The 144179-nt window shown below is 35.5% G+C and overlaps 10 protein-coding genes across 12 annotated transcripts; 3 read left to right on the forward strand and 7 right to left on the reverse strand.

Moving 5' to 3' along the window:
* Window positions 1-5236: 5236 nt before the first annotated feature.
* LOC142610982 (KH domain-containing protein At3g08620) lies at window positions 5237-11168 on the reverse strand. Its single transcript, XM_075782974.1, has 7 exons — window positions 10653-11168; window positions 10384-10472; window positions 8955-9106; window positions 7159-7275; window positions 6912-7028; window positions 6575-6718; window positions 5237-5824 (listed from the first exon to the last, which is right to left on the reverse strand). The coding sequence occupies exons 1-7, from the start codon at window positions 10730-10732 to the stop codon at window positions 5678-5680; spliced, it is 846 nt and encodes a 281-aa protein (XP_075639089.1). The 5' UTR covers window positions 10733-11168; the 3' UTR covers window positions 5237-5677.
* A 10742-nt stretch (window positions 11169-21910) lies between these two features.
* LOC142609827 (NADH dehydrogenase [ubiquinone] 1 alpha subcomplex subunit 1) lies at window positions 21911-29961 on the forward strand. Its single transcript, XM_075781545.1, has 3 exons — window positions 21911-22140; window positions 22253-22386; window positions 29702-29961. The coding sequence occupies exons 1-2, from the start codon at window positions 22033-22035 to the stop codon at window positions 22343-22345; spliced, it is 201 nt and encodes a 66-aa protein (XP_075637660.1). The 5' UTR covers window positions 21911-22032; the 3' UTR covers window positions 22346-22386; window positions 29702-29961.
* A 4061-nt stretch (window positions 29962-34022) lies between these two features.
* LOC142610683 (uncharacterized) lies at window positions 34023-36704 on the reverse strand. Its single transcript, XM_075782570.1, has 3 exons — window positions 36437-36704; window positions 36004-36315; window positions 34023-35776 (listed from the first exon to the last, which is right to left on the reverse strand). Exon 3 carries the CDS (start codon window positions 35309-35311, stop codon window positions 34346-34348), a length of 966 nt encoding a protein of 321 aa, XP_075638685.1. The 5' UTR covers window positions 35312-35776; window positions 36004-36315; window positions 36437-36704; the 3' UTR covers window positions 34023-34345.
* A 9039-nt stretch (window positions 36705-45743) lies between these two features.
* LOC142608874 (uncharacterized) lies at window positions 45744-46493 on the reverse strand. The gene has a single exon (XM_075780532.1). It carries the CDS (start codon window positions 46491-46493, stop codon window positions 45744-45746), a length of 750 nt encoding a protein of 249 aa, XP_075636647.1.
* Window positions 46494-56443: 9950 nt separating this feature from the next.
* On the forward strand, window positions 56444-63685 carry LOC142610640 (uncharacterized). Its single transcript, XM_075782509.1, has 9 exons — window positions 56444-56915; window positions 57181-57863; window positions 59871-59947; window positions 60055-60223; window positions 60889-60977; window positions 61524-61688; window positions 61846-61923; window positions 62246-62349; window positions 63190-63685. The coding sequence occupies exons 2-9, from the start codon at window positions 57212-57214 to the stop codon at window positions 63293-63295; spliced, it is 1440 nt and encodes a 479-aa protein (XP_075638624.1). The 5' UTR covers window positions 56444-56915; window positions 57181-57211; the 3' UTR covers window positions 63296-63685.
* A 607-nt stretch (window positions 63686-64292) lies between these two features.
* Window positions 64293-69102, reverse strand: LOC142609592 (uncharacterized). Its single transcript, XM_075781210.1, has 6 exons — window positions 68599-69102; window positions 67745-67915; window positions 67393-67512; window positions 66332-66532; window positions 65619-65783; window positions 64293-65329 (listed from the first exon to the last, which is right to left on the reverse strand). The coding sequence occupies exons 1-6, from the start codon at window positions 68893-68895 to the stop codon at window positions 64910-64912; spliced, it is 1374 nt and encodes a 457-aa protein (XP_075637325.1). The 5' UTR covers window positions 68896-69102; the 3' UTR covers window positions 64293-64909.
* A 1529-nt stretch (window positions 69103-70631) lies between these two features.
* Window positions 70632-77040, reverse strand: LOC142610036 (uncharacterized). Its single transcript, XM_075781754.1, has 11 exons — window positions 76600-77040; window positions 76201-76501; window positions 75404-75446; window positions 75238-75300; window positions 75056-75134; window positions 74823-74868; window positions 74625-74723; window positions 73627-73695; window positions 73200-73524; window positions 72213-72346; window positions 70632-71737 (listed from the first exon to the last, which is right to left on the reverse strand). The coding sequence occupies exons 1-11, from the start codon at window positions 76605-76607 to the stop codon at window positions 70709-70711; spliced, it is 2196 nt and encodes a 731-aa protein (XP_075637869.1). The 5' UTR covers window positions 76608-77040; the 3' UTR covers window positions 70632-70708.
* Window positions 77041-77861: 821 nt separating this feature from the next.
* Window positions 77862-80949, forward strand: LOC142610770 (uncharacterized). Of its 2 annotated transcripts, none has more exons than XM_075782699.1 (2): window positions 77862-78181; window positions 79115-80949. In XM_075782699.1, the coding sequence occupies exon 2, from the start codon at window positions 79121-79123 to the stop codon at window positions 80810-80812; it is 1692 nt and encodes a 563-aa protein (XP_075638814.1). In that variant the 5' UTR covers window positions 77862-78181; window positions 79115-79120; the 3' UTR covers window positions 80813-80949. The 2 variants fall into 2 exon arrangements, with proteins under 2 accessions (XP_075638814.1, XP_075638815.1); XM_075782700.1 differs by having other exon boundaries at window positions 77896-78181; window positions 79090-80949.
* A 2258-nt stretch (window positions 80950-83207) lies between these two features.
* Window positions 83208-89218, reverse strand: LOC142611057 (protein PIN-LIKES 6). The gene is made up of 11 exons (XM_075783072.1): window positions 88950-89218; window positions 88293-88630; window positions 88048-88127; window positions 87827-87951; window positions 87068-87189; window positions 86630-86872; window positions 85552-85626; window positions 85186-85286; window positions 84381-84433; window positions 84082-84270; window positions 83208-83501 (listed from the first exon to the last, which is right to left on the reverse strand). Exons 2-11 carry the CDS (start codon window positions 88497-88499, stop codon window positions 83380-83382), a joined length of 1317 nt encoding a protein of 438 aa, XP_075639187.1. The 5' UTR covers window positions 88500-88630; window positions 88950-89218; the 3' UTR covers window positions 83208-83379.
* An 11887-nt stretch (window positions 89219-101105) lies between these two features.
* Window positions 101106-112246, reverse strand: LOC142611402 (cytochrome P450 714A1-like). Of its 2 annotated transcripts, none has more exons than XM_075783520.1 (6): window positions 112011-112246; window positions 111738-111845; window positions 102862-103088; window positions 102497-102747; window positions 101987-102377; window positions 101106-101781 (listed from the first exon to the last, which is right to left on the reverse strand). In XM_075783520.1, exons 3-6 carry the CDS (start codon window positions 103075-103077, stop codon window positions 101341-101343), a joined length of 1299 nt encoding a protein of 432 aa, XP_075639635.1. In that variant the 5' UTR covers window positions 103078-103088; window positions 111738-111845; window positions 112011-112246; the 3' UTR covers window positions 101106-101340. The 2 variants fall into 2 exon arrangements, with proteins under 2 accessions (XP_075639635.1, XP_075639634.1); XM_075783519.1 differs by having other exon boundaries at window positions 111057-111845.
* Between the last annotated feature and the right edge of the window lie 31933 nt (window positions 112247-144179).

Below are 144179 nucleotides of genomic sequence, written 5' to 3' on the forward strand. Positions count from 1 at the left end.
CATCCTTGCCGTCAGGCTTCCTTTTGGCTCCTGTCCTCCCGACGGGCTTCGGGGCAGACGGTGGTGTCAGCTCACCCCTCGTCTTCTCCTGCTCCTTCTTCTTGGCCGCAGCGGCAGCTCGCACTCTTTGCCTAGCTGACTCCATTTCTGTGGAAAATAGAGATGGTTTAAAAAAAAAAGAAAAAAAGGGAGACAACGTCAGGATACTCACGCCGACGAGAATAAGCGTTTAATTTACAAGCCTCTACCATCGGCTCGGGACCGCCGCAATACAAGTGCAGAGTATCTAGCGTGATTAAGTCCCGACACTTTCGCTCGTCCAAGGGGATGGCCGTCACTCGACGAATAAAATCCTCTTGTTCCGTAGTAATGCGCGGACGATTGTTAGCTACAATAAAAGAAGACGGGTTAGAGGACCGAATAGGTAGACGAAGCAAGAAAGCCGACGGGACTAACCTGAATTTCTAACATATGCCCAGGTGTTGTCAAAACCATTAGGCATTGACTCCCATTCCTCCTGACAGCATACCCAATTCATCCCCTCTACAAAGAAATATCTGCCCTTCCACTTTCTATTGGAATCGAGCATGTCTGACACCAATTTTAACTCTTTTTCTCTCACTGCAAAATGATACACCCCCTTTGACGAGGAGATATGCTGAGGGCGGTAGCACCAAAAAAACTCGTCCAGGGTTAACTGTCAATTCCCACCACTCAGACAACCCCACAAGATCTCGGCACCAATAAAGGTTCGCCAGGTGTTAGGGGCAATCTGACTAACGGATATCCCCAGAAAATTAGTCAGTTGACGATGCAACGCCGTCAGTGGTAGCCTTAATCCGACAGCGAACATGGCATCATACATGCCGACATCCGCGGTTCGTCCCGAATAACACCTCTCACCTTCCTCGGGAAGGCGGATAGGGATGTCGTTTGGTATTTGGTAACGGGATCGCAAACTTTTGAAAACATTTTCCAACATCTTCGGAAGGAACTTGTTGACGGACCATTCGGGGGGTAGTATGAAAGGACGATCATCACCAGAAGCTCCTGAGGTACTCTCTAAGGTTTCCTCGTCACCGTCACCCCACCCCCGTCACTAGTACTTCCTTTTTCTTCATAGATCCTCTGGTCTCCGTCATCTACCCTCTCTTTTCCACCGTCCTCGCTCACCTCACTTTCTCTAGAACTCCCTACTTCCCCGTCAGAAGAAGGAGTTGATAGTTCCCTTTCTGACGACCAGGATAGGCCCTCCGCGGGCTCACGGCCTGATTGGAAGACCTCGTCATAACCCGCTCCGTCGCGGATCGACGATTGATCACTCGTCGTCTCCCTAAACATCTGACTACCTACAAACGACGGGTTTTTTATTCTAAGAACCTAGGCAAACGACTTCACTAAAGGGAATTACCAGAAAAATAAAAAAGGTAAAGTAAAGGGAACTTACGAGTAAAAGGACGGTCTCAAGAAGCCGACGGCAATCTGGTTGACGGAGTGAAAAGATGAGCAGTGACGTTCTCTTTCTCTCGAAATCAACAGTGTGTGAAAAGTTGGAAATAAGTGGAAAAATGAAATATATATAGGCGAAAGGGGGCACGAAAGACGAAGCGACACGCTCGTCCAGACACGGAGCCAATCAGTCCAAGCCATGAGTCCCACCATTTAATGAAGATGGCACGAATTACCACGCATGAATGGTTTCCCCATAACGTCAACTCCATAACCCGTCAGCTAAAGCTGACGAGGTCACGGAGTAAAGGACAGCTGATGAGGGTGATTTTACAAGTTACTAATACCTTAAGAAGGCTGACGGGAGTATCAAGCCCGTCAGCCCTTGTCAATAAAACGTCTCCTTTGGGCGTCTATGGCTGCACCTCATGTCTGATGGCGTTGTGCTAAAGGAAGAAAGGATGGAGTCAAAGCTGAAGGTCCTATGCTAACGACCTTGCTGGTGGCATACATAGGCTGACGACCTTTCTGGTGGCCTACGTAAGTTGACAACCTCACCAAATACATACATAGGCTGACGACCTTAATAAGTAAAAGCTGAAGGGAATAACCCAACCTTCATCCATAGCTTGTTTTGTCCACCATGTACGTGCATATAAGGAAAGTTCTTGCGCTACACGTTTGACCTTAGTCAAGAAGATTCATATAAGGAAAAGAACTCTAAGAGATACGAAATTCCACGAGTTACTCTCCTAGAAGGAAAGGACTTCTTGACCAAGGCGTGAATTTCGGCCCTACGCTACTATATATACCCCCAAAACCCTCATAAAGCAAGGTACGCATAATTAACTCGACTCTGGCATTCTAGGGTTGTAAACAGACTCTAACTTGACCTTCGGAGGGTTTTTGGCCGGCACCACACCGGTGCCCTTTGTTGGTCTTGTCTGTTGTTGTGCAGGTGTTGTTTCGAGTAAGGTGAGGACCACGTGACAACTGGTGGATTTTCGTTCGTCATCAGGCAGCATATAAGTTGATGGTTTTCACTAAATTTGGCCGAGGAGGGGAAAGGTGTACGTCCACCTAGAAGTCTCAGACTTGTTAATTCTTTGAGTAGTGTTTGTAATCTTGGCCAAAGTTCATTAGACTGGACACAATGCGGACACGTGACCAATTTTGGACTTGTGACTAAATAGTGTTGGGTCTTGCACTAGAGCATTGGATCCAAGCCAAACTCTGCAATCTTAATTTTTCAGCTGGTGTGGCAATGCTGTCAAGTATGCCACTGCCAGCAACTCATAACTCAGTAATTCAGAATTTGGTTGTTAACTGTTAAGGAAAAAAGAAAATGAAATATAGATAGATGCCTACCTGAAGAACCAAATAAATTGGTGTTTGCATCAAGTTGTTTGGGAGGCAGATAGGCTGGCAGCTTCTCTCATCTATATGTAGGCCTGCTGCTTGCCTTTATCAAACCATAAGTGTGCTGCCTAATTATCCTCTCTGGTATAATAGTTTATTGCTTCAATGAGGATTCATTGTTGATTTATGTTGGAAAATTGTAAAAAGAATAATTGATCAACTAGTATAGTATTGAATTAATATATAAATTTGTAAGTATATTAAACAGTGAAATTAATACAATGCAATTCGTTAAAAAAAAAAAGTTCAGTAAATGCAAAGTTTGTTTTTGTTTTTTGTGTTTTTTTTTTTAAATGACAAAAAATAGTCTTGGAATTGACATCTTGGTTATTCCTGAAACGAGTGGAAGCAACACCAGGCTGCCGTGTATATATTAGAGGGAAAGGATCAATAAAGAATTAAATAGCCCATTTATAAATGCTAATATTAAAAGATAATGTGATTATTTGATTAAAACAACTTAACATTAATAACATACGTGTTCCTAATAAAACTATGCAATCCCCCTTTTTTTTTGGGGGGAGGGGGGGGGGGGGGGATGGGTAGATAGTGGAGGAGGAGAAGGTGGGGTCCAAACTTCCAACCATAAACATGGAGCACCATAAAGAATGCTATTATCACTAGACTATCACTTAAAATTAAACCTCTTTTTTTTGGCAAATTTGGTACAGTTTGGTTATTATAATTATGTGAAGAGCATGATATTATTATAATAAATCTTGCTCCAATAAACTATGTTTATATGGATGAAGGTCCTCTAGAGTTTTTGGGAAATTTTGCTTTACCACGCAGAGAACTTTTAATTTTGACACTTCTATGATAATAAATATCATTATTTCACTAGCAAAACTTGCTTTAAAAATAAAAATAAAAATAAAAAACCTTGAGACCCAAGTAACATTATGTTTGCAGAGATAAAGAATCATCCCCCCCCCCCCCTCCCCTTCCATAAATCTCCAAAATTACACTAAAACCATTTTCCTGAAATTCTTCAAATTATTTAGAGTTCCTCCTAGGTTGTCAGCTATAAAATCATCCAAAAATAAAAAATGTCACAATTGGAGAAAGAATTTGAATCCTAAATATTTCTATTGGAAAAATTAATTAACGTAAGTACAAAACTTTTGACTGTTTATATGCATTTTGAATACACTATTATAGGAGCACACATGCAACTTCTCAACCTCAGCATACTTTTTGATAACATGCCAGGAACAATAAATTCATAATATTTTCATAATAAATTATATTCCTTGGCACTATATTTATAATGGATTTAACCCGTAAATTTGAGAAATTAAACATTGTCCTTTCAACCAATAAGAAGTTATATAGTATCAAGTATCAACTTCTAACCTATGGATCTTCTTCTTCTTCTCAACCAAAAAAAAAAAATCTATGGAGTTCACATAATCACTGAAATCCTTAATGATTTATTTGTATTGATTAAGAGAATCACGTGGATGGACCAATACAAATACTGAATAATTTCTCCTAAACTTCATTTCATTGAAAGAAAATTAAGAAGAGAAACAATTTTATAGCAAGGCTCTTTACTAACTCCATTCTTTCTTTCTTTTTTTGGGACCAAAATTGCTGTACAGTTTCCTATATTTAGTTAGTTATTTCTTTTCTATTTCTTTTTTTGTATTTCTTAAAACACCAATTCTTATTTTCAATTTAATTTTATTATTGGTATGTTTGATCTAATTTACAATTTACATATAATTATTGATTAAGTCTGTGTTGTACGGGCACAATACTAGATAGTAATACAATTAGCAATCAGCAATCTGCCTCCTTTACCATGTCCTTTTATGTAAATAAAAAATGGATCAATTAGAATGAAAACGATTGCCTGGACCATCCATCATGCTGATCTACACCGAACCACTCCATTTTTCCATTCATTTATATGAGAGAAAATGTCTTTGATGCAAGGCTAGCGACAATGACGGTTAACTAGAATTAGAGAGAGACGTTAAAGAAAATGTATCTCGTATATCAGATATATATTTTCTTCCTCTCACAACGTGAGTCAAAAAGCGTTGTGAGAGTAAAAATTAATTAATAACAAGGGCAAACATGCTCCGGGTGAGAATTTGGGTCGCTTTTTGGTAAGCCCCCATTACCTACCAAAGTGCCAATACTTATGATTTTACAAGTTCGAGACTTCAAGCCATCAAAACCTGGTTGAAACATTCAGCTTACATACTGACCATTTAAAGCCACCAAAAGGTAGAAAACATTATGCGTGTGCAGGCACTCTATTATGCATCACTCTGAATATATTAAATATCTCCAACGAAAAAAAAATTAAAAAAAAATGCTTGAGATAGTCAAGAGAATCCAGATATGACCTACACAGTTTTAAAAAATATGGAACATGTGGTACCTAAAGAAAATGTGTTCCATTGTCTTTAGGCCTAATACTTGCACCATTAATATATTATATATATATTCCACACTTCTCAAAAGTCACTAACACAAGAATAAATCCAATGAATGTATTAAGTTTACAGGAAAAACTGACCTCAACAAACCTAAACTCAACTATATAGCTTTTTTTTTTTTTCCTTTTTCTTTTTGGTTTATTTTTTTTCCCTTTTTGTCTTTCTGTTCCAAAAAAAGAAAACAAAAAACAAAACAAAAAATAGAAGAAAAAAAACCCACCCGAAAGCTCATCACCAAGAACTGTTAGCCTATTATCTCTTGTAGCTGTGCTGAATTGAGATGGATGGCAAGGTATTTTCAGCCAGAATTTCCAGAGCAGAGCAGAAACACTTCAGACCGGCAATAATGAGAGAGCTCAGCGTCCTGTTTTTGCACGTTTCATGCCACTTGAATTGAAAGGAGAGACACTACCGCTTGGCCCAGGACTCTCTTCTCTGAAATTTGAATTTAGCATAGCTAATTCACGCAACTGCTGCCTCTTAATAAAATCCTGAGATTCGTCCTGCATATTGAAGGTTACATCCCCCAGCCAAAAAAAGATGAGAGACAAAGATGGAAAGCTTATGTCAAAACTAAGGACAACAATGCTACTAGTTAATATATTTAAGGGGAATTGAGTGAAAACTACAGCACATAACTTCTATAAGTAAGAATTTTATGTGGGGAAAGAGGGATGTGCATGACTCAACCGAGCAGACTTTGAAATTCTGCTGATTGTTTAACTTGTTCCTTAACTGAGATTGTAAGGCTGTGAGTGGGAGCAACTTACACAAGAATTAATTCTACTTGCTAAGTCAATTTCTAGTGAAAATTTTCAAAGAGATATGGTGAGCAGAAAGTGTCCTCAACTGAATGCTTGTCTCTTGAGTCTTGACCACCAAAATGGCCCTAATTCTTATTAAAAAAAACAGATGCTAAGAAAAGAAAAACTGCTTCAAGTTAACCTCAAGCTTGAGCAGAAGGCTATACCAAGGAAAACCATAGGAATTTACTAGAGAGTCAGTGAGACTATTTGCTTCCATTGCTCCCTAAAATAATTCTCATCATATGGAAGAGCAGACTCCTCTGTAGCTTAATCACACAAATGCCTCAATTTTGATCAAATTTTCCAACTATGTGCTGTCTTAAAGAACGAGTAAACATATCCAACGAACGATACATGTTACAAATAATGGAAATAATCATCTGCAATAAAACTATGTCCAATTTCAAAACATAAAACGATAAGAAGAACTAGGTTAGAGGTACATACCACAGGTTTGAGCAATTCTTCAATAATTTCCTGTGCCTGCCTCAGCCTTATATCAACAACATTGGCAGGTAAATCAGCCTCAATTAAGATGTGGAGTGGTTCATTCAGGTGCTCATAGCCTGGCCTTCCCCTTAGCTTTTCTTCCTTGAGATTGAAAAGAACATAAAATAATTTAACATGCAAATTAAAACCAATCTTGAACATAAACGATATCACATCAAATGGCCCATTAAGAAATGCATTATATTTCCATGCCAGTTTTGCCTGAATCATCATTGAAAAAAAATGCATTTCTAATAGCGGCAGAACTGGAAAGAGTGGTGTGGGTGTGTATTACCTTGTCAGGATCCTTTATTGACCCTTTCCCTCTAATATATACACGGCAGCCTGTTGTTGCTTCCACTCGTTTCAGGGAATTGCCTCTTGGTCCCAGAAGCCGCCCAACAAAATTGAACTAAACATCCATAAAGAAACAAGTACTTCAGGTGTTACTAGTTAAAAAGTTCTGCTTCTAAATTGGTGGAACATGCAAATAAAGGCAATCACATTTAACTTCATACACTAGCATTCTGTTTAAGGCTTACATTTGGGTAAGTATCAACTGGAATTTCCAAACGCAAAATTCTCTTGACAGTGTAGGAACTAGGGCTTGCTGGTGCACCTTGCCAGTCCATTGTCATTCCAGGGGGTCCACTTAATCTCTGTTATGTGATGAAAGATGCTTAAAATTTTATATAAAGACGCTCAAAAGGAAAGAATTCACGAAAAAAAATAGGGAGAGAAAAACAATAGCATGTGGTTTTCCAGATGCAGAACATTCAATAAATATTCTTATGGATAGAGCAGAATATAAGCAGAAAGGATCAATGCAGACAGCAAAAATAATCTTACTTATCAAAAAAAAAAAAATCCAAGTTTTAAGCTAAGACTATATTAAGGCAGCCAACAACAGCGTGGACCAGAGATGTACATGCAAACAAAGCATATCAAAACATATCATGAACTGCAACAACCCTCACATAACTCCAAAAGACAAAAATAATAGTAAGGTCAGACAGATAACTCATTCTTTTTTTTCTTTGCACTAGCCCAGCGCCAGCCTAGATCAGAAATGGATACACCTAATGAATCTTGTGACATACAGATAAAGTATATCATCGTGAAAAAATAAGACAGTCCTCTGGAGTGCTTAAATTACATGTGAAAATCAGGTTGCTCATTAAGTCAAGCATACTTTTTACTTGTCTAACTTTCCCACCTTCACAATACTTGTGAGCTTGAACTGATATTGGCAGTCTTATACCTTGTAGACCATGTATTTCCAGAATGATAGGAGGTGAACATTAAAATAACATCAGTTTATTCAAGTGTGTGAATATTAAAAAATAATGGATTGAAGGGAGGAAAAAAAAAAAAAAAAAAGTACTCTCACTGTCTCACAGAGCAATGGCTGAGGAGTAAAAATCGACATATATATGTTCATCATTTTTCTTTTTTATTTATAAACAAAAAATAGTTTATTATAAAGAAACCTTATATGCGTGGGATGTGAACATCAGATACAACAGCAACTATTATTTTCATCAATTTAAAGCTCCTCTCTCAAATCAAGTCCTCATTATGCTATCAAGTGTAACAGTGCATATCTTGTCACAATAAAGAAAATCAGGGGAAAGTTGTAAACCAGCAAGAGTCACAGAAGTCATATATTTTAGACTGGATGTTTGTGAACTATTCTTTTTTTCTGTTGACCACCCTTCCTTCCAAAGTATCAGTTTATGAAGTAAAAAGTGGGTCAACAAGTCAATAATTTTCTTGGATTCATTCGCTTCAGTACGGTAATGTACAGGACCAGAGTTTTTTTGACCTTTAATGACACAAGTCATTTGTAAAAACTTTAAATGTCCATCCGCTATAATGATCCTTGACCTACACAAAGCAACCATGGACCTCGTCAAAATTTTGACCCCATTCTCAATGAACTGGTTTTTCTTAGCGGATTCCGCTACTTTATACAATTCAATTGGTGTATAAAACGGAATAGGCTTGATCAGTCATTGCTGCAGTCTCAACCCTTATCTTAGTGCCTTCCAATAATACAAATTGGATGTATGAATAACCTACCCAAATTCAATTATGAAGTAAACATTGGATAGAGGAGGAAACACCCCTGACTCAACACAGATCACACATATTGCAAGCTAATTTGTCAGCAGTAGTCAACACTAGATAGGAGAAAAAAAAGGGGGGGGGGGGGGACTTAATATAGATCACGCATATTGCAAGGTTATTTTTCGGTAGTTGCATAGCTTGAAAATCAAGAAACAAAAAAGAGCTAACGGGTACTAAAATGAAATACTAAAAATCAGATAACAATTACCTCCTGAGGAAGGCCATTCCAGCCACCTAATCCTGTCCCAGTGACACTTGAGATGAGGTTTGAAGAAGCCATGGGACTGGGGCTTCTATGCCGAAGCCTATCAAAGTCACTAAAACCTTGGTTGGACATCATTCCAGAAACCCGTAAAATTTCTGCACATTAAAGAGCATTTCATATGAGAAACTGACCCCCATTATTAACAAATATAACACTAAAGAAGGAGGCATTGCCAAAAAGGGAGGAATTTGAAGAACATTGCAGGGTGACAAGCCCCAAAGAGTAAAAGACTGTGATAGAATTTACCTATAATCTAACTTCTGTCTAAGGAGAAATGACACTTTACATGTTGGTACTAATCGTAGAAAGATTGGGAAGTAGATAAAGCTAAATGCATTAGTTCCAATCAGCGAGTAGGCCTACTGAGGACAACTACTCAAATGATCTAGACTCCAGCAGTTCATTTTTGTCTTAAAATCATGTTCTTAAACATAATAGGATTAGAACGCTAGCAAACTCCAACATAACAAAACTAGTGAGTGTTTTATCATCTCCATAGACTGAAACCTACTAGTGAAAGTTTGCCAGATTCTTACCCAGCATTCTCATTACCAACTCTATGATAAAAAATAAATAAATAAAAAAACACTGAAACCCCAAAACATTACAGTCAACATGTGTGATGTTATATTGTCCACCGTAAGCATACAAGTAATTACCGCAGATTTCACCAAAAAAAGTAATTACCGCAGACCACCTATGTCTAGTTCAAACCAACCCCAGTATAAGACCATTTGCCTGCAATCAAATTCACATTCAGTTAAACTACCGTCTCCAGACCATGCATAACAGCATTAGGCCTCTTATTGTAGAAGATGTTACCAATTGCCTGTTTTATACAGATACACCAATTTTCTATGCATAACGGTTGCAATGTATCACACTACACCATACATTGCAACTAAATATGCATAATTTGCTAAAAAATCGAATACTAAGGTATATTTGGGAAATCAAATGAAACTAAACTGATTATTGAGTTGACTCCATTCTACACAAACCAACTTGAGAATTCAGCAACTATCAACAACTCGATAATTAAGATTATATTTTCATGAGACTCCCAACTTCCCCATTGCAAAACATAAATATAACATTACCTAAGATATCATCAAGCCAGGAGTGCAGGGAATTCCAAACTCAAAAGATGGATGCATGATGAAATATAACAATCGTTGTGAAGTACTGCGCAAACCAGTGGCTAAGTTTCATGCAATTAAAAGTTAAAGAACAATCTGACCGATCTAAACCCCATACAAACAGGCACATTTCTTATCCCAGTAACAGTGTTGTAAAGACAGAAAAAGAACAGGAAGAAAAGGTAAACCCCATGAAAAACCCAGATCCAAAATTCAAAGATTTAGGAAGTGACCTTGATTTAACAGCCGGCTACATATCGGAAGGACTTGCATGAAAGGTCCAAGCTTTTGATGTTCTGCTAACAGCTCTGACAAGTACTGACTGCAAAACAACAACCCTACTTAGATCAAAACTCTCAAAGATTTACAAACACACAAAATTAATTCAACAACCTGACCAAAAAGACAATATTTTTGTCTCTCCAAGTCTGTTTGCTTTTCTTTTTTCTTTTTTCTTTTTAATTATATGAATTATTATAATACTAGTTCTTGAGAGACATACCTGTCAACATCTGGGTTGCTTCTAATCTGTGGAGAAGCAGCTCTTGCAGGTGAGAAGTTGGGATTATACAGACCTGACATGGCTTTTCAGCTTTTCTTAGAGAATTTGAACAAACAAAAGAATGGAATGGGAAAAAGGGGTTTTGTTGTTCTTGTTGCAGAAGAAAAAGCGGAAACACAACACCTTCAATAAAGGGAGGTTTGTATTTTGTAATAAGAGAATTAGAAATATAAAAAAAAGAAATGAAAGAGAGAAAGTTCGACAGCTCTCTCTGTCAAATATGCAGAAAGGAAAGGAAAGGCAAATCTTAATTATTTTTCTTCTTCTTTATAATTTCCCTTATATAATCCACCTTTGTTTAAAGGCTTTAGCTTTGAACCCAAAAAAAAAAAAAAAATAGTGAGTTGGGGCAGTGAGAGAGCGATGAGTGGAAACAAGTGGATCTTTTTGGTAGCTAAAATTAAGGTAAGAGGGTAAAGATTCTGTCTGGAGCAGCAAAAATTTTCACAGTGGCCTAGGAAGTAGTAGAGCTGTAGACAGAGAAATAGAGTGAAAAAACATGTTTTTATTATTATTTATTTGTGTTTGTTTTTTACTGTAAAAAACTAAAAATGGCTCAAATGTGAGATTTATATTTTTTATATATATTATTTTAGTGAATAGCAGGTGACTGTGAATGTAGTCATATATATGTAGCAGGTGAGGACACGTGTCAAGCATGCAGAGAATTAAGTGTGGGTTTTTACAGTTACAGTGAGTTAGAAGGGTCCTTGAGACTCGACAGCCCCATTGCCAAAATGATTAATGATGTTTGCCAACGCAGTCTTAGCTGGACACTCTCAGACTACTACTACTACTACCATTGCTCACTGCTCATTGCTCAGCTCTCAACATTTCTTACTACTACGTCGTCGTTTTCTTACTTTGCTCTTTTGTTTTACTTTTTCTTTTTCACTTTCTGCTTCTTTCGCCTCCCTTTTGCCTCACTGATTTGGACATTTTTTGGGTGATTTGGACTGCGCTCATCACCACCATAACCTATCATCTTTGTCCCACAATTATGTTTTGAGTCACAATATTTTTCATTATTTTATTAATATAATAATCCATAATAATTAATGTATAATAACAAAAATAGTATAAACGATGAAAATGATATTACTTTAATTAGAATAAACTATATTAGCATCGAAAAGTGTGGTTTAGTAGTCTTGGATGATGCACAAGACACCCTAAGTATAAAGTCCAAAATTCAAATCCAAATATGGACTCACTTAAGTTACTTCTTTTAGTAATTTAAGATTTACTAGTATCCCCCATAAGGTTAAGAAGTTGTGGTTCACCGTGGTCTCTCTACACCCCAACAGAGCTTCGGACCTAACGGATAAAGTACTATTATGGTCACACCCAAGTAGAATTATCATGTTGGTCGCCCTCTATCTATTCTTCGTTCATAAAAAAATAGAATAAACTATATTAACAATCATAAAAATATTGTCTTAAATATCACTCTTTGTTAACTAATATTATTTATGAATTTAATATGTATTCAATACTTAAGTATGTTGGACTTGACATAAATACGATACGAATTTAAAAATAATCATGTATTGCTTTCATGTTCTATCTAATATTTGAAAAGGACCAAAACTTTTATAAAAAAAAAAAAAAAAACTATATTTTGCTAAAACTTAGAAACATGCTTGCAAATGACTAATCAATGGTTGTCGGATCTTAACGTGGTGACAATTATAAAAGGCATCTTTTTACGCTTAAAGCTTTTTCTTTATCTTTTTTTTATTTCTCATATGGTTGTGTTAAATAAATAGAAGATTGCAATATGGACATTAATACGTGTATCTACCAAAATTCAAAGTGTTTTTTGTTATATGGATTGCGCAAACAATTTGTGTGGTGTATAACTTTTGGCTCGGGGGACCTTAAAGTCAAACTTGTCCTTTCTTTTCTCTCCTAAAAGGTAGAAAATATAAAAGAATGGTCCTAGGAGGGGCATTTTATTATTTTACTTTTCAGACACAAAGACCAACCTTTTCCATAATCAGTGGGGGGAGCGGGATGATGGGGCGGTGTTTAAAGAAGTACGGGTACCTGCCCACCCTATTCTTGCTATAGCCCTATACTATATTAGACTGTCTTCAACAATTTCTGACTTTTCTTGTTTCTTTCTTTCTAGCTATTAGCCACATTCACATAATCTTCATATTTCGTACCCAATTAAGGCCCTATTATCCACATTATCTTCATATTTCATACCCAATTAAGAAACTATTATCTTTTGAGAGGGAAATATGCACGAAATTTCTAAATCTATGAAATGTAGAAATAGAAAAAATATATATATGCGCAAAAAAAAATAATTATATAAAATAATATTTACATGATTCGACAATTTGTCTATGTCCATAAAGTTGCAAGAATTTTACCATTTTTAAAGAAATGCGGCAACATAATTTTCTCTCTAAAAAACAACATAAAACCTTAATCTAAATCCCTAATATTTTATTAAAAACCGTAAAAATATTATTTCGAATTGAGTAATAATTTGAATCAAACACAACTATATTCCACACAGGCCAGTATCGATCATAATATTATGGAATACTTTTTTTTAGAGAGTTTCAACATATGACGTCTACTTCTAATGATGCTCTTTATCATCAGACTAAGACACCAATCAATTTTTGGTATAGGCGGGAATTGAATCTCAGATCTCTTATTCAACCATCAAAGACTTTACTAATTGAGCTAACTGAAACTCACAATATTATGGAATAATTTTTAAGTCAACTTAAAATACAGCATTAACGTCGGGTGAAATATCCAACCTTAATTAAGGTCTTCGATACAAATATAATCATTATCATGAAGATTATTAGTTGTTTTTCTCCTTTAAAAGTTTGTTTTTCCTCTCTCTTGCAAAGATTGAATTGTTTAATACCAAATAATTGTTTTCAAATATCTAGCTTTTTTTGTTTTATTTAAAAAAAAAAAAAAACTTGTTGTATGATATTTACCTGTGTTATATTTGTACAAATTTTAACCAATACTGTGTTTTAACCCCCCACCCCCCACCCCCCCTCCCCCAAAAAAAAAAAAAAAAACCAAAAGGAAAAACTCAGGAAAATGTCATGAAGGAAATTGATTTTTGTTCAGTCATTTGCAACTATTACTCTTTACCTTGTTTGAAATTGATTGAACACTTATTCCATTTCCCAGAACTTAAGACCCCTTAAACAAGAGGGAGGTAAAAAAACACATAGGAATAAAAATATTACTTCATCAACCCAAAAAGAGAAAAAGGTTTCTGTCGAATCCAAAACAAAATAAAAACTAATAATTCAATGCTCGAGTCAAACTCAGTGGGGTCTAATTGAACAATAGGTTGTGACTTCTGAATCTCAGGACAGAGAGCAATAGAGTGTCGTGATGTAGAGCCATAGGTCCACCAGCTAAAGTCCCCAAATGAATACACAGAAAAAAATCATCTCAACTAACATTAGGATTAGGCATTTATTAGCAAAATAATACAATAACCTAACAGCATTGATAAACAAAAGATTCGACAGTGAAAAAAACACACACACACAAGATTCGACTGGTCCAGTCTATGGTAAGATTGGTCACAGCTTCCCAATCATTGGATTCAATCTCTGATTAGACCTTTCCTGACATCAATTTTTTTTCTTCTTCCTAAATGGGGTCTAATTGAGTGATTTGAATGATTTTTGCAAACACACAGAATAGTTGTGCTTAAAATACATGGAAAAAAATATGCTGCAATTTAATAGATGATGGATGCTATCAGCTATGATTCTAAGAAATCCGAGGATTTGTAAGTTTGAGGAGATGATGCTAGTGGCTAGTGGTATGTAATTAAAGAGATTATTAAACGTACTTTATATGATATTCTTTCATTTCAAGTATAATGATTTGAACTAATACTAAATAATTATATTATATATTTTTTTTTAATTAAGGCGTGTGAAGGTGGAAACTGGTGATTGATTCAAAATGTGAGCGGCGCCTAAACAGGAATTCAGCTCCTGAACATCCCGTCACAACCAAACAAAAATTAATGGCAGGTGGTGGAATAAAAGATTTCTAGAGTATCCCCCCTAGGCCATCGAAAGATCTCCACGTGTTAACTTCTATTGCGGCCAAATAATTCAAAATTGTCATTTCATTGGCTAATTTTACTGTTGTTGCGCATAATACCTAAGAAAATTCCTAGGATTCTTCAAGATTGCCACTAGTAGAATCCTAGTTTATTTGTATTCTATAGACGATTTGTGCAGAACCTACTAGCAAACTCAATTGAGTATTTTTTTTTTTTTTTTTTTGTGTGGAGAATAACTCAATTGAGTATTTGAGTGGGGAAAAATATCATCTTAAAAAAAACTGATTTTTATGTGTCTTTATGCCTACTTCAAATATTTCATATTCTATTGTTTTCCCTAAATTTTTCAATAATTAAATGTGATATGTGCGAATACATAAACTTTCGCTCATTTTCCTGTTAATCGAACCTCAAATCACAAGCATGTTGTGAAAATTAGTTCTTCCTTCCTAAAGATGATAAATGATATCAACTCTTAAATAATATTTTTCAGAGACTATGGGTGCGGTATGCCACAATTATAGGATTATTATTTTTAAATTAAAACAATTTGGACTAATTGTTAAGATCAAATCATCGTACAAAAGTTTCTCAAAAAAAAAAAATCATCGTACAAAGAGTGACTCAATAGCTAGTTTGCTCCACACGAGTTATCAACACTATAATTCTTTTTCACAATGCATGACTAGAGGTATTTCACGACGCCAAAACAACATGTTCTTAAAGCTTGGAATGCCTTTCCATTGTGAAGGGTCAAGTTATGCACAAATGGCAACTTTGAAGGGAATCTTGTGACTCACTAAGTAGGAGGCCTTTCTTGTGACCATCTAGGTCGCTATTTGAGTAGTTTTAGTGTTAGGATATAGGTATTTTCAATGATCTTATACATAATTATGGATTGCGAGGGAGGGATAAGAGCTAGTATGGGATAGAGGTTTACGACACTTTATCCATGAAGTAGAATTTAATATATATTCCCCATAAATGTACACTGATGATTTCCACCACAGCTTTTAATTGTATGAACCTCTTGCGTACTAAGGCCTCGTTTGGGAGGATGAAATGGAATGGAATGGAATGAAAAAAATAATTTTAGAATACTTCTCCCTTCACTTGTTTGGGAGTTTTAATAGAGAGAATGGAAAATCAATTCTCTTGTTTGGGAGTTTAAGTGGGAGAGAATGGAATTGATAAGAGGGAACACTCATTCTTCTCTATTCCCTTAAAATTTCAAATTTTTTTAATAATTGGGAGGAATGAGAGAGAATGAAATTAGATTTAATAATTTTTTTACAATCAAGGTTACTTAGGTCTCGTTTGGGAGGAGGGAATGAAAATGAATGAAAATAATAATTTTAGAATATTCTCTCATTTCCTTGTTTGAGGGTTTTGAGGGAATGAAAAGTCCATTCATTTATTTGGGAGTTTAAGTGGGAGGGAATGAAATGCGTAGAAGGGAACACTCATTCCTCTTTATTTCCTTAAATCCTCAAATTTTCATTCTTCCCGAAATTGGGAGGAATGAGAGGGAATAAAATTAGATTTAATGAATTGTTTACTAAAACTCTCAAAATACTCATATATATTTAACCTTTTATTTTAAAATAGGGTTCTAACAGTAATATTGTCATAAAATGATTTCATTCCATTCCCTCCACATTACTCTCAAACAATATTACTTATATTCCATTCATTTTCATTTCTTTTCATTTCTTTATTTTAAAACATCCAATCAATGTTACTTAATTCTGTTCCATTCATTTTCATTCCCTTATGATCATTCAATTCCATTATCTTATGAACTCCCAAACAAAACCTAAGGTGTGCAATTTGTACTAAGAAACGAGTATTTGTGCAAATGTACTAGTTACATATAAAGCTCATCTAATATTGAGACTGTGGCTATGTTTTGTTATCCCCCACATATATGGGTAACATATTTTTGACCGGAATATTATATTGGAAACTCATAGTGTGATAAAATATGGACTTTATCTGTTGAACTTGGTCAAATCCTAAAAAAAGGAATGTGATTTATTAATATTTTATGGGAGTGTCATTTTGGAGAGTATATAGGAAAGCCCACCCACCATATATGAAAGTCAAACCTTGTGCATATAGATGCATTTCAACTTGTTTTAGTAGATGGCAATATCATATTACTAATGTATACTAGCCTCATCACATGCACTCCGCATGTGCTATGAGGCTTTTTTTTTTTTTTTTGAGTTTAATGTGATTTTTCAATTTGAATTTTTCTATTGTTAGTGAGATTACACAAGAATGAATTTTTAAGAAACTAAAATTTAGGATTTTGAAATAGAGTAAACTAGTAGATTTAGTGTGTGCTAGTTTTTAGGAAAAAAATGTATCAAACGTGCGTGAGATATATTTAAATAGAGAGTGTGCTAATTTTTTTAGGGAAAAAAAATTCTCTAGTAGTTTTTTTATTATTAATTTTGTTGAATTACAATTTGTGGATTCTTATTTTGGATAGTACCCAAGCCTAAGTAGAAACAAAGATCTCGGGCCTCCAAAGAATTTTATACTTGTTGTTTGGTGGATTGGGTTTGGTTCACCATGGCTATATTGGGCTGATTACGAACCAAGTTGTGTACAAAACACGGGTCTTACAACACGTACATATTTATACATGCAAACATATACATATTGTAAAATAAATGGTTGAAGAACTGTAAAGAAATAATGGAAAAGTATGTAGGGACGTCAAGGATCCTCAAAAAATAAAGTGATATCTCATTATATTGAGTTTTAGTATATTGAACCCCATTTCTCACTAGGATATGTCACAAGGTTCAAATAAGTTCAAAAGTCATCCAAGTGTATCCTCTAGCACTTATCTCAGGATTTCTCATAGTGTTTCCCTCTTTTTTCTATTTTATGAGGTTTAAATGAGTCTTTAAATGCTCTTTTTGCTCTGATTAATTGTTACTGAATGGTATTTGCTGATGACTTGATCCCCCTTTTATAGTACCTTCCTAGGGTTCTTGGTGTGCCATTGATTCCCTCCATTTGTTGCCCTGAGTACCAGAACTAATGTTTTGTCAGCAACATTGGTGGTGGCTCATTTCCTCATTTTCTTACTATATTCTTCTTTTGAGGTTTTCCCTAAAAAATTTCCCAGCTGACCTTCCTCTTTTGGGGGATCCTAAAGGCTGACTTTTAATCTCCTTTTCCAAGGCTTCTAGAGAGACCTTTTCAGAACCCTCTTTTGGCTGCTTGACCCTTTGTCATTTTCTCTAAATAGACAGAATTCCCCCTGTTAAGCTGAAAGATTTCCAACCATCTTCCTTCATGATTCATCTTCCTACTTTTCCCGAGGTACCATACATCTTTTTACCAAGTGTTGATTCTTAAGTCACCAGCTTTTTTTGAGTCATAGGCGGCTAATGAGACATGTCTATCTTCGTTCCTTATGTCCATGAGCATGCTTTCTTAAGCTGTCCAAATTCCAGCTAATTCTTTCCTGCATTTCCCAAGGATCCCCCTTAGTTCTGGTAGTTCCAAGGCATCTTGGTCCAGTCTTTTTCTGGGCTTCTTGGGAGCTCTTCTCACAAAGGCTGGGCCAAACTTTCTCTACCTTTTCTTCTTTTTCTAACCCTAGGGTTTGCTCATTCGTGAGCTTGAGCTTTCTTTTACCCATTTTAAATGGGTCTTGGCTCATGGATTGGGCCCTCATCATCTTTAAGGGCTTATTAGTTTTGGATTTCAATACTTGAAATATATTAGACATCAACACAATTTTAATATTTTTTTTAAAGAATAATGATTATTTAAATAGATTAGGGGTATTTTAACATTTTTTGAAATCATAACTAACTTTCTGAATCATCTTAATATATAGAGATGATTCAAACAACGCCCTTACTTACTATATTTTTGACATTTTTATTGTATGGTTATCTTTTATTGTATAATATTCTACATGTTTTAATCTTGTTTGTTTAATATGTCATATTTACTCCTTGATTTAAAAAACAAAAAAAGAGCGCGTAGATTACATGTTGAATCTTACAATTTAGAGGTGTTTTCAAATTTAACACTTGAATTTAGAAATGTAAGGACACAATTTTTGTATCTAAGCCCAAAGTAAGAAAGGTAGTAGGCCCAAAAAGCCCAAGCTAGAAAACTAGGTTCTAGTAAGCTTAGACAACAATCATAATGGGTAAAAAATGACAATAGAATAAAGATAAACTAATGTTATCTAAAAAAAATCGTCCTCGGACACAATCCGAGGTGGTTAATTCTAATATTTGATTCTTTTGGGACTGATTATAAGTATTGTTCTTGACTCTACAGTGTTTTCTCTCTCTCTTTTTCTCCAATCCCTTTCTCTAGATTTTTCCTCTATTTTATACTATATTCCCCCTCCATCTCTACCCTCCACGTGTAGATCAAATTGCTGGTGTTGATCCTTGTCCCATCAGCACCTTCCTGAAATCTTTAGTAGTAACTGTAAGGCTAAAAAACCACTGTTCAGGTATCACTTTCTTATTAATGCAGCCAGAGAGTTAGCTACAAAGCATTCAATGTGGTGGTAGCAGCTTTCTCTTAGATATTTTATAACTTTCTTTTGTCTTGCATTCTCACGATGCATATCCTTATCAACAGAATCTCCTGGAACGTTGCTTCTGGGTGGTAGATTGTACCTTATGATCTCTGCTTCATTCAATCGAGGAGACATCTCTCCTTGGACCTCTCCTCAGACCATTGTAACTTGGCCTATTTCTTTATTCATCAACACTGACCTCCCTAACAATGTTTACCCCGTCCTCGGACAATTAAGCTTCCTCAGATCGGGCCCTCGGCCCAATATAACATCACTGGGCCTATTGTCCCTACAAGAAAATTTTAACATTAACCTTTATACTTTTTAAAAACGTTTCAATTCAAATCATGAATTTCAATTATAAAAAAAAATCATGAATTTCATATGCATGAAGCTATTAACAAACAATATTCAAACGAAATGATGACATGCGGTTTAAATTGAACACATTTTTTCAATAATCATACAACGAAACCCTTTTCTTTAAGTAATTTATTTATGATAATGATTGTAAGTGCACAATTGCACCTGGCCCCAAGAACAGTTACGGGCTCAGGCCCAATGAGCCTTAAACAATATGAATTTGTAGAGTGTGGGCTTGAAACCCAGGTTAGAAGTGTCTGAGGATTAAATGACAAGCCAAAGATTGTAAACACTTGAAAACAACAAGGAATATCGTAAATCAACCTGCTCTGACGTAAGCCGAGAGCTGTTCTTATATTATCTCTTTCTCTTTTTTCTTTTTCTTTTAGATCACAAAAAAGGGAGCCCCCCATTCCTGTTCTAGGTTGCTTCTTAAATACTCCTCTTTTTGATACTTTGTACACGTGTTGCCCCAACTCCCCCTTAGCCTAGATATTTCTTTTCTCAGTGCCTTTGAATAGTAACCAGAAGTTTCCCTTCCACTGTTCATGTGTCACTTCCCCATTAATGCGGCCAGGGTGGTAGGTGCAGGGTCTTTAATGTGGAGGTGGCAGCCTTTATCTTTGGTATTTATCTAACATCGGTGCTTCTAGGACATTCAAGGGTTCACCCCCTTTAACCATTAGTCTTGACCGTGTCATTCCCTAACCTTTACCATGAAGTCCCGGGTTCTCCGGTGTCCGTCCGAAGGGAAATTCACCCTCGGCTGGATCCTCGGATCCTCGGTGTATGGGCCGACCCGTAGTACTAACAAGTTCTAAACCCAAGAGCAGGTCGGCCTTCCTTAGCATGGCCCAAAGGCCCACGTCCCCATCAGGGTCTTTTTACTCCCCACAATGATATCTCCATAAATTTAATTTGAAAAAAAAATCATAAAATATAGTTTCTCAGCCAAAAAAAATCAAACTATAGAGGTAATTGGGCTGAACAGGGAAAGAGAACAAGGAGGGTAAATGAGGGCCCATCTTGTTGGGATGTTAATGGGTCTGAATAAAATGACAATAAAAAAGGGATTGAGATCCTGTGCAATACCCTAGGTATTGCACATGTTGCAATAGTACTAATCTCAGCCTTTGATTTAATCCAACGACTGTAAGATAGTAAAACTTGATGTCCATAGAGCTGAAAGAAGAAGCGTACAAACTATAGAGTGAAGAGCTGAGTGAAGAAAAAGGAGTGAGCAGAGTGAAGAAGAAGAAGAAAGAAGAAGGATCTGACTGAAGAAGAAGAAGAAGAATCTGACCGATGTGGGTTTGTTTGAGATTCACTTATTTTGTTGAAATTGAAATTTTTTGGTTGAAAGTACTGTAAATAAAAGTAAAAGTTAACTAAAATAGTACATTAGAACCTATGAATAGTACCAAAAAGTGCAGTAGGACCCATAAATAGTACCAGAAATAAGCTGAATAGTAAAATAAGCTGGCATTTTAATTTGGAGTCAAATACACACGTATTTGAGCAAAGTTGATCTTCCTCTCTGACCATGTGTTGCTAGGTTTTTCTTTGCTTTGCTGGGTTTTTTTCTTTGCTTTATGGGTTTTTCTTTGCTCTTCTCTTCGTATCCAAGTTTTTATGGTTTTATGTTTTTGTCAAACTCGAGTTCCACGTGGATAATTTTTCCTCCTCAATTGTGCTAGCACATGGAACTCTAATCTTTAAGACTTAATTTGCTATAACGAACTCGAGTCTCTTAGTCTTGAAATGCTAGTTTTCGAAATATTTTGAAAACATTGCTAACTAACAAAATTGTTAGCAAAATAATGTTATTTTACAAAAAAATCTGTATCCCACGCACAACAAGGTTTGGTTGAAGAGACAAACTTTGAAATTTGGTGAATTTGAGTGTCAGACTAGGAACAACTTATTTAACTGAAATTAAAAATATTTTACCAAAAATACTATATATAAAAATAAAAATTAGTTGAATAATGCATTAAAATACATAAATAGTCTAAAAAAATAACTGAGAGTAGATATGAGCTGAAAAGTTCAGTTCATATCAAACGCAGGCTTTAGTGAGACAAAGGATTGATAACGTGGAAATTCCTTACAGCCGTTGGATTAAATCAAAGGCCGAGATTAGAACTATGGCACCCGGGCAATACCCTAAGTATACGGGATCTCAATCCGTAAAGCAGAACAGCATTCGGACATTATTTATCTAGGAGACGAGGTAGCAGACAGAGAGAGCATACGAAGCTAAAAGAACAATCCATCAGAGAGAGAGAGATAGAGAGAGAGATCTGAGGATGTCGTTGGTGTGGATGCAAGCAGCTCTGCCTCTTGGAATCATAGGCGGAATGCTGTGTGCTATGGGACATATTCAGTATAACATTCACAAATTCGCTCATGGCCGCGTATGTATTATTAAGCTTCTCTCATTCGTTATAGATCTATGAACTGTTAGATAATTCAAATCTCGGACTACTACTAATGTTAATAAATCCATGGGAATTTAATTTGAGACAGCCAAAGCACGTCTGCGGCGACTTGTGGGATACGGCTATGGAACGGAGGGACAAGAAGGTCATCGAGAAATTCACTGCTGCTTCTCATAATTAGCCTAACAAACCCCACTAAATCAAGCTTTCCCTCTCTTTCTGGTACTTTTTTGTTTTGTTTTGTTTATGTTGTTCTGATTTCGGTTTTTGCTTTTTGGGATTTTGTTTTCATTTCTTTAAGTTTAATCTAATTGGCTCCTCTAGCTAGTGTTAAGGTAATTAGTTGTTATTGAGGTTGTGTTAAGTGGGTTAATAAGTATTAAGTGGGTTGTTGTTACCAGCTTAACATGGATTAAGTATGTTGGATTGGTTTACAAGTGGGGAATAAGTTTGGTTAAGAGATATAAGAAGAGTAAAGTTTGCTTCGAGGAAAAACTAGTGCATAAACTTTCACTCCCTTTTCTTTTAGCCGAACCTCAAATCTAAAGCATGTTGAAAACTAGTTATCGCTTCCTAAAGATGATAAATGATTTCAACTCTTAAAGAGTGTTTTGCAAAGGCTATGTGTGGGGAATGACACGATCCATCTATCCATTCATGGCTTAGAGGAGTTTAAAAAGAATGATTAATTGATAAGGTTAAATCTTCGTACAAAGAGCGACTCCTTAGCTAGTTTTCTCCACACTAGTTATCAGCACACGCTATAATCCTTTTTCACAATGCATGACTAGAGGCACTCCATGACACTGAAACAACATATTCTTAAAGCGTGGATTATCTTCCCATTCTGAAGGGTTAAGTTACACACAAATGGCAACTTTGAAGGGAACAGTGGGCCTTTTTGAGGTAGGAGACCTTTCTTGGGATTATCTAGGTCACTATTTGAGTGGTTTTAGTGTCTGAATAGGTATTTCCGATTATCCTATAACATAACTAACCCTCATCACATGCTTTGCGATGAGACCATTTTTTTTTTTTGGGTCTAATCTCATCATTTTCCTTTTTTATTTTTAAATTTTGGGTAAGTTTGTTATGAAAACATGGATTAGTAGAGTGTCCTATTTTGTAGGCATTTTAAGTGGAGTTAGAGAGGCATGAGGCTATTTTCTTTTTGGTCTAATGTCATCATTTTCCTTTTTTATTTTTAAATTCCAGATAAGTTTGTTTTGAAAACATGGATTAGTAGGAGAGTGTCCTATTTTGTAGGCATTTTAAGTGGAGTTTGAGATAAATTTTTACAGGGTTGTCCTCAATTTTATTCCATGTTAGACGTAAGGTTTAGGAATATTTTTGAATCACAAAAAGATAGTATAGATTATAAAAAGCAAGGGTGGGATTAGAGCTAATATGGGATAGAGGTTTCCACCGCTTTATTGATGAAGTAGAATTTCAACTTTTTTTTTTTTTCCTTCATAAATGAATACTAATGTTTTCCACCCTTGTTTATGATTGTATGAACCTTTTTACATTTTAAGGTGTGCCATTTGTACCAGGAAACGAGTTTTTGTACAAGTGTACTAATTACATATAAAGCTCATCTAGTGGAGACTATAGCTATGTTTTGTGATCCTCACATCTTTGGGTATATATTTTTAATGAAATATTCTATTAGGAAACTCACAGTGTGATAAGATATGAACTCACAGTGTGATAAGATATGAACTTATCTATTGAATTCACTCAAATCTTAAAAAGAGGGAATGTGAAAAAACTTTCTAGGAGTGTGTCATTTCTAGAAGATTGGTGAGTGTACACCCACCATATAGGGAAGCCAACCCTTGTACATATCGACTTGCTTTTGTAGATGGCAATATCTTATAATTAATGTATATAATTCAAACAACACCCCTTACTATATTTTTGACATTTTTACTGTATAGTTATCTTGTATTGTATAATATTCTACATGTAATCTTGTTTGTTTAATATATCACTAGCCTAAATTTACATTAAACTCAAAAAAAAGAAAAGCCTCATCACACGCTCTTCGCACGTGCGATGAGGATTATTATTATTTTTTTTTTTTTGAGTTTAATGTAAATTTTCAATTTGAAATTATCTATTGCTAGTGAGGTTATACAAATTTTTTTTTAAGAAACAAAAATTTAGGATTTGAAATAGAGTAAACTGCTAGGTTTAATGTGTGCTAGTTTTTAGGAAAAAAAGTATCAAACGGTGCGAGATATATTTAAATAAAAAGTGAGCTAATTTTTAGGGAAAAAGTTTCTCCGGTAGTTTTTTTTTTTTTCAAATTTGTTGAATTACAATTTTAACCTTATTTTTTATTTTTAAGAATAAAGATTATCTAATTAAATTAGAGGTATTTTTGACATTTTCTGAAGTCATAACTAATTTTCTGAATCCTCTTAATATATAGAGAAGAGATATTTACTCTTTGATTAAGAAAAACAAAAAAAGAGAGCATAAATTATATGTTATATCTTCCGATTTAGAGGTGTTTTCATATTTATCACCTCAATTTTAAAAATTTTAAAATTAAACTCTATACTTCTAAAAACGTTTCAATTCAAATCATGAATTTCTTATGCACAAAGCTGTTAACAAACAATATTCAAATGAAATGATGGCATGCGGCTTGGATTGAACACATTTTTGAAATAATCATATAACGAAAACCCTTTTCTTTAAGTAAATTATTTAATGTTAATGATATCTCCATATATTTAATTTGAAAAAAAAAAAAATCAGACTCTAGAGGTAATTGGGCTAAAAAGGGGAAGAGAACAAGGAGGGTAAATGAGGGCCCATCTTGTTGGGCTGTTGAGGGGTCTGAATAAAATGACAATTCAGGCATTATTATCTAGGAGACGAGGTAGCAGAGAGAGCATACGAAGCTAAAAAAAACAATCTATCAGAGAGAGAGAGATCTGAGGATGAGCTGGTTGTGGTTGGAAGCAGCACTGCCTCTTGGAATCATAGCAGGATTGCTCTGTACCATAGGACAGCTTGAGTATCGCATACACAAATCCTATCACGGTCGCGTATGTATTTTTTTCCGTATTAGCTTCTTTCATTCATTATAGATCTATGCATTTTTAGATAATTCAAATCTCGGACTACTACTAATGTTAATAAATCGATGGGAATTTAATTTGAGACAGCCAAAGCACGTTGGTGGCGACGACTTGTGGGATAAGGCTATGGTACAGAGGGACAAGAAGATCATTGAGATGTACACTGCTGCTTCTCATAAATAGCCTAACAAACCCACTAAATCAAGCTTTCCCTCCCTTTCTGGTATTTTTTTTGTTTTGTTTATGTTCTTCTGATTTCGGTTTTGTTTTGTTTTTTTTGTTTTTTAGGGTTTTGTTTTCATTTCTTTAATCTAATTGGCTCCTCTAGCTAGTGTTAAGGTAATTAGATGTTATTGAGGTTGTACAAGATAATGGAATAATAACTATTAAGTGGGTTGTTGTTATGAGCTTACTTTACGTAATAGATTGAGTATATTGGATTGGTTTACAAATGGGGATTAATTTTGGTTAAGAGATATAAGGAGAGTAAAGTTTGCTTCAAGGAAAAATGACGCCTCTAAGTTAGACCTGTTAACAATTTGTAAATTTGGACAATAAGTTGGACTATGTGGAAGAGCTTTGACAGCTAATGATTTGATTGAAGCTGGTAATTGAGGATAAATCATTTTTGTGCAAGTTTCGCATGCTCGGGATATGGCATTCATGAATGATAATTTACACTTGTTATTATAGTTAATAAGTCATATTCACCAATGAGTTCTAGCACAAAATATACCCCCCCTCCTCTCAATAAAAAAACACTCACACACACACACACAGACGCACACCGGGGGAAGAGGAAGAGCAAATTGTTTGTTCCTTGGTTTTTGTGTGTGTGCACGTGATTCTTTTTTTTTTGGGGGGGAGGGGGGTGGGGTGGGGGGCGGAGGGTGTGGTGGTGGAGGGGGTTGGTTCCATGTTTTACGGTAGTATTCTCAAGTACATGTAGACCAGAAAGCCATTATGCATTTGTTTACAGCCAAGGTCTCAAACTTTTACAAAAATTGATTTGTATTTCCTTTTCAAACTGATATTAAATTTGTCAAACTAAAATTGATTCAGAAGTTTTATCTTTAGAACCTTTTATCAAATATTAATTGTAGGTTACTTAAGGACCCATTTGGTTTGAGGGAGGGGGAGTGGAGGGGAGTAGAGTAGAGTTGAGTGAAAATAGGCTGATTTAAGGCCAATTCTACTCTACTCCCCCTCCCTTCCCCTCAATCCAAATGGACCATAAGTTTAATCACTGTGATGTTATGACAAGTTTTGGGAGAACTTTACTGCTGCTTTGCAGCATATCTTAAAAAGATCGTACTTCTAATAGGTTAATGCCCTAATGTGCGTCTGATGCTTTGATCATTCCATCTAAACCTTTAATGCCTTGAGTGGCTGCTAATTATTCTTATTTAACGTACATTTCCATTTTTTTTTTGGTATTTAGCATACATTTTTTTTTTAGTAAGGTTGTAACATTAGTAGGTTTGAGATTGACTTATGTAGGACAAAGGGAATAGAAGCCAAATTAGATCTGGAATTCCTGGACAGCTTGGATTAGGGTTAAGGCTTGGTGGGGAAAAGGCTGGAATATAGGGCTTTTAATGATCAAAAGGAATAGTGGGCTGTTTGTGGGTTATTTGGGCTATTTGATGGTTGAGCATTATGAGCAGTTTAGGGTTTTTAACGTTTTGGATTTTAGGGTTTTAAAAGTGACAAATCAATGTGTGGTTAATTGAATTCAAGTTCCTGGAGATTTAAAAATATAGAAGAAGGAAAAAAAAATGATAAACTTCTAGGCATCACACCTAGTATTTCCTTAGCATCACATTTGGGAGAAGGTTCTATTACATTAATGACAAAACTTAAATAACACTTCTTAACTTATGAAAATTTAGAAAACTTATATAGAAAGCGTTACATCCATATAAATAAATGCCTAATACCTTTTCCCAGTGGAACTTAGACTTCTTGATATCCTAATAAGAGTTAACCAGAACTTTCTTTGGGGATCTACTGCTGAAAAAAGACCGCTCCATTTAGTAAATTGGGACATGTTAATTCTTCCAAGGGATATTGGCGGACTTGGCCTCTATGCCTCTGGAACCAGAAATCTGCCCCTCCTAGCTAAATTGAAGAGGAGAATTCTTACTGAAGCTGATTCTCTTTGGGCCTGTGTGCTAAAGCCAAATACCTTAACACCCATCACACCTCTTCACCCTGGTCAGCTAAGAGAACTGTTAGAGAACTTAGGCTGCCTGTAAAGCAGCTAAATCGCTCCCTAGACTATGGCCTCAGGAAAGTTGTAAACCCTGTAAGCAGCACCCTTTTTTGGCATGATAACTGGTCTTCTCTAGGCACTCTTCGATCCTGTATATTGGGACCTCTTAACCTCAATGAGGAAAAAACTTTTATCAATCAAGTGCTTGATGAAAGTAAACAATGGGATTGGCACTCCCTCTCTTTGGCCATGCTCTTACAACAGCATCCCTGTGCTAGAAGTTCTGGGGTCAAGAGGTTTCAACCTTGACCATACTTGTCCCATTTGTAATTGTCAAGCCGAATCTATTATCCATCTCTTACGGGATTACCAATTCTCAACCACCTTCTGACCTTGGCATCCCCTCTAGACTAAAGCCATCCTTCTCCTTGCCTCGTTCCGACTGGCTGCATCTGAATGGCACTTCCAATTCCCCCTCTATTCTCCACAACATTACTTGGTGCACCTTATTTCTCTTTGGCCCTTGGAATCTGGTTGCTTTCCAAGCAAAAAAGACCAAATTCCACTCTGGCCAAGGAGTGTGTTTTGAAGGCAGTTGAGTTTCACTACCTAACCTCCAACAAAGCCCCCTCTCGACCCAGATCCACCTCTTATATTTGTTGGGTCAAGCCTCCCTTGGGTTGGAGTAAGCTGAACGCTGATGCTTCAGTTTCCTCCAATCCCCACTTTGCTGGTACTGGTGGCCTTCTTCGTAACTCCATTGGGGATTGGATTCATGGCTTCTCTCTTTCTGTTGGGTCTATTCCATCCTCCTTGCTGCACTTTGGGCACTAAGAGATGGATTAATTATGGCTAGATCTCTTGGGATTCAGAAGATCATTGTTAATGTGGATGCCTCTGATATTAATTCCCTTGTTTCTAGCTCTAACTCTGTTAATAGACTAACCCAACCTCCTGTGGCTGACTGCTGACTGCAGGGCCATTCTCCAAGTTTTCCAACATGTGAAGCTTGAACACTGCTACAGAGAGGCTAACAGAGCAGTTGACACTCTTGCAAAAATTAGTTGTCGTCAACCTGAGCCTTTTATTTATTATATTCAGCCTCCTCTTGTTGTTTTAGAGGCTTTATCTTCAGACTCTATTTCTGTACCTATTTCCCGACCTGTTTGGGCTATCTTTTAACGATTAATAGACTCCTCCATTACCAAAAAAAAAAAAAAAACCTAATGATTAATAGACTCCTAGGGCTTTTACTACTGAGCTGAAGCTAAGTAACTAAACTCAAACAAAACCAAAATAAGACCAAATAGACTATTAGTACAACCCATCCCTAGAAACAAGAAAATTATAAAATTTCCCGACACTTAAAATTAAATAAAAGTACAAGAAATCTTATCAAAACTATTAACTCCCAACAATATAATTAAAATAAAACTCTTGAAAGCCAAGAGCCTTGTTGTTCAATTGGCACCTCTCGGTGTCTCTAATGGAGATGTCTTGGGTTCAAATTCTCCCTCCCCATTGTTTTAGCTATAAAAAATAAAAATCCTAATCTACTAACAAGCCTCCATTAAAAACTCCCATGTACCCCTTGGCATTCATTTCTCATGTGCCAAATTAATGCTTGGTATTAGAATTAGTTTTGGTATGCCTTTTATATGCCTTTAACAATTACTGCCACGATCCCCCTTCGCTAAATGCTTCTTTGTTTCTTAAAGAGGGAGAGTTATTGTGCGTTTATGTACAATTGGGACCATGTTTGCCCTTCAATAGCCTCCCTTTTTTGGATTCTTGAATATACATACTATTCCATTGTAGGGTCAGATCAATCATACAAGAGCTTATATGAGTCTTAGTGAGTACAGGTTTCGTCTTAAATATTGAAAAGTATAAGACTCAACGTTTAGTGTCTTCCCCCTCCTCTTTTTTGGCTTGTTTTGTCAACCTAGAGGAGCTCAATGTTAGTCTACAGTCCCACCCTCACCCTTGCTTCAATTGTTTGATTGCCTGAATGCATGTGCTTCAGTCGTGATTTAAAATTTTAGCAGAGTCAAAGCTGTTTCTTGTTTTGACTTTTATTTTCACTCAAAATTCTCTCTCAATAAAATTTATCCAAAAGGATTGTTTAAGTTGAGTCCCCCTTGTGTGTTTGTTTCTGTAAAGTAAACTGCCAGCTAATTTTCTCTCATAACCATTTGACTTATGATATTTATACCCCAAAATGCAGGAAGATTTGCCAGTGAACTGTTGAAGAAGGAATAAACTGCCAGCAATGCTCAAGAGCAAGTTTGATGTTATTTCCGTTGTCTTTGTATATGAACTTGCATAAAATTTGAACTGTCCTGGGGAAAATACAATCTGTTTCTCCAGTGGTTTACTTATTATGTGGACTATAAATTTGGTTTATTAGCTTTGTTGTATTTTGGGGTGCATGTAACCTAACTAGTCTTTTTGTTTGCCAATAAACATTGAGGGTGCTTGAATAAATCTTAACAACTGAATAATAGGTAGATGGGGGAGTTGGAACATTGAAGAAACAGGAGGGTAAGTGGTAGAGTGCAAAACTTGGTTACATATGTGCTGAACCTTAAATTCCCCAATTAAATTTAAACACGACTTCATTGACTTATACAGTATAAACTGTATTATCTTTTTTCATGGACAATTAAATACAATGAAGTCATGTATGTATTTGAATTTAATTGAAAAATTTGAGATGTAATACCTAAGAAATTGTATCTAAGTTTTTGCCTATTAAAATATATTATACATAGAGTTAGAACGGTGAGTTTATTATTCTCAACATCTACTATATATAAAACATTTTTGCCCATACCGTATCCTGACAAAAGATCGGACATTCCCGCTGGCATCGTATGGAATTTAAGAAAATACTATGTGACAAATCTAATAATTGCAAGATTGTCCCAACTGTTCTTGCTAAATAAGTTTTCATCAACCATATTCAATTATTTCATGTTGTGGAGTTCCAGTTGTAGATACTGCTGAACTAGGTGCATTAATTATATAATATAAGCCAGAGCTTGTGCTTGTCTGGCTCTAGTTTATTCATAGGCAAAGGCCCATATTGTATACCACCTTCAGACAACGACAAATAGAGCCTCTGGTTATGCTGTCACGTGAGAGTTGTATTGTTGTCAATACTACTGCTGAAGGCCCAGAGTCTATTCAGCATGTATAATTTAAATCTTAGTGACTAAGGAAGATATATGTTAAAGTATTAACAATAATATTATATGCACATGTTACAGCTATTTAACCCTCTTTTTTTCTTTTCTTTTTTTTAACTTTTTACACAAAGCTCTATTTCGAATTCCATGGAGTTGACTAGGAAAAATTATATTAAAAAGTTCCCAAGAAAATATGTTGCAAAACCCAAATTAAATCTGGAGCCTAGCAATGTCACTTGGGTTTTGTTTTAACTTATTATCTTATTGAAGTCGTTTAAGTGAAGCTAAACATGCACATAGAAGCAATGAATTCAGACTAGTAATAAGTCACACACACACACGGCATATTTGCATTCCTGGGCAACAACCAAAAACCATGCTATACGGCCATTATTAATTGCTAGAACACATTTGTAGACTTACATTTTGACCAAAAGAGGAAGGAAAGTGAGTTGTATGGTTGGAATTATTGAGTTGTGGTAGCAATGAATTGATTAGTGATGGTGAATTTTCATCAACGCGGAGCATTATTTACAAAGAGTGTGTCCAATATTTATTTATTTGGATGAATGAGTCAGAAAAGCTTTATTGATGAATAAAAAGAGAGACAGAGTCCATTGTCCAAATAATATCTATTTGTTTACCTAAAGCAACATGACTGGGCTGCCTACTTGTCTTACGCTGCAAGCCGTAATAATAAAACCTCTTTTCATTGTCTTTGTCCCATAATTTGGAAAGCTCTAGCCTTTAAGCAAAGCATGAAATAAAGTACTTCTTCTTTTTTTTTCTTTGTTTTTTTGTTTTTTTGCTAAGATCTGTCGGTGGTTCACTAATGTAAAGTAAAATAAGGAGATTACTAGCTATTCAAAACAGTTTGATTAGCAAAATATGGGATACATTTCTAGCAACATAGTACCAATAATAATCAAGAAATCTAATTCAATAGTTAAAAGATAGTTTATTCAGTGAAAGATGCATACTCAAGTCGCCTCTTACCTATTTTTTATTTAGCCAAAAAAAAAAGTTTATTTGGTGTTATCAATTTGTTATTGTCAACGCAACATTCATTATAATTTTAATTGAATTCTTACTTTGTGCTTGATAGGTGAAGACTGTTATTTTTTTATAATTTAATAATTACAATAGACGAAGGGAATTTGAACTTTGGACATTTCTATTAAAAACACAATAAGTATCAATTGAGTTACAAGGTTCATGACGTTAGGCGGCTTGAATCATCAAACTATATTATCTAAATTGGAGCTATATATTTTTAGAAAATATTCACCAACTTCTCAATATGCTAATGCACAGCTAGAGTCCCAATTTTTTATTTATTTATTTATTTTTTATTGTGATTCATGCTTTACAAATAACTTAGAATTCATGCCATGGAATAAAATATCCAAAATATCAATCAAGTATTGAAAGCGTAAAAAATTTAAGGTTAGTTATGAAATTCTCAATAGATCATTCAAATCAATCATTTTTTGTTGTTGGTTATTCTGTTCTATTTTGAAGGTATAGTTTCTCCTACTCTATTAATATTGAATGGAGTGGAGTTGAAGATAGGTGCGGTTATTAACTTCCAGTGGTTCCATCGAGTGATATTTTGATGGTGCTAATATGATTCGCTTTTGGGGCCATTTAGTTAGTGAATGCTCATTCTTTGTAATTTGTAAATTGACTAGTGACTACTTTATTATATGTTTAAGTGAAAAGAATAGAGAAGAAAATTCGTTTAATCATTTGGATTTGGCCATGTGGAAGTGGAACCTTCATCTTTGATTTTTATTTTTTTAATTTTTATTTTAATTTTTTTAAAAATGGTCTGCAAGAGCTAGACTGCAAGAAAAACAGGCGTACCGCCCCAACCAACAAATAAAATATATTAATTTTGAACTGCTCATGCTTTAAATAAGAAAAATGGGATTTCGAACTAAAATTAAAAAAAATCACATAAGAACTGAATAATATAGAAAAATAATGATAATAATAATAACTAAAACTCAATGGTAATCAAGCTGAAAAGGACTGACTGTGTTTTCTGGCTATAGTTATAGTTATTAAAATTGTGGTTTGACCGTCGGACCATTAGAATAGGCGATAGCTATGTTATGTTATGTATAGGTCCAGTCAAATCACATGGTGTTAGTAAATACTTAAAACCTTTCCTGGGGGGGGGGGGCCAATATTCAAGTCCCTTTCTTTCGTGGTTCTTTTGCGGAAAATTTTAGTCCCTTTCAAGGGTAGGTGACCGCTAGTAGAAGCAGCATGTGTACTGTGTAGGGGCTAGATCTAAATTTGCTGTGTACAATTATGCCCCGCCAATCAAGCCTGTTCCTTAAAAGAAAAGTTGTGGCACTAATGACTTTTTCTTTGTTTAACTAATGACTTGTATTTATGTTTTATGCATGTAGGAAATTAAATGCTATTTGTTAGTGACAGTTATTATCAAGGAAGGAATAATGGAATATATCTGGTATGAGTATGACTTTGCTTTTATTTTGTCATTCTCTTCTGTTTAATGTATATAAACTATATACAATATTATTGAACTTCACCACACCATACTCAATCATGATTTGAAGAATACACTAAATTGCACTTTTGACTTTACTTCTAAAGATTGAGTTTGTTTTCATTTTGATCCTTTAAATTTGAGATTTTTCATTTTGATTTTATCAATTTGCATCCGTTTTTAAAATGGACATTCTGTTCATCTCTATCGCTAATTTGGCTAGTGCCAACAAAATGATGCCCCTCTCTCTCTCTCTCTCTCTCTCTCTCTCTCTCTCTCCCTTATTTAGTCACGGAAATAGTAAGAAATGACCAAGTTTTAAAATGGAATCCAAACTGAAAGTGCAAAATGAAAATAATTCCAAACTTTGCCCCTCATAGCTGTCTAAATCAATTTAGACTTGAGAAGGCTATACTATATTTGCCAGGAAGCAAAAGTAGGAATTCGTTAAAAAAATAAAGACAAGAAACTGCATAGAAATCAAAATGCTCTCCATGTACCTAACCTTGGCCTTGTTTTTATCTGGTTCAGAAAGAATCCCCTCACCAAGAAAGATCTTCAAACCAATAATTTCAGCAGCTCAGGTGCCTACAGGTTAAGAAAGCTTAAAGAAGGTATTAGAGATCAGGCAAAATGTGTCTTAAGGCTCGCTTCAAAATAACTTGATATGAATTCCCTTAAAGCCAGGGCCTGTTCAAGACATAGATAAGTGAATAGGAAGTGAAGTATGAACGAAACCAATGACCAAAGGCAGAGGAGTTGAGAACACTGCCTTGCCCAGACCATAATCACTGTTAGAATTGATTTTCGTAGTGCATTCCTTAGACATCAATAGCAACAAAGCCGGAAAGAAAGGAGTCTAAAATTTTTTTATTCCTTGTCAATGGGACAACTAAATTCATCACATATAAAATCACTTTGGGCTACACACCACAATGAATCATGAAACTATGGACGACTTTGTGAGTGAAACTGATTACACAAAAATCCTATATTACCACACTAAAACAAACACCCTACAAAGAAACGAGGCGAAAAGAGACCACCAAAAAAAAAAAAGAGAAAAAAGGTGTGACTGGAAGAATTTCTGAATACAGGAATTGAACTTGAATATGAATGGTAGTTGGATGATGGTGGAAGCTTGTACAAACTGTGGGAGTCAAGGCGCATATTCACTTTCGAGGACTGGTTGTGTTCTTGTCACCGTTGCAGCAGGAGCTTTTGTATCCCCAATCATGGTCATATGCAGGGCTTCTCCTACATCTGCAGCCCTCTCCATCTGTTGCATTTTCTTCCTGTTCTTGTACTTCTGTGCCCACAGAACCAGGAATGCTAATAACGCCAACAATGCTAATCCACCCAGCACAGATCCCACAATTATCCCAACTTTTGAACTCTTCTTCTTTTCTTCAACACCTGGTGGTCCAGGAGGAGTTTCACCACTTGGTGTAGGAGAAATTGGCGCTGGAGAAGGAGCAATAGACTCAACCACAATAGAGAAATGCCCTTGTTGAATTGTTGAACACGTATTAACTGATGTCAGATTACTGATATTGACCTGACCTTTTAAGTCAAACCAAGCACACTTATGAACAAACCCATTGGGGGCTAATTGCACATCTGGAAATTTAATCGATATGGGAGCACTGGTTGCCGTAATATTCAATTCTTGTAAATTTGTAGCAAACAGATTTGATGCATCATAAGCAAGAAGACCCAACACTGGAGTTAAGTGTGTGTAACCAGGCACTGTGTAATACCTCATAGACCAATTGCCCAAGTTCTGGTAGACCAAAACAAGTCTCTCCACATACGGCTTCTCACTAACTCCCATGGGAATCACAAACTCTTTGTACATTGGAACACCTTTTCTGTATAAGCTACCACTCCTGAGCCTCATTGCTGAAATCTTGATCCCAGTCAAATTTGGGGGAACCATCCCATCAAAGGGAATGCCGGTCTTTGGATGACGAAAAGCTGTGTAAGCATAGCCTTGGAGCAGCGCATCCAGAGCACGGGCGGAAATTGCTGAAGGGGCAGTAATAGATTGAGCCCTAAGAACCGGCAGCCGGAAGAACCACACCAGAATAATAAGCATCGAGAGACTTCGAAGAAGAAGCCCCATCGATGCTGCTTTGGAATATTTAACAAAATTCAACTCAATGCCACTGAAAATTTGACCTGGTAAAATCCCCCAGAGTGTATCCAGATAGTCCACACCAAAATAAATATCTACTTTTAATAGTTCAGATCCAAAGAATAATAACTGAAATACGGAAATCTTTGGAAATAAGCTCGAAAATCATTGGTCTCAGCTCAGCCTTGTAAATCTCATATACTTTGGAGTCACGTCTGTATATAATAAATGAAAAACAACGGGTAGTGGAAGAGTATAAAGACAAAATATATTCTCAGTTGGGGTGGCTGAGATTGTTTAAAGCGGCTTTGAAGGTTTCAACCGTTGCAAACCCCTCAGTAGCCTCAGCCTCAGAATACCTTTATCTCCCTTTTGGAATTTGGAATCCTTGTAAAAGAAGCTCTCAAAGACTTGGGAAGAATCTTTTCTTAAATATTTCATTTCTCCGAAAACCTGATTCCTCGCCATTTCCCCATTAACACCAGATTAAACCAAACAATAATTGAGATTAAAGGCAAAGCTAAAAATATATTCACTTAACAGAGAAATCTTCTTCTTCAAGGCTCAAACGGTCACACCAAAAAACAAAAAACCAAAACCAAAACCCAGACCCCCAAGAAGTAAATACTGCAATAAAATTTCTATATTTGGACCACGAAGAATCAAATGAAATTAAATACCTGATCTTTGTAAGGATTAGGATGATGGGGTTTCAGTGGAAAACCCTAAATCTTCGCCAAGGTGTCAGGGACCCAACAACAATGTCCAACCAAAGTACCTTTTTTTTTTTTTGTTTACTCTCTCACTAAGCAAAACATGCAAAACCCAAATCCTCTTTCACATAAAAACCGCCAATGGTAACGATTTTTGAAGACCCCAAAATCAATTACCCACCAGAAAACGCATAAATCAGCAGAATCTTCATTCACCTTTTGGGGCAAAAGATCACAGAAAACTAACACCGACCCATTTCAACAGAGTTCTCAGACAGCCTGCATTTTGACAAAATTTGAAAGACAACTCAGAGACAGGCGTAGTTGGTGCTGATTATCAAAGAGTAGACAAGAGATCCAAAGCTTTTCCACAAAAAACACTGTTGGTGCTTGTCTTTACCTGCTGTGCCGAAAAAAGCTCGTGATGTAATGGAAATGGGTGAGAGCGAAGTGAGTGAGTTTTGAGAGTCAAATAAAAGACCAGATGAGAAATGGGTTTCCAACTTTCAATTAAGGAAGTTAGAAAGACAGAATTTTTGGTGAGAAAATTAAGAATCTCATAAGAGGAAAAAGATAAGCCTCTGGGATGCAGATGGCCAGGCCAGCAGAGATGGACCGGTGTGGAAGTGAATATAGAAAAATAATGACACACTCACACACATAAAGGCAAGTAAAGAACCCGAGATTAGCATATTTTATAGTTTATACTAATTTATTACATTCTTTTACTACTCCTATATTGCTTTTGATTTTTTTCATTTTTTGACATCTAGCTACCACTGTAGCACAACATAACAATGTCTTTGGACCGTGCCTATAAACCCTTTTCGTTTACTCTTCATTCTCTCAATTATTAATTCATGCATACCTTTATTAAAAAAAAAAAAATCCCTATAGTGGTAATAAAACAAGTATTTTTAATGTATAAGTGTTTATGGGGTGTGGGGGGCAAGAGTCAGGATTCAAGTCTCTAAGAAGGAGTTTCACATACATATACACTTAGATTAGGTTAGAGTAGAATTCTATCATGTATATATAATAAATAAATAAATAAAAAAACCCTTATAACTAAGTTGACTATTTAGCATCTTCTCAAAAAAATAAATAAAAAGTTGACAATTTAACATCTTTTGGTAATTTTGAAGGAGTTAATTAAGATTCAAATTCAATTAAAACTATCGATTTAACCCAAAAAAGAAAAAGAAAATTACTTTTGAGATTTAAGTACTCCTTTGGAAATAGATTTACTATTTTCTTTGCTTTTCTTCAAAAGGCATAGGGTTACATGACAAATCATTTTACATTATAGGTATGTTATGTAAGTAATACTTATCTTATGCATATATAGGTTATATGCGGATTTCATAGTTGTGTAAAATAAAAAATTATCTTCTAAGACAGTTTTATGAGATTACTCTCTATAACTCTATGCACATGGGATCCAAATATGTTGTAAGATAGTAGTATCATGACACGCTCTAATGACTAATGAGATTCCACATTAGGTGGAACTTATATGTTTTTTTTTTTAATAAATCAAAAAACCTGTATGTTGTGAAAGGTACAATGCATATGTATAATGTATGAGATACATTTTTGTTATATAATATAAGAGTATTTAAAGTTACCAAATTAAATTAAAATACAGGATTATATTCATTTTTTAGAGGATTACTATTTTTTCATTGTATTAAATTTAATTTTTCTTTGAAAATATAACAATGCTTGTGCTGTACATCAATGTGTTTAAATTTAATTGCAAAATGTAAGGTACAACATATAAGAAAGTAAGAAGTTATACCTAAATTTTATTCATTTTTTAAATGGAAAATGTTAAAATTATTACTATAAAATATTTACAAATTGATGTAATAATGAATGAGATTGTTATCATTTTAACAGCATAATAAATAACTATTGAATTACCTCTTTGTGATTAGTAACGCATAAATTTGTAAGGCACATAATCCATATTGAGTAACATTGTAATGTGAACGTGGGTTCAAAAATCTTTGCCATGCCGTAACATTGTAATGTGAATGTGGGTTCAAAAATCTTTGCCATGCCAAAATTCAATTAATATATTTACTTAATGGCAAAGGCAAACAATAATCAATTCAATCATCATATACATTGAAATTTGCAGCTTTTAACATTCCGTGCCTGTGTTTTTATATGTACCGACGTCTACCACTTTTGTATGTTGAGCTGAAATAAGCAACTATTTGTGTAGTAGAGAGAAGAGTAGTCTTTGTTTTGTTTCCACTTTCCACTATGAACTGTGAGCCAACAGTTTTATTACACTATCCACCAACAAGATATTGTTCCGAGCAACTGGTCCACAAAATACAGCCTTTTCACATTTCATTTTCTCAAATGAAACACACAACTCACAAGTCACAACGCATGTTGCCAAGCTTCAGATTTATGCACTTATTTTCAATTCTACGAACAAAGTCTAATATTTTCAATTTTTTTTTCAAAGAAGTATTGGATTTTTGTGGATCTTATAAATCTTATGCTCTCATATGACATTATCCATAGCATAGGTAAGAATAAGATCACCTTTTTTTCTTTTGTTACGGTTCCCTTTAACAACAATTTTTAAATTTTTTTTGGTAATTTTTTTTTTGCAACTTTATATTTTTTTTCAGCTTTATAAGCTATGGGGCCAGTTTCATAGAGCGAAAAAAATATTAAAATAAATTTTAGAGCTACTTTTATGATTTTTTTTTATCTATCAATTTTTTTTACTAAGTGAAACCCACATTAGGGAACCGATAGGTGCTTGTTAACATTTCCTTTTTTTTCTTTTTCAAAATTATAGAATTATTTCTGGACATGAACAAATACTACTATGATTTAATCTTCTAAAAAGTCCCTTATTCTCTATGACAGCTTGGAAAGATTTTAGAAGAACTTTTTGGAAAAAAATAGGTAAGTAGTTGTACTAAATACGCCATAGAGTAAAAGCAACAAAAGTGTACATTTATGATTTGATAACATATTATAATGTTGTAAGTAATGATAAAAAAATAAACAATAAGAAATTCAATTTTAGGACCTACGTGTGTAATCTGTATAACATAGAAATTTATTCTTAATTGACATCTAATTAAGGAGCATCAAGGTCAGACATAGAGGTAGAATATTATTAGGTGGTGTTACAATTTCTATTATGCTCCTTTTGTTGTTGAGTAAGTTTGTTGAAAATAAGAAAAATGTACAATTCCTATTAAAAATTATCCTCAATTTCACCTCAAAATGATACCAAATTTCAATATGATTGATGTCACTCAAGTTTACTTTATAAGACTTACAAATTTATGTGTTAATTTAAAAAAAATATATATATATATAAATAATTAATCCAATCATTTATTTATATTTGTTATGTTGCTGAAGTAGTATTATTACATTCATTTTCATATTAATATTTTTTTATATATATAAATAATTAATCCAATCATTTATTTATATTTGTTATGTTGCTAAAGTAGTATTATTACATTCATTTTCATATTAATATTTTTTTATATATATAAATAATTAATCCAATCATTTATTTATATTTGTTATGTTGCTGAAGTAGTATTATTACATTCATTTTCATATTAATTTTTTTATATTAAAATTGGTAGTAATTTTAATTTTTTTGGAAAACAATATTTTCTATCTATTCTTACATATTTCCTTTAAAAAAAGTTGTTACATACTTATATGTGCTATATTTAAACATTTACTTATTACACTATAGTTATTTATGAGTATTTATTTAGTATGTTATTAAACCGACATAATAAATTATAATAGCTCTGTTAGGTTTTGGTTATTTATTTATTTTTCCTATGTTTGTGCTTGCATTCTTTTTTTCTTTGGTGTGGAAAAACATAAGAGTAAAAGAGAATAAGCAAATTAACATCTGAAGCTTTGTGGGTTCTAGTTAGCTCAACTGGTAAAGTCTTTGATGGTTGTATAAGAGATCTGAGGTTCAATCCTCGCTTACACTAAAAACTGATTGATGTCTTGATCTGATGATAAAGAGCTATTATTAGGAGCGGATGCCATAGGTTGAAACTCTTTCAAAAAAACAAAAAAAAACATATGAAGCTCTATGTCCACACAAGAAGAAGGATTCTAAGAGGGAAGGAATTGCTTTTTATTTTATTTTATAAGAGAGTATATAACTATTGTGATTCATTCTCAAAGATATATCGGGCCTTACTTTTGAGACTAGCCCAAAAAACAAAAGTCTATGACTTTTTGTAAAAATACCAAAGCCCATGAATTTGTACCAATAATAAAGGTGAGACCGTGAGAGTGAGTGTTAAACCAATGAGCCCCAAGGATTATATTTTGAGAGCAAAAGTGGCAAACATACCCATTTTTCTGACTCGTTCAAGGGCCTTTGGATCTGAACACAAAGAATATATATGGTTTTGGATTTTAATAAACGATGCCAGCTCATAGGATCTGACTCATGCATGAAATAATATGGAATAGGTGATAGGTCCACAGTTGCTAAGGTACGCCGTATGCACATGCCTGCGCATTTGTGGAGTCATTGACATTTGAGTCACCTGCCCAAACGGCTATTGTGGAAAACTTTTTCCTTGAAAAATCTCTGCCTGCACTGCCATTTCCCAAAGCAAAAGTATAGATCATACGTGGTACATGGCATGGTGTGAAAACTGAAAACTGCAATATGAATGACTGGTAATGGAATCGTGGGATGTAAAGTTTTTTTTTTTGTTTTGAGAAACGGATGTAAAGTTATGCGTCGTGATGGAATAGGCAAATGACCATTTGGACCCCTTTATTACATCAAACTATCAATTTTCAATTTTTTTTTTCTATTTATGAAATCAATTTTCAATTAATTTATTTGCAAGCGTACACGGTTTTCATCAACAATTAAAGTCTACATTTAATTTCTCTACGGACATTCACACCATGAGGTGACAATTGGTGAGTGATAAACATAAATCCACCATGCTACTAAAATTTGTTACATAAGCTTTTTTTTTTTTTTTTTGGCTCTACAATTTGTTTCATAAATCAATAAAAGCAAACATAGAAAATGGGTTGGGCTAATCAGGTTTGGGTTAAAAACATATCATCTTAAATAAACAAATAAAGAAATGAACAAAAATAAATACAAAAATTCTTGGGTCTTGGCCTCATGTGTCAATCCGTTTTAACTCCAAACAAAAAATCTCGGATTCAAGTTGAGTATTTTCTTTTGAGTTTATGTCGTATTATTGGATAAGAGTCCAGGTTTAATTTTGTCATGTCTAAATATAAGTGTTATCAATAATGAGGCAAAATAACAATAATATTGTTTTATAGCAAATCATATCAACAATTATAAAAAATGCTATCTCTCTAGCGTTAAAATTATTTCCTCCAGCCCCACATTAAAAATGTAAAGGACCACTTGTTCATGGTTCATACGTTTTATACCAACCAGGAATTGGGTAAGCTCGTGATGCCTTAAAGTCGCTTGCTAATTGTGTGTGTATGTTGTGAAAGGCCATTTTGTTTTTTGCTGTCTTCTTGGGCCCATGTCTCCATAGTGCAATTAGATCAGTTGCTTCCAGCTTAACTCCACAATTACCTAGCTAATCTTTCCCCCTTTCTAATTTTTTTTTCATGGTTATACATGTTGTAAAAGATGTTCAATGGGTTTGTGAGGGCATAAAACTCGGTCTTATTGAATTCAAGTTATTGAAATTGAGAGAAGACAAATAATGGATAATAAATAGTATGTTTTGCTGGCTAAAATCTCTATTAATCTATTATTCGTAGTATGTTTAGCTGGCTAAAATCTCCATTAATCTATTATTCGTTTGCTCATATAGTCATATGGTAATGTTTTCATCCACTCCAAAAGAGAGGAAACAAGTAAAAAGGAAACAAAAAAAAGTGCAAAACAATCTGATGGCGTAGCTGTCCTTCACGAGATATTTAACGGGTCTACAACTACAATAGTGGGAAAGGCCCAAAAAAAAAAAACTCTAAAAGCCGAGACGGAGCTAGAAATTTTGGTTTGAAGGGGCCAAGTTACGACACTAATATATTTATCAAGATAACTCCGCACATGCATATATATACACACCCACTTTTTTATTATATACACACACACTCACACACACACATGTATATATACACACATTTTTTATTTGATAAGTTATATCTATGTATATATATATATATATACACACACACACACACACACACACCCAACAACAATAAAAAAAAAACTTAGTATTTTTAATCAAAATTATATTTGATGGCGATCTTTCATAAAATAAAATTCATTTTTACCATTTTCATAGTGAAATTCTTAAAAAGTATTATTTTCAATACAAATTATCAAATTTTATACTTTTTTTTTTTTTTGGTAAACAGGGGATTTCATTAAGAACTAAGAAACAAAAACAGGTTCAAAGCAAAACCTGGTACAAGACAAGCCACGACAATCTGCCTCCAAACAAGAAATTAAGTCCACAAGCGGACTGGGAAAAGACATAAAATCAAAATCTAAATTAAGGCCTAAATTGGCTAGACGGCCAGCACTTCTGTTAGCTTCCCTAAAAACATGTCTGATGCTTGATTAGGGGATCTAGTTAACCAAAAGCCTGTAGTCCTCCATAATAGAAGACACCACAGTGTTTGACTTGGTTTGGAGATTAAAGGCATCAACAATAGCTTTTGCATCTAATTCAATAATGACTACCTGGACATTTAGCTGATGACACAATAGAAGACCATCTTGGAAAGCCCATAACTCGACGGTGAAGCTATTGGCTATGCCTATTCTTCTAGCAAAACCCCCAATCCAATTCCCATTCTCATCTCTTAAAAGACCGCCACCTCCAGCCTAACCTGGGTTCCCCAAGGATGCTCCATCTACATTTAATTTCATCTAGCCATTACTTGGTTTTTCCCACCTGATTTGCTTCATGATCCTGTGCTTGGAAATCAACGGCCTGCTAGCACAGTAAGTGTATACTCCACTGCTTTATAGACAATGTCAACATCAATTCTTGGATTCAACCTCTTGTTCTCAAAAACTAACTGATTCCTACCTTTCCAAATCAACCACGCTGCAAACATAAACACTTGATTCCACGGTGCATGACCTGAAACATGTTTCTTTTTTGACGTGCAATTGGCTGGCAGCCAGTCCTGAAGATTAGAAGAGAAGAAGGTATTGTCTGACTGCTGCACACCCAACTGGTGCTAGATTTTCTTAACCACATGGCAGTCACGAAGAGCATGAATTATGGATTCGGGCCTGCTGAGACAGTGGGGACAGGTAGTATCAACTAACATACCCCTTGCTTGTAAGCACTCCTTGACACCTATACTCTGATGCATGCATTTCCATAGGAAAACTTGAATCTTGGGCAAGGTGTCTAACTTCCATATCCATCTTCCTTGGAACTTCGGAACAGGCAGGGGGTCAATAGCAAGGAGATACGCAATCCTGAGATCAAAGGAACCTCTTGGGGAAGGCTTCCAAGCCAATCTGTCTTCGTTCCTCATAACATACGATATGGGGGTGACTTGTAATTCCTTTTTGACTTCCTCAGGGAGCTCTAGATTGAGCAACTCCCACCTCCAACCTCCCAAATCTGCAACATCCCTAATTCTAAGATTGGAGGATTCATCAGTAAGAGGGCCTTGGATGATGTTTCTTAGGATACCCAAGTTTGACCAACTATCATGCCAAAAACTAAGGCTACTTTCATACCCAGGGATCCATTTAATTCCTTTCCTGAATATTTCGTCTCCTTTTTTCATGCGCTTCCAAGTACGAGAACAAGGAAGGTTGACTTCATTTTTGGAATTTAAACTCTGATGAGTGCAATACTTTAATCTCAGCACTTTAGCCCATTGAGACTCACCCTCCGTATGGAATCTCCAATTCAACTTGGCAAGCAGTGTCGTGTTCCTGCCCTTAGCAGTTTGTAAGCCTAAGCCCCCTACATCCTTAGGGGTAGTGACCTTTCTCACCCTACCCAATGCATACTCTGCTTGGTACTAGTGGAATTCCACAAGAAATTCCTATTCACCTGATCAATGCCGTCCAAAATCTTCCTTGGCAGAAGGTTACTTTGCATCACATACGCTGGTATAGCTAAAGTAGAAGTTTGTATTAAACCAGATCGACCAGCCATGGAAAGAAGATTTGCTTTCCAACCAGCAAGTTTCTTCTTAACCTTCTCAAGCACAAAATTAAAATCTTGGTTGGAAGCTCCACGATGCTTCATGGGAAAACCAAGATACCTACCCAAATTGGGTGTTGATTGGAATCCAAGAATATCACACAATGCATCCCTGTGATCTTTTTCCAAATTGGGAGAAAAAAAAGACCCTGGATTTGGCCTCACTGATGGTCTGCCCCGATTGACTACAAAACTCATCCAATACTTCTCTAATTGTTACACAATTTTCGGGGTTCGCCTTTGCAAATAAAACCAGATCTTCGGTGAAGAAAAGATGAGAAAAAACAGGTCCGCTTCTAGAGGCTTTAACAAGATTCCAAGATTTTACGGTACACTTTCTTGAATTAATTGACCTAAGTAGTCCATACACATGATGAATATGTAAGAAGAGAGAGGGTCTCCTAGTCTTATTCCTCTAGTGGGTATGAAAGTGTCTAGAGCCCCTCCATTAAAGAGAATAGAGGTTGAAACAGTCGAGATGCAGCTCATAATTAGCTGGATTAGATTCCTGGGCAGATTGAAACGGATCAATGTATCTCTAATGAAACTCCACTCTAGCTTATCATAAGCTTTTTCCAAGTCAATCTTTAAAGCCATATAGCCTCCTCTCCCTTTGGTCTTCTCCATAGAATGTATAATCTCTAGGACAATAATTGCATTATCGACCCCTCTTCTTCCGAGAACAAAAGCCGCCTAACACGGGGCTATAAGCTTATCTAAATACGGCCTCAGCCTTCCAACTATGATTTTGGTGATAATTTTGTAGACCGAGTTGCAAAGACTTATAGGTCGGTAATTACCAATAGTTTCCGGGCTTTGGATCTTTGGAATGAGGACAATACTTGTGCTGTTTAAGTACTCGGGAATTTTTCTTTGAAGGAAAACTTGCTTAACTTCTTCCTTAACTGAATTTCCCACCGTGAGCCAAAATCTCTGAAAGAAGCCGGCATGTAACCCATCTGGTCCTAGGGCCTTAAAGGCCTTTAGAGACCATAAGGCAGCAGTAATCTCTTCATCAGACACTGGGATTTCAAGGCTATTTTTCTCTTCCTTTGTGAGCCTAATCTGCCACTGGGTCCACTTTTCGTTGTGCCACTTAGCCTCTACTTGAGAGGTGGAGTATAACTTAATAAACCCTTCTCCGAAGTGGCTCATGACCTCCCTTTCCTCCGTGATCTAATCCCCCACCTCATTTTTTATTGCAGCAATCATATTCCTTTTTCTTCTAGCAAGAGTGGAAACATGATAGAACGAAGTATTCCGGTCTCCTAATACCATCTAGTAAACTCTAGACTTTAATGCCCACAATTCAGCTTCTTGGTCAAGAACTACCTCAAGATCTTTTTGTAACTGGTTTTCCAAATCAATTAGTGAGGAGGTTGGATTAGCTACTACAGCCCGTTGAATTCCATTAAGCCACGCCATTAACCTCTTTTTTTTCTCAAAGATGTTCCCAAACTGGTTTTTGTTCCACTAAGTCGCTTCACTTGTGAATTTTTCAATTGATGTTGAAATATTTCTAGTGTTATTCCAGGCCCTCGTCACAACCCCAGGGAAAGAAGGATCAGATAACCAAAAGCTCTGAAATTTGAAGGGTCTATTCAGGTGAGTGCTTCGTCTAGGGGTAACCTCCATGAGAACTGGGCAATGATCAGAGTGGCATCGAGTTAAATGAGTTACTCTAGCCTCTGGGTATACAAGGCACCAGCTCGGATTTGTGAAAAAACGGTCAATTCTCTCTTGAATTAAATTATTCAGGTCCTTCCTGTTTGTCCACGTGTACCTAGGTCCAGTGAATCCCATGTCTACCATATTACATTTATCCAGGCAGTCTTTGAATAAGAGGGATCTCGAAATACTAACTGGTCTTCCACCAAATTTATCCTCTCCCAACAGGGGTTCATTAAAGTCTCTGGCTATCACCCATGGTTTATTATAGAGACCTGTAACCTTTTTTAAATTTTGCCACAAAATACACCTCTCTGCATTCCTAGGACTAGCATACGCAGCAGAAAATATCCAAGAAAGGTTAGAAGCAAGTACCTTTACTTCTACGTGAATTTCCTGCACCGTATTTGCCAGCTGCACGACCTCCACGAGATCAGTGTTCCAAAGTAGCCATAAACCTCCAGACAACCCGATAGTTTCCGTGTGAATGGCGCCATCGAATGGAAGTATATTCGTGATTTCCTTAGCTCTTTCTCCACCAAGTCTGGTCTCCATAACCACTAAGATGGTCGGGTTGTGATTTCTAGCCAACTCTCTAACATGGTGCTAAAAATTAGGCTTCAGCACGCCCCTACTATTCTAAATTATGATATTCATTAATAAGGACTGCATCAGAGGAGAGCACACATTAGGGGAAGGCATGAGCTTCGCCTTCCTCCTCATAATCCATATCTCCGCCATGGCAAGGTGGCGGTTCTCCATCACCGTGGCGATCTGCTTCTTTAGCATCCTCTTTTTCAATTGTGATTCCATTGGGTCTTCCACGCACAGTATCGGAGCATTCGGGAGTAGTGGTGTCACCCTCCATCCCATTCTCCTTTCCTCCTCCCATTTTGGGCCGTCTGTCCGAAGCACCCACCTTATGTTCAACATCCATCCCCAAATCAAGACCAGTACTGGTAGACAGCCCACCCTCACACTTCCTTTCGTCAAAGGGACGAACAAATTTCAAGCTTTCATCAACCGTTGATCGGACCTCTCCAACACATGCGTCGGCTGCACCTCTATTTCTGCTATTACCGCTACTGGCGTTTCCGCGACCTTTCCTTTGGGGTTGATTACTCATCTCACCATTGGTGGTGGTTGAGAAGAGAAAAGGAGTGCTCGGATCGAACCCAACGTTCTCTTTGCTGAGAATCTTAGGAATTTGAGAAGTACAACTAAATGGAGGCTTACTACTTCCAGAGGCGTCTTTGTTACTTGTGGTTGCAGCCCTATTCCTTGCAATTACTTTTTTGCCCTTAACTGATGGGCTACACTGGGCTTCTGAACTAAAATTATTCTTTCCTATCTCACTCCCAACACTGCCGTTTGGGCCCAACTTAGCATCCTCAGGACCCACGGCCCCTTAGTTATCTACATTCCCCCATACCACATTGACGTGGTTTAAATATTTTCTATTATAAGAACTACGCTACTCACTATTCGTGGTTGATTTTGTGGGGTCTGTGGCTTGCAACTCCTTTCTGGTCCCCCTTTGTCCTGCTTTTCTACGTGCCATTACCATCCACGACCCGTACAGGTCCTCGTCAGGTTTTGCTCCACTACCCTCTGCTGTACCATTTCCTGCTTTAGTCCAGGTTGTCTCATGCAAGCTGTGTGAGCTTGTACTATTTTCTTGTGAGCTGGGAACCTCCTTCTCCGGTGATGACTCAGCTCGCCGGACTGTGTATGGGTAGTTCTCCTTCTTGTGGCTAATTCTACCACACGAAAAACAAAGTTTATTTATGCCCTCATACGCTACCGCTTGTTCAAACTTACCGATGAGGATTGTGTTTATGAGCGGCTTCCTAACATCAACCTGGATACAAAGTCTGGCATACTTTCCCCGTGACTCCAAAGCAGTGTGCGTGTCTATTCTCAGCACCTTTCCAATGGCTTCCCCTATTTGTTTCAAAACTTCAGCCTCATAAAGCTCAATGGGCAAATCATACACACCCAAACCGCGATGGCCGAGACATTTGCCACTGTCGGTTTAAAAAACGGCTCCCACAGCCTTATGGAGAGGAAATGTTCTCCTATAAACCATGGACCCCTTCTTAGCACCGCCTCCATGTCCTCTTTTGCCGAAAACTTGGTTAGGTAGAAATCATTCCCTAAATCCACACAGTCCAATCTCCCATTGGGTTTCCACAGTTGCATGAACTTATTTTGTATAAAGTTGTAGCCTATTTTCCTCCCATATAGTTTGACAATCAGTGCCTTCGACCATGGACCTCTAATGCAAATCTTTGTTTCCTTCGTAAGTTTTACTGCTGCCAGACCCTCGCGTAGACCAAAAACCTCATCATTTGAATCGGCATCATCTTCCATTTGATCAGAGAAGTCAAAAGCTTGAGCATAGGCTCCTGGTATTTCTCCTACTAACTTATCCTCAAAAGATTTGTTGGGCAGAGTCCAATCTTTCTGGCTACGTGGAGAATGCCCATTTTCACTTGAAACTTCATTAAAATCTGCATGATGTAAATCCTTTACCTTTTTTGTGCTTCTTGACAGTTCAGCTTCCTCCTCCTTGGAGAGAGTGTGAAGCTTAAAGCGGGCGTCCATTATTTTTTATTTTTTATTTTTTTTTCCAAGACTCCTTTTATCAAATTTTATACTAAAGTTAGTAAAAAAAATCTTTCAATTAAACTAATGCAGTTTTCAAAAATTGATCCAAAACTTGGGGGAATAAGTTAAGCTACGAACATATTTGAAGTGATCTTGCTCTAACCCATTATGTGGCAACTAAATAGACATTTCATGTGTTGTATTAGTGACAATATTTTTTTTTAACGAGTCAATAACTTGTTAATCTCCACATAACGAGTTGAAAGAGATAGATTCAAACATGTTTGGTGTCAAACTTTATCAAATATTTTACAAATATAAGAGCACTAATTATTGAAACAACTATAAGATTATGCATTCAATGCCACTGCATGCACCATATAAACGTGTCATTCTTGATTTCTTCATTGATTTTTACACTTGATAATTCGTAATTCTCCACTCATGATTAGAAACCATAATTTACAAAGACATATATGCGTGTGTGTTTTATAAAAAAAATAAGAATTAGATTATAAGAAAATATATTTTTTAGTCTTTTGCTAGTATCTTAGAGCTACCTTTATGGAATTATTCCCTGTAATAGCCTAGTGTGTGTGGGATGAGAGAATTGCACACGCCCAAGAGAATAGTTAATTACTTGAAAAGGTTGGTCAAATACTCGAAAAGGTCTCCAAATATCCTTATTTAGTATAGTCAAATATTCAAAAAAGTTAGTCAAATACTCAAAGAGGTCTAAAATATCCTTATTTATTATATATATGATAAATAATGAGAGATGGATTTGAGGTTGATACCATAACCAAATGATATATTACTTTACCATGTAGCCAATATTAGTTAGTGGACAACCCGAAATTATAGATGAGACCATACACGAGTCACATTCATGTATACTATACCATTTTTATCCCAATAGCCTCTCAAAGGTTCTTCTATTTTTTAAGTAAAAGTTAATAATTTACATTTGTTATAATTCAGGATATTTTCCAATTATAAAAAAAAAACTTGTAAAATAATTAGTCAAACCCAATAACCAAAAAAAAAAAAAAACCGTTGAATGACAACTTCAATTTAGGAGTACTACAAAATTTGTTAAAAAAAAAAACCAAAAGAATTTATAAATTTATAGTTCAGATTGAATTTTGAAAAAACCAATAGAAAAGTGTTCCTATTTTGTAGACAATATTGTACACGGAAGTTAAAGATGTATTTTTACCAAATTATCCTTCAGCTTTATCTTTACTTAAATGTAGACTGTAGGAGGATTTTGGAACAAAAATAATGTCCCATCCAAACAGGAGAAACCTTTTAAATAATAGTATAGATAAATGTTATTGACAACCATTCATCCTTTTAGACAGGGGCGGAGGTAAGTAATAGGGTGGGGGGTTTGAAATTTTTTATAATATATATAATTATTTTATATTTTTAAAATTTAGCATACAAAAATAAGAGTTGGCCCCCCCCATATAATTGAATCAGTCTAATGATGTTCTTAAAAAAAAAAATTGGTCTAATAGTTATAGAGATAACTTTATTTTTCTCAATTCTATCTTTTAGCTAAATAATTAATGTTATGTTTGGAAGTTTAGAGGGAGAGGAGAGTAGAGAGGAATTGTTATCCACTTATCTTCTACTTTATTTGGATGTTTTTAATAATAAATAAGGGAGAGGAGAATAATTAGTATTTTCATAGTTTGTGATTTTGTTAATATAGTAAGGGTAAATTTGGTAATTTATTTGGTTAAACATTTCTATGTTCTATTTTCCCTCCAAATCTCTCAAATTTGGGAAATTAAAAAGAGGGTTAGAAGTAGTTAGAATCCCTTCAAATCCCTCCTCTCATTCCTTAAAAATATCCAAATAAGGTAATTTAATTTACTCTCCATTCCTCTACTTTACTCTCTCTCCATTCAAATAAGCTATAAGGGTCCGGTTAACTTTCTCCTCCCAATTGATTAGGGTCCTTTTTTGTTGCTTGTGGTTTTAAGTTTTGAACTGTAGCTTTGGGATAATTTCAATAGTTTCTTATACAGGTAAAAATAAGTGGGATAAGGTGAAATTGGATTTAAAAAGGTCTTAAAAAGATGTACATAAATCAAATAAACTAAAATAAGTTATACCAAACAATTTCAACTTCTTTGATTATATTAAAAAATGGAACCATGAAATGTCAAGATTTGGATTACATATACTGTTTTGAGAATGAATGCTAGTTTCAATTTATTTTCTAACTTTTAAAAATATAATTTTTTTAAATGTGGTACCTAACAAAATGTTTATAAAAAGCTTTAATTTGAAGAAAAAAAAAATTGTTGTTTTTTAAATATGGTAAAGCTTTAATTTGAAGAAAAAAAATTGTTGTTTTTTAAATATGGTACCTAACTGTAAGTGCACAATTGCGCCTGGACCCAAAAACAAACGTGGGCTCAGGCCCAATGAGCCTTAAACAATGAAATTTGTAGAGTATGGGTTTGCAATCTAGTTTAGTGGTATTCGAAGCTTGATGAACAGGCTAGAATGTTACAGTATTTGCAAACAATGGACGAATAGGGCAAATGAACCTCCTCGGACGTAAGCCGATGACGATTTATGTATTATTTCTCTTTTTCTTTCAAAGATTACAGTTCCTAGTCCTTGTCTAGTTCCTTGAACCTCCCTTTTTTCTTTACTCTCTTTTTCCTTTAAATACCTCTTCTCCTTCCCTCTTTATCCACGTTTCACACAAATCTTACCCTTAGATCATCTCCCCTACTTTCCACCACCTTCTTGAAGTCCTTAAACAATGGTCAGAAGGTCTATTCTACTGTTCAGTGGTCACTTCCCCATTAATGCGGCCAGGGAGGTTCAGGGAACTATATAAGGACTAAGAACTGTAATCTTTAAAAGAAAAAGAGAAATAATACATAAATCGTCCTCGGCTTACGTCCGAGGAGGTTTATTTGCCCTATTCGTCCATTATTTGCAAATACTGTAACATTCTAGCCTGTTCATCAAGTTTCGAATACCACTAAACTAGATTGCGAACTCACACTCTACAAATTTCATTGTTTAAGGCTCATTGGGCTTGAGCCCACGTTTGTTTTTGGGTCCAGGCGCAATTGTGCACTTACACTAACAACATTTAAAGAAATTTTTTTTGATAGGAACAAAATTGTATCTACATCTTTTTTTTTTTTGATGAACTGTCATATTTATATCTTGTGAAGCAGTTTTATAAACAACTTTTTATTTTATTTTATTTTTTGATACAAGATAGAATTTCTACTCTAGCCCAATCTAAGTGCTTATGTGTGTGAAGCTCCCTCCTATAGACTTGAACCCCGGCCCTTGCCGCCACACCACAAGCATTTATACTTGTATAGTGACCACCGCACCAAGGGGGAGCGGTGGTTAAACAACTTTTTATTTTAAATAGATTGTGGTTTAGTATCAAATTTCAATTCCTTTAGTACGATAATTAATGTATGGCTCATTTGGTACAATGGATTGATTGAATTGTCGGTAATGCATACATGCTACAGTTATAAAAGGGCACCGATGGAGCGATGTCATGGTATTAATTATTAAATATGAATAATGCTAAAGGTATAAATTATTTTATAAATTTTTTTACAAACTGCTAATGTGGTGAGTGATTATTGGTAAATGAAAAAATAATATTAATGGTGTGCCTAGATAAAAACCAATAAAGGTTGACCACATCAGTAGTTTGTAAAAATGTTGTACAATAATTTGTGACTGTAGCATTACTTATTAAATATTGCTGGCAAACATTTTAGGGTTTAGTCAGTATTTTTTTAATTGGATATGTCTTTTTATTTTAAATATACTATGGCAAGTGATAGTAGGTTTTAATCTCATCATTTTATTTAGTTAGTGGGTAACGTGATAGTCTTTTGTTAAAACAAAAAGAGATTTTGGTGAAAAAAGTATTGGAGATAAGCCTAATTCAATATATTATATTAATATATCATGTGCCTGATTAATAATAAATGTTTTTTTTTGTCTCAAAAAAAAAATAAAAAATGTTTTTTTAATGAATTTTAAGAATGAAAATGTAAAATTTTGAGATTTGAGATTTCGTAATTCTTAACTTTTTTATTTTTCTTTCCTCCTTATAAGTTATAACAAGCGCAAGGAGGGAGACTTCATCCAAATTCTCCATATTGAAACAAATAGATAATATCAATAAATTGTAACATTTATTTAACTTTTTTCAAAAATTGAGAATCAAGAGTTATTATAAGATGATACAAAAAAAAAAAAAAAAAAAAAAAAAAAAATATATATATATATATATATATATATATATATATATATATATATACTAATATTAATGATAATTCAATAGTTGGAGAGAGAAAATTTGAACCTTTAAAATATTTGTTAGAAATACTAGAATGTGCTAATTAGACTAGGAGACTCTTGACTTTTTTTTTTTTTTTTTGTTGAGAAATGAGACTCTTGACTTAAGTGCCTTAACATGCATGTTGTCTTTGTTCAAGTGATAAAAAGAGAATTAATTAAGAGTTAACTTAAGTTGTATTAAAAACAAATAAAGTCTGACTTTGAACTCCAATTATGCACAAATTTGCGAGCTTGATGATGCTTGAAGTTCAAAGTGTAGAGCTGAGTCTTGGATCAAGTGACCTATATATATGTAGTAGATAATTGTATCATGTTACAAAGTCGCACTGTTCACTCGTTGGAATTTGAGCGGTTCTTAAAAACTTAAAAAATAAAAATAAAAACAATAGTTTGTATTATTAAATCAATTCATATCTTTTTGTACAGATGCCTAAAGGAATGGAGGACATTTCTCCACCCAAATTCCTTCAGACTCTTTCAATAGGGCTGCTTTAGCCAAAACATGAGGTGCAAGCTTACAACCAGAATTAATAACATTGAAATTTGAAAACAACATTTCTAAATCCAGAAGCAATTTATGTCTCCAACCAGCAACCTGAACCCAGTCGGATAGATTAAATGGATAAATTCATTATTTCTTGATAGTTTAATTTTTATGAAAAATTGATAATTTAACATAGTATCAGAATAAGAAACCTTAGTTTAATCTCTTGTCGCACTACCTTACCTTCCATTTTAACAAAAACTTTCACATGTTGAGTCCCACCTAATAAAAGCAGCTTAGGTAGCCCACACATAAATGAATAATACAAATCTTCTGTATTATTTTTTGTGTTCCACTTAAAATTCTACCAGTCACAATTCGCCATATATTTATTATAAAATAGTCAAAGTTTAAAATGAAAAAAAACACATAACAAGTTATAATAGTAGAACATAAAGTGGTATAGAAGATTTATATTTTACGTGAAAGGGAGAAGAGTTAGTTTAAATGAATAAATTTATAATTTTCTAATAGTTTAAACTTTTAAAAGAATAAATAATTTAACACTATCCAACATGGCTGAGAGTGATTTAAAGCCGAAAACAGTGCAACATTCACAAGAAGTTTCTGCAAACCTAGATCAATGGCAAGCTGCAAAGCAAACAACACCATCAATTGATTCACATCACCATCAATTGACTACGATGTGCATAATCTGAGTTTGTTCCAAATATCAACATAATCCGTGGTGTGGTGTATACTATTGCCTAGTGATCAAATCTCTATCGGTGTGGTATCCTTTTGATCCCATGCATACTCGTTCATTGCGTGCATTCCAAATCATCCTTGCCGTGATAAATAGCTATCCATAGATTACTAAGACAAATATTTTAATTTTAGCAATCGGAGTAAGCTGCCAAATAGAGTGAGCAGCATTGCATGAATACAGGACATGAATAAACGTCAGTTGAAAGGGATCTTATAAAAATGGCCAACTTGATAGTTTTCCGCATATAACTATTTCTTACCATAAAATATAATCTATGTTTTATTTTTCGGAAAAACTTAAAAGAAGTGGACTGATGAACGGAATGTATAACAGTTTCAAATTTCTGAAATAAAGTTTTAAGACAAAAATAACAGTTGGGTTATATTTTAAGGACAAAAATAATATTTTAGCCATAAATTTATTATTGACGGTGAAGAGTTTACAAAATACATGAAGTGCTAGTTCTTTTAACTACAAGCTTTGCGCCAAATGGATTTTAGTTAGAGGTTCACATCGCTAGGACAAAATTCTCTCAAAAAAAAAAAAAACATCGCAAGGACAATACGTGCTTTGTCACACTCTTGCATTATATTTCATTTATATTTCATCATAATATCATAGCCGTGTTAAAAAATAATTCAATAATTGAGTCCCCCCACCCCCCCCAAAAAAAAATCTTGGGATTATAGCGTGCGTATATAATTTTAATTTTTAATTTTCTTATTCCATTAAAAAAAAATACCTTGTGAAGAAGTACATTTGTACATAAAAAAAAAAGATATTTTAAAAAGGTGTAAATAAATTGATGATGAAAATACTGGTAATTTAAATTAAAACAAATAGACCATTAATCGTTTACGTGATGCATTTAATGTAGGATTTATTTCAGCACGAAATTTTTTCCAACGGAAATTGAAAATATTTTTTGGAAAAAAATTATTTATTTTATTTTTTAGAATTTGGTTGCATTCATAATAATATCCTAGAAATCATTTTTGGACATTTGACTTGGATGGAAAATAACCACAAAAGCCACAATACCAATATTTAATATAGTGTAATCTCAGAAAATCTAACATAATAAATACCAATCCAAAGTACCAATATCTAATATAATTGTGAATTTCACAAAATCTAATATCAACACAAAATTCCAATCATTCTCAAAAAAAAAAAAAAAAAAAAAAAAATCCAACCTACACCACATCAAACCGATTTTGGCAAATAAAATATTGTTTTAGTATACATTATTATATCAATATTGTGTTATAATAAAAACTATTAGAGTTGCAAATCTATGCATTGGGATTAATTTGCTTGAAATTGGAAAAATATAATAAACAACAAGGACCATACTTGGATGGAGGATCTTTATTTGACATATGGGGTGATCTCAGAAGGTTGTGAGTTGGTCGTTGCTCTCGATTAGACTACAGGTTTGTCATTGAAAATGTGTTGTCTTAGGTGGAATGGACAATGGCTTATCGGTATGAGAGAGAGAGAAAGAGATAGAGGCGAGTAGTGGCTTGCTAGAGATGGCTGTTGGCTAGGTTGATAGGCAAAGGCAATGGCAACAAGAATGACAATAACCATGAATATGATGACTTTTTTTTAAGTTGACATACACATGAGGTTTAGGAGGGGACTAGGCACTAGCTAGGTTGGATGTGTTGTGAGAAATTCTTTATTATTTTTGAGAGAGTTGTGGCGAAATTGTTATGTCCAACAATGCCTATTATGCTGGTCGAATTGAAAGCAAATTTCTCTTTGACACCAATATTTTTAGCCAAACCAAACACCAAAAAAAGCAAAAAAAGAGGAAGGTTTTTATATTGAATCAAACTTTAGCCTAAAACCTTTTATTTTGGAGTTGAGATGGGTCATGGGCCAAGTTCAAACAAGTCTAAGTGGGCTTATGTGTATGTAAAATTACATATTAGCCCATGAATACTACTTTGTAGTTGTGGGAAATAATTTTTTTGGGGGACAATTATGGAAAAATTGCAAACTTTTTTTTTTTTATGTGAAAAATAAATAAAGAAAAGAGAGTGAGAATTTGAATATTAATGGTTGATTGCTTCCGGATTTTATGTAATATTTGGTCTTATTATTTATTTATATATTTCCCAATTTATATAAATTTTTTGAGAAACCGTTCCCCTGATTAACGGCTTTATAGGAAAAAACGCGGTGCAAATGTAAAATCTACGAATAGAAATAGAATAATACACAAATACAAAGAAGAGCCGTTCGGAGAGAGAGCTCTTTTCTTGTCCTTTTAGCTCTCTTCTCTTCTCGCGCTCTAACCTTCTTATTGAGACCTGAGAGCGAGAGAAAAAGAAAAGAGAATAAACAACATATATTACATCAATATTCACACACTCTTATTACAAACGATATACACACACTACAGAGGAAAGTAAAGAAACAGAAGAACAAGAAAAAAAAAAAAAAGAAACCCCCAAAACCAAAACCCAATACTCTCCATCCATCGAAGTCTCGAATCCACATTTCTCCGATCGACCGAAACCCTAATTCTACGCGGCCATCCGAGCCACCACCAATCTCCTGATCGGTTCGATTTCTCGGACTCTGTAATATAAAAGAGAATCGTTCGTTTTTTTGGTGCTTAGTCAAAGCTCGACGTCTTCTTTATTCGATGGCTTTATTACAAGTCAGGCTTGGCGTTCTCACAATGATTTGAAATTTCAAGGTCCTCAACGGAGTTTCGCTTTCCAAGGTACCAAAAGAAAAAACCTTGACTTTTTTTTTTTTTTTTTTTTTTCAATCGGCTTTTATTTCAACCATTTCTTGCTTTACACGGTTATGTTTTTTATAGACTATAGTCTATTATAGCTAGCTCTATTGTACACATATAAATATATGAATTACGATATATGTATTATTGGATTGATTTTTGATGATTATAGGTTTGGTCGTGTATGATAATTTTTTATTTGTTATATATATAAATAAAGGACTGTGATTTTGTGATGGATGATTAGGGTTAGGTTTAGGGCCAGGGGATTGACGCGAATGGAAGCGTCTGGAAGCAGTCCTGAGGGGTTTCGGAGTAATTCTTCGGGTTCGGGGAGTGGTGGGATTGGGAATTCGAGAAGATACGGATTGTTTTCGGCTTCGAATATCATTCAGGCGCCACTCTCTGCGTTGTTGGAGTATTCGGGGATTCTTCGTACCAATGCTAGTAGGTCTAATCATCAGGAGACTGATTCTTTGATTCACGGAGGACGGCTATCTTCATCGGGCTCTGGATATCACCTTGCTCAGCTTGATCAACCTGCCGCCGCTGCTGCTACTGCCAATGACGGCGAGGTTTCTATTAGGATAATTGGTGCGGCGGAACAAGAACATGATAGAGAACCTGCTGCTGGATTGGTAGTTGGGAACCAGCTTGGGAGTGAGGTAGCTGCTTCCGCTCGTACTGATGTTTCTTCACAAGCGACTGATGCTCAGGGAGGGGATTCGAGGATCGAGCGTGGTGTAGTGGAGGGAATTTCACAATCTGCAAATGGGAATACGGAGGGAGAAGCTGTGGATGGAGGTGGGGCAAATGGGAGGGATTCTTCTTACCAGAGATATGATATTCAGCAGGCTGCTAGGTGGATTGAGCAGGTGCTGCCCTTCTCTTTGCTCCTCTTGGTGGTATTCATTCGCCAGCATTTACAAGGTATTGTTTTTTCTATATATGGTTTATGGTTTACACCCTGCCAATGCCATAATTTTAGTTCTTGTTCACTTTTAAAAATCATTTGCTTGACCCTATGGGAATTCGTTATGAAATTTTACTGTTTCTTTATTCTACATGCCTTTGTTGGGAGAGTTATCAAACCCTTGTATGAATGATATTTACACATTTGTAGCATTTCTAGCAACTCTGTCTTGGTGATGTTTGTGGTGGGAAACACGCCTTCTATAGTGGAGTGGGGCAGGTGATATTGAATTTTTGTGGGAAGTTTTTTTGGATGATACATTTATCTGATTTCTTTAAGTAGTGTTGATGATAATTAGTTGGCTTGAAGGAAGTTCTTGTAGAGTGAATGATGATTATTCTAGGAATAGTGCTTAGGAGGCTGTTGCTGTTGCTGTTGCTTATTTCCTATTGATTCTTTCTGCCTCATTGATCAGTTTTCTTGATGCATTTTAAAAGCTTTGTTTTGATATGCTATTTCCCTCCTTTTCTAGGGATCGAAAGACTATATTATCTTGTGGACATTTTCTATAATTTGATAACTGGTTTTTTATGGAGTTCTGAGTCTTTCTTTTTTGTTGGTGCCATCTTCTCTCTCTCTCTCTCTCTCTCTCTCTCTCTACCCCCCCCCCCCCCCAAAAAAAACATTCATATTACATATGGCTCAAGTGTTACTGCTTCCAATCAACTTCTCTAAGCATATGATTCCTCTAGTTTTTCCCCCCTTCTCTTCAACTAATGGGGGTGGGGGGATTTGATCCCAGTTCCTTCCCATAGGGAGAACCAGACAAGGCCACTGGGCCACTAGCTCTAGGCATATGATTCCCTTAGAGCACATTTGATACAATGTAATGATGATTTCTTTGAAATTTACGAGAGTACAAGAAGCTATAATGGAATAACTATTCCTATGTAGTTGTTTGGTGCTGACACAGGAATAGAACCTATAATTTGCATTTCACAGTTTGGTATAGCATGATTTGATGATATAATTGTCATATTCCAATCTGATTTCCTAAAATACCCGTATATATTTCATATTTATGCTCTCTGTGGGTCTCAATTAATATATTATGTTTAAATTAAAAAATTATAAAAAAAACCATAATTGTATAATTAATATCATTGTCCTTATTTCAGAATTTTTTATCTCCATAAATGTTTAAAAAAAGAAGAAGAAAAAATTGAGCACATCTCCCCTAAGTATTAAATTCTAATAAATGACATTCACCTGCTAGATCTTTTTTAAAATAGTGATATATAAAACTAGTTTAAAAAAAAATACACGTTTTATAAAAAGTTTAATACATATTTGAAATTTAAATTTATACATCAGAAAAAGAAGAGTTTGTAATTTCATAATTTGTTTGTTTTCCTAGTAAGTTTCATACCATAATATAAATTGTTTAGGCTTATACTTCTCAACAAATAAAAAATGAATTATTATAATCAGAATTATAGATTTTACATTTTATTAAATAAAGGCCAGTACGAACTTAAGGAATAGCTATTCCTCATTTCAAAGAATAGCTATTCTTATTCTATTCCTTGTAATGAAAATACAACTAAACAATTGAATGATGATTATAAAGGAATAGCTATTCCATTCCTAGATCTATTCCTACGTACCAAACATGCCCTTAGTTTTCTTGTTGATTCCTATCCCTTTTTAGCCAGTTGGCTTCTGTCCTTGATATGCTAAGTAGATAATTTTCCTTTTTACCTTGTTTGTTACTTGGAGGCGCTCCTCTTCTGCACATTGCTTTTCCTGACCTTTCAGACTGTTATATGTCTAATAATCATAGAGGAATTGAGGAATTATTAGCCTTTGTTGCTTTACGTTTCAAATATTGTGCCTTGGACTTAAATTGGCTTTATTGAATTTGTGCACCTTAGGTTTTCTGATTATGGTTATTTCCCCACTACATTTTTGTGGCCACTTTTCCTTCACGTTAGTGACATTGGCCTTTCTGCTACTACATACAGGTTTCTTTGTTACTATTTGGATTGCTGCTGTCATGTTCAAGTCAAATGATATTCTGCGGAAACAGACAGCTCTTAAGGTGCAGCAATTTGTAGATCTGTATTTTTAATATTCTTTTGGCAGGTTTTTCTATTTTGGGATGGGAAAGTTCCCTTTATTAAGCATGGTAATTGCTGGTGGCTGCAGGGAGAGAGGAAAATGTCTATTCTGATTGGCATTTCTCTTGCATTCACAATCCATGTGGTTGGCGTATACTGGTGGTATCAGAATGATGATCTTTTGTATCCGTTGGTGATGCTTCCTCCAAAAGCTATACCACCTTTCTGGCATGCTATTTTCATCATTATGGTGAATGGTATGTTTTTCTTTGGCTATTTGTTTATGAATTAATGAAATTAATATTGTAGCTGGGAAATATGTTGTAGTGAAACTAGTGCTACTATCTATGTCATCTCATCCAACATGTTTTTTTTGGATCCTTCATTGGATATTAGTCAGAAAGTGCTAAGAACATGGGAGTAGTATAAAAGTTGTTAAATTTCTTCTTATTTTTACAATTATTTAAGCATGTCAAATTACCACAATTGAGTTATTTTCTGAACTCGCCAAATTCTTTGTGATGCCACATATCTCAAGAAGTGTATGTTTGTATATATGGGCAGAACTCTCTCTCTAAAGTAGGGAACCTTTCGAAAGAAGAGACTCCTTTGGACTTGCCTCTAGCCAATAAAACCTATGGGCAACTGACCCACCCTCTCTCTCTCTTTTAAATCTTTATAGTTAATATTTTGAAATTATGGCAAGGAGCCATTTTGTTATAAGCACCAGTTTAGATCTCAGTCTCTTCCTCAAGGGACAGATATACTACTTATGCACTTAATATTATTGTGCACAAATGCTCGTTATGAATTCTCATTTTACAAAAATTGTGTGGTTATTTATTTATTTTTTGAAATGTAATATGTATGCTATAGTTTGTTCTGGGCCATTGCAATAGTTTCTTAGTTTGCTTTCCTTCAGATACATTGGTTCGGCAGGCAGCAATGATATGCAAGTGTTTTCTGTTGATGTATTACAAGAACAGCAGAGGCCGAAATTATCGTAGGCAGGTGAGTTGATATAAATTTTAGCATTTAGAATATTAATTGTTTTCCTATTTATAAAAATAAAAAAGGGAAAGAAAATTGCCGTGTAGTCCTTGAAAAAAGAATGATAGAAACAAGAGGAAACTGCTGAAATTGTGGGTTCTAGTGAGCTCAATCGGTAAAGTCTCCCATTGTCAAATTAGGGACCTCAGTTTGGATACTGCCTACTTCAAAAAGAAGCCAATTGGCATTTTTGCGTGATCATAAAGTGCAGTCATCATGGAGGGGACATCATAAGTTTAAAATTTTAAAGCCAATGACCTCTTCCTTGGCCTCTTTGCAAGTGCTAGGTCTAAGATCCTCTGAGTGCTTGTGTAACATTACCCCATCAAAAAAGAAAAGAAAAGAAAAGAGGACACTGCTGAAAGTGTCTTTTTTTCCCCTTGTCCCCTTTTTTATATTTTCTGTCCTCATTCTTTCCATGGACTAAACGGAGCATTAGATTAAGATGATTCACATATGTATGCCTTTTATTTACCATTAATTTCTGATTAAGTGCAAATTTTCCAGGGTCAAATGCTTACTTTGGTTGAGTATTTGCTGTTGCTGTACCGTGCCTTACTGCCAACCCCAGTTTGGTATCGTTTCTTCTTGAACAAAGAATATGGAAGCCTCTTTTCATCCTTAATGACAGGGTTGTATCTAACTTTCAAGCTCACATCCGTTGTTGAGAAGGTATTATAATTTTCAATATACATTTTGTGTATTCCTTGTCTGTTCCAATGTTTCTCTCGGCAGAAAGGATTGACTTTCTGGCAAGAGCTCTAATTTCCACATGGCTGTTATCTTCTACTCCAACCCTTTTCTTCCCCTTCTTTGTAATCATGGTCAGGTGCAATCCTTCTTTTCGGCATTGAAGGCATTATCACGTAAAGAGGTGCATTATGGGGCTTATGCAACATCAGAGCAGGTAATGTGGACTTTCTTTGTCCCACACATGAACCCACAAACACATGCCTTGGTTTGTCATGGGGTCCTTGCACATTTGTGCCACCACTTGAGCACTCATTTTTTTCTTAAGTTAATTTTCTTGTCTTAAAGATAATTAGAGAATTAAATGCCTTAGAAAAGGCTTAGTTTTGCTACCACACTTTAATTTCAATACACTTCCATAGTGAGTGCCCTGTTTAATCTATAAGATTTGGAAGTTTTTACTTTTTATAGAGTTGCAGTTTGTGGTTGTGAAACTTTACTGCTCATCTGGGATTTTAAGTTGTAGGCATCTGATGCAGGTTAGCGCAGCAGGCGACATGTGCGCTATTTGCCAGGAGAAAATGCATGCCCCTATCCTACTACGTTGTAAACACATATTTTGTGAAGACTGTGTATCGGAGTGGTTAGTTTATTTCTGCCATTTATGTTCTCTACACTGTTAATCTGCTTTTGCCAATTAATTTTTCAATACCCTTGTGGCCTAGCATTCATCATTCTTTTGTCACATCTCAATAGGATTTTACGCTAGGCTGCCAATTGGAATCTTGACTTTAGTGTTACACGACTCGAAATGTATTGGTCTCAAGTTTAGAGCTGGTGTGTCTTAGCACATTCAATTTTATGTGTTGTGCACATTAGAGATTTAGAGTTAATATTTTGTTTCTGCCATTTAGGTACTTTACACTGTTAAAGGATGTTTCTTGTCCTGTTAATTTTATCTGGGAATAGTGAAAGCTACGTTGTGTAGTGGAATCTTAACTTTGGTGTTATACAACTTGAAATGTTCGTGGGATCCAGATGTATGGTCTAGACTTGTCTCAAATTTAGAGCTGGTGTGCCTTAGCATTTTCAATTTGCCTGTGTTGTGCACATTAGAGTTAATAGTTGGCCAAACACCCATATATATAGGGTCCTGCATGCTTTTTGTATTATTGTATACTTGTCTTTTCTGCTTGTAAGTTGAATGTGTTAACTGAAAGTTGAGGGGATTTGACCCTGAACCTAAAGCGCATAGAAGATAACCATTGGCATTTTTTCTTCTGCATTTGGGTTAACATTTATCATCCTCCCCCCCTCCAAAAAATAAAACTTGTGTCTGTTAGACTTAATTGTTAGAAGGTTTATGCTTGTGTCATAAAGTTCTATTGTGGCTGTAAATGTTCTCTACTCTACCCTGGGGGGTGCTCTGTTGATTTTTGTTTAGGTCCTTTGGATTGCTGATGGTCTTTTTTTTTTTTCCCAGGTTTGAGAGGGAGCGAACATGCCCATTATGCAGGGCTTTGGTCAAACCTGCGGATCTTAGATCATTTGGCGATGGATCAACTAGTCTGTTTTTCCAGTTGTTCTAAAATCTTTTTCTGTAAAAGGGAGTTTTTCTGCTTTGAAGCCCTCAATCCTTATTCAAGGCAGCCTTCTCCTGATATTTTCATCTACACAGGAAATTTAACCATATATTGCTTTGCCTTGTTCACGGGTAGCACTGGAAAGTTTCTTGAAGTGCCTAGAATTGAATTGAACTGGCAATATGTTCATATTTGTATTGAGAAAGGTTAAAATGTATGTAATGGGCCCAAAGCTACAGAGGAATTCCCGTAAGGAGTAAGGACTTACCATATAGTCACTGTTCATTTTCCGTAAATGGAAGTTCTTCAACCCCTCTTCCCCTCTCGCTTTTCTCTGTAATTTCTCTCATTATATTATTACTCTTCTCAAGTCACATAATGTATTGTTTCCCACAATTGCACGATTTTTCATTTTGCCCTTTAAGTTATGCAAACTCCCTAGATCTTATTGTTAAATTAGGCCTGCTAGATGATGTCAAAGCAGAAACTTTTTGAAGGGGAATTTTTAAAGCATTACATCATGCTTGTGAATTGATTAGATCTGTGTGGAACGCAAGCCGCGTCTTCTTTTTGTTGGGTTAAAAAGCAAGTACGGTATCTAAGTAAAACGCTAGAAAAGCCGGACTAGGCACAAATGCTTCGAAGCATACATCATCAATAAGATCAACATTAAAGTGTGTGTGAGCTTGGTGAGAGATGTAATTAAAGTGTTTGTGTGTCTAGCAATTAGTTTATTTCTAAAAAAAAATAAGATCAGCATTATAAAACGGTTCAATAGCGCAGCGCTACTGAGAGTACCGCCGGAGATAACAAAATCTTGAATTGGCATCAGCACAACGGTTAAGGAAATGTCAACCACATTTTACTTGGTATATAAGAGTGATTTGTTTTGTCTGTTATGGCTTTAATCACCATATATTTCGGATTTTGGGATACGCAATCCCTCTGCGTCCCATATGGGCAAAACAATAATCAGGTATAAAAGATTGTACTTTCAATTGTATTTTCTTAAGACTTATTCACTTTAAGTGTCCAGTGTCCAATAAATCCATAGTTTTTTCAAGAAAAGAAAGAAAAAAAATCCAGTGCTTTGTCGTAAATGCTTAAGCACCACATAACCAGTACAATTAAAGATCTGTATAGACTCATCACTTCTTACAGTTCACAAGAAATGAAGCAAACATAGCTTATACAGTTTTGCAACAGAAACTTCCATCACACTTTGCAATAGCTCCAAAAAGCTGACAAACCTGAGAGCTACTATCCAATTCCTTAAGTAATTTGATAAAAGAAAGCAAGCGCTACAGATCATCCGTGATTAATTCTGCTGCGCTTGCTCTGAAAATGCTACCACACACTTTATGTGCAATGGCAATTGTTGGCTTGGAGTACAAGAATGACATGGAAAATATTTGAACCTGTACTAAGTTACAGAAGACGAATTACAACAACTCACTCTTGATGAGAAAACTGCATACACCAATTAATAACAACTGCCGGTGGAAAAATAACACAACCCACTGGCCCCTCTTCCTCCCACAGAAGGAAAAAAAAAAATGAAAGAAAAGTAATAAAAAATGAATGAATACTAAATCTTTGATGAAGAACAGGAAACTCTATTTAGGAAGAAGCTATAGAGGGTCTTTTTGTATCTTCTTTCTCATCAACTGAGGTACTCAAACTCTGCAGGACCTCACTTTCTAGAACGTCCTTATTTTCTTGGGACGGCTCCATGGGCACAGGAAAGATTTCCTTTGTCACAGTAGGGCTTACAGATGGGGGAATCTCAATCTCAGAAGGTGAGGGCAGGGATGTAGGAGAGGGTGGAGAAACAGAGAGCATTTTTGAGACTCCTGGGGTGGATATGGGGTAAACTTCTGTAACTTCTTCAATCCCTTCATCTAAATAAACAACATCCTGCATGGTGAGTTGGTGATATTCAACAATTTCCCTTAGGAAGCGATTCTCACGTGCATATATTGTGTTCTCATTGGCCAAACGTGCCTTCTCAGCCAAAAGTGTCTCCAGTTGAAGGCGGATCTGAGATCATATGCACATAACAGACATTAATCCCAGCAAAAATAAGAAAAGAAAAGGGGTTAATCTTGAATAATATAATTCCCTCCAATCTCCAATAAACAGACAAGTATGCATATGTGTATGTACAAGTACCCTACAGACTAAATGTATAAATAATGTAATAGCTTAAGGATATACAGGCATAGCTGTGATCAACTTGAATTATAAACATCAGAGTAACAAATAAAGTCAATGCAGAAGTATTACATAGAGATTTGGCCAAATAATAAAAAAGAGAAAGTAAAAATACCAAGTCATCGTCTGCACGGTGGTCTCCCTTCTCACGATTCTCTCGAAGAAGTTTATTTTCATCTTCTAGTTGAGCACATCGTTCCTTTGCAAAAGCTAAATCTGCTTTTACTGTTTTCAGCTCCCGAAGAAGTAGTTTTGCTTTGGCAGCTGTTGCCATTGCAACCTGTGACACAAATGAAGGCCAATTATTCATTTCAACGCTACAAGTAGGTTCGTAAAACTGTAAACTGCAAATACCCTAAACATGAAAAATTCAAAATGAGCTGCATGCCCCAAAATCAACTTTTTGATGTTCTAATCCCGCATGCTAGTTTATAAAGCAAATGATAGTTTCAAAAACTAAAAGCTTACACTTCTGTGTCAAGTGAATCACACAAGGATTTTACAAAACAAATCCGTATTTCTTTCTTGGTGTTGGTTTTATCAGTGAAGGTTATCTAATGTCAAGTGAATCACACAAGGATTTTACAAAACACATCCGTGTTTCTTTCTTGGTGTTGGTTTTATCAGTTAAGGTTATCTAATGCCAGCATTGAGGACTTGGTACTGTTTGGCTCACTGAATGATGCATGTACCAAGGTATTCCTCCCCTGCTGAGTAACTTGACATGAATTTTTCACTTAGATAAGATATATTGAATCTAATAATTAAAACATTCTCTACATTCACAACATGAATCAGTCATGCAAAATTCCAAGGTTGGCACCTTACGTCGCGAGATGCCTTGAGTTGAGTTTCATGGTTGGTTTGAAGCTGCGGTTGTGTTGGTTGAACTGGTGATTGCTGCCACGAGTTATTTACATTAGAATCCTGATTTGGTGACTCATAATTGTTTCCTCTACGCTTATTTTGCAGTTTGCGGGTTTCTTGGATAATGTCTGCTGTCTTATTTTCCACGATTGTGCGACCTTCCTGGAAAAATGAAAGGAAATTTTTAAGCAAGGAGATTCCATTCTATACTTGCAAGAAAAAATAAACTATGTGAGAAAAATATCTGAGGTTCCTTTTCACATTATAAGGTCAGTGCCTCTCTCTATCTCTCTCATTGTGTTTTTGCTTTCTTAATTTGGTATGTCAATTTTGTTAACCAAACAAAGAACAAATAATAGCTGTCCATAGGAAAACAATAATATATTTTTGTATCACAGCCTCACAGAGTCACAGGTCATAAGGAAGGACTAAAAGGGTGAACTGGGAATATATTTGATTCTATATTATTGGACAGCTTTTTGGAACTAAAATAAATAGGTGGTCATCAATCTCATGGGAGAAAAAGATAATTAAGCACAAGGATAAAATTCAATGGATTCACAACCAGGGTAGTTTCAGTGATTGAAAATGAACTTTTTTTTTCTTTTAATAATTTATTGAAAATAAATAATTCTTTTCCTTCAAATACAAAATAGACTTCTATTGCCAAGTTCATAGCTGAAGTTACTTGACCATTCTCACCAATTTTCATTGCAAACAATAACAACACAGTTAAGTTAGACAATAATCAAATGGAAGAGTAGGAAAAAATCTAAGGTGATAGATGATAGTAAAGCCAACTGTCAGCAATTAATAAATAATAATCCTATCAGCCAAAAGATACAAGATTTAAAGAACGTAAAAACAAAATGTGAATTAGATTATCAAGTAGAACCAAACTAAAATAATAAGATCTAGAGACCTACAGCTGACTTGACAAGGCAAGACAACAACTAACATCTAAAATTCAAGAGGAAAAAAAAAAAAAATCCATTAACAAGAAATCATCTAACACAGTTTACCTCGAAAGCCTTTTCAAAGGTGTCACCAATGTGATTAAGGGAAGATGTGATTACATTCAATCCCTTTCGTAATTTAGGACTTTCCATTTTTCTGAAGTTCTCGGACGATTGGTATGATTGCTGTAATTAATATTGCAAAGGGAAGTATTAGAAAAAAGCAAAAAAAAAAAAAAAAAAAAAAACAGAAAGTCGAATTCAGCTGGTAAACATGATATATGGACATTATGTATCTAGATGCTAGATTAGTACAAGCAATAGTTTCGAGCTTCAAAACCAAGGCATCACTAGGATCATTTTAAATTTGATATTCATGCTTGCCTGATTCAAAAGAAAGATGTTAACTTTGTATTACCTGGCCATCTGCTGAGTTGTTGAAGGGCTGCGATCTCATTCTCTCAGGCATATCATATTGCTGGGACATGTTATCATCATCAAGGATTGCTTTTGCTTTTCGAGCCAGAACACCCCAAAACCCGGATTTTGATTCACCTTTTGCTGAATCGTTTCCATAGGCAGCGAAGCTCTGCATTTTCAGGCATGATAACACATCCTCAAAAAATGCAAAACTACAACATTCTAATATAAATAACAATATATTTTGAGCAAAATAAATATAAATAACACAAATTTGATGAGATGTTAGTATGATGATTATATGATTAAATTCATAATTTCCTAATAAATTAAGTTTTTAGGACAATTGGTAATTTATCAAAAATTAGTACGTAGAACTAGTAACAAAAACTTACAAACTCCATCAACCTTCCTATCCTAATTCATGGTAACACAGAAAGAAAAGGAAAAAACTGAAAAAGTCTCTAACTTTCCCAAATTTAACAAAAGAAATGTAATTTATCAAGCTTCTAATCTAGGATTCTCAGAAAGGTAAAAATTGTCCTCTGAATTTCCCAAATTTAACAACGGAAAAACGTAAATCACGTAATCAATTGATCAAGTTACTAATCTAGGATTCTCGGAAAGCAAAGAATTACGCAATAAAACTCAGAAAACAGGGGCAGGTGTCCAACACAACAATCTAGGAAAAAGAATGCATAAACTACCTTCGCTTCTCCAAATAAGAGATTAGATCCAAAACAAAACACACACAAACAGATCTGTTAATAAAAACCCAGGACCCATTTGAAGAATAGGATTGAATTTTGAAAGCTAAAACAGAAAAAGAAAGAAAAGAAAAAAGAAGAGGACCTTGGAAGGACGAGAGGCGAAAGCAGAGTCAGCGTAGGCAGAGGAAAGCGAAGATTCACGATGAACAGCAGAGGCACGAATGGCTTGAGCAGCAAGAGACGTGTATGATGTAGAATTCGGAAGTGTTCCTCCTCCTCCTCCTCCTCCTGATGAAGAAGATGAAGAAGAAGAAGAAGAAGAAGAAGATGAAGATCGTTTGAAGTCATTATTATTATTGTTATCAGGTGGCGGTGGATGATGAATTTCTTCTGTGAAAGTTGATGTCTTCGTGATTCCTTGCCTTCTTCTGTACGCCATTTTTGTTTTGGTTAAGGTTGCCGTAACAACAACCAGAACCAGAAGCAGAAGCACAAACACCACCACCACCCCCGTGATGACAATAAAACCAACGAACGAGGAGGATCTTGTTCGATCCCACTCTCGTTTTTTGGCTTGCTGTTTTTTTTTTTTGTTGGTGTGTGTGTGTTCCCTTTCCCACGTTCCTTGTTTTAACTAACTCTCTCCGTTTTTTAATCAAAGCACAATCCAAATATGAGAGAGAGAGAAAAAAAAGAAAAGAAAAAGCGCGCTCTAAAACATTAATCTAATGGCTAATACCTGTTTGCGAAATTAGAAGCCACTACTTTACCGTTGGATTCTCAATTCTGCCAGTTAATGCTTTTGGGCCCCACAAATTGCTTGTTCATCCTCATTCCTCATTTTCCTCAATTCATGCTACAGTTAATGCTACCTTTATATTATTTATATATATTTTTTATGGTTGGATTGGATTGGATATTGCCACCCTTTGCCCAATGGGATCTTTAATTCAATTCATTCTTTGGTTATATATTTGAAACTAACACTAAGATTACTTTTTTATCTTAATAATAACAACTAGTAATAATCTGCCACTTATAATTTGTTATAAAAATATTATGAAAATGTTGTGGACATATCATTTCTTTATATAAAATATGAAACAAACATTCTTATAAGAAACCGTAATCTCCTTATCTAAACCTAAAAATGTTGAAATATTAAATATTTTACCTTTCTTTATTTTTCCTTATCTATGGTAATAATTATCATCTTCTTTAATGGTGTACAACTCTCGCACACCGTAAGGAGGAGGCATTGGATAATCGAAATTATTGTGTTTTTTGGTGCAAGATAACAGCTTTTTTTTTCTTGATACTAAAGAGAAAGTGTGTCCCACTACCCCTTTTTAAGTAACATTCATATTAATGTTTTGATTTGAATGATAACCCACAAATATTGGCTCCGGCCCCAGTGAAAAAGCATTCTCAAAGCAAAGATTTTTTTATATTAATTAATATAGGTAATTTTCTTACCAAAATAATTGGGAGTAGTAGATACGAAACAATGTCTAAACTACATATAATGTAGCTCAATTTTGAAACAGTCCAACCAAATTACTAAACACAACATCAATCATTCTACCCCACCCAAGAACACTTGTATGTGACTTCAATTAGGTTTATAAACAGAATGTCACACGTATTATCCTCATCACTTTTACGTGGCTTCTTGCATATAAATATTGAGAAAAAATAACGAGTGAAGGAATAAAGTCAGATCATGAATTTTAGTCAAATCCCCTGAAATGATTGCATAGCCAAACAAAGGGAAGGGGGAACTGTTGAAGTGGATCAAATTCTGTTGTTCAACACCTCCCAATTATGATGGCCCCCATCACAACAACCATTAACCATTCACGCCTTCTATCTAGCCACAGAATCAGTTGTAAACAGAAGTAACTTCGGATATCACAATGCAACGTCACGGATTATTATAGTACCAACCTCCCTTTGGTTCTTTAGTTGACCAAGGTGTAAGCCTAGCTGCCTGGTCCAGTTATATCCCATTACATATAAAATGGTATAAATGCTGAAAATTGTTCTCTAGCTTCTTCTTTTGGTTTCTTGACAAACATTGGAATTTGGAAATCCTGTTCTACGTTTAGTTGATTTACTTGGCAAGCTATATCTGGTTCAACACAAGCAAAGCTAATCATAGAACAAGAAAAAAGATGAAAGAACACAACTCTGGAAATCAATATTCACTTTTATCTCTCTATGTTTCCATAAACTAGAGTCCTACATATTTCTTACAGCTGAAGAGCTAAATCAGTATGATGACTACCTATTGAAGATGGTTGTTGATTATCACTATGAGGCTGATTGCTCAGCTCTACTTGACGAGTACAGGTTGAAGAAGTTTGGTAACTCATTTTGGCACAAGAGGTCCCCTCACTACATGCACTCATCTGGTCAAGACGTGTTTTCAAATATGGCAGATCAAAAATAAATTGTGAAGCCTGTGGCACGGGTTGGTCTGATTTCAAAATTTGACCTGACTTGGATGAGCTCCAAACTCCATCACCAGAGCCTTGTGCAGCTATGGCTTGGTCATGACCTACCAGATACACCAAACTTGAGTTGGGCATGGAGTCCTTAGTTTGACTAAAACTCGACAGTCCATTCCTGCCCAAGGTTCGTAGAGGCCATGAAGACAGAGAAGCATAACTGTTTTTTGATAAAGATTCCGACTCAGTTGACTTAATTAACTCGGAAGCTGAATCCAATAATTGTGCTTGATGATCAAAATTGCCCTTGTTCAATTCCAATGTTGTTGACTTGTTGCCTGTGTTTGGAAATTCAGCACCCAAGCAATTCGAATCTCCAGTACTAGCTGTGGAGGAATATGAACCAAATGGAAAATCCCAACTCCGATCCTCATAAATTTTGTTCTTGCCAAGAACATTGAGAAATTTCTTCTCATCACTGGCATGAGCTTCCCCAACGTTGGCCTCTTTTCTTTTGCCAGCATCCCCCAAATTCATTGTGTCACAGGAGTTATTTAAGAGAGATGGTTTCCCATAGTGGTGGTCCAGGAAATTCTGAGATGTTGGGGTTTTGCTTATGGTATTATGAGTACTAGGCCCCCATTGGGCAGGGTTAGATGCCATGTCAGCATGGCATTTTTGAGCTTGGAACCAATAATTGGAAGTCTGGTAATTGGATGCATCAGCTGACTGTCCAAGCAACTTTCGCTCAGCAATCATTTTGGCTGTTGGTCCCAAACCTTCAACAAATAGCATCAAGCTTTCTCTATAACCAATATCCTGCTGACTCACCTACAACATAATGAAAATTTGTCAGCCTTCATGGTTGATTTGTGAACCACACAAAAATGACAACTTATTTGTTTTTCTTAGGGGGGCAAACGCGTAGAAGCTGGATGCATTTTTTCATGTCAGAATGCACCTTCTGCCCTCTTTGTCTAGACTCTTAGATAGTTGGGCTAAAGTTCTTGGCAGAATCCTCTTGGCATAAATGCATGAATTATGTGTTGTCCCACCAAAAGGTTAAAAATATAAATAAAGGTATGAATAAAGAAAGAAATCATGTAAAGCTAGTAGATTTGGACATCACTGGTATTTGGTAAAGGGGGCAGCCACCACATAAAGTAGGTTTCGTTAATACATGCACAATACATATTATTGGGCAACATGGCTATCTATATCATTGGTCTCATGTATTTTCTAATGCACATGAGGCATGTTATCTGTATCAAATGGAATCAACAAGTATGGATTTACAAGAGCTTACACGCTCAAGTGGTTTCAAAGAACTATAAATTGTTGAAAAAATTGATTCATTCTCATTGAGGAAAGACATCCAAGGTCTATATGTACAACGGCGGTCTACTTCAAAAGAGCTAAATCTTCTACCATCTTTTGCACCTGTCAGGAAAGAAAAGGCTATTAGGTTTTGACTTCAACTTCATTCAGGTAGTGCATGGACATACAAATAACCGTTGAAGCTTAAAGAAGTGAAAATAAAAGGAAATCACAGTTGGAACTAAATTTTTAGGAAGTTTCCATTTATATTTTAAAAAGCTTAAACCAATACAATAAGAATTATTTAGTGGAAAAAAAAAAAGAAAAGAAAAGAAAAAGTTGGGTGCTATGAAAAACCAGAACCAATGACAAACGTTGAAAATTTTAGTTGCAAAGTTGGTAAACTGCTAGGTGAACCAGTGATTATTCTGGAAGAACCATCAAGAATATTTCCTGAACGTCACCATAACAAAATAATCTACCCATACTAATAAGACAGCATTCTTAATACAAAGTTCTATCTAGTATCACTTAAAATGGAAGGACAAAAGAGTTACTGATTAGAGTAATTTTAGGATTGTATATCATGCAAAAGATGGCCCTTCAAATGCTTCCTGAAGTTCAGGGGCATGCTGACTAAAGTGAGGATAGATATGTCTCAAAAAAGGGATGTGCAATCACACTGGAAAAATTTGACACGTTTGTTTGGGCGACAGCCAGCTACCATGTATTAGTGAATTTAACAACTTATAAAATTCAGTGAGATAGGATGATTTCCATATATTCCAGATAAGAAAATCCTATATTTGGTCTTCTTTTCCTATTACTTATGACTCAGATATATAAACAAAGTTGGGAGGATCTTCATACCAAGCACCCATTTATTTAACATCCTCACAAGAAATAATCACTTGCATCTACACAGATGTATATGAAATTTTAAGGTTAGAAAGTAGGAGCAGATTTGCTCTCTTACCAGAAAGAAGTTCAGGATCTATTGCATCAATACAAGTAGCAATACCAGAGCACTGAGAATTTAGTTGGAAACTCCTCCCCAGATTTGATGAATTGCGAAATGATGGGATTGTGTTTGAGGATATATCAATTGTCATGCTACTGGATTTTACATTTGTGGGAAGCTTAGGAAGAGAGGCCTTAATTGAACCCCTAGCTTCACTTTGGGGCCTCCTACCACTTCTTCTTCGTCTTCTTTTTGTCTCTGAGAACTCCGATTCAAAATTCTCAGGATCAGTTTTCAGAACATGAAAAATCTTTGTAGCTAGTTCATGTATTGCGCGAGCCTGTAAAAATGAAGGGTTGTTGTTCAGCAGATGAAGAGAATCTAGATTTTATCATTGAAAAACTACTGCTACAGTTTTTTTGCAGAGGTTAAATGATTATACCTGTCTGAAATAAATGGTAGCTGAAGAATTAAAATGCATTGCATTTTTAGGTATTAAAAATACATCATTCTGCAGAGAAGTCCAAACAATAATCAGTTAGATACTAAGATTTTCGAGCTGTTCAAATAATGCAACAGATGCACATCTTTAACAGCCAAATACATTGATTTCTTCATACTTAATAAACTTGGTCTTTATATTTTATCCTTCATGTCCAGGATTAAGTCCTGGATCATTAGAAAGGAATCCAAAGAAAAATAGAGAAACACAGAATATCGATATTGTGTAAACAAATAGTTTACACAACCTCCAAGATCGTATATAACAACCGTTGTAAATTTGAGCCTGAATTATCACCATATGATCATATGTAACAACTATTGTAAATTTGAGCCAGATTAGAAAGAATTATCACCATGTGATAAAATTGTAATAAATTTGTGCAGAAACCAAAAAAGTGGAGTGAGAAACAAGAAAGTTGCAGTTCAATGTTTTGTGACACTGAATGTTAGAAATCCTAAGATTATCTGACCTATGACTTTTTAAATTGAAACAGATAAGTTGACCCTGAATGACGAAACAAATTAGTCTGAGCTTTCTATTAAAGAGGATATATTGAAAGTGATATCAACATGAAATAAAATTTAGTAATTGTTCCCTAGTTGTATACGTTGTGCATACTTGGGTGACTATTTTTTACTGTTTAAATAAGATTTTTATTACTTATCAAAAAAATTAGTAACTTTTTTTGAAACAGAGTAACATATTTATGTTCTAAGGTTTGTAGTAATATCTTTGGTACAACAAGAGAAGGGCACTCTAGCAAGATCTGACACATTACAGAATTCACATACTTTCAGGAGTATGATATCAAATAGCTGAATTTTTAAGTTTACAAATCCACAATTAGAGATGTTATCAGCTGATGTATGGTGAAAAAAGAAGAAGAATGCCTTCATATTCAATTCAGAGATGTAATTTTGAAGAAGCAAGCAAACCTCAAATTGTTCAAGACTTCTATACATTCCCTCGTGAAGTTTAGCCCTCATAGTGCCAAAATCCATAGGCTCTTCAATGATTTCATAGTAATCTTCAGCCTAATAAGAACACAAATCTCCATCAATATATTGAACAAGAAAGGGGAAATAGCAGTATCCGTGATATAAGATGAGAGGAACTGATAAGCAAATACATACCTCATTTGGGTCAACTGGTTCAGCAAATATTTCATGTGTGTCTCTCCTAAATGTAAAAAGAATGCATTTCAATATAAGCAATGAATCAGGAATTTATAATAGAAACATTCTCGTTTACCATAATTTATGATACTTCCTTGCTATATTTAATCAATGCAAAGACCTTTTCTAACCACCTTTAAGTAAGCTCTAAAAAATGAACACAAAGAAAGTGCTAATAAAACAATAAGCACCTTTGTAAGACATCAAGAACAAGCTCAAGAATACGTTTTTCTGGCATCCATGGTGCAGATGGCATGCGGGATGGTTCATCTGATGCAAGAGGTGTCTATGTTATGTATGAAGTTTCCATTGTCACAATGAATTAAATTAATGGTTCTGCAATTCGCAATATCAATAAAGAAAAGGAGCTAACTGGTGTAGGTAGCGTGATCTTCATTTCTTGGGCTATCTTCACTCCGTGCAACAACCGGTTGATCTGACATAGAAACAAATTAATCACATAATTATAACACCATTGTGATAGAAACCCAAAAGTGCATAATTTACAATTCCAACTCTGGTGGAGCAAAAGGACTCACCACTATCAGTATGATGATCTTTGTAAATGGGTTTTGTGCCATCCTGCATGTCAGTTCAAATGGGATGATGAGAACAAAACTTGCAGAACATAGTGGGGGATTAATATTATCTTACACAATCAACTTTGAAGACCAAAAACAAGCATAGCATCATGGGAACCAAGAACAACTAGTTACTTGGAACACAATTTCATTTTGTTTAGTCAGTTCATTGCATTAGAGTTAATGCTTTGTGAGTGATTGAAAATTATAGTAATGTCAGAACATAAGAAGGTGCCGAAATTAAAGTGGGATGTGTCAGTGCCTTAGAAATTGTAACTGGGTGAAAACTAATGCTCATAATATGCTACACAGAAGAATATGCATCAAGTCTTATTGCAAACTTAGTATTTTTTATATTTATAGAGAATATAGGATTTGAACCTACGATGTCCACTCCACTCCATGATGATAACATCAGGCCAAGAAACCAAATGATCTTGGTAAATTTATGTTAACAGAAGCCGTGAAAGAAGAGACAATTATGACATTGTGCAGATCGAAGTCATTAGTAACGGTTAACAGAAACCGGTACCACGTTTCGTTTAAACCCTTGTTTGTACTTTTCACTTTCTCCTAAAAAAAAAGCGCACCCCAACAACAAAGTTGACATTTTGTGAACAGGAAAAGATATAGTAATAACAATAATAAATAATACCCACATGGAAATGCAACCAACATGATAAATTTGTTACACCATTGTTATTAATAATAAAATAAAATGTAAATAATGGGGGGGGACAGTACAAATATAGGACCTTTAGTTGTTGTTGTAGTGGTCGGGGTGAAAGAGAAGTAGAAGTAGAAGCAACATCTTGAAGTGGTTTGAGTCTTCTCTTCTTTGTTGCCCTTGTCCTTGTCGCTGGTCCCTGAGTCTGAGTCTGAGTCTGAGCCTGAGCACCACTTCCACTAATTTTTGAGCTTTTGGAGTGAGAGTGTGAGACCCCAAAATTAGGGTGAGTCTCATTCACACTCACATTCACATTCTGGGCCTTGGACGCTGATATCCGCGGGCTCCTCCTGTGGCCCTCCCTCCATATTGGCTTTCTTAATTTTTTCCTACATTTTTATATATATATTTTTTACACAAATATTAGTAACCCATTTTCAGATTTTGAAGAATAAAATGAAGAATGGCTTCCGAGAAGTAAACTCACCTGGACATTGGTAGGAATTAAAGAGAAGGATGAGACAGCAGTGATCGTTTAAGCTAATCAGTTATATAGAAAATAGAGGAAATGAGGAATGTAATGTGTGTGAGAGAGAGAGAACATGATACAGGTACAGCTAAGCAAATAGAAATGGAAATGGATGTGGTTTGGTTTGCTTTCTGTTTAAGGAGATATGAAAAATCCCAGACTAGGAAATAACATTAAAACCTCAAAATAATAATATATAAAGTTTGGTTTTTTTATTATTATTATTTTTGGCTTCCAATTATAACAATAAGAGAGTATAGTGCAGGAAGGGGAGGTGTGGTTACTGGTTACTGGTTACTGGTTAGATTAGAAGGAGGAAGAGTTATGACTTAAGAGAGAGAGAGAGAGAGAGAGAGAGAGAGTAGCATCATTCATCACCTTTACTTGCCCCAGAATCCCATGGGTTCATATGAGAATTTCAGAATTAATATTGACTCACAATAAATTTTTTTTTTTTTTTTAAAAGAAAAAAGTAACAATGGGCTTCTTATACTACTTCAGTGGTGTGGATTAGACTGAAGATGGGCTGGACTCATGAAGGCCCAAATGAATTCTGCATCAAACACTGTTAAGTTAAAGAGGATGGCCCATTTCAATCCGACGAAGTAGTAATAATTAGAGTAACGGTGTAACAAACAACTTTTGTCAGTTTACCGATTCTTATGGACGACAACTCTTTTGTACCTATCTTTTTACCAAATTTTTGATTATCTACTTGTTTACTTTTTCATAAATTTATTTGCATTTTTTTTAACACTATTCACTCTGCCATATAAGCATTGTGACCAAAAAAAAAAAAATTGTAACGCACAAATGACAAATTGTGTCCACATATTTTCTCCTGTCAAGACCTATCTTTTACCTAACCTCAATTGGAACTTGGAAGGTAAAGTAAGCAAAGAAAGAAAGAAAGAAAAGCGTGAACTGCATTGTCTATGCTATGCAGTAACTTTAAGTCCTGAAAGTCTCCGTTAAATTCCAAATTAAAAAAAAAAATAGTAACCGTATCAGTATATTCGAAGTATTTTTGTGATTTCAGTTAGCTCAATTTATGAAGTCTTTAATAATTAAATAAAAAATATACAGTTCACTCCTCAATTACACCAAAAATTAATTAATATTTTAATATAAAAATAAAAAGTTATTGTCAAGAGTGTCCACCCAATTGAAACTCACTTTCAAACAAAAAGTAGAAGCATTTTTTTTTTTTGGGGTGAAGTAGTGAGTATTGTGAGATTGAAGAGGTCCACTTTTTTGGTCTGCGCGAGAAATAGGAAATAGGAAACAGGAATGGCATCCAAAGTCTTTTTAAAAAGTCTTTTCTTTCATCAAATCAATCTGATAACCCTATTATGTCATTTGCTTGGTAATTTCATTCCTGGCTCTTTCTTTGTATTGAAGCTGAAGAGTGAAGACTGAAAGACCCATCCTCATCGATAAAGATTAAGACCCTTTTGGCGTCTAATTCAGAGGAGAACCCACCCACCCACCCACATGTGCTAATTGCTCTAAGATCTCATTCCTCTTTCTCGTTTTCCTGGTAATCATTTTTACTTCCGCTTCATCCTTGGTTTTTTAAGCGATTGTATATTCATCAATCATGATTTTGCATCTGGGTTTTTTTAAATTTTCATTTTTCTTTCGAATTTTAACTTATAGATTGATTTTATCTATTTTTTTTAAGCACATCCCCAATTGGCAACTTAAAAGTTTCACCTTTTCTCTTTGCGTGTTTAATTGGTATCAAAATTGTTGTGAATTTGGTCTCAATTAGTTTGGTTTTGCCGCAGACAAATTAGGAAGTAGTATAGAAACACAGCCAATTGGATCTCATAATATTTTACAGCGTTAGGTGAATGTACTTGTAATTGTAAAATACAGGTTGTCATAATGTGATTCTTTTCTTATGCTACTTGGAAATGCCTTTGGTGGAGAGTCGCATGAGATTGCTTAGTCATGTTCATAGGAATGCGAGAGAGAAAGTGAATTTAATTCAAGTTGAGGGAACCAAAAAAGGTAGATGAAGGTAGAATTAGTAAAATAGGACGTGTCAATTAAGGAAGTAACAAAGAGTATGATTTTATAGAATGGAGTGGTGGATAAGAATACAGTAGCCAACCCTAACTAGTCTGTTAAGGACTCATAGCTGACCCACAGTTTTTGGTACTAATTGTTGTATGGAGTATAGAGTCCGCCATGAAAGGGTTTATGAAAGAGAGTGGAAGCATGGAAGTTCAGTGTCTCTAGAGGGAAAGAGTGGACAAAAATTTCCACTTTTTTTAAAATACTTATATGATACTGAAAACATTATGTTTCAGGATTTGCCCTTCACGGTAATTTTTATTACTCATTTGTTTCTGCTCATAGTTATGCTTATGTTGCCTGTCATTTACACAGCACTATTAGTCTTCATTGCGCTCCGATTATTTGTCACCATTTTTTTTAAAGGAAAAACTTGTGGTCTTTGGTCCAGTTCCAAATGGATGCAGACACACCAAGAATCCCAGAACAGTTGCCTCAGTCCAATGCCCATGGCCGCATTAATAGTGGTTTGATTGTTGACCATTCTGTCCAACCAGCAGCATGTGGTGTATGCCAAAGAATCCTTTCTCCTGAAAATGAGGCAAGTGGTGACCTCCAGACCATCGGTATATGTGGGGACTGTAAATTCTTAATTCTTGAAGATCATTCGACCCCCAGGCAAGACTCATATCAGCGTAGGGCATCTAGAGGAAGAAGAACCAGGTACAGCAGTTCTGAGTCTGTTGATAATCTCTTCTCACAAGAACTTTCACATGTAATTAACCTGGCTAGGCAAAACCAATCAAGTGTCTCTGGGTACGATGATCAACCTTCAGATGGTGATACTTCAGTTAGGTTATTGCAGCACTCAAGTTCCCGCTCTACCCCAAGTGGATCTAGAATATGGCGGCGAGTACTCTCTGATACTGAAAGTGATGGTTTTGATCATCCGGACTCTCTTTATGGGGAGAGTGAGTCAAATGTCAGTTTTGGTCAGTACAGGGTTTTTCATGGTGAGAGTGATGCCATTTCTTTTAGTGCCTATGGAGGGGATTCTGATGCTTCTGTAGATGGACATAGTTTCCTGGACCCTGAAATGTCTGTTCAACCAGATGAGGGCAGCATTTTTGAAAGTGATACTGATATTGATCCTATGCATGCCGGCCTTGACCAATGGGACTCTGAAGAAGACGAAGACGAAGAAGAAGAAGAAGAAGAGGGAGAGGGAGAAGGAGAAGGAGAAGAAGAAGAAGGTGAGTGGGAAGAAGCTGACGCTGAAGATGATGCAGAAGCATTAGCTGAATATCAAACTTTTTTCACTTCTGAGGCTCCGATTTGGAGAGGCAGGCATGGTTCACAAACATTTATTCATACCATCTTTGCTAACTCAGAGGAAGTAGAGTTACCTCCTTATGTCAGGAATTCTGGGGATTATCTTGATGCAAGAGGCTATGAAGAACTGCTTGTACATCTTGCTGAGACTGAAAGCTCTAGACGAGGAGCACCTCCTGCAGCCGTGTCTTTTGTAAATAGTCTGCCTCGTGTAGTCATTAATGAGGAGCATCAGAAGCAGGAAGGCTTAGCATGTGCAATATGCAAGGAAGTTCTAACCGTTGGCACTGAAGTAAATCAGCTTCCCTGCTTTCACCTCTATCACCCTTCATGTATCTTGCCATGGTTGAGCACACGAAATTCATGCCCCCTTTGTCGGTATGAGCTTCCTACTGATGACAAAGATTATGAAGAGGGGAAGCAGAGCAATAGTGGTGGAGTGGAAATCCATGAAATCCAGCAGGAAAATGTCAGTGACGACGGTTCCTCTGTTGTCTTTGATGAAGCTGAATCAGATGAAGAGCTTGAACTTAATCAAGGCAGAACAGAGCAGAGAGAACTGCTACATGTGGGTCCTGCTACTAATAGCTCTGGTCGGGAGGGTGGTAGGGGGAGATGGTTTTTCCTTGCTGCTGCTCCTATTGTCGGTCTCATGGGCATTGTGCTTGTGTTGTGGTTAGGCAATCCTCTGATTCAAAGAAGAGAGCCAACAAGCCAATGCAGCTTCATTGATCCTGGCCATCATCAAATTCACATTTCTGCCTCCTCACCCACCCAAAGGGAGAATAGGAGTAGGAGATGGTGGTCATTTTTCTAGGAAGTTCTTTGCTACTGGTAAATATATCAATTGTTTTTGCATTATGCATTGCAGTTTGTGCTATTGACCTGAAGGACATATTCGGGCTGTTGTGCTTTAACTTTTTAATTAATGGATGTATATCGTGGTTTGACAAATCTGTGTGTTACTTTGGAGCCTGTTTGGCACCCTTTACACCCGCATGCCTCCTTGAACAAAAAATAGAGGTGAATTCCCTTAACTTTTAAATGGTGTACTGTGTGCACGGCACCTGGATATTTCTTCTACGATACCTAGTAGCCAACTATTGAGATGTGAAGTTGATTTGAGTCTCTAAAAGCGTACAATGGTTGCCCAAACTTGCACGCGGTTTACACAGCCAACATTATTAGTGTCTTATCTTCCTCAACTTCAGTCCCTGCTTGCTCCTATCGATTCTTGTTACTTGAAGACTGCAAGCTAGTTCCCTTAATAATGTTTGAATTATTATAAAATAATAATAATAATAATAATGTTTGAATTTGCTGACATCTTTCATAGCATCACTTTTCTCAACTTTGTGGTCTTTCACTGATAGTCTTGAAAAAGCAACTCTAACACTGTTTGGATGGTGGAGGAAGGGGAGTAGAGAGAAGAGGATGAGGAGGGTTAATGACTTTGTTTAGATGTTCTTTTAAATGGAGTTATAGGGGATTTAGAAGAATGTTTTCTCTCTCCAATCCAAGCCCCTCATTTGTAACTCATCCAATTTATATCTATTTCTGTAATATTAATAAAAGAGGGTCATAAGATTCAGCCATGTGTTTATCTAATTAAAAAATACACTTCCATCCCATGAAATAAATTCACATGGTAGAATTTTAAAATGAGAACCTAAGGAATAACACTTAAGTACTGTACTTAAGTCTTGCTCATTGTATGGACAGAATTTAGATACAATACTTTAAGTGCTGTTTCTTAAGTTCCTCTCTTAAAATTTAGCCATGCGGCTACTTAATTAAAAAATACGCTTCCATCTCATGGGAAAAAATTCACATGGCAGAATCTTAAAAGGGGAATATAAGGAACAACACCTAAGTATTGTACCTAAATCTTGCTTATTGTCAATTATGTGCTCACTCCCATCCTAGCTTTTTTTCCTATTTAATTTCTACAACATTCAAAGAAAGAGGAAAGGGAAATCTTCCCCTTAATTTTTAAAACATCCAAAATGAGGAATGGTAGAAAAAATACCTTAGGTACTGTTTCTTAAGTTCCCCTCTTAAGATTCAGCCATGCGGTTACTTAATTAAAAAATATACTTCCATCCCATGAAAAAAAAATTCACATGGTAGAATCTTAAGGCTTCGTTTGGGAGTTCATAAAGGAATGAAATTGAATGATCATAAGGGAATGGAAATGAATGGAATGAAATGAGATGTATTTAAGTAAGGGAAATGAATGGAAAAGAATGAAATAGAATGGAATTAAGTAACCTTGATTGAATGTTTTAAAATAAAGGAATGAAAATGAATGAAATGTAAGTAATCTTGTTTGAGAGTAACATGAAGAGAATGAAATGGAATCATTTTATTACAATATTACTATTAGACCCCTATTTTAAAATAAAGGGTTGAATATATAGTGGTATTTTGAGAGTTTTAGTAAAAAAATTATTAAATCTAATTCCATTCCCTTCCATTCCTCCTAATTTTGGGGGAATGAAAATTTGAGATTTTAAGGGAATAGAGAGGAATGAGTGTTCTCTTCTACCTATTCCATTCTCTCTCACTTAAATTCTCAAATAAGGGAATGGACTTTCCATTTTCCTTATTAAAACTCCCAAATAAGGGAAGGGAAGAATATTCTAAAATTATTTTTTTTCATTCCTTTTCATTCCATTTCATTCCCTCCTCCCAAATGAGGCCTAAAAGGAGAATTTAAGGAACAACATCTTAGTACTGTATCTAAATCTTGCTCATTGTCAATTATGTGCTCACTCCCATCCTAGCTTTTTTTTCTATTTAATTTCTAAAACATTCAAAGAAAGAGGATAGGGAAATCTTCTTCCCATTAATTTTTAAAACATCCAAAATGTGAAAGGGAGATAACCATTCCCCTCTCATCTCCTTCTATCTCTTACCCTCTACCTTTTCTCTTTCCAAACTTCCAAACACACTCTGATTGGGTTTCATGGAGAGTCAATGATTTGTTGATGGTTGATGCTATATTTGTTGAGTGATAGTTTGTTAAACAAAGTGAGCACTCAGTTCTGTTATGTTATCCCATAAAAGTTCAGTTTCATCAGTCGTAGAAAACAAAATGCAATAAGGATGAATTTTATTCTTTACGTAACACTCAAGTGATAACGGATTAAGCGGATTCGATACTTATGTTGTCTTTTTCTTTGTGTTAATTTATTTTGTGAACACGGAAAAGAAAAAGAATAGTAATTAATATCAAGAGGGGGCATAATCACGTCTTCCATTACAAGCAAAAGAACTTCCAAGTTTGCAACTAACTAATTTAGCTATTGACATTGATTATATGGATATAGATAGAAAAACCACAATGGAATATTTGGCCTTGCGACACAGCTTGCTGCAGTTTTAGAATAGAATGTTGAGGTAGAGAACAATCCATCCAGACATTGATATGATAGCAAAAATATGAACCCAGAACAGGACTGCAGCTGCTTCCCTACCACAACCTCTTAAATTGGCGACAGCACCTACAGACAAGGAATATGTTAATAAGAAAACCAGGTTTTCCTGTTCATATTGCTGCTCAAAGATTATATATTAAGACACCGAAATGCTATCTTTAATTAAAGCCTAATATTCTTAGTTTTGGTTCCAATCCTTGTTTTATTGATAGACAAAGTTTTCCTCTAAACAGATTTGGAAGAATCTTCAATCTATTATGTGGCGATTCATAAAACTATTCGCGTTTATAAAATGCATCATTCATTAAATTATTTTAAAAAATCACATGATTCTTTAAAAATATCATGTGACTAAAAGTACATATGGATTACTAGTTGGGATCATCGCCTAGAAGGTTGGAGAAATTTCCTTCAAATTAATTTGGAGTTAAACTATATCCTTGATCAATTATTTAGCAGTTTGGAGAAAAGAGAAATATCAATTGTGTTAATTTCCAGCATCCCAGAAATGGTTTGATTGTCAAACTAATTCTTGGTTGCTTAAAATGTCTCCAGAAGTGATAGGTGTCTATATTTTGCAAATTTTTTGTGCCTGTTCTCAAAAATTTGTTGAGGGATGTGTCTAGAGAAGAGAATTGGGCAATACCAGCAAGGACAGATGTTGGCATTGTGTGCTGAAGAAGTAGGACAAATCTGAACATCTTATCACCGGCTGGGAGGAAACCAAGCTTATCAGCCAACATGACAATGCCAAGTCCTACAGGAGGCACCAAAACTAACCGCGCAAAAATAATAGCAGCAGTCGTCCGTAGACCAAGCTTTGAACTTCCAGGTCCTGCAAGTAACACATGACATAGCATTACACAAGGTCCAACCTTGATAATAAGCAGAATGAAGTCACAGGAGTAGATTAGAGGAAACATGATCAGCATAAAGTCAACTCACCATCAACAAGGTTGCCTCCTAATGCCAACAGGATGCATGGAATCATGGCCTCCCTGACAATCACAAGCATTCTTAATAAAATAAAGACTAAGAGATTAAAAAACAACAGTTCAGTCACAGCATATTCAATCTATAATACATTCTAATAAAAAAATTTGAAAGAGAGAAAATAAATGAATAGACCAACTACAAAAGCCTTCCAAAATTTGACAAGATTTGAAATTTTGATTTATAAATTCCATGCTAGTTGGCATTATATATTTCAACCATGTGATGTACAAATTTTTAGAGTATTCCGTTCTAGCTTTAAAGCTTATGGATCTTAAATCAAAGGCAAGTGATTAATAATCACAAGGGTAGCATTTACTCCAGAAATTCAAACCCAAAATAATAGAAGTAACAAATTAATTCCAATTTGTAAATGAGATATTTAAAAGCTGAGATTTACATAAATAAGCTTCATTTCCAAAGACTTCCTCTGAGATCATGTTTCAAACGCAGTGGAAGATGTTACAATGAATACACATTTCACACACATTCTACATTATCATCATTATTTAAGCTTTCTAGGAAATTTAATGTGCATTTAAAAAGCATATCTGACCCAAAATCAACACCATGCATCTTTGAGATCCTCAAAATTTTTTTTTTTTTTTTTGGGAAAAGAATTAGTAATGTCATTCAATAGAAATAACCTATAATTTTTAACACTATCAGATCAGAACTCATAGTGCTTACAAGCTTCTCTAAACAAAAAATGAAGAACATATCAACTTGCTAAAACAACTAGAAATAGTAAGCATACCCAAGAATAATGCAACTGTCAGTGAAGAAAAAAAAAGGAGCATCTGCTGTGAAGATCAATTGCTTAAAAAATGGTACCGCACCAAGTAACATGGCTAGAATCTGCATCAAAATGTGAATACCATTTATTAGAGCAGGTATATATCCAATTAGCTTGATCTTGCATTCAAACACCTCAGTTTTCTTGTATCTTATAATGTGTAAAACATCAGAAATTTCTTCTAAGATTAAGTAGGGAAATCAAAAGCTATCAAATAGAAAGGACTCGATTAAGAATTGTTTGAATGCAATTGAAAAATGTAAGATTTCCATCAACCTACTGAAAATGTAAAGTTAACCAGATAAAGTTCGATAAGTAGAAACTTACAGAAGCAATGATAGGTGGCTGAAGTATTTGCTTCAGCTTCAACTTCTCATACAGGAAAAAAAATAAACCTTTAAACTGCATCAAATATGAAGACGTAAACTTTCAGTCCAACAAATAAAATATATTCAATTAGAAAAAAGGTAATTAGCTTTCCTGATTTTAGAAACTACCAAAAAATATCAGATTCTAAATTCTAATAGTTGGATGACCAATGTTATGTGACCCAAAGCAGCATAACAAAAAGGGGTGATGTTTATAGTTACAAAATGTGATGTTCATGTTACCAACATCATTTCACTATCCTAACTAGCAAAGAGGCATAATTTTTTTTTTTCAATGAACTTATATTGACATTGCACATAGTGCAGATCTAGATGTCACTGAAGAGGATGATTGTGATCCGCCCATTCAGTCATCATTTAATTTATAAATAAACTATATACATACTCATTAAAACACACAATAGGAGGATGACTATTTCCTTTGGCCATTTTTTTAAGCTGTTACCTATATATGAAAAACAGATAAATTTCAAATATATATATATATATATATATATATATCATTGCTTGTCTTAAAATTTGGCCAAATGATTAAATTCATTATTTCATATCAACTTAGACTTATGGGATAAGTGGTAGTTTATTATGGTATTAGTGCAGCTAGTCCTGAGTTCAAACTCTATATCCACTTTGCCTCCCATTTAAAACTAAAATTCCATGTGTTAGGCCCCACTTGTTGAGGGGAGTCTAGGACTATATGTGAGGGAAGTGTTAGAATAGTGATTAAATGATTAAGATCACTTTTTTGTATCGATTAGAGTTTTTAAGATAAGTGGTATTTTATCACCATGCCTATTATATTAAATCCTTACATACAGATGAAGTTCTATAATTTTACATCAGCGGAGAAATAAGATGATAATTTAATATTCCAAAGTCATTACTTTGTCACCAAAGACAAATGAAAGGAGCAGCTTTAGATACTAAGGGAAACACTTTTCAAGAGCAATTATTGTTGCTGTGGCAACACACTTCCTAACACTTACAGTCATCGATGAATATCTATTAGTTCTCACCTTTCCTTTCTCCGAAGCAGTTGGCTGATGCTCGTCCTTTGGATTGGCTAATGCTGTTGAATTGACAGATGCTGTTGAATTGACTGATGCTGCCTCCTCGTGTGTAAGCAATGGAAGTTGCTCAGCTGTGGCATCCTTTGGAGGGTCCTTGATGGGAAGATTTCCATCCTCAATGTCAAAGGTACCTTCTGGAGGAGGCGCCAACATTTGAAACACATATGTGTATAAGATGATAGCGCCAACCTAACATACATTATTTATATATACACAATCTTTTAGTACGTGGTAATGATGAAACTTATAGAAACTAAATATTGAGGGATAGATGAACAAATGCTTATATATTTAAAAAAATGTGGCTTTCTAATCAACATATTTGAAGCTTGAATAACAATATTCAAAGCTTTAGTGATCAAGTAAGAACTGCTGGAAACCTACCCACTGGCCAAATGAAATATAGGCAGTCCCATCTGTGCTACATTTTTCTGAGTCACCAAAAGGATTAGATTTGTCTCTGCATAGAGCCGCAATCAATACAAGCGGTACGTTCCCAATATTACCTGTATTCAATGTCAATACACTGAATTCAGGATAAACCAATATGTACAAAGCAGAAAGCCAAAGTAGGAAGAGTGGTTTATATAGATATATCAGAGTACAATGTTGGAATCGATCAAGTGTAAGTGGAATATGTCATACAAAAATAATGATAATCTATTCAAGTTAGGTAACATATGTCCATCCAGATTCCAGAGTAAAGTTGAAAAATTCAACATCAATGCAAATTAACAATGAGCATGTCATTTTATTTATTTTTTCTTTTTTGAGCAAATAAACAGGTCTGCCTATGTGGAGGCACATTTATAAAGAGCAGCAAGCCAGTGGTTCCTCTTATCTCACACTCTTATCTACTTAGCTAACTCACTCTATAATATCTTCATTAAACATAATTTCAGAATATCTTTGTTCCCAGACTTATGGTCACACTAGACAGGCTCATAGTGAATACAAATAAGTATCCACTAAGTCCAATATGATTTTTAACTCATTATTGTTAAGACTCAATTACAACCCATCTATATCTGAGAAGAGCTAAATTGGAATGTCAATCTCAAAAGCATTAAATGAACTTTGAATAATAACAGCCTGCAGAAAATGTGATTCATGTATATGAATGTTCTAGATGCAGTGGCTCACCAATTCCGATTTGTATGATTGAAAACTTGAAAAAAGGGTAGGGTGGACGGACAAGCGATGCAACAATGAAACCTATTAAGGATCCTGACATGCTACCCAGAATAACATTCATAGGAATAAACCACCTGTAAACGAATGAAATTGTAATTAAAAAGAAAGAAAGAAAAAAAAAAAATCATTGTGGTGCTTTGAAATTATAGATTGAAAAGTATAATTGTTACCATTCAAGCATTTTCTCAATGGTGATAGCTTGACCAAGTTGAGAGAATATCAAACACGGAAGTAAAAGTGAAAAGACCAACTGCATTACACAAATAGTGGGAACAATGAGTTATGGTTTTCAAATTTGCTGATAGGTAAATCAAAATTGCAGGGTAAGTTAATAATAAGTGAGTATCAGCATGACATATTCAACAACAACAACAGCAAGCATTAGTCTCAGAATTTTGGGCTCGGTGAGTATTACCCCATTTAAAAGTTTCCTTCCACTAGCAGGCAAAATGTTGACATACTTGGAAGCCATAAGGAATCCCAAAAAACACATTGTGAAGACCTTTGCTATTGGCAACACCGCGATTTTGATAGTCCCTAAAAGGGACTCTCCGGCCACTCCCACCCCGGCTTCTGCAGCCGCCTGATTCACCATTGCCACCGCCGATAAAAATCTCTCCATACCGTCTTCCTAACAAAACACACACCCGTCCGTGGCACATTCACCAGAAACTAATCAATTGCTACTCACAGCTCCCTCTTATTCAATCCTATTCAATTAAATCCAATCCTCATAAAAATCTTCACCATAGCCTGTCATCAAATTCAAGAAACACTATACATCAGTAAACAATAAATTCAAAGAACCAAACGAGGAAAAAACCCAAAAAAAAAAGAAAAGAAGAATGAATTCACTGTTATTTTTTCAAAGAAGAACAATAAAAGAGTATTGTAAAGAATTATGGAGCTGGAAAGAAATACAACAATACAGTATAAAGACAGGAAATACAGTTAGATCGGTGGCAATTCGCGTGTATTACCTGAATCCAACGAAAATAGCATAAAATTTAAAATACTAAAAATATGAAAGGAAAAGCATTGAAGATAGAAACAAAAGGAAGAGAATGTTTACACGTATTGAAATCCCAAGTAGCTTCCAAACACTTTTTCTTCAACTCGAATCAACCCACACAAACCTATTAAGCTTCCTCTTCTTTTATTTTTTTTATTTTCTTCCAAAGAAAAAGAAATAGAAGCGTCTTCTGAGTTGCCTCTAAATCTGATAAACCAAAATCCGTTGCTATGGTTTTTTTTTTTTTTTTGGTTGTTGTCACTTTGTCACCTTCCAATCAAAGTTTTCTTAATCGTTTTTTTTGAGTTTGGTTTTTTGGTTTTTATGAGGATGAGAACCGTGACCGTGACTTTAATATAGGTTGGGGAGAAGTTACCAAAGATGCCCTTGCCGCTATGGGTGTAATTGTCGAATTTACCCTTTGGTTCGACACTTGTCTGGTATTCCGTACCAACGGAAATTTCCTCGGGTGTCGTATTCACACTTTTTTTCCCGGTTACCAAAAATCTCACTACCTTCTTCATCTCGAATTTCCTGTCCTCTTTATATATACCAACATTTTTTGGTGGATTTACTGCCTTCCACGTGTCATTTTTTAATTTATTTGTTTTCGGGGTTCAGTATTACTAGATTCGTTAAAATGATGACATGTGTCTACTTTAAACACATGTCACTATCTGACTATATTCAGTGCATTAGATACACTGGACCTAAATTAATTCGTTATTTATTTACATATTTTTTATAACAACAACCTAAGCGTTCGGGCAAAATGAGCATTAATGGACTAGTAGAAATCATGAAAACTGAAAATCGTTTTCGGAATCTTGTTGACTTTGAACTTTCTATAATTTAATTCAAACAATAATAGTAAAAATAAGATGACCTCATTCTAGAAATCCTAATCAAAGGAAAATATTTTTTAGGAAAATAAATTATTTCTATTTGTTTGGTTTTGTTTCTAAAATACTCCGAAAAATATTTTCAAGTGTTTTGTTAATTTTCTAAAAATTTTATGGAAAATATATTTTCTACTATTTTTTTTAATACATTTTCTCATCTCCCAAGATGTATATAATATAAAAAAGGAAATAATTTAGATTAAAAAAAAAATGATCAAGGTGGTGGGCAATGGTCACCAGCGGCAGTGGTTGGTCATCGGAGACTAAAGACGTTAGTAGGGGGTGAGGGTGAAGGTTTGATTGATAAGATTTAGGTGAAGTGGAAAATAAAAGAGTAAACTAATTTTCGCTGTAAATGTCTTTATTTTATGATTACTTGGAAAACAATTTTCAATTGACCAACATTCTTTGTCACCCCATACACCCATAAATGTGGATAATATTTTCCAAAAATCCATTTTTATCAAACCAGATGCAGCTTAAGTTTAAAGGCACTTTTATATATATATATATATATATATATATATATATATATATATATATATATATATATATATATATTTTGTGACTTAATAAAAGTAATACTAACAATGAATCAATGATGTTTCAACCTCCATTCAAAACTTAACATGTCTCTAATTAGGAAAAAAAATTGTGTTCCTAATATTTTTTCTTAAATGTTAATTTTCTTTTATTTTATTATGGGTTTTTTTTCGGTGAATAAATGTTAAACCTTCAAAATACTTAGTATTCTTAAAAAAAAAAACTTCATTTTTTTATCAGTATGTTCAACTTCCTCCTTCTTCTTCTTCTATTTTTATTTTAATCAAAATGTTCAACGGATGGAATGAGAATATTACATATGTACAAGTCATAAGATTAAAGATTCACCTTGAAGAGTTAATTCCCAAACATAAATATTCGACGTGTGATTATTTAGTATTTAGAGAAGGTATCAATGGCCTTGACTGACACAGATGCATGAAATTAATGTGAAATTACGAACCATTTAATTCAAGTTTTGGATCTAACATTTATTAATTTTTCATTACAAATCTTGGTTAACACAGAGCATCACTTCCCACCATTTATACGTGCTTGCAAGTGAGAATGTTAGATAGTATTTCACCTATAATAAAAAAAAATTCGAACAAAACCAAGACTGGAAGCAGGACATGATTAAAAAAATTGAAGCATAACAACCTACCTGAACCTTTCGGTCACAAATCACAATTGACTGAGCCTTGAAAAGTGGTTTGACTGTAAGGTAGGGTGAGGTTTGAAAAGCGATTGTGTCAATCAGCTAGCTAACTCATTTCAATAGCTTAATTATTGCCGTTGGATGATATTTTTAATTTAATAATTTGTTCCTTTTTCTTATTTTTAACCCATTTGTCATACATTCTATTTCGGGATAGAGTTTCTCTTTTTTACTAGCTAACATGCAGAGTACCTTACTGTCTACTGTTTCTATTTACATCATTAGAAATGATTAGAGTCGTCACGTTTTACAATATTACATTATTAGAAATTATTGCTTCACATATATAATGTATTTTTCTATTTGTAGAATTTCTATTTTTAACAAGATGATGACAATACAAAAGGGTAGAAATAAACATTGATAATCGAACCTGTCTCAGAAAATGAACGCTGATAATGGAACAAGTTGCAATTCAACACAAAAAAAAAAAAAAAAACTACTTTAATTAATGGAGTAATATTGAAAAGGAAATTAAGCTGCAATAGTAAAAGTGTAAAACTCCCCCTTGCTGTTATTCCCATTTAAGAGTGGAAATAAAGAGAGATGCTAATTGCTATCGTACTTTGAAGATGGTAGGCTAGCTTTTTCTTTTTTGAGATATAGATATTATTAGGCTAGCTAATATTCCATTTCCCATATATATCATAAAAATTATAAATAAAAAAAAAGACAACTTTTTTTTTGAGGGTATAAAAAAAAAAAAAAAGACAAGCTATTAAGAAAACAGGTTTACAGTTTGAAAGTTAGAATAAGTTAAGTAAAAGTTATTCCTTTTGAAAATAAGTCACTTTTGATGGGTATGGGACAGATGGTGACTTCTAGCCCTTAAAAGAAGGCTATTTTATTTTTCTTGCTTACTAACTAAGTATTGGCATTGGCAGTTTTGACACACGATCGGTTTCTCATTTGAGACGTGTTCTGTTTGCAAATGCAGACACATAATAAAAGGCCGACGCGTTACGCAACGTACACTGGAAAGAACTCTGGATTCCTGGAAGTCTCTTGTTTTTTCTGTCGACAGTCGATCACATCTCTATCTCTATAGCACTTTGATTCGACCCAGCTGAGGTGGTCGTTTTAGTTTTAAGACTTTTAATAAGCGACATTTAAAGGCCACCTTTAGGAGTAACAAACTTAAATAGGAAGTGGTCAAACCAAAGTACTAAAGTATATAACCAAAATGACTTACATATATAAATTTGTTACAAACTGTCTTATTTTTCTTACTAAAATGGATCAATTTGTATACTTTACTCAATCATATCCTTGCATTGTTTTTCACTTTTTCTAATTAATAGTTCATATTTATCTAAATGTTGTCATTTTTTTTTATATACAATATAAAAATTCTACTCTACTCTAATCTAGGTATATATGTGTGTGGAGTTCTCTCTTGGAAACTTAAATCTCAATCTTTGTCTTTCACACCCCACAAGCACTTATACTTGTGGAGTGACCACCATCAGTGTTACTTGTACTATTACCTACATATTGTAATTTATGGCATTATAAAATGTTGCAAAAAGGTATAATTTCAATGACCAACAAGGACGCATTTCTAAGAGTCCGGCCAATGCTTCTGGTTAATTAGTGCCCCTTTGATATTGCTTTGGAAGTCTAGCTTTAGCGGTAGAATTTGAGTACTAGAGCGTTTAGTTTTAACTTTTAAGCTCTAAATTAAGTTTTTGTAAGACTGGGGAATGTAGACAGTTTAATTTTAATTTATTAGGATTAACATTTGATTATGCGTTACTAAAAATACAATATGATAATGACATATTTGACCCATCTATAATGCTAACAATGACAAAATGCTTTTTGGCCCATTAAAGTTTCTCTGCGTGGCTTTAATTAATAACATTTAGTAAAAAAAATGAAAAATAAGAGGTGAAACATTGGTGTAGTGGTAAGTGATTATTGTTTAAAGTACAAGTCGTTGGTTTGAATTTAGGGAATTAACCTTTCTAAGATTGGAAATAAAACTATTTATCAATCGCTTTTCTTAAACTCTGCATATAAAATTTTTATATAGAATGATTCTTATATACTATCAGGATAATAAAGATCATAAGTGAATCTTACCATAAATGTGAGAGGAGATAACATTATTCTTCATGTTCTTCCAAAAATATCTAAGAATTTTCCTTTTATATATACTCACCTTTCCGTTAAAAAGGGAAAATAAAGTTCATGACATGAAAGTAAATGGGAGGCATATTTAACAAACAATAAGCTTTTTTTTTTTTTTTTTTTTTGAGAGAGTTTCAACTTATAATGTCTGCTTCTGATAATTGCTTTTTATTATCAGACCAAGACACCAATCAGTTTTTGGTGTAGGCAGGGATTGAATCCCAGATCTCTTATACAACTATCAGAGACTTTACCAGCTGAGCTAACTGGAACTCACAACGAATAATAAACTGTTGAAGTTTCATTTTCAATAAAGGGTAAAATATTATTTTCATTCCTAAACTTTTGTAAAAGTTTGTTTTTTGTCCTTGAATTTTCAAAATTCATTTTTCGTCCTTAAACTTTATAAAATATTTTATTTTTCATCCTTCCGTTTATGTCAGTTAGTTTATGTCTTATGTGGCCTAACAGAGTGATGATGTGATATCTGACTTGGACTAAATTATTTTATTTATAAAATTATGGACACATGGATTAAGATAAAATAAAAAATATAATAGTTCAGATTTTAATGTAAGAATTTATTAAGATTTAAAATAAAAATTCAAAACACCAAAAATATTAAAATCCCTAATTTAAGCCGACTATTCATCTCCTCCAATCTCTTGCTATCGGCACCGATTCAAGCTCTATTCTCCGGTAACCACCACCCACCCATGTCCCCATCAGTTTCATTTCAATTGATCCAAACTTTCATCCTCTTTTGCAATGATGACAAGCACTAGAGAAACAAGAAGGAGAGCACTGGAGAAAGAAGAAGGAGATGATGACAATGACAACAAAATAGTGGGTTTCTTAGCAACCAATAAACAGACTAAAACAGTGGCCTTTAAAAATTACAAAGACTTTCATCCTTGTCCATAAACATATCTGCCCTCACTTGCACACCAGTTCACGCTACAAGAAGATCTAGTATTTTCTCAAAAAAAAAAAAAAAGTAAAAAAAAAAACCCCTTCCTCTATTCACGTCTCACAATATATAACACCCTAAAGATCCAAAACTTAATCATACCAAAAAAAAAAAAAAAAAAAAAAAAACCTACAAAAAAACCATCAAAACATAAAAAAATGAATGAAAGTTTTGGGTAGTTTTGGTTGAACGTCATTAGAGATGGATGGCTTGAACTGTTTTTATTTTTTATTTTTATTTTTATAAATGTTTTGGTGTTTTAAGTTGTTATTTTAAATACTAATAAATTCTTAACATAAACACGAGCTGGAATTTATTTTTTATTTTTTTAAAATGTCTCATCAGTTTGAAAGGATGCCATATCACAAAATATTTAATCCATGTGTGCCAATACCTCTTTGCCATATGTCTATAATTTTATAAATAAAATCATTTGGTTCAAGTCAGATACCACGTCATCATTCTGTTATGCCACATAAGACATAAATCAACAGTCATGGACGGAATGATGAAAAATAAAACATTTTGTAAAGTTTAGGGATGAAAAACAAACTTTTAAAAGTTTAGGGATGAAAAACAAACTTCTATAAAAGTTTAAGGATAAAAATAATATTTTATCCTTCAATAAATTATTATAAAGTATTATGTTCTAAAATAACCGAAAAGTTGTCTCAATAATTTTTTTTTTGGATTCTAACTCAACCTACGCGTATATGTGTGTGAAACTCTCTTCTAGAGACTTAAACCCTGCTCTTTGCTCCCACATCTCACAAGCATTTATATTTATGGAGTGACCACTGTACTAAGAGTGCGTAGTCATGGACGGAGCCATGTTTGGACTTGGGGGGGCAATGGCCCCCCTCCCTTTTTAAAAAGAATTTATTATTATTATATATATTAGGTACTAATTTTAGCAATTTTGTTTTAGAAAATTACACTTTTGCTCCCTTAAAAATATCATTGATTCTTTTAAGAGTATTGTTATAGTCACAAATTTTTCTATAACATTTTTACAGACGGTTAAGGTAACAAATTCTTATTGATTTGTATTTGGGCTTACCATTTACATTATTAGCAATTTGTAAAAAGGTTTGCAGTTCAAACATTTTCCACATTTTAAAGACCATTAAAAAATATTTATATGTCAAAAATCTAAAAAAGAAATATACAAGTCCAAAAAAATTAGTACAACAACAAAAATTATCAATAGTAAAACTAAAAAAAATAAAAAATTAAGCCTGATCAGCCAATTTTACTTAAAACAAAAAATCTAACCCTTTAAAAAATTTTAAACAACTAGTTACTAAGCGACTAAGTAGCAACAAAGTCGAAGGCCAAAGTTATTGTACACAACCAACAGCAGAGCCGCCCCCCCTAACTCTAAGTTCTGGCTCCGTCCCTGTGCGTAGTAGTAGTTGCCTCATATTAAACAAAAGAATTCAAAAATATGCTGCTTTTGTATTTTAAAATAAATTCATTCACGACAATATTGCTTACCGACACAGAAAAGGTGATGGAGAAAATGTAATTTTGAATAAAGTTTGTAGTACTATCGTCTCTTTATGAAGTAGTTAAGTTTACACCTTTACCGTGTAACCATTCAAGTGCTGAATTTGAAAAGGATCCTAATCTATTGCAATTTCGAATCTTCGATTATTGTCACCATTCCTGTCTAAATCTCACGACAAAAAATTCCAACGGTAATGATATTTTATAACCGTGTTGCCCTTCTCATCATAACCATTGATCTCATTGGTGATTTGACCATCAATTTGTTACAGTGAACAGAGCTAAGCCTATGCTCTGAGTCAATTATGATCATTGTTAATATGTTCACAGTTTTTCGAGTACATTTTTAAACTTGAGGGATAGGATCGCATGTTGCAAATTGCACTTGAGAGGGATAAGCCTGTAGAGGATCTCGATCTGTTTATGCCATTCTTGCTCTTTTTGGAAAGCATCTTATGTTGTAAGACAATTTAGACAAATTAATTTTACTGTTAACTATTTTGCTAGTTAATTGGGCGAATGTGTTTTGTCATGATAGAGGAACTCCATTTCATCCCCTCGATCCCTCTTACATGTGTGTTGAGAGTTAGTGATGGAAATGGACGGTGATCATCTTCTTTTATGAGATAAATTTTCTCTTATCCCAAAAAAGAAAAAAAAAAAATACAGTTTGAAGTATATTGTTTAGTAAACAACAAGCTGATGAAGTGAAATCTAATTATGATAACTTAAAACATATTATTCTCTAAAAAAAAGACATAATTAGCTAGAGGATAATTAAAAGATGTCCCAGGTATTTAAATGAGAAATGTTATGCACAACAAAAATTTTCATAACAAATTTCTCAATGGAATCGACCACCACTAATAATTTATTACTTCAATATTTATAAAATGTATTGCGAAATATATGGTGACTCTCGGCTTATTGTTAATGTTATTAAAGCAATTTGGAAGAAAATATATTTTATATGATTTATTAAAATGCAGGTGCAAAGTGTCATTTAAACTATTGTTTAAAGTTAAAAACATATATAATCCTAATGAAGCGTCAGTAGTATAGGATGAAAGTGGATTGGAGGAAAAGTACGTGAGAGGTTGCTTCGTTGTAGATTTCCCCGGGCCTAGAGTAGAGAGTGATGCGATTTTTATTTTATCATATCTTCATATTCCAACAAAGCTTCAGATGCTTATATCAAAAATATTTTGGACGTGACTGTGTGGATAAGGAATAGGAGTTGCATGCTGAACCAATTCTAGTAAAGAAAAAGGTTGGTGGGGACTGAGTTTGGGTTCCGGGAATCACTTTCTCGATTTGTCCCTTTGTCTTGGTCCCGCCCAAAGCCAAAAATGTGGTCAGATCAGGAACCCAGAACTGAACTACTACTGTTTAGGGATTGAGACATTGGAAACTTCCTTCTTAACTCTTTAAGCATGCATATTCTTCAGCTTCATTTTGGTTCGTATCGGTATGGCTTTTGTTTTCACGGGAATGTACTTGTCTACTGTCTATACCTGCGCGCCTGTTCTGTCCAAGTCTCAACTTCCTATGTCGTTAACCGGCGCCACATGAGCCCAATCACTGCAACTGCAATTATCTATATCCTTATATGTGTCGGCGTAGTGTAGTGTCAAGTGTGGACTGGACTGTTATGCATTTTGCATGTATGTCTACCTACATCACCAATAAATATTCGATATCAATATTGGATTCACAGCCAATTCTTTGTTCCCTTCTGCCAAATGTACGTAATACACTCTTCTCTATACACTAGTCACATGACTCACATCACAACATTTTTTTTTTGTGTGGCTAAAACCCAATATAGAGAAGTAGCATCTTTTCTCAACTGCTCAACAGCGGCAATAGGAAGAAAGTGTCTTTTATAAAATTCAAAAAGCCTATGAGTAGCAGAAAATATAGCAAGGACATATCTAATTTAATTAGCATCTCTCTAGACCATTCACTTAAGTCCAAAATGTATAGAATTTATATAATTTTGTCTTAAAATGACCTACATCAATCTGTTTATAATAAAAAAAAGTATAAAATGTACACATTTTTACCTAAAATAACCCATATTAGTTCGTGTATAATTGTGTAAATTTATAAATTTGTTACAAATTTACGAACTTTGCTAAACAGTGGACTACAAAGTTTAGCTCTCTTCTCACCCAATTAGAATTATAACTAACAAAAGATTTGTCAAGGTCTAATACATCGCTAATCAGAGTTTGGATAGGCCAAGCAACATGTTTGCATCCATCTTTAATGGCATCAATACAATTTTTAGCGTCACCCTCCGCTACAATTCTCTCAATATTTTCTGACTTTGCTAATTGCAATGCCTGAGAAATTGCTGCTGCTTCAGCCTGCACAGGTTCAAAAATTTCATGAACACTTTAGCCCAACTTTTAATCACCTCTCTTACTTCATCTCGAACCACAACAGCTAGAGTAGTGCAGTCTTTTAATACAGCTACATCAACATTAAATTTTACTTCTCCAGTAGATGGAGGTTTCCAAGATGAATCCAGGCTAACCTGAACATCTTTGGATTGTTAAGGCCAAAACATTTTTCTCATAACATAGAAGCTAGGAATTATGTAAATTTTATTAAATTACATAAACTTAACAACTTTATATATCTATTAAATATTTATTTATTATGTTATTGATATGCCAAGAGCACATTCATTATTACATTTATTTTTATAAGCCTTTTACATACAGTAAAATTTGTAATTAAACCTTTAGTATTTTCTTACTGATTTTAAAAGATATGAAGTAAGGCAGAATAGATGATCTTGCCTCCCTTGACAAAATCATTGGAGTTAAAAATAGTGAAATCCATTGCTCCTATCTTATGACATAATCTTCATTGTCATCATATGGCAAGTACATAATAAATAACCATCAAGAGTCCATGCTTTTTGTAAAGTGTTTTACTTATTTTTCTTTTTGCGGAAGGATCACGGGAATTGATGTTGTTCTCTCTTTGAAGTCACAATCTTTCATATGATTAGCTTAATAAGTAAGATTTATTGGTTAAATTCTATTTCTTGACTGCTAGTTTGACTCTAAATTGCATTTTACCATCTCTCTTTTTGGTTGGATTATACAAGATCATCCGGATACAGAATTTAATTAGTTTTTTTTATTTTTTGAGAAAAATCCGGATACATAATATGATTAGCATGTTCCATACGTATTGCACTTATTATTATTATTTTTTCATCTTTTTCTCACTCCAGCGCATTTGTTCCAAAGTAAATTTTGGCTGGGCCAGACGTAGTTAATCCTATGGGAAACAATCTGGCCCAGACTGGACCAACCCAGCATTGGGACCTGGGATTACCACAACCTTGGCCTTAACCCAGTTCCCTGTAATTTTTATGAGAAAGCTTGGCCATGAGGACCCTTAAGAGTGTAGTAAGAGGTAATCCAATTGACTGAAGAGTAATGCCTCTTATTATCTTCTTTTTTGGTTAAATAAGAATTCATTAATCAAGCAAAAGAAAAGCGAGCACAACAAAGCTACTTGATCATCTCCCTCCTCATCCCTAAAAATCAAAAAGGAAGTGGCACAATGTCCATAAAACCTTGAATTCTGGACAAAGTAATGCTATTGTGAGAGTAGGAAGACTGAGTGAGTATATTGGACTATGAGCCGTGTTCAAGGCCAAACAAAAGCCCAAGGACGGTCAAATGGATTGTTGAGCCTAAGTTAAGGGGCTGAGGACAAAGGAAGAGAATGATGGGTCAATTGTGTTTCCTGAGGAGCTAAGCCATCTTGGGAGAGCTTTGGGGAGGTGACCATTTTGGAAGGATAAGCTTCAGAGGAATGTAATAGAAGTTGAGTCAGCAACAAAAGAAGAAATATCTGGGAAGATGGCTGTCACCACTACATTAAATACACTGCACCAAATGAATTGGCCTCATTTATGAAGAAATGACACCCGAATAGTGCCATTTCAACTCATAGCTACTCTCAAAGTTTCCAGGAGGGCTTGATGGGACAAGCATTCAAGGGATTACCTACGAAATCAACAAGTGGAAGGTTGAGATGGAAAGATGAAGAATTATATAAGGAAAATGCCACAGTAAAATTTGGGGCATGTAATCTAAGAAGGAAGAAAAAGAGAAGAACACTTTGTACTTAAGAAAACTTAAGTTAATATAAAAATATCACATCCTCGGACTTGACCGAGGAGCGTTATTTTTGTGCTTTCAATGTTTTTAACTTGTATTTTATCAATTGTGGCCCACTTAATTTGCTAAGTCTTTTTCTTGTGAAGCCCACTCTCTTACAAATACATTGTTTTGGGCTTGTTGGACCATCATCCATCATCCACTACTCTTAGTGGGTTGTGGCTTTAATCCGTGTCCTTACAACTACGTACCCATTATATATATATATATATATATATATATATATATATATATATATATTACCTATTATTAAGAACTTACCATTACAATAGTTGTAAAATGTTTATTATTCCAATAAATGTAGCCCAAGCAGCCAAATTATGAGTCTTGAAATTGTCTAACCAAAGTACTAAAGAAAATTCTTAATCAACAAAGAAAGTATCTCCTACAGGAAACATACCACCCCATCTGTGAGCATTACATCTTGGACCATTCTCTTTCGATTTCTTTTATTCTTTCAAAATTTTACAAATTTAAACCATTGCGGAGGTTGCTGGACAGTTGAAACCACTTTAATATCTGGTGGGTTGATTTGCGGGCCTCAGTATTTAATCATTGATATATCTTCTCCTTTCTCAAAGCAATAATCTAAAGCCTTCACTTGCCTAATTTATTTGTTTTCTAATTTCTAAAAAGGTGGAGTGAGTTTGGATGGTGTGGGAGGAGAGGATTTAATGAACTTTTGTTTTGATGGTTTTTAAAGGGAAAGGATTTGTAGGGTTAAAGAAACTCCTCCAAACCTTTTATTTTTAATTCTCTCAAACTGGTAAAAAATGGAGAGAAGAGGAGGGGTTATATTTAGGGCATGTTTGGTACATGTGTTTAAATATATGCTTTTAGTTTTTAAACAACATTACACGTATTTTCATACACTTTTTCACCTACACGTATTTTCAAAAAAACTTAAAACTATTGTTTAAACACACGTACCAAATAGACTCTTAAAACATCCAAACAAAGGAAAATGGTAACCATTCCTTGCCCCCAAACAAAAGAAGATAATGAGATCTTAATCTTTAAAGCCACAATGGAACTTAATTTTTGAAGCAAATAGTGTCCAGGCTTGGACCGCCTTTTGTATAATTGATTATTTAAACTTCTAGCGATAATCCAAAAGGAATAAACACTATAAACCTCCCTTTTTTTTTTTATAGCTGGTTAAACACTATAAAACTCTTGAGGATTGAAGTTGAAACTTCTTGATATATGAATGGATTGGAAACACTCAAACAATACCAATTTGAATAATTCACTTCAATTTGAATATATACATGTACACAACATATAATATGTAATAGAATAAAATATGATGGGCTCAACTCAAGATCCTCATTCTAGGAGATAACCTTGCTAATGTACCTTAGAAAAGTAGTAATAAATATACAACTGGAGTATTCATGACCATAACACAGTTATATTTAGGTTCTCTATAGTGTAAACATGTGGAGTTTATACCTCATAAACTTTATCTCAGGCTTCCCTGATACTTCGTTACGAGTAGTCTTACTCCATGTTGTGGCGTCAGTAGCATTTTATAAACAGGGGAGTGGCGATATTCTGGAGAGAGAGAAAAGGAGAATCTGGATAATATGAGAGAGAGTACTACCTTGAGTTCTAGCATTGCAAAGGTCTGACCAATGCATAATCGACTCCCGTAGCCAAATGGTAGGTATGCTTGGGGATACTTGCATGCTTTAGATATCCCTTGAGCAAACCTCTCTGGTTTGAACTCCAATGCATCTAGACCCCAATTTTCAGGGTCACGGTGCAATGCAGGAACCAAAAACCACATGTGGACACCTTTTGGCACAACAAATTCCCCCAACTTGATATCTGCAAAAGCTTCCCTCGACATTACAACAGCAGGCCCATAAAGACGAATGCTCTCTTGGATCACCATAGTCAACTGAATGGAAATTTGTGATTATTAATATCAGAATAAAAACTGTATTACTTATGGACAAGGGAAGCAAGAAATTAACACTACCACTACAACAACAATAACCAAATCAGAATCTCTAAATATTGGGGTTGGCTATAGATCCTCAATTGGCTAATCAAGTTCGGTTGCATGTATTCTTTTTAAAAATGCAGAATGAAAATTTAAATACCATTTTCAACTTGCGAAATGCTTCCATGTCTTGAAAAAGATTAGATAATTGTTCTCCGCAGACCTCAAGAATTTCAGTACGAACACGTTCTTGCCATTTTGGGTGTAATGCAAGTAGCATCAAGATCCAGGAGGCTGCAAGAGCAGTAGTCTCATGGCCTGCAAAGTAGATATTTTTACATAGGTCAACAATGAAGCGGTCTGTTTTAAACCCGCGTGGGACCTTATCATCACTAGCTACAGCACTTTCAAGCATCATTTGTAAAAGGTTCTTTTCGGGTATGGTGCCCTTTTGGTTTTCTTGTTGACAATCCTTGACTACTTTGAGTATCAGTGTGTCCACCTCTTTCTTTAACCTCCATATCTCTCTGTTGCTCTTTGTGGGAAGAAATCTGGGTAACATGCACAGATAAAAACAATTATTTCCTTGTCGCAAACTTATCTTGATGAATCCTAAATGTCTTTTGGGGAAAAAAGGTTTTATTTTTGTTAAAGTTAAGGATGACTGAACCTAAAGTTGAACAGTCCAAAAAGTACACTTGGTTTGGACAAGGCATCTTGCAAGGAGGCAATTTTTGAAAAAATCTGATTGCCTTGGGAGTAAGAGCTGCCAAAACAAGCTCTTGAGATTATATCTGCCGAGAGGCTCTTCAAATCCTCATCAATGATCATGTCTGTGACACCTCCCTCGCTCTTTATTATACGATTCTCCCATGTCTTCATCATTGCAATGGTAGATTGCTCTATCACACCCACCATATTCTGCCAATAAACTTCGACTATTTCATCAATATAAAATATCCAGACAGAAAGAAAAGAAATAAGTTCACAATGAGCATTAATTGTTTTACTTGTGGGGTTATGTCTAGTAATTACCTTGACCTTGTTGAGGAAGAATTCAGGAGCAATGAGTTTCCTCTGGTAGGCCCAGTTGCTTCCATTAGCCCTAATGATGCCATCACCGAGCAAGGGCTGGAATGGCCCAGCCAGATATGAAGGTCTTCCCAAATCCAAGGACTTGATCAGTCCTAGTTCCCTTAATAACTCTGGCTCGCTCACATACATGTGTTGCTTGCTCCCTGTTGAGTACATATATACTGGACCTGCATTTCTCAGACATGTTTGCCTCCTATTAATTTTTATAGCTTGCTCCAACGACAATACTCTTTATATGTTTTCATGCTTATAAGTTTATAAATATCATGAGCAAAGTCCCACCTCAAATTACATGGAAATGAATAAATGGCAATTTGAGCAGTCATCATACTGTTCCGAAAATATACATGTCAACCTTTGGTTATAAAGAGATAAAAAATGCTAAAGATATTTCGGTGAGAGATGGAGTGTGAGTTCTTTGAGCTTGAAAGGTCTAGAGAGGAAGATGTCGAGCTCCAACGGAGTACCAAAAAAATTAAGGAATCAGCAGACTCTGCTGCCTTTACATCCCTGATCTCCTTCAAGGACAAACTGCTGGGTGAGATCCCAAGAGCCTTTATGTAGGTTTTCAACTTTGAAACAACGAACACAGAGGATCATGTGCCTGCCACAGATATAGGTGATCTAAGCCAGGGTTTGATAGCAGTGAAACTTCAACCTAAGACTAGAAATCTCATTCGGGCTAAATGGGCCCATGCCCTGATAGTAAAGGTTTATGGGAGAACTGTGGGCTTTCATTTCTTGCATTCCAGAGTGATGAGCATGTGGAGACCGGTGGGCAGGTTAGATTGTGTAAACTTGGGAAAAGATTTCTTCTTGATTCGGTTTGTACTTGTTGAGGACTATGACAAGGTCCTTAGGGGGGGACCATGGTTTGTAGGGGTCATTACCTAACCATGAGAATGTGGGAACCAAATTTCAAGCCATCCTCTACTGTGTGTAGCCTGGTTGCAGTGTGAGTCCAGCTCCCTAAACTACCCTTTGAATATTATGAGCTTAGAGTCCTAAAAGAGATTGGCAATGCTATTGGCCAAGTTCTGAGGATTAATGCTAATACGGCCTCGGAGACGAGGGGTAGATATGCTAGGATTTGTATCCAAGTAGACATCAATAAGCCTCTGGTAAGAAGAATCCTATTGGAAGGGGTGATCAAGAAATCCAGTATGAGGGGTTAACTCTCTTTGTTTTTCTTGTGGTCGTGTTGGGCATCAGCAAGAAGGTTGCCCGTATACGGTTCAAGCAAGTAGCCCCATGTAGAGGCCGGAGGAGGAAGGCACGCAAGGAGAAGGGACAAGTAGTGGGACCAGTAGGCCCGAAGCCCAAATGGTGAAAAATTCGGATGGAGGAGTGACTGAGGATTATGGGTTGTGGATGTTAGTCAGACGCAAAAAAGTAGGGCCTAAAGCTGGTAATACACGTGATTATGCTCCCTTGACAAATCACAGGCCAGTCTCAAGTACTAAAGGAAGTAGAGACACCCATATGCCTCGAGCCAACCATCACTCCCTCAGAAGTGATTCAAAGTCCCATTGTGGGCTTGCTGACAGCAAAAGGAAAAAAGGTAAACTGGACCTCATAGCTGGTGTGTTGGAAAATGATGGGTCTTCTGCACAAGGCACAACTTTTGGAGCTGATGATACTCCTTGGGATATCCTCGTGCATCTTGCTTTGGATTACTCCCTCTCCTATGCTATAGGAACTGGCTCTACCCCAAGTACCTCTATCTCTAAGATAAGTGAGAACAATGTATCTAAAGGTGATAAGTCGCTAGGTCAGTCTACTATGCAAAGATCTAGTGGGAAGGGGAAGAGTGTGGGTAGTCCTCATGGAAGCAAGAAAAAAACATCAGAGGGCAATATTTCGTTAGGGGAAGGTAATGGCCCTATTAGAAGAGGCGATGGCTCAAAAAAAAGCAAGCCTAACGATGATTTGGGGGTGGTTCGAATAGGACGAGATGGTAGCATGGAGCCACATTTTTCCTTTGACGCCGGTAAGCCAGAAGTTAGGGATGCTCCCTCTAAGTGATCCAGCATGGTTGGAGTGAAAAAATTCGTGGTGGGTCTTCCCCTCAAATAGGCCAACGATAGCCAAAGCACAAATCTTTGGGTGGAGAGCACTGTCGCCTTTCTCTGTGGAGCGAAACTTGAGAGAATTAAACAGTCCGGAAGGAGTTGTGGAAAGGGGAACTTTGAGCTCAGAGATAGTTGCAATGGGAAGCAAGGGGAGTATGAGGAACAGGATGTTGCTGCAAGTGTATGCGCCGCTCCCACCACTCAACCTATTGATAAGCTCAAGAGAATTCCCTTTGGGGATCCTAGAACAAGCAATAATCATGGGGAAAGGGGAGTTGGTCCCCAGGCAAATCCTGAGGGAGATGGGATGGAAGGTGTTGAGCAAGATGGAAGCCCAGAATCCCATTGAGACTGGCCTTCCCTTTTCCCAATTTGTCCCAATGAATGTCCTTTTGTGGAACTGTCGAGGGGCTTTGAACCCTCATTTCCAACGTGTTCTTTTAGATTTAGTCAAGGCTCATGCTCCATCTTTGGTGATTGTTACGGAGACCCGAATAGGTGGAAAAAGGGCAAAGCAAATTATTGATTGGTTCCTATTTGATGGGGCAATTCATGTAGCTACTATTGGGTATTCAGGAGGTATCTGAATTTTGTGGAATTCTGATTCTGTGGAGGTTACCCAACTAGCAAAGATAGACAGGAAATTCATGTCGTGGTTAAGGTACGTGCCTCGAACCTTTCCTGGTTTCTTTCTTCAATTTATGCTAGTCCTAGGTTTAAGGAAAGAAAGTTGCTATGGGGAAATCTAGCTAATGTTGCATTGCTCCACTAACTACCCTAGCTTATGTTAGGGGACTATAATGAGCCCCTTTCCAGTCACGATAAGCTTCAGGGTAATCCCTTAATCCCAAGCATGTTCAACTATTCAAAGAGTGTCTGGATGCGTGTGGAATGGTTGATTTAGGGTTCCATGGTTCGAAATATGCCTTGGTTAATAAACGTGATGTTGGGCAATACATTCAAGAGAGATTGAATAGGGGGTTTGCTAACACTGCCTGGACTGTTTTGTACCTTGAGGTAGCAATTCACCATTTGGCTCATACTCACTTTGACCACTATCCCATTTTATTGAAGTGTGAAACTTCTCCTATGATTAGACTAGCTAGGCCTTTCAGGTTCCAACCTATGTGGGTGCCTTACCTTCTCTTCTCCAAGGTGGTGAGTGATGCTTGGGTAGATGATATAGTCCTTAGAACGAATAAAGAGAAATTCACTGAGGATGTACAAATCTGGAATAAGGATGTGTTTGGTAACCCGTTCCATAGGAAGAACAGGGTGGAAGCTAGATTGAGGGGCATCCAGACTAGTATTGCACATGGTCCAAATGAGCTTTTTCTAGAGGTTGAGAATTAGCTAAGGAGGGAGTATTTTGATATATTACAGCAAGAGAAAAAATTCTGGTCCATTAAGTCCAAGTATAACTGGCTTATTCAAGGGGACAGAAATACAAAGTTCTTCCACACCTTAGCTCTGATCAGAGGGAAAATGAATAGAATTGTTAGCCTTAAAGATAACCAAGAGGTTTGGATTCACAATAAGGATGAGATTGCTGCTCATATTCAAAATGATTTTCAGAAGCTTTTTACTTCTAGTACTGTTAGTGCACCTAGGGGTACCTGGGATATTCCTTCATGGCCTAGCCATATGTCACTTGAGGAGAGGGATTAGGTGACAAGGGAGATTTCTGTCCAGGAAGTTAAGGATAGCCTTTGGAGTTTGAAACCTTTTAAAGCGCCTGGATCTGATGGTCTTCACGTTGGCTTCTTCCAAGCTTATTGGAGTATTGTGGGGAGTTCTGTCTATGAAGAAGTTAAGGAGATATTCAGAAGTGGTACCATAACTGACCACCTTAATGAAACCCTCATTACTCTCATCCTGAAGTGTCCTGGAGCTACAACTTTGGGTTCTTTCAGACCCATCAGCCTATACAACACAATTTATAAGGTTGCCGCAAAAATGATAGTTAAGAGATTAAGGCATCTTCTCCCTAACCTCATATCCCCGCTCCAAACTGCTTTTGTACCTGGGAGAATGGGGGTATGATCATAGTTCAGGAGCTCATCCATACTATGAGTTTAAAGAGAGGGAAAGCGGGGTACATGGCAATTAAAATAGATCTGGAAAAAGCCTATGACAGATTGGAATGACATTTTATACAAAATATGCTGAAACTCTACACTACCCTCGCATCTTATCAAGCTTATCATGAGCTGTGTTTCAACTTCATCCATCTCAATGCTCTTTAATGGGGGGAAACTTGAGTCTTTTTTGCCCTCTAGAGGAATCAGGCAAGGGGACCTTTTGTCCCCTTATTTGTTTATCATGTGCATGGAGTTGCTAGGTTTCTTTATTTTGGAGAAGTGTAGTGCTAAGCTTTGGGATCCCATGAAAGCTTCGAGGAATGATCCCGAGTTTTCCCATCTCTTTTTTGTTGACAATTTGCTTCTTTTTGCTAAAGCAGGCATGAAAACTTATTGCAATATAAGGGAAACCTTGGACACCTTTTGTGAGCTCTCGGGGCAGAAGGTTAGCCTGTCCAAATCCAAGGTTTACTTTTCTCCTAATGTCAGTCCAGAGTACCGAAGTGAGATGTGTGAGGTGCTTGGTATAAGGTCCACTCCCAATATTGGCAAGTACCTTGGTTTTCCTCTAAAACACAAAGGTGCTTCTTCTCAAGATTTCAACCTTTTCATTGAGAGAGTCCAAGCAAAATTTCAGGGATGGAAGACGAATATGCTATCTATGGCAGGGAGAGTTATTCTATCTCAGGCAATTATCTCGATCGTCCTTTCTTATGTAATGCAAGGGTGCATGCTCCCTTCTTGGGTTCTTAACCGCTTGGATAGAATCAATAGAAACTTTATTTGGGGATCCACTGATTCGGTTAAAAAAATGCATATAATTAACTGGAAAAAAGTCACAAAGTCTAAAGCCAAAGGTGGATTGGGCCTCTAGGAGGCCAAGGGAAGAAATCTAACCCTAGTTGCTAAGTTGTGTTGGAGAATGCATAATTGTAGAGATGCTGGCTAGGCTGAAGTGTTGCGAAAAAAAAATCAGTCAAGGGGTGCATGTAGAAAAGGGGCTTACTTTTAAGTTTAGGCTGCTATTAAGAAGGATGATTCTATTTGTAACCTGGGCTCTAAATGGATCGTAGGGAGCGATAGTAGCTTGAGCCTTTGGCATAGTAAATGGCTCAATGCAGGATGCTTGAGATCCTTGATGGAAGGCCCCCTGACTAGAGGGAAGGAAAACCTCTTGGTTAGAGAAACAATGGTGGGTGGACTCTGGGACCTTAGTAACTTGTCTCTTGAGCTGCCTGTAGACATAAAAAGTGCTATTTTAGCCACTCCCCTTCGTAGATACTTGGAAAGTGAAGACTAGCGGAGTTGGATTTCAAATATGAGTGGCAATTTCGACCCAAAAAACACCTATCTCTTGGCGGTAGGTGAAGAGGGTGCCCCTGACTTCAAGGGGAAGTGGATATGGAAGTTGAAAATCCTCCCAAAAATTCAAATGTTTCTATGGAAGTGTCTGCATCAAAGTCTCCCTATGAAAAGTTTACTTAGTGATAGAGGCATTGATGGACTAGGGGGATGCGATTCGTGCCCTGAAGTTAGAGAGAGCATTTTGCACGTCGTTAGGGAGTGCTCGATAGCCCAAAGGTTCTGGAATTTGGCTGGTTGCCCCCTTGAGCTCCGGTCTTCCTTCTCTCTGGAGCTTGACCATTGGCTTCTGTTTAATGCCAAAAGCTCTAGTCTAGCAGTGGACAAAGACTATGAGTGGAACCTTTTGCTTCCTCCTTAGAGTTTGGAACCTCTGGCTCCAAAGAAATCATAAATCTTTCAAGGCCCGTTTGTGTAACCTAAATCTGGTGAGGAATGTTGAAATGCAGGTGAGAGAGTTTATATATTGTGTTGCCAACTAGTCTGAGAAAAAAGATAAATGATGAAAGGAAGTGAAGTGGACCAAACCTGTTGTTGGGTGGTATAAGCTGAACACTAATGGCTCAATGAATGGGGCTAATGGGCATGCTGGATGTGGATGGCTTATTAGGGACAACGATGGTCAGTGGGTAAAAGATTTTGCAAGAAAGATCGTTGCGAGCTCAAGCCTTGCTGTAGAGCTGTGGGGTCTGAGAGAGGGTTTGGTTTTGTGTTTAGATATCCAAGCTTTGGTGGTTGAAGTCGAGCTTGGTGCAACAACATCAATTTCCCTAGTTTCATGTAACAGCAGGACTAAGGGACCCCTTTCTGGTCTTGTTGATGATTGTAGGGACCTCTTGCTACAACTGACTCAGGCTAAGGTGTCTCACTGCTTTAGAGAGGCCAACTTCTGCGCTAATGCGTTAGCGAAACTGGGAGCTTCTACCTCTGATGGAGGAGCATGTTTTGATTCCCCCCCCCCTCCTCTGTTGTTAACCCCCTTTTACTTTTTGATTTCCTGGGTTTGTACCGTAATAGGCTTTGTCCTAATGTTTGTGAAATTGCTTCTAGTTGATCTTTAATAATATTCCATGTTTGACAAAAAAAGAAAAGAAAAAAGAAGAGAGATAAAAAATGCTAATAATAGTTTTTATTAGGTTTGTACGGGAATCCAAACCCCAAAAGATGGACTTGGATACAGATACCAAGGGTGTCTTTGGAGTATACAAAATCAGTATAGCTATCTTTCTTATGCAATTTCACAATTAGTATCTAAATGGAGTGCTATAGACTTTATTTTTGTCTGTTGACGTAGTAGCTTGAGGTTGGCACATCTTGTTGGGCGTGGAGAAGCATTGGGAACCCCAATTCCTTTCTTCAGAGCTGTTTCTTTTCCTGTCCATTTCTAGCCTAACAGCTTTGGTCTTGACACTTTTAAAACTCAGGTCTTCTTATATTAGGTTTCAATTATAGATTTTTACCACAAAATATAGTAAAAGGAGGTCACAGACATTCCTACTTTTAATTAGGGAAAACTATATATACATATTCTTCTAATTGTTATGACATGAATTGATGCACCATGTCTCACTAGATTGCATGCCATCATATGTAGGCCCTAGTTACCTGAATTTGGCTATTTCTGTCAAAGATCAAGTGGCACACATGACACGTCTATGCCTACAAACAGCTTTGGCTATATAAACAATTGAATTCACCTTAAATTTACCCACATACAGTGGCGGAGCTAGAATTTTAATCTAGAGGGGGCAAAATTAAAAAACGATATTAAAAGTAAAATTTATCTAAAAAACATTAATCAACAATAATAACAAAATAAATAAACAATTGTAAGCAAATATGAATATATTTCATATTATTAAAATAAATAAACAAAAACAACTAATTCATAGCTACTAAAAAATTTACAAATTAATGGAGTAAAAATATGATAAATGTTACTTAAAAAATATAATAAATAAATGTTTGAAATTATTTTTTGTGATTAATGACATGCCAATTTGTAAGACATAAGTAGTAAAATTTGTAATATCTTTAGCATCATTCAAAGATAAAATATTGTGAAAAGTATCATAAATAGTAAAAATGGTGTAAATAATGATATGAAAAAAAATAAAAAAAATAGTGAAATAGATGGTTTGTTCACTTTCAAGTTTCAACAAGTAGAATTTTTTTTTCCCATGTTACTACTAATACAAAAAAAAAAAAAATTAAAAAAAATAAAATAAAATATAGTAGTCGGGGGGCAGGTGCCCCCCTCGCCCCCCTCTGGCTCCGCCAGTGCCCACATATACGGTTAAGTGTTTGTTCACGCCCGTGCGCGTATCAAATTTACATACAGACGTCTTCAATATCTGTATGAATATATTTATATCATCCAAGGGTTTAAGACTTTAAGTAACCATGAACTACTATTAAATTTCACCCTTTGCATTAGTTCTAACTTATTTTTGAACATTTTAGTTTTGCAGTGTGCTATAACATTAACACAGTCTTCGTTACTCTTTGCTAGGATACTAAGAAAATCCCCATAATATAATATGAAAAAGAAAAATAAAAAACAAACCATGAATTTCTCTGCGTTGAAAACTAAAATCATATAATATGGAAACATATATACCATACTCTTGTCTCCATTGTTGGAGATATGGGAAGAGGGAGTGAGTCCAGTTTTCAGAGACAGGCTGGCCATCAGAAGTATGGTTGATCACGGAGGATTGGATCTTCTGCATCTCAGAAATGTTCCCATAGGGAAAGGAAGGCTTTGGCCCTCTAATGCCTTGCCTCCAAAGCATTGATCGGATCCGTCTGGGCTTCAGCCACACCTCATGACATAATCTAATTAACACACTACATACCCCTATCACTACAAGAGACCACCATATCTCTGCTACCAATCCTTGTTCCATCTGTGTGAATTTGTGTGTGTGTCTTTGGAGTTGCAGACTTTTGACTTTCCCTCTCTCGGTTGGATCAGAAATTTCATAAAATATGAAACTTGAAGTAAGGCCAACTAGTAATCACCACCCCCCCAAGATTCCCACAGAATGCCAACATTATGCATTGAGTAGGACCTTTTATGACATGGTAGTTAGTAAGGTAATGTGAAGCCATTTGTATATTAAATGGCATCTTCTACACGCTTTGTTCTAATATTTTTATCTTCATCTTGTTTGTATCGTAGAATACGATGTAATGTATGGTAACCTCGTTTGTCTTTGGAAACAATAAACAATAGTAGAAACAAAACACAATGCTAAATAAACAAAATAAGCCTAGTAAGCAATGACTTCCTGTCTACCACGGGTTGCCTTGGAGTGAAGTGTAAGCCCAAGTTCAACTGCTATCTGGGATTTATCTGTGTGAGTGGCTCGTGCATCCAGGTGGTTAATCCAAATCCAAAAAGGTCCTGCCTCGACGTCATGAAAGCTTTATTAGACCAAAACAATGTTAACAATTTCTACCTAATTGAAATTTTTAAACATTCTAGTAAGCTTTATTTCCAAATGGGACATCTAAGGTTAAAAAAAGAAAAATTATCAAAAGAGACATTTAGGGAGATTTCTCAACTCACCTTGGCAAAGCTCTCGATCTTGGTCTCTTCTTCTCTTTTGCTCAAGAATGGTGGTTTCCTCAGGCTCAAGTACCCCATAAATTTTGGGTTTTTCGGAAACAAATTTTGAAGCTTGCAATAAAACTTGAAGAATTAAAATAAAATCTGAAGCTCACATGAGAAACAGTTAACTGCCAAAATGGAGACGAAGGGCTAAACTTCTCCGAGGGAGAGAGACAGAGCAATAAACTATTCGTTCTTTTGGTCACTAGTCAGGACTGTTAAAAGAGAGACTGTAAAACTAGAGTAACCTGTCTTCCAAGACATTTTTAAGTGAAAATTTTTATTTTTATTTTTATTTATGTATTTTATTCAGATACTGGTAACAGTTTACAACTTAGAATTTGTTGTGAAATTATGATAGACGTAACATTTCTCTTACTAAGGTTGTTCGAGCCCAAACTTTTTTTTTGGATTATTTAATAGGTACAACCATAGATGGGAGATTGGAACCTAAATGATCTTATTTAAAGCTTAAACTCATTGTAAAATTATATGTTTAAGTTTGTTTTATTTTCTTCTTCAAGTATGTTTACAAAGCTTTCCCCAAAAAAAAAAAAAAAAAGTTTACAAAGTCGCACTAAGATTAAAACTTTTACTCTTTAAAGAATCTATGAAAATAATTACTAATACCTAAATTATAATTGGAATTATTATTCGAGTTAATTAGATAACATTATTTTTGTTTATAAACTTATAATAAATTAGATTTAAAAATATTAAAAATTGTATATAATTTTTCTATAAGATCGATTATTTATATCATTCATAGATTACTATAAAGTAGACTATTTATATCATTTCTTTTTGTTAAATACTATTTCTATCATTCATAGATTACAATTAAGGGTTTGATTTACTTCCAGTATTTTTTTAATTAAAAGTTTTTTTTATTTTAAATACACAATGGTAAGTGGTAGTGACTAGTGAGTTTTAATCTTCATATTTTATTTAGTTAATAGGTGATGTGGTAGTTTCTCATTAAACAAAAGGAGATTTATGGTTAAAAAATTATTGAGTTAAGTCAAACCCTATGATTAATATATGTATATTTTAAACATATATAATATTATACATTCATTAATAAAGAACCATCAAGAGTCCATGCTTTTTGTATAGTGTTTTATTTCTTTTTCTTTTTGTGGAAGGATAACGGGAATTGATGTTGTTCTCACTTTGACTCTACATTGCATTTTACCATCTTCCTTTTTGGTTGGATTATAGAAGATGGTCTGGATACAAAATTTATTTGTATATTTCTATTATCTATATAAAAAGGTGCGAATGAGCTTGTGAAGAGTGCTTTGTCGAGCACCGTGCTTGCTTTTTGTTTATTGTTTGTTTAATAATTGTAATAACATTTTTACTCTTAAAATACAAGAAGATTGAATGCATTTGAGGGTTTGTTTTGTCTTTTTTCTATATATATATATATATAAAAGTGCAAATGCTTGTATTAAATGTAATGATTTTTTTGTCCTTGAAAAGTAGTTAGGGGGCCATAAGTGTTTATGGATATTTTTGTCTTTTACACTTTAATTGGCATCAACCTATGACAAAAGTTGATGGAAAAGTATTAATTAAATAAATTTCAAAATCTATTTAGGATCCGCTTATATATATATACATATAACCGAAACCTTTGAACCTCTCACAATTTTTCATGTCACCACTATTTTATTTTTATTTTTATTTTAGGTTTTATATCTTATATATATATATATTTATTATTTATCTTCAACGTGTAATTATCTTATCAAAGTGTTACTATAGTTTAGTTTAAGTAAAACTCTATTAGATATATGTCTATTGAATTTTACGCACCATTCCTAAAAAAATAGTTACTACGTTAGCTCTAAAACGTGTCCTTATTTCAAAAAAAAAAAAAAAAAAGTGTCCTCCATGTCATTGTACACATTCTAGCATTTTGATTATTCATCGGTGTCTCCTACATCTCATGAGCTAAAAAAGAAAATTCCAATCAAGTATTAAAAGTTATGAAGTATCAGGTCAGATTTAACCCTAGCGAATGCATTAGTATAAATTTGAAAAACTAATTTAACTTTTCGAGAAATAAAAAGGTGTTCAAAATAATCTAATTTTTCCTGTTATCTTTGAATAACACTTGTTGTATTTAAATATCGTACAATCACAATTTTTCACGTTAGTACAATATTTAAATAAAAATTATCATTTTATTTAAATAAAATGATTTTTGTTTAGTCCAAACTTATATATATATATATAACCGAAACCTCTAAAGCTCTCACAATTTTTTAAACAAAATTATTTTTGTTTAATCCAAACTTAACAATGAATAAAACTCTATCCAAACTAGAGAACTAGGAGTCTGTTTAGGATCTGCTTATTTTGTTGAAACTGAAAACTTTTTGCTAGATAAAGGTAAAAGTTAGTTGAAATAGTATAATGAGATCCATAAATAGTACCAAAAAATGCAGTGGGACCCATGAATAATAGCAAAAATAAGTTGAACAGTAAAATAAGCTGGCTTTTTATTTTTTGCCAAACGCACACTAGAACGAACAAAAGTAAAATGAATTTTGATGAAACATAGATGATGAATTTTACATTTTAGCATTTTTTTTAAGTTCATTGCAAAATCAATAGGCTTGGTCTTTCTGTCATTTACTCATTTACGAAAAATTATTGAATACTCCGGGAGTACCATAAATACATACTCCCCTCTTTCACATGAATTGTGGGTCCCACCATAAATTTAATTACTAGGACCCACAATTATGTGAGAGGGGAGAGTACGCATTTATGATACTCCAAGAGTACCCAATAATTACCCCTCATTTATTCCTACAGGATGCCTTTTAACCCTGCATTTCTGTATGATTTGTGTTAATTTTTAGGCGAAACTACAATGTTGGTCCCTCAAATTTATCTTATGTGTGCAATTGGTCATTCAAGTTTCAAGGAAGTAACTGCCGCATGCAGTTTTTGGGTTGGCGTGTGAGTGTATTCCCTTATCTCATCCCCCTTCCCCTATATATATATATGTGTGTGTGTGTGTGTGTGTGTGTGTGTGTGTGTGTTTCTCAAATAAAAAAAAAAGTTTCAAGTACAATTAATCTCTCAAGTTTTAAAACTGAGTTGTATTAATCTTTTTACTAATTACTGTTAGTATCTATACTACTATTTAAGCGGCTACACCTGTTTGGAGTAGATTTTTTTTTTTGTTCCAAAATACCCCTACACCCCTAGGTTTAAGTAGAGACAGAACTAAAAGATAGTTTGGTAAAAATACATGTCTAACTTGCACTAAAACATTGCTTACAAAATAGGACTACTCTTCTGATGGTTTTCAAATTGCTTTATCTATTTATAAAAAAAAAATTAAATTAAAAAAAAACACACGTTTGTTTGTGAATATATCTGCCATGATAATTGATAAAAATAAAAAATAAAAAACACACACACATCTGCCGTTATTGCCACCAAAAAAAAAAAAAATCAATTACCTTTATTAAAAAAAAAGTCTATTATTCAAACTTCCCCTATTTTCCATGTTTCACGTTTCCATGTTCTTTTCAGTTTTTTTTTTGGATACTTTAATTACCATTTCCACTCTAATTGCATCGTTTAAATTGTTAATGATGTTGATTTCAAGAGTCTGTGATTTTGTAACCCTTATGGTCATCGTTTCCTCTGCCAATTAGCAAAATCTCTTATACTTTCAAGAGTGCTGGCAAGTTTGATCTCATTCCTATTTCCTATGATATTTGCTTTTGTTCCTTCTACTTTTATGAAATAGTTTTATGGAGTCTAATTTGATCTAATACGTTTTGCATGCCATTTTGAATGAAAGGATTTTGGTTTCAAGCTGGTGGATGAGGATGAACGGGCATTATCACTATTGGGAAACATGTACTAAAAGGTATGTTTGCACTATTCAATCTATTCAAATTTTCTGTCAAAATTTTTCTTTTACTTTGTTTGGACCAAAAACTCTTGAGAAAGATAGTAACATCCTTATTCCATTCACATTATGGTTTGCATATATGTGTTTCAACTGAAAGCACTATAAAGCTACCTTGATAGATTGATGACTGATGCCAATCTAAGATTTTAGCCAAACGAAAGTGTTAAGATTGCATGAACCCCCAAGATTTTATGAAGAAGTTACCAAACTTTTACATTTCCTTTTCTTACTCATGTTTCACATTTGAGCCATTTAATTTTGAATGTGTAATTACATTTGAATCATGGAAAGCAACAATTAAATAATTAAATTCTTCTTTGAATGTGTAATTACACTGTACCTATGGTGTTCAATTCTTTATCATTTTTATTTTATTTTATTTTTGAAACGAAGAGGGAAATTATTTATTTGTCAATTCCTAATCTTATATCTATCTTAGGGTGTGATGAAAAATTATTTCACCACACATAATACACATCACACCCCTAGATTTTTTTTGTGATTGAAAAATGTAATAATTCCAAATTATAATAAATACTCTAAATTAACATTTACCCAAAAAATAAAAGAGCCTCACGCGCATGCTCAGAGCCTAGTTTTTATTTATGTGACTAACGATGACTTGACATTTTTTTTATTAAAAAATTACAAAATAAATTTACACATAACAAATTCACAAACCAATACCAAATTAAAACCAGTCACAATCCCACAGTTCTTAAAAAAAAAAAAAAATTTGGGAGTCTTATTCTGATTCCCAGTTCTTCTTTCATTAATTTCCATTGATTTCCAAGGCACCTTGCTCGGATTCAAACCGGCATCGATCCTAGCTTCGTTTTCAGGCAAAGGATTAAACGGTTTGGACCCGAATATTCTCAAACCCGACATGATTGCGCCTGGTGAGAAGATACTAGCTGCGTGGATCGACGCAATTGGCCCGACCGGATTAGACTCTGATACCCGAAGGACTGAGTTCAATATACCCTCTGGTGGCATGGCATACTTGCTTATGGAATACACAGTCTGAGTGCAGCCCGTTATCAAAACCTGGACAAACTAGTTATTGAAAATTCAAATAACCGACAAAGCAGCAAAATAGCTAGACAATGAATAAATTCGTTTATAATAAACCAAAATTCCTATTTTACAACGCTGAATTTGAAATACCTACCAAGCTCGCAGGTCTCCTTGAAAAATACTCAGCCAAACAAATACAAGCAAAATTGTGCATCTTTTTATTAAAATAGGAAAAAAAAAACCCACAAATTTTTTTTCTTTGATCGGGCGGCACCCAAGTTACCCTTGAGAATTGCAATCGGTGATGATAGTGTCAGAGGCAAAAATTTTAAGCCAATCATAAAATGCCACATCAAAATTTAGTGGCAAATTCTGAATTAATGTCATTAAAATAATAAAATTAGATGATGACATGTGTCATCCAAATTGACATCACCTTGGTATATCAAAATTTGCCACGTGTCACTTGGCTCATAAGATAAAGATAAATTTCATTAAATTTATGGATAATTATCTTTATTAAAATAAATAAATAAAATAAAGATAAATTTTCTATTCAAAATTGATAGATAATTATCTTTATTAAAATAAATTAAATAGAGATAATGGCTTATCTTTGTTGATTATTATCTTTATCAAAATATGATATAGATAAATAGAGATAATTATCTCTAAGAAGAATTTGGGCCAATCGAAAGTCTACTACATACTTTCAAGCATATCAACTCAAAGTGGAGCTTATCCTCTAAAATCACTATAAATAGAGGACATCCCTTCTTATTTTGACAAAGTTTTCAAGATGCCCAAGCTCTGGAGAAATTCTGTCTGAAGCATCTTTGAAGAACTTAAAGAACATTCAAAGGGCTTGCTTCAAGAACTTGAAGGACAACAAATCTCTAACAAGCTTAAGGCTAGAGATTCATTGTGAAGACTGTTCAATCCATCTTCCAACCAAAGTCAAGAAGATCTTTTGTTCGAGTTCTTTGAAATTCTATTGGAAGTAAGCTAAAAAGCCTCCATAAACTTGAACAAACCAAAATCTTTGAAGCTCAACGGATCAAAACTCTAAAGCCCTGAAGAATTTCAACCTAAGAGCCTTCACATTTGAAGACTTGAAGAACAATAAATCTCTAATAAGCTCAAAGCTAGAGATTTGTTGTGAAGACTATTCAATCCATCTTCCAACTAAGGCAAGAAGATTCCTTGTTCGAGTCAAGTTCAATGAAGATAGAATTAGAGGGTATTTTTTTGTAAAAGAATTGAAATAGAGATTGTACTCATTATTCATCAATACAAATTTATATTTGCAAACCATATTTCTTTTCAATTGTTTGATTTTCTGCAATTGAGAAATTTTGTGTTTACAGATAGCTTTCTTTATGTCCCATACAGAAACATCAAATAGTAATCTAGATGACCAGCCACTGTAGCTACGGTATAGAAACATCAAACAGTAAGTCAATCTTGTCACTGGCAGCGGCTAGGGCTTAGGTTGGCGGCGGGTCAGTCCCCTTGTCTCTCGTGGGTGGGTTTGTGATTTTTTTTTTAAAGAACCGTGGGTTTGTGAATCAGTGGCAGTATTTTAATTTGGTATTAAATTTATTTTGTAATTTTTAATAAAAAATGCCAAATCATAAAAAAAAAATGTCAAGTCATTGCTATATTTGCCACATAAGTAACATCACTAACGAAAGTTAGTAAACGAACTAATGCAACTCAATTTTAAATTTGAGGGACTAATTGTGCTTCCTTGAAACTTGAGAGACCAATTACGCACATAGAGTAAACTTAAGGGACCAACATTGTAGTTTCGCCTAATTTCTATATATAAAAATAGCGAGGAGCTTATCACAATTATTGAGGTGTCATTTTTCTCTAAGTTAAAATAAAATAATAAAATATTATATTGAAACCAACCGTAATAAAAAATAAAGGCATTGTGAAATGTTGTGGCATGTTACACAATATTTTCGTAACTATTGAGCTATTAGATCTTTTAAAGTCAAAATAGAATATACTATAATAAAATAATAAAGGTACTGTCAAAGTGTTGTGACATTTTGTTGAACTAAAATTCACTGTTTTATGCACAATTTTCTTGGGTTGACTTTTTGTATTATTTTTTTTTTAATGCACTATTTTAAGTATTAAGAAAAACACACATAGTTTTACACACAAAAAAAGTAAAAATTAAATATAAAAACACTTTTAATCATTTATGTTTGGGATAGTTCATAATTCCCTCCTAAACTTTAAAATCAAACAATTTCTCCTTATTCTTTGGGAAACTAGAAAATACCCCATTCTTTACTATCTTCGTTAAACCTTATTGAAATCTTATGATTCAAATAATAAAATGTAGTGTCTAAAACACCCCGACTAAATTTTGATATCCCAAAAATTTTCTTTAAGTATTTTTAGTTTTAGGTGGTAATAATGCTTTGAAAATTGGAATGGTGATATAGGGTGTTTTATTTGTTACCTAGAGAACATTGATTCACTAAGTTTAAATTTTTTAGAGATATAATTTTATCTAATGGAAAATTTGATGAAACAATCTTTTGTTATTTTTTTCTTCTTCTTCTTGATTAAAATGGGTGTTCATTAAAAACTAAGTAAGCTAAACGTCATACCTAAACTCATAAAATGTAAGGTGATAAAGAAGGAAGTATGAATTTAACACAAAATTTTCATTGTGGATGGTTGTAGGTATTGGATGAAGAGCATATGACATCATTCATTGCAAAAATTTAAATATTGTAATAATGTCTTAGCAAAACCTAGTTACTTATTGTTGGAAGATGATGATATTCGTTATCATTCTTAAAAATTTTTAGTGTATAAATATTTCCTTTAGCAAATGTAAACTCATGAGTATCCAACTATATGGGTCAACATTAACCCGTCAAGTTTATTAAATGGATCAAGATTCCTCAGCCCTAACATGACCCATTTATTAAACAGGTCAGTCGTATCAACCTGTTTATCAGATTTTATCAAAATGAAAATTTTTTTTTATGAAAACACGAACAAATAAATATTTTAAATATAAAATTAAGAACTAATGAATAACTGCATCACAAATAATCATTTAAAACTAAAGCATATCTTAATATCACAAATTATTAATTAGAATATGTTAAAGAAAGTAAACCACAGCAACTAATAAGTTTATATACCTAGGGTTGGAAGGGTATATTAGTAAAATGTCATTTAATTAAATGAGTCGAACAGGTTCCATAGGTTGAACACTAACCCAACCCGTTTATTAAACGGGTTAGTCTTGCCATCTCGAATATGACACAAGCCCATTAAGCCTATAACTTTTCATGTCGTGTTTGCGGGTTATGTTCAATTTTGCCACCCCTATGAAAAAGTGGGAGGATAGAAAATAGTAGGAGGATAGAAAAGTGAGGATAAAAAAAATTTAATTTTCCCTCATAAGTGTTTGGTTGGAGGGATGGAAAAATGGACGGATGGAAAATTCATTTGTTTGGTTGAAGAGAAAAGTAGGAGGATAGAAAATGTAGTTTATGTAAATATACTCTTATACCCTTATTACATAATATGTAAAAAATAATTTATATTATACTCATTAATAATAAAAATATTACTTATTATTAATTAAGATTATTAAAATAATATTTTAAAAAATTTACACATCGTACATATTATGTTATATTATTGTTACTTGTTATTATATTATATTATATTATATTATATGTGTGTGTAAGAAAACAAAAAGAAAAATAAAAGCTCAACACGTTATAAAGAGAGAAAAAGACAAAAAGGAAAAAAAAAAAAAAAAAACAACTCAGTTGGTTGCTTTTGCATAGTGGAATTAGAAGGGGAGAAAAAAAAAAGAAAAAAAAGAAAAGATTGGCGTAGTTGGTTGCTATTTAAAAGAGGGGTAGAAGTGTAAAAACATAGCTGAAATAACATTTTTTAGAAATCAATTCAGTTTTCTCTCCATTTTGGAGAGAACTTTTCGGTAGACTAGCGGAGAAAACACTCGAACCTCACTATTTATTTTCCTTCCTCCCCACACAATTAAACACACTCCAAAAATGTTTTCTTTCCTATTTTCTCTCCAAAATTTTCCAACCACCTTATTTCACCTCTAAACAAACACACCCTTAAGAGTGTAGTAAGAGAGCCTAAGAGGTAATCCAGTTGACTGAAGAGTGGAAATTATGCCTCTTATTATTTTCTTTTTTGGTTAATTAAGAATTCATTAATCAAGCAAAAGAAAAGCAAGTACAACAAAGCTGCCCAGTCATCTCCCTCATCATCCCTAAAAATCAAAAAGGAAGTGGCACAATGTCCATAAAACCTTGAGTTTTGGACAAAGTAATGCTACATACATAATAATTGAGTTAACAAATTTTAATTAGTTTTCATTTGAGCCTATAATATATATATATATATATATATATGTATATATATATATATCATTTTTTTACCTACCATTAAGAACTTACTATCACAATAGTTGTAAAATGTTTATTATTCCAAAAAATGTAGCCAATGCAGCCAAATTATATATGAGTAGTTAAATTTTCTAACCAAAGTACAAATGAAAATTCTTAAACAACAAAGAAAGTATCTCCTATAGAAAACATGCCACCCCATCATGTCCTTTTAAAAAAAAAAAAAAAAACTGTTTCACTTAGGATATGTGAGCATTACATCTTGGCCCATTCTCTTTCGATTTCTTTCATTCTTTCAAAATATTACAAATTTGAACCATTGTGGAGGTTGCTGGACAGTTGAAACCACTTTAATATCTAATGTGTTGATTTCCATGCCTCAGTATCTAATCATTGATAAATAAATCATGTCCTTTCCCAAAGCAATACTCTAAAGTCTTCAATTGTCTACGTAGACACTCGATTTTGCACCCATAATTTAATAAAGTAAGATGGCTAGAGTGACCATTTATATACCCAAAATTCATAATTACATTACATACATTAATTCATTCATTACATATCATAAAAATGATCTTGAGGTTCTAACGGTCGCGACGGTGTGCCCGATTTCCAAATCGGATTGTCGGATTGAAAGATATTGCATGATCAAGTTTGCACGGTCTGCATACCTTTTGTTTGGGTGGAACCAACCACACATGATTAATTCAAATTAATTATGATTGGTTAGAAATTTAAAAGTAATTAAATAATTTTGTGATTGGTTGTTAGTTAGTGTTAAAAATAGACTTGTTTGCATAGGAATAAAGTGGATAATCAAACAACAATGGAATTGTGGATAATCAGGAATTTTCGGAGTGTTTATCTACAAGATAATTATCACTTTAAAGACCTGAATATCTAGAAAATGAGGTTTAATTTTTAGAATACGGATTAAAAATGGGTCTAAGTGCAATTCCTAGCTAAAAAATCCTCAAAAAAAGAGTCCAAATTGGACCAAAATTCAAACGCAGGTCCGGCACCCAAGAAGGCCATTTGGCACATGAAAAGTGCCGATTGGCATAAACTCGAGGCTCGGCCCAATGACTCCTGGATTGAGATAAACCTTACCCTTTTCGATTTTTTAGAGATAAGGACGTGTCTCAATTCGTATTAGATCATTCAGCTATTTTTTCGAAGCATTCTAACCTCTATAAATAAAGGATGCCTCTCAAAATTCAAGACACTTTTTTTACACTTTCTGACCCCACTCTTTTTGGCTCTTCTTTTCTGATTTTTCAATTCCCCTTACGTTAAAGACATTCTTGAGGCTTTTTCCTTAGGAATTTCTTTTTTGTAAGTAAAGTATTTTAGGCTTCAAAGAGTTAAATAAATTTCTTTGAATCCTATTTTTTTTTTTAATTTCATGTTCTTGATATATAATTTTCATGTTCTGCTTGAATTTTTCTTTAACATGTTCTTAGATGATTATTTATTGTTGTGAGCGACCGCGACCCCAGCCCGCCAATTTTTTCTCAAACTGGGCCTAACCCGTGTGAACGAGTGATATCATGATGCTCAAAATATTGAATTCACTGTAAAATGTACTCCCCCTAGATCGAGGGTTTTACATGGAGTATCCATTTATTTAATTTAAATGAAAAAATAATAAAACCTTCTATATAAAAAATGCTTCTATTGTATTATTACATATGACAATTTACATCAATTTTGAAACAAAAATTTACAATGCTTTTTTGGTCTTAGATACAATCTAAGAAAGTAAATTACATTGCTTTAGTTCCTAATTACATTCTAAAAAATGTAAAATTGCATATACAAGAGCCTAGTCTAGAACCCTTGATCTTGGTTTGGAGGCTAATTTACGAGATGAGAAGGGATTAAGCACCCATCTCACCCGGTAAAACCATTCTCTTAGGTTAAGGTGGCCAATATCATGTCATGTCAAACAAATACAAACAATATATCATATAAATATGTTAATTTGCAAGAATTGTAAACAAATATATGTTGGGGAATTTAACATAAAGAGAAACAAAAAGTGAAATTTGTTAGATAACAATGTTATGAAAGTAATGGCATGTTCGTCTAAGAAATTAATGTAAACAAGGAATTCCTAGCCTAGACATGTTCATCTAAGCATGTGAAGGAAAACAAAATCGTCATGTTATTTGTCATCAACATAATTGCAAAAGAAAATTTATTTTTGGCCTACCAATCATCCAAGCAATCATGAGAAGCACAAAGAAAATCACCCAGACATGTTCATCCAAGTATATAAGAGAAAACCATAATGTTAATTAGACCTGTTCGTCTAAGCATTCAAAAAAGAGAGAAACAACTACCTAGATATGTTCATCTAAGCATGTTATGAAAAACAAATAATAACTTAGAAGTGTTCATCCAAGCATGTGATGGAAAATAGAGATTGTCATGCTATCTCTCTAGACATGTTCATCTAAGCATTCAAGAGAAAGTTGTGCATTAGCCTAGAAGTGTTCATCTAAGCATGTAAAAGGAATATCAATGAGATATATAGGCATGCTCATCCAAGCATATCATGAAAGAAACAAATAATTACTTGGAAGCATTTTTTCAAGCATGTACAGAAAGTTAAAGAACATAATTAACTACTAACCAACATATAGCATAAATTAAAAGGGGGATGTGATCACTTAAAGGGCTAGGGAGAAATCAAGGAAGTACTAAACTACAACCAAAGTAAGAATAATGGTTGCACAACAGCTTTTCTTTTCTGCTTTCTCACTAACTCTCTAGAGAGAATCGGAGTTACAAAAAATGAAAGAGGTTTTCTCTATTTATAGGGGAAGAGATGACTTAACTTTAAAACTAAGTTATTAGCTTTCTTCTGAAGCTAAGTGTGATGCCCCAATTTGATTGATTGATTGTGTGATGTGTGTGGGTGTGTGATAAGTCCACATCAGGTATTTACTTGGTAGATTTGGGCTTTATCAACAACTGCAAGGAATCTCAATTGTGACTAGTCCTTTTGAGTTATAGCGCACATGTGGCTAGCGTTTTTCTTTAGGTTGTTACATATGGTATCAGAGCCGGTCCGATAACCCCGTGTGGACTCAGAGACACTACCCCACAAAGTGAGCCTTAACGAGGACGTTAGGGATTTAAGTGGGGGAGATTGTGTTGCCCCAATTTGATTGATTGTGTGATGTGTGTGAGTGTGTGATGAGTCCCACATCGGGTATTTATTGGGTAGATCTTGGCTTTATTAACAACTACAAAGAAACTCAATTGCGACTAGTCCTTTTGAGATATAGCGCAGATGTGGCTAACGCTTTTCCTTGAGTTGTTACACTAAGGGAGGAGATAAACCTGTTTAAATAAGCTACCTATTAGATAAGCTTGAACAGATTTGATGTTGATCCCTATTTGAAATTTTGAAAGAAAATTGAAGATGATGTTGAATTTATGTTATCTTCTGCACCTGTTTTGTATTAAGGCCGAAAATGCGATTCAAGTTGCTGCTGAAGATAATAACGTTTTTTTTGTTTTTTGTTTTTTGTTTGGAATTGTTTCATGGATCATATCTATTTCTTTCCAAATTGTTTTTTCAAAAGAGCAGATAAGATGCCATAAAGGAAAACATTTTTTATTAAATAGATATATAAAATGAAATCCAATCAAAATTCACACTTATTAATTTTAAATTAATTTTTGTCTGAACCAATCAAAATTAAGTATCCATTTGGATATTGTGTTTAACGCGGTATCCAACATCTGCGTTTTCTTTTTTTTTTTTGGAAAATCACATTTCAGCACTTTCAGTGGGTCTCGTGCACTATTCACGAGACCCACAAACCTCTTTTTTCAACAACTTTTTCATTAAAAATGGATCCTATGGCACTATTCACACATTTAAAAATTATTTTGTTACAATGTTTTCAGTTTTCAGCAAAATAAGCGGTATCTAAACGCACCCTAAGTGTTTAAAATAGGAGGTGATTGAGCCCATTGTGTAAGTGAGCCATGATCATTGAAAAATTTTTGTATGATAATTTTTGATCAGGTGATCCGTTCAAAGCCCATGACATACCATTATGATCATTAGAGCATCAAGATTTGTTTTGTATCACAAATTTGAAGATTTACCTATTGAAATTACGATCATGCCCTTGGTGCAACACTACTGTTTTGCCCTTAATATTGGTTAAATGCAAGTTGTAAAATGAGATGTCTATAGAATGCCCCTCATTGATAAAGCTTAAAAAACGAATGTCAATATAAAAGAAGACACCAAATTTTGCAACTTGAAATTTTACCAATGTGTAATGAAAATTTGTTAAAGTTTTGGAAACTTGTTGGTTTTCGAAATTTTTTGATCTAGAATGTGTTGGCAATTTTCTCGAAAAAACTTATTATTCTTTTTGTCAAAAATTTTGAACTTGTAAATTATTTTAAAAAAAAAAACCTTGTCGGACTTTTTTTATTTGAAAACTCAGTTGGGTTTTCTTGTGAAGATCTTGGCAAATTTTCTAAAAACTTGTTTTTTTTGAAATTTTTTGGACTTGAAACTTGTTGAAAATCTTGTTGAATTTTCTTTTTAAAATTTTGATATTCTTATCAAAATTTGTATTTGTGAAAACATGTTGGGCATTCTTGGAATGATCTTGTCATGTCTTTTGGAAATTTGATAAAAACTTTGTTGGGTTTTCTTATGAAGATCTAGGCAAATTTTCTAAAAACTTGTCTTTTTTTTTTTTTGAAAATTTTTGAACTTGAAACTTGTTGAAAATCTTGTTGAATTTTCTTTTGAAAATTTTGATATTCTTATCAAAATTTGTATTTGTGAAAACATGTTAGGCATTCTTGGAATGATCTTGTCATGTCTGTTGAAAATTTGATAAAAACCTTGTTGGGTTCTTGTGAAAATTGTGTAACATTGTCAAGCGTTTTTTTTTCTTTCTAAGAGATGTTTGAAAATCTTGTAGGATTTTCCTCGACTTCTGAAAAAGATGTTAAAACTTTTTGAAAATCTTGTTTAATTTTTCGAGAAAGTCATGAAAACTTGGTTTTGAAAAATTGTTGACAAACCTTGTTGGGTTTTTTGAAAATTTTGTTCACAAACCTTGTCGGGTTTTGAGAATTTTATTAGAAAACTTTGTTTGGTTTTTTGAGATTTTTTTTTTTGAAAAACCTTGTCAATTTTTTTTTGAAAATTTGTTAAATAAAGTATGAAAACCTTGATGGGTTTTGTTGTAAATTTGTAAGAATTTTGAAAAACTTTCAAGTTTCTTTGAAAAAAGTTATGAATTTTCTGAAAATTTTGTTGGATTTTTTGAAAACCTTTTGAGACTTTCAAGAAGAAAAAAACTTTGTCAAACCCTAGAGCCTGAGATGTTGGACAATACTAGTCAACTTCAATGAATACAAGAGACTCCTTAGTCGAGCCTTGTGTGATGTAGGAGACTTCTTAGTTGATCCATGTGAGATGTGAGACTTCTTAGCTGATTTGGTGATCTGGACTTGAAGTTGCTATTGAATGCCGAAATGAATGAGAGATTTTTGCTTAATTCCTACAAAGATGAAAATTTTCCTTTCTCAAGCTTGTTAGAAACTAGTTAATTTGGACCAATGCCCCTAGTATAAATATGCTTGCATAGAAAAATAGATGAAAAGCATGCATATAAAAACTAATGGGCAAATACTCATAATTTAGGCATGCTTAATGCAAATAAAAAAGAAAATGGGCCAATGCCCCTAGTTTAAAGCTATTTGCAAACAACTTTGGGTCTTTTTCTTGATTTGGTGCCTATTGTTTACTGAGCCTTTAATAGGTTGCCTGTGCACCTTTCTTTAAGAGGACCAGGTCATACATAATTCAAGTCTGTAGGGAAGACATCTAGTCCACCCAAAAGATGATCATGGCTTCCAACCAAACCTTGCATGGAATTTTCACAATGGATTTGACTATGAAAATTTTTGTTTTTGAAAGAAATTGATTTTCTTCTTGAAAAACCATTTGGTGCATAGTGGTGCCTGTTGAGAAAATTCTTTTTCTTTCCTAAATGATCATGAGATAATCCTTTCAACAACTATTTTAGCATATCATACTGTTTAAGAGTCAAGTCAATCTTTTTGACTAAAAAGGATCAAAATCATTAAATACATGTAATTAAATTTGCTTCTTCTTTTTAAACATTGCTGGATTAGGTCTTCAAAGACAATCAAAGAAATGAAATGTAGAGATGTTTGAGGGTCATGTATTTTTTTTAGAGTGCTTCAAGTTCAAGAAACACTTTTTTTTTGGGGTAGAAACAAAGAAGAGTGCCCCAAAAGGGAGTGCCCTCAGTTAGAGAATTCTTTCAAGTCATTTGAGAATTTAAGAAATTGTGTCATGGAGATTACTTGCCAGTGTGGCTTGATAACCTCAAGCATTTTTCCTTTTTAATCCAAGAGAAAATATTGCCAGAGTTAAGGGTGTGCCTATGACTAGCAAAACTTCAAGGAGGTCTTTATGCATGGGTTGTAATATAGGCTAGGTTTAGGTTATGAAAGAAATGATATAAAAAAAGGTCAAAATACCCTGTAGATATTCTCCTCAAGTGTGCAATACTCAATAGTTAGGCATTAGAAGGATTTTCTTGGTTCTTCCTTTATTGACATTGTGATGAAATTCTCATCATTCTTGTCATGTGCTCACTGGTCATCATGGATCATTTGTATTAATGTTATATCATGCTTGTTTGCCTTGTATTCTTCTTGGGCAACCTTTCTTTGAGCTTTCAAATTTTCTTCTTTGATGTTCTTTCATGCTTGTTTTTCAAACCTCTATACTTTCATCTTAACAAATCTTTCCTCTTCTTTTGGAACTTGTAACTAGGTCGCCTTTTCTTTTTCTCTTCTTTTGGCACTTGTGACTAGGCCACCTCTTCGATTTTCAACCAATTGGACTTCTTTTGTTCTTTTTTTATTCCTTTTTCTTTGATAGCAAATGAATTTTTTTATATCACTGTGCTTGAAATAGTTGCCTACGTACCTCTTTTAAAAGAAGGATCAGGTCATTCGTAGTTCAAATTTTTTTTTTGTCTTAACTTTTGCCTAGGCCGCCCTTTCGGGTTTTCAACCTAGCAGACTCTCTCACACGCAAATTTTTTTTTTTTGGTATCTCTCCTTTTGCCTAGACTTCCCTTTTAGGTTTTCAATCTATCTTTTTTTTTTTTTGTATCCCTAATTTTTGCCTAGACTGTCCTTTTAGGTTTTCAATCTAGCGGGATTTTCTTGTTGTTGCTTCTGCTTTCTGACTTGATGAGCTGTCATCTCTTTCAGCATGATAGCATCTCTTAGCTTTCAGCTTGATGAATTCTTGTTTTCTCGTCTTGATGGAGTATTATCATCTTTGCCTCGATGCACTATCATTATTTTTCTTAGATCTCTTTATCGGACCTTTGTATCTTTCAATGGAAATTATTAGTTCGTTGCATTCTCAAATGTGATCTCCATTGTTTCTTGTAATCTTGATGGACTCTGATTTCCTTGATGTCTTCATTGAAGCTATGAGATTGTCCTCCATAGCAATGGATAATATTTGTAATGGGTGTCACAGAATAATGTGGCTAAACCAAAGATTTTCATTAAATACAGGTCTAATTTTTCTAAAGCACAAAACTGATCTGTATTTTCATTGAATACATATCTGGATTTTAGAAAAACTTTCCTTTGTTATAAAATTTCAGATTTTGAAATTTAAATGAAAGGATTGAAAATTAGGTTGTAGTTTTTTTTAAGAGATGCATGCATGATAAATTCACCTCATGAATGTGGATCATCTTTCAAAAGGTCAAAATCTTTTTTTTTTTGTTCATAAAAAACATATTTAATTTTTCTTGATAAAATCACATTTTTTTACTTTACACAAAAATAGACCTGATTCTTTTTAACAAAAATATTATTCTTTCTTTTATATAAAAACAAATCTGATTTTCTTTACAAATCCAATTTTTTTTACTTCACAAAACAAATTTGAATTTTCTTAAAAAAGAGGACACATCCATAAGGCAAATTTATTTGAATTAAGTTTGGTCAAGTGTCTGTCGTGTATGTTCAACATATCATTCACATTTCGTAACCTAGCCCCGAGCTTAGGATTTTTGGATATGTAGATTAGTGTTTTGTCTTTTAAATTTTGCTAGATTGTAATTAGGACCAAAAACTTAGTATTCTTTTGCATAGATTGTAACTAGGACTCAAAGCCTTGTAAGGTTTAATTTACCAAAATTGTACTTGTCTTTATTCAATCAATGACATTCAAAATATTTTGATCATGTAATTTGTATTTATTTTTCTTATTTTTTTGTATAAAAATAAGTTTCGACTCCACACCACTATCCAAAAGAGAGGTGCCCTCACAAGCAACCAAATCTATTTTTTGAGAGTACCCCAATTATGGCGGTCTCTCACAGCCTAATTTATTTGTTTTCAAATTTCTAAAAAGGTGGAGTGAGTTTGGATGGTGTGGGAGGAGATGAGAAGAGGGAAGGGGATGGAAGGGATTTAATGAACCTTGTTTTGGTTTTTAAAGGGAGAGGATTTGCAGGGTTAAAGAAACTCCTCCAAACCTTGTATTTTTAATTCTCTCAAACTTGTGAAAATTGGAGGGAAGGGGAGGGATTACACTTAATCTTTAAAACATCCAAACAAGGGGAAATAGAAACCATTCCCCTCCTCACCCCCCCTCCCACCCTTTACTCTCCTCCTCAGTACTTCCAAACACATTGAAAAAAAAAACAAAAGAAGATGGTGAGATCTCTCAATTTGTTCACTTTGTGGCACGCCATGACTAGAAGAATAATGCAGTATACTCAAATTAAAAAAAAAAAATCACTCGATTAGTTATTTAAAAGGCTCACAACTATGGCTTGTGCCTTAAAAGCATTAGCATTAGGGGTTGTAAACCCCCCCCCCCCCCTTCCCCCAAATTGCTATTTTACAACCAACAAAGACTAAACTCACCTTTACCCAGGCTTGTAAATCTAAATTTTTTTACAATTCTACTATAGTTGTTAGGACATATGTGGATATTGTTAGAAACATATGTTATGTAAGTTGGCTAATCCTTTGACAAAACGCACTTTACTTGTAATTGGGTAGATCTAGGATGAGTTTAGTACTTCAAGGAACAAGAGTTCAAGTTTAGTATTGAATCCATGCAAATCTGTTCAAGAAAAAAGTGAAGAAGTGTTGTTTATTAAAGCTTGACAGATAGCTTGACAGATTCATATCTATCGAGGTTTAATGCAGATGCTTAACAGATGCTCAACAGAAACAATATCTATCGAGAACTACAAAATTCAGATTTCCAAATCTAATTTCATGCATATTCAAGTGTATTTATGTAGGGTTTCTTTTCTCATAACCCTAGACATATATAAGGATTATTTTAAGGGTCGTCTCAAGTGATGTAAAGTGATTATTTATGCATATTGTGACTAGACAATTTGTTGTAGTTTATCTTTTCTTTGTAGAAGCTACTGCATCTTTACGCTAAGGGTTTTGTAACCAAGGAGCTTCTTGATCTTCATCGTTGGATGAATTGAAGAACTTTGCAATCAACATCTTCCTCAAGTTGATGTGTTAGTCACGTACTTGGATTTGTGCATTGATTGATTAGTCACGTACTGGGAGTCATGCATTGAAAGGAGAGATTATCACTACATTACAAGTCCAATTGGGTATTGGGGTAAGGGTTCAACTGTAGGTTGGTATTAGGTACTAGGATTCCTTTTACTTGTAATCGCTTGTTTTGATAATGGTGGATTCTCAAGAGTGGTGACCTTAAATTCACCCGGTGGGGTTTTGTCTCGGTGGTTTTTCCTATTTGTAACCAAATCACTTGTGTCAAATTTATTTTCCGCTGCATTTATCTTAGTTGGTGATTTGTTTGTGCTACCATGCTTATTGCATGTTATTGAATCTAATTAATTAACTTGATTAATTAATTGATTGATTTACCAAAGGGGCCAATACATTCTTGGCCTATCAAGTGGTATCAGAGTGGACACACTCTGATTAGGGCTAATCTTTGTTGTGTGATCCATTGACCCCTGTTTGTCATGAATAGAGGACAGTCTCTAATTATACCTCCTTTATTTGATGACACTAACTATGGAAAGTACGCATGAGAGCCTTCTTGCAGTCTTTAGATGAGAAGGCGTGGCAAGCTATGGAGATTGGTTGGACGCTGATTGGGATGATGCCAAGATCAAAGCGGTGAACTTCAACAGTAGAGTATTGAATATTTTATTCAGTGCAGTCACCAATGAGGAGTTCAAGAAAATATCATCTACTGAAACTACTAAGGAAGCATGGACCATCCTCTAGACAACCTATGAAGGGACTAAGGCTATCAAAGATTCAAAGCTTTAAAGGCTTACTACGAGCTTTGAAGAGATTAAGATGGAGGAGGATGAGTCATTTGACGAGCTCTATGCCAAGCGAAAGGATATAGTTAACTCTACCTTTAATCTTGGGGAAACTATTCCCGAACCCAAGGTTGTAAAAAATGTGTTCAGATCTTGCCTGAGAGATTCCATGCCAAGATCACTGCCATTGAAGAATCAAAGGACATTGAAAAAATTCCTTTAACAGAACTGGTTGGCAACTTGCAAACCTATGAGTTGGGTTTGACTAGGATCGAGAAACTGAGCAAAAGTAAAAGCATGGCACTGAAGGGCAAAAGCAATGACACTGATGAGTCTTCTGATGATGAAGATTCTAAGATGAAATCCTATAGCACTAGGCAATTCAAGAAGTTTATGAAGAATGCCAATGCGAAAGGATTCGACAATGACCGAAAGCAATCTAGTTCTTCACAATTCAAGAGCCAAGATAAAGGAAAGAATGATGCTAAGAATGGCGGTCAGTACACTGTTCCTTTCGTACCAAAGTGTTTCAGATTTCAAGGTTTTGGACACATGAAACAAGAATGTCCAACATATCTTAAGACCATTCAAAAAAGCAAGGCTCTTGCTGCTACCTTGAGTGACATTGAACCTAACATCAAGTTAGATGTAGTGATGAGAGAATCTTGAATTCCTTCACTGCCACAGTGAATCCTACTGGGGGGATTGTTGAAGAGGTAGATGAAGAAGAGGACATGGTGGGCTTAAAGTTTGAGAAAATGGATGATGAAGATGACATCCATACAGCCTATGCAAAATTGGATAAGGTTTCCGAGAAGCATGAGAAACTTTATAGGCTAGCCACCAAGAAGCTGAGTGATGTGGAGCTAGATCAAGAGGGGCTCTCTACAAAGGTTGATGAAGCAAATCAAACCATTGGAGTTTTGCTATTTGAGAACAACTTCCTTGCTGAAAAGAAAAAGAAGCTTGAAGTAGAACTGTTCTAGGTTAGAGCTCAATTGGAGAGGACTTCCAATGCAAAGCTTGATGAGATGCTAAGCTCTCAGAAATTTGCTTCTGATAGAACCGACTTGGGGTATGACTTCTCTTTTCCAAATACTGCCTCCTCTAGTACCTCCTCCTCTGGTACTATTGTGTTTGTCTCACTTGCTAATAATGTTAATTCTGAGAACAATGAATGTAAAACTGAAATAGCTAGTGAGAACGTAGACAAAGGCAAATTTATTCTAGGAGCACCCCCTAAGCTTGAAAAGAAAGAGACTAGAAACACTAAGACTAAGAAGGTTAATAACAAAAAGTCTCAACTAAAGAAGCTACATCTCTGTCATCACTGTGGAGCTTCAGGGCATACTCGTCTAAATTGCTACAAGTGGTTAGCTATTCAACAAAGCAATGGCATGCTCTTGTTCGAAAACCATAATCAGTTTCCATCCTCTTTTGCTCCTCTTAGAGATCTTCTCAAGGCCCTCATGTTCCTTTTGAACTTGAACGATTTCAATTCTTCCCCCTCACCTCCGGTTCAAGGATTCGCACAAAGGAAAGGTTCCTCCTCCAAAACTAAGGTTGGAAGAAAAAAGGCTCAAAGTGATTTAGTCACTTTTTCTCTCTCTCTCCCCCTTATGGTTATGCATTACTTGTGTGTTTTGCTTTCTTGTTTTTTTGAGTAAGTCTGGTTTTATGCTTTGCTTTGTTTAACATGTTTTTTTTTTTTTTTTTTAGTTTAGGTTTTTGTTTTAGTTTTTCATTAAAATTAAAAAAAATGAAAAATTAGAAAAATACAAAAACAATGTGTGTTTTGTGTACTTTGGTACTTGCGTACCTTGGATGGCCATTGAAATAAAGTTTTCTAAACTTTGTATCTTTTGTAACTTAGATGGGAATCTCAAAGCACAACTAAGCAAGTGAGCTTTGTGACCCGTGTTTGTGATGAGTACGATTAAGTAATCTCTTATACTTAACACTCATATCACTATTTTTGACGGGAAGGACTAGAAAATCCTAAGAGAAAGGCATAAATAACCATCTCACCACTAAAGCCCGCCAATCATGAATAACATCTGTGTGGTTCGGTATAGCAACATTGTGATGTTTTTGACTTAACATAATTGAGTAATTCTTTTCTCTTTCATATATGCCTATGCATAATATGTTCAAAAAAAAATATGCATAGAAAAACAAATATGCAAGCGTGTTTCTAGGAGATGTGAGAGTTATAGGATGTACCTCAAAGGTGATAGTCTACATTAAGCAGTTATGATCGTGTGTGAGTGAAATTGATTTTCTCATATCTCAAATCGTCATAACATGAGACACTTATGCACTTTTGCTATGTTTTCACACACAACACGCAAATTCTTTGCTACTTTTGATACATATGTAGGTACAGTGTGATTTGGTCATCACAAGGAATACATGTGTTAATGTATACTCACTAAACTGTCTTGACTTGTTTTTGAAATATAAAATTTGTTATACTTGTTTTGTGTGTGAGTGTGTGTGTGTTTTGGATCATGAATACTGTGCATTTCTCTTGTTGAGAGATGTTTTTGAAAGCTTAACATGTTGATTGGATCTATAGTTGAGTAGCTTGCTTGTTTGCATTTATCTCTATGTGTTTTCTCTCTCTTTGAAAAACTACTTTTTATCAAGCTCGACAGCTTCTCGACAGATCCTCGACAACTTCCTATCTATTGAGCCTCTTTGACTTCTTTTCTTGACAGGTCTTATCGCATATTCGATCCATCGAGCTGTCTAGAATTTATCTCCATAGCTTCTCGATCTATTGAGAAAGTTTCTGACTGGCCAATAGATACTCGATAGAATCTCGATCCATCGAGGTGATTTTGCCGTCAACATATTCTTGACAAATTCATATCATCGAGATTTAGTGCTTGACAGATCTCGACAGATCCTCAATCCATTGAGATGTGATTTCTATAAATAGGTTCAGCATGAAATCAGATTTCATTTCTCTCTCTCTTTCTCTCTCGACAGATTTTCTTTCTCTCTTCTTCCAAACACTCTTCCCTCACTTCAATCACCTTACCCACTTGGATTTCGGCCTAGGTCCTGCTTTTCTTCTTTGGTAAGGGTCCTTAATCCTTCATTCTTCATGCATTTCATGCATTAGACCTACGTTTTTGGTGTTTTGTGAAATTTTTGGGGGGTTTTTTAAAAATTGAGTTTTTTTATAAAATTTTTGGGTTGGGTGTTGCTTATTTGATGCTATATGATCATGCATTACATTCTATTTGCATTTTCACAATATTTTATGCATTTAGATGTGTGTTTGTTTGTTGAAAATTATGTGTTGAAAGGTTTGGATTGGGTTGAACCCATGATGCAATTTCTCTTAGCACGTCACATGTTCATGCATTTTTCATGCATACGAACCCTTTATTTTCTCTTTATCTATTATGGGTTGTGATTATATTTTTGTTTCTCTCTCTTTCTCTCTCTCTCTCGTATACACTACGCATAGCACCCAAACACAAATCCACTCCGTCTCAGAACCCTCTTTGTTCCAGGACATCTTCTTCTAATCCTTCTCCTACTCACATTCAGTTCCATGATGAGAAGATCCCTAAGGACTTCTTGGAGAACTTTTCTAAACATGGCGTTCATCCGGAGCGCCATGTGATTCTATCAGATTTTTCCGATACTACTCTACTTGATGTCATTCACACTTGGGGATGGGAATCTCTCTGTGAGATACCCTTGAGTTGTCCTATCGTGATCATACAGGAGTTTTACTTTAATATGCACAGTATCGATACCTCTGTGCCTCGGTTTGCTACTCATATCAAAGGTACACGTATCGTAGTCACTCTGGAGCTTCTTTCCGAGATACCACATGTTCCGTGGGTATCGCACCCTGCTTACCCCGCTTGTCCACGTTTGAGGATTGTGTCCAAGGACAAGCTTTTGTCTCTCTTCTGTGAAACACCCTCCACATGGGGTGAGCGCCAAAATACCTCATGCTCGGGCTTTGCAAAAGGTCCAAGATTCCTTAATATGGTGATGACATTTGTTCTTACTTCACTGTCTCACTATAACTCCATTACAGAGCCTCGTGCTCGATTTTTGCTATCCTTCTTAGAGGACCTCTCTATAGACTTTCATTCTCATTTCATTCTTTCTCTCATTGATGTCTTTAGGGATACTGTGACCCATGATAAGCTCATTTTCCCTTTGAATATCACGTGGATCATTCACCATCTTTCTATCCCTATTCTTGATTCCCCTCATCTTTTTCCGGTCATGGGTGCCATTAGCGCGATGTCTGGTCGACGGAGTGAGGCCCAGCTTCGACCGAAGCGACCGTGGACGGAGACGACTAATCCTGTAGCTTCTGCTATTCCCTCTACCTCCACTCCTTCTTCCTCGGCTGGTGGTGTGACTCTTGAGGCGATCATGGCGTAGCTTGCCTTGACACTCTCGCTGATGAGTTATGTCAGGTGACCACCCGTGTTGGTCGTATTGCACAACGATAGGCTCACCTTGGTGGCTTTGTCGCTTCTCCATCCCCTTCTCTAGAGGATTCTAAGGATGAGGATGATGCTGATGATGCTGATGACGATGAGGATGCTAGCTCTTCCAGTGAGGATGAGATGACAACCTCTCGGTGACTTAACTTTTGTCATTCGTGACAAAAAAGGGGGAGTAGTTTTGGTTGAGAGTAGTCTTGTATTTAGGGGGAGAGTTAGTATAGGACATTTTTGTTAGGGGAGTGTCTATACATTTTGAGGGATGTAGTGAGGATTTTATGTACTTTTCTTTTCTTTATTTGTAGTTACATTATCCTCTTGTACACCGGTCTTGTGACCATTTATTTATGACTTATATTGTATTTATTTTAATTTATATATATATATATATATATATGATGTATGTTGTTTTTCACCTATCTCTCCATGCGTTGTTTCTTTTCTCTCTTTATATACATGTTTCTTTATGTACGCAATCTTTATTTTTGTTTCACAGTAAGATGCCTTAATGAGTTTTGTTTAAAGTGTTTCAGAAAGACCGGTTGTAAAAATCTATCATGCCATGAACTCTCTTCTTGCAAAGTTTTTCAAGGGTTTGTGTTAGGATTAGATTTTTTTGTATTCAACAAGTGTTTATGAGTTTAGTAATTTAAGACTTCTCTCATAATTCATTTGTTTGTTGTAGTTTTTTCACAGATTGCCAAAGGGGGAGATTGTTAGGACATATGTGGATATTGTTAGAAACATATGTTATGTAAATTGGCTAATCTTTTGACAAAACGCACTTTACTTGTAATTGGGTAGATTTAGGATGAGTTTAGTACTTCAAGGAACAAGAGTTCAAGTTTAGTATTGAATCCATGCAAATCTGTTCAAGAAACAAGTGAAGAAATGTTGTTCATTAGAGCTCAACAGATTCATATCTATCAAGGTTTAATGCTGATGCTTGACAAAAACAGTATCTATCAAGAACTACGAAATCCAAATTTCCAGATCTAATTTCATGCATATCCAAGTGTATTTGTGTAGAGTTTCTTTTCCAGATCCGTCATCACTGTGATGCAAAGTGATTGTTCATGCACATTGTGACCGGAGACAATTTATCCTAGTTTATCTTTTCTTTGTAAAAGCTACTGCGTCTTTGCACCAAGGGTTTTGTAACTGATAGGGGAATAATATAGCCTATCTCCAAGTCGTCCATAAAGGTCGTCCATAGCCCACCTACTACCATAAACACCCTCAGAAACTTACCTACAAGTGCCTCATCCAGGGAAGAAGAACTCAAGACGAGGTACGCACCATCAGAGTGATGCACTCGTCCAGAGTGTCGACATCCTCGTCTTGAGCAAATTCACCCGTTAGACGAGGCAGCCCCCGCGTGTGAAACAAAGCACGCCCAACTGAGGAACTCAAGGACGAGGTTGTCACACTTAGGAAAATCTCCAAATGAGATATGATAATCCCTTATCCCACGCGTAACCGCCAGGTATCCGTTGTGAAACAAGAGCATAACTTCCAGACGGTTATGCAAGTTACGTTTGATTTCTATCTCTCCTTGAAGCCAGGAGAAGTTCCAGTTTTGGTAACCGCCTATGATAACACTATATAAAGGCTGTTTCAGACAAACCCAAGGTATGTTCAGTTTTTATTCAAAAAAAGTTGGAACTCAGATTACTTAGAGGGAAAAACTAACTTTGCCATCGGAGAACTTTTGGCCGGCAGCCCCGGTCGCCTTTGATACGCTTTTCTTTCTTTTTCAGGCCGTGGAAAGATCCAGTAGTCCTTTCAAGTCCGGAGCATCCAGCCTACTGATTTTCTTCGCCTCATCAGTTGGCGCCGTCTGTGGGGAGAAATAAACTTGTTATTCTATCCCAGACAAAAGGTTGAATGGTTCGAACAAGATCAAGGGCTACCAGCCCAGGCCACCAGGAGAGTAGATCAGTACCTGTAGTGCAACCGCCTTCTATGCAACACATACAATCCATGGCGGCTGCTATGGCAGAACTGACGCGTCAGAACCAGGAATTGAATAAGGAGATCAACTTCAGGAGGCAACGTCAAGTACACATGGAAGGAAGGGCCCCAAGTCAGGAAGGAGGAGGGGAGAATGTAGAGTCTGAAGATCAAACAAGGGGTACCGCTTCAAGAAGGGTGCCGCACTTGGAAAAAGAAATGGACCAGATGAGAAAAGCCATGGATGAAATGAGGGAAAACATGAGGCGAACAAACCCAGTAGATGATATGGTCCACCGAACGGACTCCCCTTTCACAGCTTCCGTCAACAGCCACCCTCTACCCCCGAAGTTCAAGATGCCTTCTCTAGACTCGTACGATGGAAATCGCGACCCTTGCGATCACATTGCAACTTTCAAGACAACCATGCACCTGCGGGGTCCCAGGAGACGAGATCATGTGCGAGCTTTTCCCACCACGCTCAAGGGACCGGCGCGAGTGTGGTTCGGCAAGATTCCCCCAAATTCGGTGGGATCATTTGAAGAACTAAGTAAAGCTCGTTTGTCAACAACTTTATTGGAGGACACGTCACGAGCGTTCCTCCCTAGCCTTCGACCATAGAGCAAGGGGACAATGAGAGTTTGCGGTCTTTTATCACCGGTTTAACGAGAGAAGCCTTAACGGTGGACGAGATGGATGACAAGTTATTGCTTGGCCGCTTTCCACAACGGGTTAATTCGACTTGTTCATTCATAAGCTCTACGAGCAGAACCGCAGAACTATGTGGCGAGCTTGTCCATTCAGCCCGAGAATTTTATGAATGCCGAAGACGCTATCATAGCCAAGAAAAGAAAAAGGGCGAGCGCTCGGAAATGGGCCACCATCGCTATCCGGACCGGGGACCTCGTCCAAAGAAAGTTCGAGTAGACGAGAGAAAAGATAAGGATGGTAAGAAGGTCGGTTCACTCCGCCGAGGAATCAGCAAATACACGCCTTTGACTATGCCGGCGGCAGTGTTCTTATGCGGATCAAGGATGATCCGTCCTTGAAGTGGTCGGACAAGTTGAAGGGGGACCCCAACAAGCGTAATAGGAGCAAGTACCTGCCGTTTTCACGGGGACCATGGACATGATACGGACGAGTGCTTTGACTTGAAGCGAGAGATAGAAAATCTCATTAGACAGGGAAAATTGAGGAACTTCCTTGGACGAGACCAGAGAGATGAAAAAATGAAGGCCAAAGTGGAAGAATCATCACGCCCCCCACTAGGAGAAATAAGGGTAATTGTGGGAGGTAGCTCGATGGCGCAGTCGTCCAAATCAAGGAAGACATACCTAAAGGTGGTGCAGAACATCCAACAGTCTGGATGACCTCTCAGGACGAGGGAGGTAGACCAACAGGCTGTTACTTTCACAGACGAGGAGGCAGGACGAGTTCATCACCCCCACGATGATGCGATAGTCATCACCCTGCTCATCTCTGATTACACGACCAGGAGGGTACTGATAGACAATGGCAGCTCCGCAGACGTTCTCTACTACCCCGCATTCCAACAAATGAGACTAGGACGAGATCAGCTTCGACCAGTGAACTCGCCGTTGGTAGGGTTCGGGGGAATGAAGGTGCAACCTGTTGGCACCATCACGTTACCAGTGGTCGTCGGGACATATCCGCAGCAGATAACCAAGGAAGTGAATTTCCTTGTTGTTGATTGTGCATCGTCATACAATGCGATTATTGGAAGGCCAACATTGAACAGCTGGAAAGCAATGACTTCAACCTACCACCTGTCCATCAAATTCCCGACAGAGCACGGAGTAGGCCAGGTACAAGGAGACCAGCTGGCTGCCAGGGAATGCTACTTAGCTATGCTGGCCATGGACGAGCATATGCAGGCAATGAGTATAGGCGGAAGGAGGGTTATGGCGAGCCCCACCGAAGCATTAGAGGACGTCCCTGCGGACGATAACCAGCCCGAGAAGTCTACCAGAGTGGGGGCAAGCATGGAAACGGGGGCAAAGCACGCTTTGATTCGGTTTCTGAAGAAAAACCTCGATGTCTTTGCATGGAGTCATGAGGACATGCCTGGCATCGATCCGAGCGTCATTACTCATAGCCTGAACGTGTGTCCCTATTCGAAACCAAAGTGCGTCGAAGAGAAGAGTTTTTGCTCCGAGCGAGACAACGCCATCAAGGAAGAAGTGCGAGAAGTTGGTCGCCGCGAAGTTTATCCGAGAAGTTCATTACCCGGGCGGTTGGCGAACGTAGTCATGGTCAAGAAAGCCAATGGCAAGTGGCGGATGTGCGTGGACTTCACTGATCTCAACAAAGCTTGCCCCAAGGATAGCTATCCATTGCCGCGCATTGACCAGTTAGTGGACTCGACGGCAGGTCACAGGATACTTAGCTTCATGGATGCTTTCTCAGGGTATAACCAGATTCAGATGAATGAAGCGGATCAGGAGAAGACTTCATTCGTCACGAGCCAAGGGTTGTATTGCTACAAGGTTATGCCCTTCGGTTTGAAGAACGCAGGGGCAACCTACCAAAGGCTGGTTAACCACATGTTCCGTCCTCAAATCGGGCGAAATGTGGAGGTTTACGTGGACGACATGTTAGTGAAGAGCCAGGACGAGGATAAACATCTTGACGACCTTCAAGAGACTTTTGATACATTGCGACGTTACCACATGAAATTAAATCCGAGCAAGTGTGCTTTCGGAGTTTCATCGGGAAAATTCTTGGGGTTTATGGTGTCGCACAGAGGAATTGAGGCGAATCCAGATAAAATCCAGGCGATACTGAACATGGAGCCACCAAAAAATATCAAGGAAGTCCAATCTCTTACTGGACGAGTCGCCGCCCTCAACAGGTTTGTATCGAAAGCTACTGACAAATGTTTACCTTTCTTTAAAGTCCTTAGGAAGGCTTTTGAATGGACGGACGAGTGTCAGAAGGCCTTCCAAGACTTGAAGACGTATCTAATGACGGTACCACTGTTGAGTCCGTCTGTACCTGGGGAAGAGTTGTATTTGTACTTGGCAGTGTCCCCACACGCAAGAAGCTCGCCGTTAGTCGGCAGAAGAGGGGAAAGTCCGAAGCCGGCCCTATTACACAAGCCACGCGATGAGAGGGGCAGAAGGGCGATACCCAATGATGGAGAAACTAGCCTTCGCACTAATCACGGCTTCCAGAAAGCTAAGACATTATTTTCAGGCACACATCATCAACGTCCTGACGGACCATCCCATAAAAAAGGCAATGAGCAAGTTGGAAGCTGCAGGACGGCTAGTACAGTGGGCCGTTGAGCTCAGCGAGTTTGATGTCAGGTACCTCCCAAGGAGCGCGATAAAAGCGCAAGCGTTGGTAGATTTCATTGCAGAATTCACTCCCATTAAGGACGACCTGAACAAGGACGAGAGAAATGAAATGTGGGTGGTTAATGTTGACGGATCGTCCACACTGTACGCAGGAGGGATTGGAAGTGTACTGAAGTCCCCTGAGGGTGACAAGCTGGAGTATGCGGCCCGTCTGCAATATCCAACTACCAACAACGAGGCTGAGTACGAGGCTTTACTCAAGGGGTTGGAATTGGCCAAGTCCCTAGGGGCGGAGTCGTTAACAATCAGGGGAGATTCTCAACTGGTCATTAACCAAGTGAATGGGATGTGCGATGTCAAAGAAAATCGAATGAAGAAGTACCTTAACAAAGTGAAACGCCTTGCCCGGAAATTCTCAGCCATAATTTTTATTCAACTTCCTAGGGAGGAGAACACTGAAGCAGACGCATTGGCAAAAGCCGCCTCGGCAGGAGTCATAAACGAGTTCGACGACATCCAGTACATGCCGAGCATAGACATCCCCGACATACAGCAGATAGGGGGAGGAGAAAATTGGATGAGTCCGATAATAATCTATCTCAAAGATGGGAGGCTTCCAGAAGACAAGGATGAAGCGAGAAAGTTAAGGGTCGTGTCGGCCAAGTATGTCATCATAAATGAGGTGTTGTACAAACGAGGCTTTTCTCAACCCTACTTAAGATGCTTGGCTCCCGACGAGTCAAACTATGTTCTAAGGGAGGTTCATGAAGGATCCCGTGGAAATCATTCGTGGGCAAGGTCCCTCGTCCATAAGATCGTCCGTGCAGCTACTATTGGCCAACAATGCAGTGCAGACGCTAAAGCCTATGTCAAGGTATGTGACCAATGCCAGCCGTTATAGCAATGTACCCGCAGCCGTCGAGTATCGTACCCCAATGACAAAGCCCCCATGGCCCTTCGCACAAAGGGGGACCGGATATCCCGGGTCCTTTTCCAATAGGAGTCCGAAATGAAGTTTTTGGTGGTAGGGATAGATTACTTTACCAAATGGGTAGAAGCCGAGCCTCTTGCAGCAATCACTCAACGAACGTGAAGAATTTTGTATGGAAGAATATCCTATGCAGTTCGGAGTACCTGTGGTATTAGTATCCGACAACGGACGTCAATTTGACAACGCACCCTTCGTGATTTTCGCAATCATTTTGGAATCAAGAATCACTATTCTTCACCCTCCCATCCACAGCAAATGGGCAAGCGGAAGTAGCAAACCGATCCTTGCTGAAAATCATCAAGACTCGGCTTGAGGGGGCAAAAGGGATATGGCCGTACGAGCTACCTTGTGTTCTGTGGGCCTATAGGACGACTGCACGAACTCCGACAGGAGAGACCCCTTTTAAGCTAGCCTATGGGAGTGAAGCTGTTATACCGGCAGAGGTCCATATGGCAAGCCACCGAGTGATAAAGTACCAGGAGAAAGACAACGGGTAACAACTTCGCCTTGACCTCGATCTTATTGATGAGGTAAGAATGGATGCGGAGCAAAGGACAGCAAGATACAAAAATCTCATGGCCGTACAGATGACGCCATGGTAAGGCCCGTACGGTTCTGTCGGGGACCTTGTCCTCAAAAGTGGTCTCCTTGGCGACCAGAACCCAAATTTCATGGAAAACTCGGGACCCAATTGGGAAGGACCCTACAAAGTAATCAATTGCAAAAGGCAGGGGTCCTACTACCCGGAAGCTTCCCGGATGGACGGAAGTTAGAACATCCTTGGAACGTGGAACATCCGCGAAAGTACTATCGCTGATGAGCAGGACGAAGGAAGTCGCTGGCAAAACTACAGTTGTCGTTTGCATGTTTGCTTATATTTATTTGTGCTTTTACTATTATTATAGCGTGTTATGAATAAAAGTGCACTAGTTCTTAAACTCTTGCACTACTTGCAGACTAGTTTATGAAAGATGATGCTATGTACTTGATATCTTAATAAGGCACTAGCTTATAGGTGTGTGCCAAGTTCGTGAACAATGTTCATGTAATAATATGGTTTGGATTTCTTGTGTACTTGAATTCCAGTTTCCCTGATAATATCCACGGACGAGGCAAAAGCCTTTGACAAATAAAATCTCTGGACGAATACAAACCCGTCTAAGCTCTGAGGCATGCTCGTCCAAAAAAAAAAGAGGATAAAGCAAAAATGCTAAGGCATGCTCGTCCAAGCTTTCCTTAAAAAAGAATGAGGATAAAGCAAAAATGCTAAGGCATGCTCGTCCAAGCTTTCCTTAAAAAAGAATGAGGATAAAGCAAAAATGCTAAGGCATGCTCGTCCAAGCTTTCCTTAAAAAAGAACGAGGGTAAAGCAAAAATACTAAGGCATATTCGTCCAAGCTTTCCTTAAAAAAATGAGGATAAAGCAACAAAGTTAAGACATGCTCGTCCAAGTTTTCCTTAGCCAGGGCATACTCGTCTAAGAAGGGAAGTAGGCCTTAACACCTGCGTTCTAACGGCGAGCATATGATCGTCCTAATACAATCGTCCATAAGGGCATCATGTGAACAATCACCCAACACTGGGAA

Source organism: Castanea sativa, chromosome 9 (assembly GCF_040712315.1).
Source record: "Castanea sativa cultivar Marrone di Chiusa Pesio chromosome 9, ASM4071231v1".
Classification (NCBI taxonomy): Eukaryota; Viridiplantae; Streptophyta; class Magnoliopsida; order Fagales; family Fagaceae; genus Castanea; species Castanea sativa.

Bases quoted from the DNA above. Each gene is read 5' to 3' on its own strand.
- LOC142610982 (XM_075782974.1), bottom strand. From the start codon at position 10,732: ATGTCAGGTCTGTATAATCCCAACTTCTCACCTGCAAGAGCTGCTTCT. The intron at 9,107-10,383 runs GTCACTTCCTAA...TTTAATGTGCAG, and splicing joins TAGCCGGCTGTTAAATCAAG to AAATTTTACGGGTTTCTGGA. The intron at 7,276-8,954 runs GTAATTGTTATC...ATCACATAACAG, and splicing joins GGAATGGCCTTCCTCAGGAG to AGATTAAGTGGACCCCCTGG.
- LOC142609827 (XM_075781545.1), top strand. From the start codon at position 22,033: ATGTCGTTGGTGTGGATGCAAGCAGCTCTGCCTCTTGGAATCATAGGC. The intron at 22,141-22,252 runs GTATGTATTATT...AATTTGAGACAG, and splicing joins ACAAATTCGCTCATGGCCGC to CCAAAGCACGTCTGCGGCGA.
- LOC142610683 (XM_075782570.1), bottom strand. From the start codon at position 35,311: ATGGGGCTTCTTCTTCGAAGTCTCTCGATGCTTATTATTCTGGTGTGG.
- LOC142608874 (XM_075780532.1), bottom strand. From the start codon at position 46,493: ATGGAGACCAGACTTGGTGGAGAAAGAGCTAAGGAAATCACGAATATA.
- LOC142610640 (XM_075782509.1), top strand. From the start codon at position 57,212: ATGGAAGCGTCTGGAAGCAGTCCTGAGGGGTTTCGGAGTAATTCTTCG. The intron at 59,948-60,054 runs GTGCAGCAATTT...TGGTGGCTGCAG, and splicing joins GGAAACAGACAGCTCTTAAG to GGAGAGAGGAAAATGTCTAT. The intron at 61,689-61,845 runs GTATTATAATTT...AATCATGGTCAG, and splicing joins TCACATCCGTTGTTGAGAAG to GTGCAATCCTTCTTTTCGGC.
- LOC142609592 (XM_075781210.1), bottom strand. From the start codon at position 68,895: ATGGCGTACAGAAGAAGGCAAGGAATCACGAAGACATCAACTTTCACA. The intron at 67,513-67,744 runs GTAATACAAAGT...TATTAATTACAG, and splicing joins ACAACTCAGCAGATGGCCAG to CAATCATACCAATCGTCCGA. The intron at 66,533-67,392 runs GTAAACTGTGTT...TCATTTTTCCAG, and splicing joins CCTTTGAAAAGGCTTTCGAG to GAAGGTCGCACAATCGTGGA.
- LOC142610036 (XM_075781754.1), bottom strand. The intron at 74,869-75,055 runs GTGCTTATTGTT...TTTTACATTTAG, and splicing joins GTTCTTGATGTCTTACAAAG to GAGAGACACACATGAAATAT. The intron at 72,347-73,199 runs GTAAGAGAGCAA...CTTTCCTGACAG, and splicing joins AGATCCTGAACTTCTTTCTG to GTGCAAAAGATGGTAGAAGA.
- LOC142610770 (XM_075782699.1), top strand. From the start codon at position 79,121: ATGGATGCAGACACACCAAGAATCCCAGAACAGTTGCCTCAGTCCAAT.
- LOC142611057 (XM_075783072.1), bottom strand. From the start codon at position 88,499: ATGGAGAGATTTTTATCGGCGGTGGCAATGGTGAATCAGGCGGCTGCA. The intron at 88,128-88,292 runs GTAATACTCACC...TGTGTAATGCAG, and splicing joins GAAGGAAACTTTTAAATGGG to TTGGTCTTTTCACTTTTACT. The intron at 85,627-86,629 runs GTGAGAACTAAT...TATTTGATGCAG, and splicing joins CTGCTTCGGAGAAAGGAAAG to TTTAAAGGTTTATTTTTTTT.
- LOC142611402 (XM_075783519.1), bottom strand. From the start codon at position 111,345: ATGGAACAAGGATTGGTAGCAGAGATATGGTGGTCTCTTGTAGTGATA. The intron at 102,378-102,496 runs GTTCAGTCATCC...CATGTTACCCAG, and splicing joins TTTGGACTGTTCAACTTTAG to ATTTCTTCCCACAAAGAGCA. The intron at 101,782-101,986 runs GTATTTAAATTT...ATTTCCATTCAG, and splicing joins CATTTCGCAAGTTGAAAATG to TTGACTATGGTGATCCAAGA.